Below are 144,179 nucleotides of genomic sequence, written 5' to 3' on the forward strand. Positions count from 1 at the left end.
GAAGGAGAACTGCTCCTAATCCAATATTGCAAGCATCTGTTGCAAGGATAAGTGGAAGTTTAGGATCATAATGTACAAGTACCATATTGTTTGAGATGTTGCTCTTAATATGGTTGAATGCGTCCTCACAGTCACTATTCCAGACCCAAGTTGAGTTCTTGTGCAAAAGTCTATGTAAAGGAAAACAAAGAGATTGCAAATTTGGAATAAATCTTGAATAGTAATTCACAGATCCAAGAAATGATCTAAGCTCAGAAACGTTCTTTGGTGGGGGTTGTTTCTTGATAGCTTCTACACGATCTTCAACAGGCTGAATACCAAGAGCACTAATTTTGTGCCCAAGATAAGTCACACTTAGTTTGAAAAGCTGTAGTTTATCTTCACGCGTGCGTCCTGCTCTTCTCAATATATTTAAAACTGTTTTGAGCCTATCAATGTGTTCTGGTCCACTTCTACCGCCCACACATATGTCGTCAAAATACCACGCACAATCATCGGTACCAACTAATAATTGGTCCATCAGCTTTTGAAAAATCTTAGGTGCAGTCTTAATACCAAAAGGTAATCTATTGAAGGTAAAATATCCTTTATGTGTCGCTACCACTAGATATTTTTTTGATTCTTCGTCCACTGGAATCTGTAGATACGCATCCTTCAAATCAATAACTGAAAAGAATTTTGAACCATTCAACTTAAGTACTGTTTCTTCAAACGTAGGGATGCAGTATTCGTCGTCGATTAAATGAGGGTTGATTGATACCTTGAAATCTGCACATAATCGTACCTCACCAATAGACGTTGGTACAACAACTAAAGGAGAAGCACAAAGGATCGGAGTAGTAGCTGGATCCACAGGTTCTAAGACCCCTGAGGACACTAAACGATCTAGTTCCTTGCTAGTTGCACTGTGTAATGCGAACGGAACAGGTCTCGGTTTGTGTATTGGCAATTGTACATCATTATTTAATTCTAATTTTCTAATTTCTAATTCTTGTGACGTTGTCTCTCTCAAGTGAGGTCCGGGATAGCTCAGTGCTTGCTGGGTATCGGTTCCAGGGGTCGAAACAACGGGAAGCAAAGGAATGGCTCAGATTCGTGGCACAATAATTTTCAAACAGCCTATGTCATCACAGCCACAAAGGAAAGGTTGTGAATAAGGAACTGGTAGGATGTCTGAATTTGTGCTAAACTTCGAACTAACAGGATCTATGATTATGCTAAGATTACTCTAGCAGGAGCGGGTTAAGTGCTAAGATTTCTCTAGCAGGAACGGGTCGTGTGCTAAGATTGCTCTAGCAGGAACGGGTCGTGTGCTAAGATTGCTCTAGCAGGATCGGGTCGTGTGCTAAGATTGCTCTAGCAGGAACGGGTCGTGTGCTAAGATTACTCTAGCAGGAATGGGTCGTGTGCTAAGATTGCTCTAGCAGGATCGGGTCGAGTGCTAAGATTGCTCTAGCAGGATCGGGTCGTGTGCTAAGATTGCTCTAGCAGGATCGGGTCGTGTGCTAAGATTGCTCTAGCAGGAACTGGTCGTGTGCTAAGATTGCTCTAGCACGAACGGGTCGTGTGCTAAGATTACTCTAGCAGGAATGGGTCGTGTGCTAAGATTGCTCTAGCAGGAATGGGTCGTGTGCTAAGATTACTCTAGCAGGAATGGGTCGTGTGCTAAGATTGCTCTAGCAGGAACGGGTCGTGTGCTAAGATTGCTCTAGCAGGATCGGGTCGTGTGCTAAGATTGCTCTAGCAGGAACTGGTCGTGTGCTAAGATTGCTCTAGCAGGAACGGGTCGTGTGCTAAGATTGCTCTAGCAGGAACGGGTCGTGTGCTAAGATTGCTCTAGCAGGATCGGGTCGTGTGCTAAGATTGCTCTAGCAGGAACGGGTCGTGTGCTAAGATTACTCTAGCAGGAATGGGTCGTGTGCTAAGATTGCTCTAGCAGGATCGGGTCGAGTGCTAAGATTACTCTAGCAGGAATGGGTCGTGTGCTAAGATTGCTCTAGCAGGAACGGGTCGTGTGCTAAGATTGCTCTAGCAGGATCGGGTCGTGTGCTAAGATTGCTCTAGCAAGAACTGGTCGTGTGCTAAGATTGCTCTAGCAGGAACGGGTCGTGTGCTAAGATTGCTCTAGCAGGAACGGGTCGTGTGCTAAGATTGCTCTAGCAGGAACGGGTCGTGTGCTAAGATTGCTCTAGCAGGAACGGGTCGTGTGCTAAGATTGCTCTAGCAGGATTGGGTCGTGTGCTAAGATTACTCTAGCAGGAGCGGGTCGTGTGCTAAGATTGCTCTAGCAGGATCGGGTCGAGTGCTTACCTTACAATCGAAGTGTACTGGTCAGCTGCCCGGGAGCGAATGAGAAAGATGTCCCGAGCAGCCCTCCTTTTATGCGAAAACCTGGTCAGCCTGGTGGGGGTAGTCCGCGCATGCGCAGTAGTCCTGAAATGGTTAGTCACGTCTTGGGCTTTTAGGGGTGAGGATCGGACAATCTATTTGCATTGGAAATTGATTTTTGGGAACATTTTGAGGTTATGTTTGGCTGAACAGGTTTGGACAGGAATGGAAACTGCTGAATAGTATCGGTGGTATCAGGGGGCGACGCAGGGCGATAGAAGGTGACGTAGGATTGGAGAAGGAGACGTGTGGGTCGGGGGAGGTCGAGGGATGTAGCGGAAGGAGACGCTGGGTCGGGGAAGGCGACGTGAGGCTGCGGAAGGAGACGTGGCGTGTTGGAAGGAGACGTGTGGTAAGGGGAAGGTCGGAGTATGTAGCGGAAGGAGACGTTGGGTCGGGGAAGGCGACGTGAGGCTGCGGAAGGAGACGTGGCGTGTTGGAAGGAGACGTGGGGTAAGGGGAAGGTCGGAGGATGTAGCGGAAGGAGACGCTGGGTCGGGGAAGGCGACGTGAGGCTGCGGAAGGAGACGTGGCGTGTTGGAAGGAGACGTGTGGTAAGGGGAAGGTCGGAGGATGTAGCGGAAGGAGACGCTGGGTCGGGGAAGGCGACGTGAGGCTGCGGAAGGAGACGTGGCGTGTTGGAAGGAGACGTGTGGTAAGGGGAAGGTCGGAGGATGTAGCGGAAGGAGACGCTGGGTCGGGGAAGGCGACGTGAGGCTGCGGAAGGAGACGTGGCGTGTTGGAAGGAGACGTGGGGTAAGGGGAAGGTCGGAGGATGTAGCGGAAGGAGACGCTGGGTCGGGGAAGGCGACGTGAGGCTGCGGAAGGAGACGTGGCGTGTTGGAAGGAGACGTGTGGTCAGGGGAAGGTCGGAGGATGTAGCGGAAGGAGACGCTGGGTCGGGGAAGGCGACGTGAGGCTGCGGAAGGAGACGTGGCGTGTTGGAAGGAGACGTGTGGTAAGGGGAAGGTCGGAGGATGTAGCGGAAGGAGACGCTGGGTCTGGGAAGGTGACGTGAGGCTGCGGAAGGAGACGTAAGGTTAGGGGAAGGTCGGGTAAGGGTCTGGAAGACGACGGGGAATAGCGGAAGGTGACGTAAGGAAGCGGAAGGCGACAAGGGGACTGAGGGAGTCAAGGGGACTGAGGGACAATTTAATATAACAAAATGGGGAAAACAGACAGGTGTAATTCGGGCACGTTACAGTCCCCCTCTTTCTTCGGGGGAGAAAAAAAAGAAAAGGGAAAAAGAAAAAAAACTGCGGTTTTTTTTCCAACGAACACAAGTTTTACTTTATTTAACAATATAAAAACAACATAAAATATCTTTTCCAACAAAACAAATAATACTGTTTCAAAATTAAACTAAAATCTTCTTTTTGTATTTAATTATGTTCATCATGATTTTTGAGGAGAACCTTCTCTCTTCACTGGCTCTGACGACTTCTCTCCCCCAGAGCCATGTCGGCGTTTCCCGAATGGCAAGGGCAGGTGGTGGTTAACTGTCCCTCTCGTTTGCAATGGAAGCATCGGATTTTACGAGGCTTAGGGCATTCTCGAAACATGTGTCCACTACTGTCACAGTTCCAACACACGAATGCATTTTGTGGTCTATTAATAGCTCCAATTTGGTATTGGTTCGGTGGCCTAACGTAGCTGCGTTCATTGGGAGCAAGCTGGTTATCTTGGTTGACAGGTGTAGCTCTGTTAGTGAAGTTTCTTACTGGGTCTCTTGGAGTCGGACGGATTTCCTTTCGATGAAAAGATGGCAGGTTCTCAGGATTAGACCACTTAGGAGACAATTCTTCAAGATATACACGATCATTCCAATCAACTTTACGTCTTTCTCTGGATTGGTAAGCTGTTTCTGGATTCAGGGCCTGCGCTGGGGATGGCGGTGGGCGATAGGTTGTTTTGTCTCTTAGAACTGCCTCGTATTCTTCTGCTTTTCTCAATAGGTCCGAGAGACCAGCAATTTCGTGTCTTCGAATGTATAGCTTGTAGTTGGGCTTCAGGTTGTTATAGATTCGGTCCAGTCGAGTTGCGTTGTTGAATCCTCCTCTTTGTCGGATTAGCGTAGAGATAGCAACTACAAATTCTCGACAGGTCTCTCGCTCGCCTTGGGTTCTTTCTTGGATTTCCTTGTCCAGGTTGCGGTAGTACCCAAGTGGTAGAAACTGCTGTTCAAAATCCTGGCAAAAATCTTCAAAAGTTCTCCACAAATCCCTATTGTTCCTCCACCATAACAAAGCTTGGCCTTTAAAAATTTCGGGCAATGAGCGTAGAATACGATTGGGGGGAATATCATAGGACTCGATGAGTTCATTCAATCTTTCCAAGAATGACACTGAATCATTTATTCCATCGAACTTTAAATTCCATTTGCGGACTAGATTGCAGATTCCTGGTGTACCTAAATCAACTTCGTTGCTTTGACCCTGTTGACGTAGGTGATAATCGGGTGGAGAATTCCGTTCAGTGGGGACTTCTCTTCGTTGGTACAGGTCATGGTGACGGTCGAGATGTCGGCCTCCTGTAGGTTCGTGGTCTCGAAGTTTTGGTTGGGAGGAAATAATAGATTGGTGACTTTGCCCATAATCTTGCATCGGATGTTTGTCGATTCCCTTCGAGGGAGGAGGGATCAATTCCGTTTTACTCATATCGGCTCTCATGAGTTCAATTAGTTTGTGCCTGAGGGTATTATTACTACCCTGGGGAGATAATCCAACAATCTCTTTCAGGTTGTCTACTAGTATCCTATAGTCATCATCTCTGTTTGAGGATATGCGAGATTGGGATGGAACTTTGGGAATAGTTCCAAGGAGGTTCGTGCTATGGGAAGGCCCTGAAGCGGTTTCTTCGATGTCTTTATAGTTTTCCCAGTCTTCCTCAGGAGTATCAACGGGGTTTCTTAAGTTGTCAACAAGCCTTTTTCTCAGTTCTTTTACGTTTCCGGAGTTGTCTATACCTCTAAGCATGCACTCATCTTGTAGTTGTATTTTGTTAAGTGTGTAGATCCAACCAACACGTTCATCCTGATGTGGTGCCTTCTGCTGGAAGGTCGTGGTGCTAGATGACATGATGGGTAGATTAAGAAGTGCCGAAGTGGTTGTGGTGGTTGTAGTAGTAGTCGTAACTGTCGTAACATGTGGTGCAGGCAATGGCGGAAAATCCTTTTGAGGCAGAAATTCACCTGTGGTCGCTTGGTTTTCTTCGATCATCTTCGTTCGATGTTACGAGGAAGTCGATGCTGATGCTGTATCAGTCCCTGTTCGGGCGCCAAAATTTGTGACGTTCTCTCTCTCAAGTGAGGTCCGGGATAGCTCAGTGCTTGCTGGGTATCGGTTCCAGGGGTCGAAACAACGGGAAGCAAAGGAATGGCTCAGATTCGTGGCACAATAATTTTCAAACAGCCTATGTCATCACAGCCACAAAGGAAAGGTTGTGAATAAGGAACTGGTAGGATGTCTGAATTTGTGCTAAACTTCGAACTAACAGGATCTATGATTATGCTAAGATTACTCTAGCAGGAGCGGGTTAAGTGCTAAGATTACTCTAGCAGGAATGGGTCGTGTGCTAAGATTGCTCTAGCAGGATCGGGTCGAGTGCTAAGATTGCTCTAGCAGGATCGGGTCGTGTGCTAAGATTGCTCTAGCAGGATCGGGTCGTGTGCTAAGATTGCTCTAGCAGGAACTGGTCGTGTGCTAAGATTGCTCTAGCACGAACGGGTCGTGTGCTAAGATTACTCTAGCAGGAATGGGTCGTGTGCTAAGATTGCTCTAGCAGGAATGGGTCGTGTGCTAAGATTACTCTAGCAGGAATAGGTCGTGTGCTAAGATTGCTCTAGCAGGAACGGGTCGTGTGCTAAGATTACTCTAGCAGGAATGGGTCGTGTGCTAAGATTGCTCTAGCAGGATCGGGTCGAGTGCTAAGATTGCTCTAGCAGGATCGGGTCGTGTGCTAAGATTGCTCTAGCAGGATCGGGTCGTGTGCTAAGATTGCTCTAGCAGGAACTGGTCGTGTGCTAAGATTGCTCTAGCACGAACGGGTCGTGTGCTAAGATTACTCTAGCAGGAATGGGTCGTGTGCTAAGATTGCTCTAGCAGGAATGGGTCGTGTGCTAAGATTACTCTAGCAGGAATGGGTCGTGTGCTAAGATTGCTCTAGCAGGAACGGGTCGTGTGCTAAGATTGCTCTAGCAGGATCGGGTCGTGTGCTAAGATTGCTCTAGCAGGAACTGGTCGTGTGCTAAGATTGCTCTAGCAGGAACGGGTCGTGTGCTAAGATTGCTCTAGCAGGAACGGGTCGTGTGCTAAGATTGCTCTAGCAGGATCGGGTCGTGTGCTAAGATTGCTCTAGCAGGAACGGGTCGTGTGCTAAGATTACTCTAGCAGGAATGGGTCGTGTGCTAAGATTGCTCTAGCAGGATCGGGTCGAGTGCTAAGATTACTCTAGCAGGAATGGGTCGTGTGCTAAGATTGCTCTAGCAGGAACGGGTCGTGTGCTAAGATTGCTCTAGCAGGATCGGGTCGTGTGCTAAGATTGCTCTAGCAGGAACTGGTCGTGTGCTAAGATTGCTCTAGCAGGAACGGGTCGTGTGCTAAGATTGCTCTAGCAGGAACGGGTCGTGTGCTAAGATTGCTCTAGCAGGAACGGGTCGTGTGCTAAGATTGCTCTAGCAGGAACGGGTCGTGTGCTAAGATTGCTCTAGCAGGATTGGGTCGTGTGCTAAGATTACTCTAGCAGGAGCGGGTCGTGTGCTAAGATTGCTCTAGCAGGATCGGGTCGAGTGCTTACCTTACAATCGAAGTGTACTGGTCAGCTGCCCGGGAGCGAATGAGAAAGATGTCCCGAGCAGCCCTCCTTTTATGCGAAAACCTGGTCAGCCTGGTGGGGGTAGTCCGCGCATGCGCAGTAGTCCTGAAATGGTTAGTCACGTCTTGGGCTTTTAGGGGTGAGGATCGGACAATCTATTTGCATTGGAAATTGATTTTTGGGAACATTTTGAGGTTATGTTTGGCTGAACAGGTTTGGACAGGAATGGAAACTGCTGAATAGTATCGGTGGTATCAGGGGGCGACGCAGGGCGATAGAAGGTGACGTAGGATTGGAGAAGGAGACGTGTGGGTCGGGGGAGGTCGAGGGATGTAGCGGAAGGAGACGCTGGGTCGGGGAAGGCGACGTGAGGCTGCGGAAGGAGACGTGGCGTGTTGGAAGGAGACGTGTGGTAAGGGGAAGGTCGGAGTATGTAGCGGAAGGAGACGTTGGGTCGGGGAAGGCGACGTGAGGCTGCGGAAGGAGACGTGGCGTGTTGGAAGGAGACGTGGGGTAAGGGGAAGGTCGGAGGATGTAGCGGAAGGAGACGCTGGGTCGGGGAAGGCGACGTGAGGCTGCGGAAGGAGACGTGGCGTGTTGGAAGGAGACGTGTGGTAAGGGGAAGGTCGGAGGATGTAGCGGAAGGAGACGCTGGGTCGGGGAAGGCGACGTGAGGCTGCGGAAGGAGACGTGGCGTGTTGGAAGGAGACGTGGGGTAAGGGGAAGGTCGGAGGATGTAGCGGAAGGAGACGCTGGGTCGGGGAAGGCGACGTGAGGCTGCGGAAGGAGACGTGGCGTGTTGGAAGGAGACGTGTGGTCAGGGGAAGGTCGGAGGATGTAGCGGAAGGAGACGCTGGGTCGGGGAAGGCGACGTGAGGCTGCGGAAGGAGACGTGGCGTGTTGGAAGGAGACGTGTGGTAAGGGGAAGGTCGGAGGATGTAGCGGAAGGAGACGCTGGGTCTGGGAAGGTGACGTGAGGCTGCGGAAGGAGACGTAAGGTTAGGGGAAGGTCGGGTGAGGGTCTGGAAGACGACGGGGAATAGCGGAAGGTGACGTAAGGAAGCGGAAGGCGACAAGGGGACTGAGGGAGTCAAGGGGACTGAGGGACAATTTAATATAACAAAATGGGGAAAACAGACAGGTGTAATTCGGGCACGTTACAAAGAACAGTATTTCAGCATACATAACATTGACTGAATTTCCTGATTTGAGTGTTGGGTTTCCTTTATATTGCTTTCACAAACTATATAAACGATACCAAGCCATTGCTCGGTTCACCGTTCCGGTACTGAGCTACACAATAGACAATAGCTTTGTTTTTGGATAAGATCAAGTAATTTTAGCTATGGCCACCATTCATAAGAATTGCTACAAACAAGAACGCCTGGGTCCATTTAGAACCAGCCTGGAGAAAAACTCTAGACTTTAATAAATAGGCCTACTGAAAGAAAAAAAAAAAATAAAAATACATTACCACTACAATGTAATTCTGTAATGACGTTTAACGTGTAAATTTTATTATGATTTATGATTCAAGGTTACAAGCCCAGTATATAAAATGCGAACTCAATAATTTTATTTGCAGAAGCTCACAAAATGGTATTTATTCGAATAAAAGAAACAAATGGCGGACTACGAAAATAGATATTTCATAACATGTAATAGATCCAAATTAAATGTGCATTTTTATCTGTTTGCATACCAAAAAGCTACTATTTAAATAAGAAACCCACATATAACACATACTCCCTTATATTAGTACACTAGCAGAGTACCCGTCCTTCGTACGGGGTCGGTATATAAGTGTAAAATGTTTATTAATTGCAGTCATACTCTAGTTTTGTGTTTGCAATGGGGGACGACACAGTTTGATAAAATTTGGTTCTTGAAGTTTACGGTATGCTATAGTATAACACATTTACCATAGCCATAATGCTCTACTACTGCACCTAAACAATATAAAACAAATTATCAAACCTTTGCACAATATCACAAATGATTCATTAAATGGTCATATAGGCCTAAAAATAACTGTAAACAATCCTACTTTGATAGTTCTCATTGCGTATCACAGCTTTTGTTGCTGCTTAGTTCAATTAGCTATTGTCAAAAATTCAAACAAAAAATGGCCTAATCGTGTTGTACCCTGTTGGTAAACCTTATAACGTTTGAATGCTATTCCATATCATAGTACCATTAGAACCAACTTGTTTAGTTGAAACAGCTGACTAAATTCTTTAATTCCTTTTAAATGTGAATACTCATAAGGTTAACATAGGGATCCATAGAGCCACTGGGGCGGAGCCCGGAAGGATTTTTGAGATAAGAATAGGCTTATATTTTAATCGGGAATGTGAGCTATCATTATGCCAAATTTCAGCCCAATCCGTCCAGTAGTTAAAGCGTGATTGAACTTCAAACAAACACACAAACTTTCACATTTATAATATCAGTATGATTTCTCATCCTTATGGATCAGCTGAAGACAGTTTTATTGTTAGTTCTGTCCTGTGCACTGTCTTTAGAGGTCGTGTTTTGTTTACAATTGTTTCTTGTTTTCAGTCATTAAAAACTTCGTTTAACTAAATAAAACGTTCTAATCACAACCATGGTCCACCATGAATCACAACTAATAACACGTCCCCTAGTTATATAACCAAACAGTAAAGAACAAATCATGAAGTTAACTATCAAATAATAGAAACACAATTTTGTCGACACTAGCGATCAGTGTCACCGGACATGAACTAGACACGAAAAACGAGCTTCAAAGTTTACAATGGGATGTAGGTTTAAAGTTTACTTGTTTTGGTTAGTCTATGGTAAGACTATAATGCATTTTCCACCCTAATAATCATAAGAATAATGTTAAACATACTTCCAAATATATTTATTTTATCCACTACGTTGTTCTCACTCCTAATTAATCGTAGGATACGACATTATGGTACCGATACGATATAGGTACTAGGTACTACACTTTCGGCAACACTGGCCAAAAATATTCGTGCTTGGCTCCCATTGGACGGCCCGCGAGGCTTCTGATTGGGAGTTAGCGAGTTCCGCCGAGGGACCGAGTTAGCGACTTCCGTACGAGGACGGAATTCGCTAACCCGGCTCTAGAGCGGGTTCCGGAGTTAGCCAATTTCGAAACCGAACAAGTTAGCGAGTTGAACTCGCTGAGTTCCTCTCATCGACCAAATTTGAAGATAGGGCGTTTAACATGGGGTTAGCGAGTTCCAGAGTTAGCCAATTCATCGGACCCATGCTGACGCTGACCGCGCTGACACCGACACAGCGATAGTGGGCACTGGGCAGATTTTCACATTGCTGTTAGCAGGTTAACGTCATCGTAAATTCAATTGATTCGGAAAGTCAATTTTGTTTTGCAACATAGTCACTTCGATATTTTAATTTTCTATCGATATTTGATCGTTATCACCGGTTATGAATCTGATAGCATAGATGAAAACATAGTTCCTAAGGGACTATGTTTTATCTATGCTGATAGTCACAGTGGAACAACCTTAATCTTCAATACCGCCCATTTGAAAATCTAATAATGTATTATCGTAATGAGGAGCTAATGACCGACCACAGTTAAAGTTGGCCATGGCTTGAGACTATAAAAAATACAATATTGGACTTAATTTTACTGATTTTTCGTTCAACAATGTAGGCCTATTCAAAATTAATAACAAAAAGACTTAATAATAAGACTTAGGGACTAGGACTAGGGAGAGATAGCCTAATTTATTTGAAATATGTAGGCGAACTGATGAACGAAAAAATAGCTTGTTGAAAGATTTAACCTATTATCTTGAAATTAAATCGTTAATATGTTACTAAAACATTTAATATGTTAAACATACATGTTTAATCTATGGTTTTATCTATAGTTGAGTCTTCTGCACTAATGGCAGAACGGCATCTAAAAAATCTCCCGTGTGCCGCTGTCAGGGCCCTGCAAAATTTAATTTATTCAGTTCAGTTCAGAAACGGACACATAAGGGTCTGACTTAGGGGAGGTACGAATGAGGCATTAGTTCAAAATTCCTCCGTGAACAGCGCTGTAGTAGAGAGTGCATTGGCAATTAAGGTTTAGGCCTACTAATCGCAAAAATAGTTCTGTTCATAAAATTAAATTATAAATGCCTCAAATTCAATTTTATTATTTTTTAATTATAAAATTAAACTATCATAACCTAACCGAACTAACCAAACTTGCTGATAATGAAATAATATAACAAAAGTTTAGTACAGTAATAGAAAAAATAATTCTGTTTATTAAATAAAACTAGAAATTGCTCAAATAAAATTTTATAATGACTTAATAATAAAATTAAACTGTCATAACCGAACCAAACCAACCAAACTTGCTGATAATAAAAAAAATCTTTGGACAAAAAGTAAATGTCACCAGCGGGATTTGAACCCGGGCCTTCAGCGTACAGGCCCGGCACGATAACCATTAGACCACTGAGGCCGACGTCTATGCTATACATCGTTTTGTTACGATAATGGCGTTCCCTCAGCTAATAAGAAGCCCACTAGCTGTCATCGTAGCCTCTTCTATACCTCCCCTGAGTAAATACCGACACATAATACGGGATTTACTCAAGGGAGGTACAGAAGAGGATTCGATGACGTCAGCTGTCAGAAAAAAAGCTGTTGACGTAATCGATTGAGCGATCTGTTGAAGGTGGAATATCGTACTCGTACTAAGTTTATCACTATCGTATCGTTTCGACTTTCGTTATTGTATGGCTGTCGGCTGCCGTTTGTTTATGTTTATGTGCTTTCCTCATCACTCTCCTCCTTCACTTCAACTAAGTTACTAAGTTTAAGTTTACTATTTATTTATAGGCCTACATACAGTTTAAAGTTAAAAGGTAAGTAATTATTCCTAATTAACTTTTGAGGTATTAATAATTAGGCTTAAGTTATGGCTATTTTTAATTTGTATTATGGACCACATGATAGTCCAAACCCAGAAAAACCTAATCTTAACCTGATTTGCTTAGTTAATATAGGCATAGGCTAGTCATTGATTTGTGTTTGTAAAAGTCAGGCCCAGAGTAGGATGACCAGGTTGTTTCAGAATAAAAACAGGACATTCAAACAAATCTCGGCCTCCCCCGTAACTTACAACACACACCTGAGTGTCTAATTAAATTACACAGAGGGTCTCTTATTTGCTAATTTTGTTGAGGTAGAAATCAAGTACGTTTAGGCCCTTTTATCAACCTGTTTTTAAGCTTTTAGACCAGTAAACTTACCTAATCTTATTTTCCATTAAAACTTATTTACACATCACATGATTGTCATAGTTGTTTTAAAAATACATTAATGGCATGCAGCTAGGGGCTAGGCAAGGTAAATACTTTTGTGAATCACCACAGGCCAACTGAGAATAAAATAATCCAACAAAATTTTTAAGGGTTTTAGATCTTAGGGTACAGTTTCTTAACTGGGCTATGCTAATATCGATTGAAACTATCAATTCGATTAGCAAACTTTCATGCGATTTTTTCACCATCAGCAAGTTTGGTTGGTTAGGTTAGGTTATGATAGTTTAATTTTATAATAGATATATTTTTAAAAATTTAAAATATATTTAAAAAATATATATATTTAAAAAATATTGATTAAGTTATTAATTAATATTTCCAATTCGATAGTTTCAATTGATATAAGCATAGCCCAGTTAAGAAACTGTACCCAGATCTTATTACAAGATTTATTACGGGTACAGTTTCTTAACTGGGCTATGCTAATATCGATTGAAACTATCGAATTGGAAATATTGGTTAATAATCGATATTTTAAAATTTATCTTTTATAATGTAAAATTAAACTATCATAACCTAACCTAACCAACCAAACTTGCTGACGGTGAAAAAATCGCATGAAGGTTTACTAATCGAATCGATAGTTTCAATCGATATCAGCATAGCCCAGTTAAGAAACTGTACCGTACCCTTTATTACTAATAAAACATAGGTGGTAATAGCCTACCGGTATGTGAAACTAAGTTATTGATTTTAAGTATCATGAGCATCTTAAATTTAATTTTGTTATCGTTAATTTGTATGCTGGGAATAAAGTTAGGCCTACAGTTAACTTATAAATTACAGAAATTCATAATAAACTAAAAAAATGTTTTCTGTTTTGCTCTAAGAATTACTTGCTCACTTGCTTAAGAACATTAGGTTAAGTTATCCTTTTCGCAGAGGATACGCAACTGGGACCGTGGACGTGGATTATGCGTCCGGCAGTTATGCCTACAGTCATAACCTAACCTAACCAACCAAACTTGCTGATAATGAACAAATCAAATGAAGGTTAAATTCTGTTCATAAAATAAAAATAAATGCCAAAAATTCTAACCAAAGATGTACAGTTAAGAAGAAATGGGATTCTAAGCAAAATCTTTGAAAAAAAGTTAGTAACTTCTAGGGCCTATCACCGATGTGATTCGATCTAGATACCTCATGTACATCAGCCATGTACTTTATCTACACACCACGAACACCAATGGCTAAATATCGTATCGTTGTGGAAATGGTGTTCCGGTCCCCCACAACCCGGTGACGTCAATGCCGGGTGCCTAAGTAATCCACATTCGGTAACCAGACGCGTATCCTCTAATCTGCGTTTTTTTTTTTTTTTTTATAAAGCAATAGGCCTTATTTACTTATAAAAGTAGCCAAACAAATTGAAAAAAAACCAAAGTGAACTTAACCAATTTCAAATAATAATAGGCCTAAGTTAATACTATCTATAACCCTCTAAGATTTAGCCAATACATAGTGTAGGCTAATTGAGTTAAAACTTTGATATTCAAATTCATCGCCTCATATTACTATTGGTGTTTACAAACAAGTCAATCTATTGATTACCGGTACCTAAGTTATTTCACCTTCAATTAGTTACGGTAATCATATAGCAATAATGGTACATTCATTGAGTAGACCTAGGCCTATTTAATGTAAAACAAAAGTAAGAATGTAATGCATAATACGCTATGGTTGACGCGCCGAGACCCTGAGTCCTTATCTAACCCAACCCAACCACAATGCAATAATATCATTGTTTTAAATTATTCAAAAGTGTTATTATCATTAGTCGTAGAATCAAATCCAATCGACAAATTATAAATATGAACGACTAAGATTGATTAGTAAGAACAAAGTAGGCCTAACTTACTTATAGACTAAATTTTGTGTAGGCTACTTCAATGTGTATCGGCAATCAAACTGTCGATGTGTTCACATTTTGTGTTTTTCATACTAACCGATTAAACTGTCAGCACATGCAGGAGCCCGACACATTTACATTCCAAGATAATGTGTGTTTTTAATAACTTAGCTGATTTGTTGTCACGTCAATTTATTACACGTTCTTATTAGAATATTTTGAAATAATGCCTTAGGCCTATGCAAATATTTAAAAAAAATGAATAATGTTAAACTCTACTCTTTGACAAGCAGTCCTGATCATTCAAGACCCCAGCATGATTAATATTGACTACAATCATACCGATAATTAAGTTAATCTATTATATTTGTTTCAGGGCAAAAAGTGCTGCTGTCGCAACCATCAATGATTAGGATTGGAGTGGACGAAGAAACATTTATTTCCATTTTATTTGATTTTAAAAGTTTTTGTAATTTCTTTACATAGTTTGGTTTTAACTTGCATAGAATATAATAAATAGTTTTGTCTAAACTTTGAGTTTTTATCCACCAAAAATTGAAAAATAGATTTATTTTTTAATGTAAAATTTATAGTTGAAATAGATAACTGAACCAGACACTTTGTGTGTCACCAAAGATTGCGGCTTTTCACTGTTTTAGTCAAATAATCGTAATGTCCAATTGTACATAAATCGAATTACAGTTTTATATCAAATTGATCATCAATTGGACTAAATATACACATCAATGGTTATACACATTAAATAGTCTCAATTTGTACAAACATGAATGTGCATATGATGTTCACTAGATGTCCAATTGAATCTTAATTTAACCTAAATTGAATAACAATTTGATGTAAAATTGATCATCAATTGATCGAGATACGCACATCATATGTATATCGATGTTTGTGACGTTTGTACAATAATTGAATGTTAAATAGTCGTAATTTGTACAAACATGAATGTGCATACGATGTTCAGTTGAACATTCTTGAACATCAATTTAATGTTCAATTGATGTACATGTGTTATATGGGTAGGTACATATTAAAGTGATGCAAACAAATGTTATGTAAACGGTTAAGGCCATTTACCAAATAAAAATATAGACATATGGAATATCAAAATGAAGCTTAGAGTGTGTAGATTTTCTGAAAAGTTTTGATATGGACAAACTCCCTAAGAGGTCTGCCCCACAGACTGATTTCCAAAGGGCTACGCCTTGCATGTTTTGGAAGTTAACGTTATTTGAGTAATTTAGTGAACAACAGCTGGCCAATGCAATTTACAATATAGTTTGTTGGTTTATGTTCTTAAAAGAGGTGCGGTGAATAAACAGTGAAGCTATCTCTAGCCGTTTGACACAAGTGAGTGGTTAAAGGTGTTCGAAACACGATGAATATGAGATTAACAAACCATGTAGGTATGTCGTTCGTTCCAAGAGGTTGTAACCGATTTTTAACAGGTCGCCATTTCATTGACAAGTATTTAAGTAAAGTATTAAAGACGTGAAAGAGAGCGGCGAGTTCAGGTACAACCCTACCCACCTTAGGACGTAAGGTTTGAAGGCTCCAATGCTTTTTTACCATCCTTTCAGATGACAATTTCTCGAACTTGGGCCCTTTAAATGAAATATAAAGTCAAAGTTGATTAAATTAATTTAATGGTGGCTTCTGTACACCCGTGAATTTGCGGGTAGAACCTCTTATATTGTTAATAGCAGTTTTCTTAGACTTAATAATATATTTTATCTAACAAAGTAATGTACCGGTAATGTCAAATCTGACGTGAGAAGCGAAGAGAGGATGATATGTTGTGTAAGTGCTGTATCTTTTCCTGCAAATTCGTTGATCCTTTTTATTCCAAAAACTACAGTTTGAAACTATTTTATGCCCAATTTATTTTTAAAGTTAAGGTAAGTTTTTGGATCTATTGTGACTCATACAAATTAGTTGGGGTCTATTATTGTTTTCAATTTAGGATTGTTGTTATCTTGCACTAGGCCTATATCATTATTCTGGTGGAAAGGTTGGTGAGATTTACATCCCTGGGTAAATCTTGACACCATCTTTGACCAAATGAAATTATTTGTACAGGAATATTATAGTAGCCTCGATTAGGTACGTTAGGTGTAGCCTACCTATACATTATTCAAAATTCTTTATTGGGAGGATACAACTTAATAAAAAAAGCAAGACTTGTCCGCTTTAAATTATCAATAGTGCTGATTTATTAATGGCATTCTTAAAAATTAACTCCAAGACAGAAACTGGCCTAAGTTAATATAAATTGGCTTTGGAACCAATGAAAATGAGTGCCTTTGAACCAGTCTTTAAAAGCTAAACGAAAAAGGGACCTAAATAAACCATTTTTTGCCAAGTTATAACCAATCATTTCAAGCTAAAGATTTCTATTTCAACCGGTATATTTAACATAATTGATAAATGATTGATCTTATTTCATGGAAGCCCCTGAGTCTAAGTTTGGCAATGTTTTTGTAAATAGAGTATAAGCATGGTACTGTATAAGTTAATACCTTGGATAAAGAACACTCAAACTGATTAATTTTTATTTATGTTAATACAGTATGAGTATGTTACCATAGTACGTACGACTACGATGGGCAAATATCGATTGTAGTAGGATCTATCGATTATATCGATAGTTGGCGACTGACGACTCGAGTACTCGACCGAATCAACGATGACGTCATGGCCTGCTGTGCTCTCTAATACAGCGCTGTTCACGGAGGAAATTTGAACTAAATTTGCCTCATTTGTACCTCCCTTCAGTCAGACCCACATAATACATAGGCCTACCATAACATAACATAACCCCAAAACATTGAGTGTGTTCGTTCAAGTTTAGGGAGAAGGGACAGAGTTGGAGTTGGAGTTTGGCTTCGGCTCGGCGTTGAGTATACAAGTTTTACTCTCAAGAGTTGTGAAAAAGTTAGAAGTGTAAAATTACTTCAACACTATGTCTCTTACGTGTGCTAGTAAGTCCTTATTATTAAGAACAATATTTAATTCCTTATTTAAACCTTACTTAAAGATCTTTCCTTGAATTTTATACCGGCATTGAGATTTAAGTTAGAGAAGCCCTTCATTGGACCAAGCTAAGGCCTATTTCATAGCTTAGTTACCTTAGTTATTTTCAAATTTTGTTCTTTGTTTAGGATGAAAATTAGTAGCCTACGTTACTGAATAAAGGAACTAGGAATCTAGTATATCTTTGGGAAGTTTTGTTATTTTAATAGCCTAGCCTTACTTAGGTAGGCATAACACTTAAACGGGCAAAGTGGCAAATGAACATAGATTACGATGAATCTCCCTTTGTTATTTGTAAAGAAATTGTTAATCCGAATCACAAATTATTTGATGATAATTTAGATAGTAGTAACTCGTTTTGTAAGTTTAGAGTCTTACACCAAAATATCAGGAGCTATAATAAAAACATAGATGACCTACTATTAACTCTTCAGGGTATAAAAATCAAATTTCATTGTATTATTCTGACTGAAGCTTGGTTAAATGATGATAGTAATTTGTTGGCTATTGATGGCTATAACATATTTAGAAGCTACAACAACTTGGATCAGAACGATGGAATAGTAATATACATAGATAAGTTAACTCATTATCAACTTCCTGTAACCAGCTATTTATTGGCGGTGTCGCTACGAGTCTTTCCTTGACTTTTACGTGGGCAGGCGTGAATTGTAACTTAACTGCCATTTATCGCAGCCCTGCTTCGTCTTTGCAAATTTTTATTGATAGCTTACATGATTATATAACAAATTCAACAAATTGTTCTAGCATGAAAATAATTGCAGGTGACATCAACTGTGACATTTTGAGCCCTCAATTAAATTCTTTGGAAGACCGTTACTTAGACATACTGAGTGACCTAGGATTCATCCAGTGTATAGACAAAGTAACACTTAAAGGCCAATAAGTAACACGTGTATAGATCATTACTTTGTCAAACTTCCGCTCAACTTTACAGCCAACTCATCCATCCTACAGACCTCAGTCACAGACCACTACAGTATTTGTCTCGAAATTAAAAGTAGCCTACTGCCAAAACCAATCCGAGAGTAAACAATCACTCTCTAAAAACAATCAACTGGGAGCATGTTAAGCAAGATCTCCTCGTTCAAAACTGGGATCTAATCTATACATCAATAGATGTCCATTCCGCCGCAAAAATCTTTAATGATATACTTATTTCCACTGTTAAACGTAATTCATCTACCGTTACCACTACCGCTTAAACGTTCAAGATAAAACCGTGGATAACTAGGCCTAACGGTCTCTTAAAATCAATACGTCATCGGGACAAAATAAGTAGACTAACCAATAAACACCCCTTTAATACTAGACTGCGTGCACGCTATGTTAGATACAGAAACATATTAAAATCCACACCTAAAAAGGCAAAATACGATTTTTACAAAAATAAGATCAATGACGCTCAAGGAGATCCAAAGAAATTTTGGAATATAGTGAACGAAGTAGCGGGTCGCACAGATCCCAAATGCAAATTTCCAGTCGGTGCATTTGGAGCACACAGCGACACTGTCCCCTCCATCTGTGATAAATTTAACAAATACTTTGCTTCCGTCGGATCCCAGCTAGCCGGGGCTTTGCAGCCTGTTGGTCCTGTCGAAATAGAGGATGCTGATTTTGCTGTGAACTCCCAGTTCTCACTGGAACCAATTACCCATCAAGATTTACTAGGCGTGGTTACCAAAATCAGAGGAAACTCGGCACCTGGGTATGATGGCATTTCCTCTAAACCCTCTAAACTGATAAAGCATAATCTAGACGTATTACACCAACCCTTATTTCACATTGTAAATTTAAGTATATCAACTAATACTTTTCCAAATCCTTATAAAATTGCCAAAGTAATCCCGATCTATAAATCAGGCCCAAAGAATGTGATAGCAAATTTCAGACCTATTTCTTAACTTGGTATCCAAGATAATTGAAAAATGTGTCAAGCAACAGTTGTATAGATATCTCGAGGAAAATAATATCATTAACAACGTACAGTTTGGGTTCAGAGCTAACGCAAGCACTACCCGTGCCTTATTTAATATCTCAAAACATATTTATGAAAAAATTGATGATAAAAAACGTGTGCTTGTAACCTTTTTAGACTTGGCCAAAGCATTCGATTCTATTGATAGGCATAAATTAATCACAAAACTGCAGTTGATAGGCGTTGACAACCCATCACTTGACTGGTTCCGCAGCTATTTGACTGGCCGATCACAGTTGGTTACTATTAATGGCGAAAATAGTGATATCACTAACATTGACTATGGTGTCGTCCAAGGAAGTAACCTAGGTCCTCTTCTCTTTTTAATATATATCAATAACATTACTAAATTAAGAGTCGATGGTAAATTGTTTCTTTTTGCTGATGACACAGCGGTAGTGTCCTCGGGTAATACGTGGGACGATGTTTACCATCAAGCTGCATCTGACTTACTTAAAATAAAAAATTGGCTGGATCATAACACATTGACATTAAATGTATCAAAAACCAAGTGCATGCCAGTTTTCTTATCTCGAACCCGTGATCCTAGCCTTAGAAAACTCTATCTTCATTCATGTGGTGATCTGTGGTCTAATACCTGCGGATGTGACACAGTCGATCGTGTGGACCAATACAAGTACCTTGGGGTGATCATTGATCAAAGGATGACATGGTCTCCTCATATTATCTATGTAAAGCAAAGATTGAGGAAACTGGTCTACGCCTTTTATCAACTAAGCCGTGTGTTAACGATTGACCACTGCAGATACGTTTACTATGCATACGTGCAGTCTGTGCTGCTGTATGGCATACTGGCGTGGGGTGGTGTATCAGCTGCCACATTGGCTCCTCTTCACGTAACCCAGAAAACCTTAATCAAAATTATTCTTAAGGCCCCCCATACACGTAACGATCGGCCGGGCGGCGAGGGCCGGAAGGCCAAACTGAACAGTTGGCCTGTGAAAGGAGGGTCCCCATACACGCAACGATACGCCTGCCGGCCGGACTGAAATTTCTCCGCCTAGTGGCAAGTGTGCAGTCAGTTTTCGTACGGCAAAAACGTTTTTGTTAACTTGCTATAAGCTGGATCTTTTAAGTTCCTGTTGTGGTATGCCTTTGTTTTGACCCTCCGCTGACATTCATGCTTTCTGTATTCTTCTATAAAGGCTAGCACATGCTGATTAGTCCACGTAGCCATATTAGTACAAAGACTGAACAGAAAATAAAGTTAGGTTATGTCAATGACCGTGCCTGACACCTTAAAAATGAACGTAAATAAAAAAATAATGCTACTACTGTACTGTCGGCCTTCCGGCGACCCCATACACGTAACGATCGGCCGGCCGGCGTGGACTGTTCAGGCCGGGCCGGCCGGCCGATCGTTACGTGTATGGTGGGAAAGACCGAAACATTACTCAACGAATTTACTTTTTTCTGAATTCCCAGTTTTCAATATTAGACAATTGTTTATCAAAACACTATTACTTTTCATTAAGAACAACAAGGAAATTATTTTTTCTAACTTACAACACAGTTATCACACTAGACTCAGGCATAACTTTGGATACCGCACTCCACAACTAGCATATAGTTAGTTGAAAAATAACGTGTTTTACATAGCTCACATCCTTTATCGCAACTTGCCGCCCAACATAACTGATGCTGAATCAGGCAGTGTCGCTGTGTATAAAAGCAAGGTCTGTGAGTGGCTGATGACTGTGGGACGAGAGGCTGCAGAGGCTTTAATTCGCTCGCCTTACATTTAAATTAATCTCTGACATCAAACACCGCCATAATAGCTATCAAAATACATTTGTCTTCATAGATTAATATTTTTATTGTTGCTTAAGGCTGTTTATTGTTAACTAATTCTATTATACAACATATTTATATAGCATATATATATTTATTAAGAGCTCCTGATACGTATTTAAGTATAGATGTACACATTATTTATAAACAGTGTGCACATGTTTTTGACCAATGGACAATAATTAAAACATATTTCCTGCTGGTAAGAGCTCTTCTGCAACCTCAGGGTTTAGGGTTAGTGCTTGGAACTCTCTTTAATTTCCAATGTCCTTGCTAATCTTTTAATTTGAAACTTTTTTTTATGATAATAAAGTTAGCCTTTGATTTTTTTTTTTTAATTTTATATCAAATTTGGATAAGATTGTTCTAAAACAAAAGTCTTTACTTGAATCAAGATTTTAGGCTATATAAATTTTAACAGCTATGAGGCTACTCGATCCACCTCAGAAGTAGGCTAATGTTCTCAAATTGTCCAACACCTAAATAGGATAGTCTGTAGCCTAATAATAAGATGGAGATTACCAAGTTTCTTCCAAGTTTCCACATTTCTTCTCGTTTAAACTATTTGAAATAATTAGACTATTTTGGTTTAGCTTTTCACTTTTTACTAGAAAATATTATAATATAAAAATCATACAAACTAGTTTTTAAACTCTCACCCAGGCTAGTTCATGGTAGAAGAAGGAAGAAGTCCAGTTGTTACTTAACACATGTTTTTCAGCAACAATGTATTCAGGTCTTCTAGATCTTGAAGTTTACTGTTCACTTTTAGTCACTCAGGCCAATTAATATTGTATGAAATTTCATTTGTGTAGAATACTTTTTGAGATTTTTTTTAATTATCTATATATTTAATTTATTTTAGCTTGTGTTTGAAATAGATTGTAAACATAGTATATTTTAAATAGGCTTTTAGGCTTAAAAATTGACTGGTAATAGGCTATTTATATATTATTTAATTATACAAAATTTTATGAACTGTTGCAATATCCCCGCAGAAACTGAATATTACATGTAATATGAGGTTTCGATACACAGTGAAATAAATTTTGGTTTGAAATGTGAACATTTAATAAAAGAAGACTTAACTATTAATGAAGAACGATGGGTGGAACATGGTTATTGAAATACAAATACTTAATCAACACAATTATTGAATCATGAACAATATAACAACAAAATTATAACAATTAATAACATTAAAGATAGGAGAAGGAAGTACCTACTATTGTTTATGTATTGGGGACAATGGGGTAATATGACTTTCTCATCACTATCATATGAGTTTATTGTTCCTTAACATCTTTTCTCACTTCACACTTTTCTTAATTAAGTTATTATTTCATTACACTGCAGAGCGTCTATTTTATGTTTTTAATTTACATATTTCTTCTGGTATTTAATTCACTTTGTGGAGTGTCTATTTTATTTACATTTAACTATTTACATGGGTTTAAGGTCTCTCTACACACACTTTTCATTTAATTTTCTTCAATTTAAAATTTTCTTTAAATATACTATTATTCTTCATACATATACTTTTGATTATTAAACTTGTATCTTCGGCTGAGGAGGAATATATATTTTTTTCGTGCTGAAATGTGGTATGGCCCAAATGTCTTCTTATCATCTAGAGTGCTTACATTATAAGTTGAATGCCCTAAAATTGTACTGATCTTGAATGCACCTTCGTAGACTTCCTGTATTTTTACTCATATTTAAGTTAGGATTGTTATTAATATAATTAATATAATGTAGATTGTTGTTTGTTTTCATATCATTATTAATACTATCATAATTATCTTCATAACATTTATCATCATTATTTTCGTTCTCAATGCTTCGCCTTGAGCTTTGCTCGGATACAAAATTGCAATTTATACCTTCAACAGATACCTCTCCGAACTTCAAAGTAATATTATTATTATTAATCTTCAATTTCATAACTTTTTCTTTAAAATTCATCTCAAACTGCCATATATTTAATACATCATTCCCAATTATTAAATTCCTAACTAAGTTTGGTATGAGTAAAACTTGTAGTTGAGTTTCTTCATTTTCTATCATTACAGGTAACATTATGATTTTAGTTATGCGCTTAGATCGATCTCCCGTAGCGGTTTTAATATGTGTATTTGTAATTGGCAATTCTTCAAAATGACCTATGTGGTGTTTATTTTCTAGGAACCGTTTTTCCGATAGGCTATACATGTTACATTAGAGCCGGTGTCAATTAGGGCATTTATCTTAGATTTATTAATTTTAACACTAATTTCTGGAAAATCAATTTGTTTAATCTCGTGGGAATCATTAATTGATTCATCTTCTTCACTTAATAAAAATTCTCTGTCACAACAGATAACATCAGTTTCATAACAATTATTTAATTCATTATATACATTTGGCCTTATTTTTCCGAAGGGATTTTCTTGCACTCTCAGGGTGTCTACTACATTCCCGATAAAAAATTCATGGACAATTCCCGTACATTTAAGGACACTTTGTCGCACCGATTACCAAATATATTTTCCTGATTTGTCAAACTGTATTAATATTGTTCTTCACTGTAGTTGTACCAGAGAGAAAAGTAAGTAATAGTAGACAGGAGTTAAATTTTAAAATAGAAATTTATTGAAATGAGCAAACATTTACTTTGGGTAAAGCTTTAGTGTAAAAGAGAAACCCAATCATCGTCTACCGCAATAGCGACAAAATCCTGAATATCTCGATCGGTCATGGAAACATTATCGTATTATATCCGATCTATGTGGATTAGTTAGGCATGATTCACCCTAGCACAACGTTAAGTTCTCGACTACTTTTGAAACAAATCTTTAATACATATATTGTACCTCAGTTCTCAATACAAAATCGGTATGGTAAGCGGCTACCAGTAAACACAGAGAAAGATTATTGTCTTTTCATTTGCAAAGTTATTGGGATCAATTACATTTTCTTAGTATATTCTACAGCTCTTTCAAAGAATAAAAATACCCAGGCCTAGACCTAATTATTTAGGGGGGGCTATATCAACTGAGGAACTAACAATGAGGTTATAATAGCAGCAAAGTCACCATCATCATTCTACTTCATAAGATTTAGATTGCTTAAAGCATATAACACAATAAATAAATATGGGAAACATAATAGTTAATGTAATAAATAGCCCAGAAATATAATGGAAAACGTCTTTATACTGAACAAATTATTAATACATCTTTATTAACAATTACACCAAAACCAAAACATTACATACCAAAGGTAAACAAGACAATTAATATTTGATCAGGTGATGATGTAAAGACAAGATGAGAAATATTACTTCTCTAACACCACCCCTTAATGTTTATCAACTTGATCCAGTCCAATTAATTGCACTAACTCTTGATGTCGTGGGCCAGGAACACCTTTTGTCAAAATATCTGCTGGCATTTCTGCTGTTGGCTTATACTTCAGAATAATGTCCCCTTGTTCGACAGCTTCTCTTATGAAATGATTTTGTATGTCAATATGCTTTGTTCTGCGATTCAACATGTGGTTTACTGATAGTTTTTGGGCGGATTGGTTATCATTGTAAATTACAATCGCATCCTTCTTCCCTAAGAGTTCTTTCAACAGACTTCGTAGAAATTTAGCTTCTTTTGCTCCATCACTAAGTGCCATATACTCGGCTTCTGTACTTGACAATGCCACTGTGCGTTGTTTCCTGCTCTCCCAGCTTATAGGTCCATTTGCTAACTTGAAAATATATCCCGTATAAGAACGCCTGTCTTCTTTGTCGTTAGCCCAGTCCGCATCAACGTATGCTTCCATTTCAAGATTCCCTGATTTTTTGTACACAATACCTCTCTCAATAGTTCCTTTTAGGTATCTCAAGATACGCTTTGCTGCCTTCCAGTGCACACTCCCGTAACAGCTATTAAACTGGCTAAGATAACTAACTGCATGTGCAATATCTGGTCTACAGTTGACAGCTAGATACATCAAACTTCCTATAAGTTCTCGATAAGGATATGATTCACTTCCCGATTTATCCTTTTCTAGGTATAATCCAGCCTCTATTGGAGTATTCACAGGTTTGCAATCAGTCATCTTAAACTTTTCCAATATATTTTGAATGTAAACTGACTGATCTAGGCACAAAAAGTCATTTCCTCTCTTCATCCTCATTCCTAGGATATTTTGAGCTGGTCCTAGATCTTTCATTTTAAAAGTACTCATTAGTTGCTCAATAATTTGAAGTTTTTCATCTTTGTTATTGTAAAATAAATACAAATCATCAACATACAGTGCAATTATTGTCATACTATTGTCACTTCTTCTTTGATAGACACAAGGTTCAGAATTCAATCTTTTGAATTTTAAAGATGTAAGTACTTGATTTATTTTCTCATACCAAGTTCTTGATGACTGTTTAAGACCATAGATAGACCGTTTAATAAACATACTTTGTATTCTTTGCCTGGTACAACAAAGTTTTCAGGTTGTTGCATATACACAGTTTCCTTTAGATGTCCGTTCAAAAAAGCAGTTGAAAAATCTAAATGATGAATATCTAGATCCATTTCTGTTGCTAGAGCCATCAACGTTCTGAGAGTGCAGTTTCTCACAACAGGAGAAAAAGTCTCTTTGTAGTCAACACCATACTTTTGTGTAAACCCTTTTGCTACTAGCCGAGCCTTGTAGTTTGTTATGTCTCCATTACTGTCTCTCTTGATCTTAAAGATCCATTTACTCTTGACAGGTTTTGTTCTTTTGGGTAAGTCTACCAAACTCCAAGCATCATTTTCTTTGAACGAAAGATATTCTTCTTTCATTGCTTTTCCCCAGAGATCTTTATCTTTCCCATTTAATGCTTCAAATACACTGGTTGGTGTATGATCATGAACCACATTATATACTTCAAATGGTCCCATGTCCTTTGGTTTCCGTGTTCTTTGTGGATATCTTCTCACCTCTGGGATTGCTTCAGGATCATTTGTTGTGTACATCTCTTCTTCAAGACTTGATTCTCGCTTTTCTTCTTCAAGGCTTGATTCTCTGTTTTCTGTGTCAGGTTCTGATATTGTGTCATCTGTTATACACATGTCCTCTTCTAGATTTGATACATTCTCAGCTATGTCATCATTAACATCATTCTCAGTTATGGCTCTACTCTCTGAATCATCATTTGATAGATCTAAAATCTTGTATGATTTGTTATCTCTCACTTCTCCCTTCAACTGGTTTTTCCTCTAAGAACACAACATTTCTGGATATGATTATCTTAGAGGGATATCTTGGATCAACAAGTCTGTAGGCTTTAGAGTTTTGGCAATAACCAACAAAAATCAACTCACGACTTTTGGGATCGAGCTTCTTTCTTTGTCCACTTGGTACGTGAGCAAAAGCTTTGCAACCAAAAACTCGCAAATGCCTAAGATCAACCTTCTTGTTGGTCCACACCTCTTCCGGTGTTCTCCCAAAAACAGCTTTAGTAGGAGACCGATTCTTCAAATAAATTACAGTATTAGCTGCTTCAGCCCAATACTTTTTGTCCAAGCCAGAATCATGCAGCAGAGAACGAGTCTTCTAAAAAATTGTACGATTTGCCCTCTCAGCAACGCCATTTTGAGATGGTGAGTATGGAGCAGTTGTTTGATGTTGTACTCCAGAAGCTTTAAGAAAATCTTCTAGCTCTTTGTTCACAAATTCACCTCCATTATCAGTACGGAGTTTCTTCAATCTTTTCCCAGTCTCATTTTCTACAAGCAATTTCCATTCTTTAATTTTGGAAACAACTTCATTCTTTTGCTTCAAAAAGTAGCCGAATGTCTTTCTTTAAAAATCATCAGTGAGAGTTAGTAAATATTGAGCTCCTCCATGCGAAGTAACATTCACTGGACCGCATAAGTCGGAATGTACTAATCCTAAAATTTCTACAGCACGAGTTCCCTTCTTCTTTTTAGAATAAGGAGTTGTAGTTTGCTTACCTTGTATGCAAGAAATACAGGGTGAACCTTGACTAGAATATGACATACCAGTTGACATTTTGTCCTTCTTCCGACTTAAATGAGCAAGACGACGGTGCCATAGATCTTCTGTGTCTTTACTATTTCCTGCAAAGTTGCTTGACATTTGGTTATCAGGATCAATGTCCAACTTGTAAAGACCATCCACATTTGTGGCATGAGCTACAGGTTGACCCGATACATTACAGTCCTCCTGTTTGTATACATCACACCCGTCTTCAGAAAAAACCATTGTTAGACCTTTATTTACCATTTGACTAACAGAAAGCAAATTTAAACTTAAATTAGGTACATGGACAACATCAGTAACTTTCCTCTCAACAGACTCTATCATGACTGTTGCTTCTCCTTGACCTTCACATTTCAGCTTTTCATTGTTCGCCACAATGACATCCATACCAGGTTTGTTATACTTTTGGTATTTTTGAAGTAAATCTCTCTGGCCTGTCATGTGATTCGTACAAGCTGAATCAAGATACCAGCAATCAGCACTAGTTTTGGTTGCTAATGCCGATAGAACACACCAGTCACTGCTTTCATTACTGTTATTTGATATCTGATTAGCACGTTTGTTCGGATTAGTACCCTTCCCGATTTTAGAAGAATTTTTAAAACAATCTGATGCTTTATGACCATGTTTGTGGCATCGATAACATATCACGTCAGAACGTTTAGTGTTCTGTTTTGTAGCTAATGCATTTCTATTTGAATTGTTATGACCAGGACTGACAGATTTTAAATCTTCTTGAAGTAATTTAGACTTGACTAGTTCAACTGTTAATTTGGTTCCTGAATTTTCCAATGCCATAACCATAGGTTCATAATGACTAGGCAAGCCATTCAGCATGACTACAGCAAGAAATTCATCCTCAACCAAAAATGTGCGGTGTAATTATACTAAAAAGAGGAAAAAGTCGAGGTTTTGGTATAAAGAGTATAATTTATGAGAGAAATAATGTGTACGTGTTGATATGAGAGGTGATTCGCGACGAATGAATGCAACAATGAAAATTGACATATGGTAATGTGATGGGAATTACAGACGGACTGTTAAAAACAAAGACATATAAAATTAATACAAAAAACAAAGGCAACTTAGCGTGCTGGGCCCATAACCTAATAGTTAATGTAATAAATAGCCCAGAAATATAATGGAAAACGTTTTTATACTGAACAAATTATTAATACATCTTTATTAACAATTACACCAAAACCAAAACATTACATACCAAAGGTAAACAAGACAATTAATATTTGATCAGGTGATGATGTAAAGACAAGATGAGAAATATTACTTCTCTAACAAAACAAAAACATTGAAACCTGAACAGCCAACAATATAAGACAAAGATACAGAAAATGCAATGCGTTACAATTAATGCAAACAACAATGCTTGTGGTTTTGTCAATTGAAAGTAATATCCATAAACAATGTTTTAACTTACAAAATAATACTGTAGATTAGTTACAAGTTTAGTATGAAACCATAAACAGTTTTATGACAGTAGGCAATGGCCAGCGGCAAATTGAATGTTCAAGAAGATAAAAGTACAAGTAAGAAGTGAAATTTAACAGCCATTACAATAAAACTATTATTTCCATGATTAAATAGGTTTGGGATCTCATAATAATTACCCAAGTAATAAATAATGGAAGTTGTAAAGGAATAAAAGTGATAAAACTTTTATGACCTAAGCTACTTTCACAATGGTTCTTGGAAGTACTTGACTTTACACTTGATTGTGGTGATAAAATGTTAATGGGTTTGAGCTTCTAATAGTTTTTTATTGCACAATTATCCTAGTAATAAATTTATGAAAATTTCAACTAAACAAACATCTGATAAACCTTATATGTGTTCCTAACCAACTACCCTAGTGGAAGAGATCAATATATATCAATACAAAAATTGTATATTGATACGTATTGATACGTATGTGTATTTGGGCCAATACACATCAATACATATCAATACAAGTAAATAGGATCCGAGTCATTAGCTTATTTGAAAATTATTTGTAGCTTGTTAAAAAACCATTTTTGATTTGTTTCAAAACATTAAATAATATCAACTATGCACTAAAAATAAAATAAAAATTAAAAAGTAAAAAAATTCTTGGCAAAAAGTAAAGTGGGTTCCCGAGAATTGAACCAGAGACTCCAGCATGGAAGCCGGTTGTCTTAGCCATTACACCACGATCGCTTCTTGTCTGAAGAAGTAATGATAGCCATTTTGAATGCGAGAAGCTGTGTTAGGCCTCATAATTTAACTTAAAAACGATTTTCAATGGCATTTGTGTCATTTCAAGCATGTACCAATATGCTTTAACATGTTTCAAAACTGTTTTATTACCAGTTCAAACTGTTTTCTTGCTACTTGGGTGATATGAATAGTGTCAATACAATTTATTTTTATTGATTTCTAGAAATAAGGAATTCAATAATGAATTTGTGAGGCATTTTTATCCCTAATGATAACCCAATAAGCAAAAAAATTGTTTAAAGTTGTCGAAAGCTGTATTACAATAATTGTTGTATAACAATTTTAAAACATTTTGATTTAAACTTCATATTACAACAATTTTGATATAAGATTGAAACAATTTTAAAATTGTTTAACAATAAGATTTTTGGAGTTGAAAAAAATAAGTTTCAATACGAGCTGTAACTGTTTTACAACAATTTTAAAATTGTTTTACAACCACTTTTTTGAAGTTTAAGAAAATCAGTTTTAATACAAGTTGTAAACTGTTTTACAACAATTTTAATGTTTAGCAATCAGTTTTTGGCAGTTTAAAAAATAATCTTTAATACAAGTTGTAACTGTTTTACAACAATTTTAATGTTTAGCAATCAGTTTTTGACAGTTTAAAAAATAAGTTTTAATACAAGTTGTAACTGTTTTAGAACAATTTTAAAATTATATATTTTAAAATTACCTATATTGAGTTTTAGGTACCTCAGCTAACGCCTATGACCTAGAACTAGAGTTTTTCCTTTTTCCAAAAAATAACATTTTTATTACTGTTTATTTCACAAAGTTTACATTGGTATTTTGTATAATCCAATGTTCATATGTGATACTTTTTAGAGATATTTTGCATTTTTTTTTAATCCGTATTGATGTCTATTGATTTATATTTACATCTAACATATTTAAAAAATATTCTCTATTGATATCAATGAACGATTTGTTTGCTCTAATGATCTATATTGATATATTTTATGTTTATAGATGTCTAGTGATATGTATTGACTAAGTTTTCAGTGATGTCTATTTGTTTGTATTTACTTGTAATGATATCCATGAACATCTATTGATATCACTAAGCATCTAGTGATATCAATAGATTTTTTCTATTGATTTCTATTGATGTCTTCCACTAGGGTAGCGATAGTTAAATTATTGCCCATTAAAAATTTAAGGACATAGTCTGGCATTTAAGGACAATTCCGTACATTTCATGGCCAGTAAAAAATTAAGCACAATTCCCGGTTTTCCCGGTTGGTAGACACCCTGACTGAAGAGACAATTGAGGGAATATTATTTTGAGGGGAAGTGGTGTGTAGGCCATTTTTGCTCTCAGTGCTCTTTAGTTTAAATCCGACTTGTGTGGTTGGTCGGTCTTATCGATTATGGTGGTACAGACCTGTCGTTGTTCTGGGGTCATATAATTGGGTTCAGTTCGGTTTCCGTTCCTAGTGGGATAATTATTTGAATTTTGTGGAAATCTGCCTTGTGGGTAAGGGAACCAGTTTTGTTGGTTTGGCCAGTGGTTGTATTGTTGGTTGTGGTTATATGGTCGATTTTTTGTTGATACTTCATGTCATATCTTGGTTGGTATGCATTTTGGTTGATGTTATTAGTGCGGTCAGGATATCTGTTTTGTGGTTGTGTGTTATAGTTGGGCCTTGGTTCATTTCGGTTTGTCGCTGGTGTATTGTGTGATGGGGAATGGTTTTGTTTATTAAGGCGATTTCCGTCTTTTATATCTTCACGCTGGAGGATCGATTCAAATGCAAATATTGTGTTGGAATTCTGTACTATGCGGGCATCTTGTATTAGTTCACTGAAGTGATCGCTTAACAATGTAATAATTTCTTCATCAGCCCACATAAAGGTGGGGACATTGATTTCAACGTTATGACTCTCTCTATAAAGTATTCAGAGCGGGTCAGTTTTCCTCCAGGACGGTACCTCTCATTTTCCAATCTATGTCGAATTCCACGCTGTACTGATTGGCTCCAAAATTTCATGAGAAACATGCTCTCAAACTCATCCCATGTATTAATATTACTTTTGATAAGATAAAACCATCGTGAAGCGCTCCCTTCTAAACTCATCTCTATCGTATCAATTAAGAATTCTTTAGGGTCGGTTGTGGGACTCTGGCGAACCAAATTGCGACAGTAATATTTTTGTAGTTTGTTTAAGAACTCTTTGGGGTTGTGTGCTCGTCCAGTGAATTTAGGTACAATTGAGTCAACATTAGTTCCGCTACCGCAAGATACATAAATGTTAGGGGTGAATGTACTCTGTTTAACAGTGGCTTCGTGTTGTAGAGATTCAATCTTGTTATGATGTTCACTTAGTGTTGTTTTCATATTTTCTATTAATTCAATGTTTTGTTCAACTCTTCCTTGATTTGCTTTAATCTGTGGTTCTAGTTGTTCTTGAATCCGTTGAGTATTTTCAATTACTGTGTGTCTGAGTTGTTTATGTTGTGTTTCATATGTTTCCTGAATTTGACTTTGAATATTATTTAAATTAGTATTCATAGTCTGGCTCATCTCTTCCCTAATAATTTTATTTTGGGTATGGACTATGTCATTTACTTCAGTTTTATGGGCATGTAGATCTGCTTTCAGGTCCATTTTTAGATTATAGGAGCTTTCGGCAATTTGGGTAGCTAATTTAGATTCAATTGATTTCATTTCCTCTGATTGTTTTTGTTGATTTTCCTGCACATAGTTTAATTCCAATTGTAGTTTATTTTGTGATTCAACGATAGATTCAATTTTAGTATCGAGGATTTTATAGTGGGTCTTTATTTCATCTTTAATGCTGGTCTCCAACGATATCATTTTATTATCCAAAGATTGGAATAGCGTTTGAATTTGGGCCATAAAGTCCGGTAGTTGAGTGACGGTGTTTGTTGTAGTGTGATGAGAAGTTCGCTGTGATTGATCGTCATGAAACTGTGTTGTGATTGGCTGTTGTGTTTCTGTTGCCGTCGTAAGGAATGTAGGCCTATCAGCTGTCATATTCATTCCTATGATTTCTTGTTCATCGTTCACCGGGACGTTGATTTGGTCAGTAAAATTTGTTTGCTTTGCGGCTAGGGCTACAATTTCTGATGACTCGGAACTGTGGAATGATCGCTCGTCGAAGGATTTGTTTTCTGCTTCTGAGTGTGTTTGTTGTGATAATGTTTCAGGGCTTTTCGCTGTTAGTGTGCATGATTCATCTTCACTAATATCGCTGGTGTTTGTGTGAATTTCAATGTTGTTGTCGTCTTGATTATTATCGTCACTATCCCCGCTATTTTCGACTAGTTTCCTAGAGGGTTTAGGGTTTGGGCGTAAATTGTATTGACTCGTCATCTTGGATATCTTTAACTAACAGGTGACTGATAGGCTAATTATGAAAGGGGAAACAGGTGGGGAATCTTAACTTAGATACCTTTATACAACACTCTTATAGGCTATTCTTAGTTAAACCTAAAAATCGCTATTTCAAACACATAAGCTAGGCCTACTTGTTTTATTAGCAAGGTTTGGTCAATAAGAGAGCCCCACTCGTTGCGGCGCCAATTGCAACCTCAGGGTTTAGGGTTAGTGCTTGGAACTCTCTTAAATTTCCAATGTCCTTGCTAATCTTTTAATTTGAAACTTTTTTTTATGATAATAAAGTTAGCCTTTGATTTTTTTTAAAATCTTATATCGAATTTGGATAAGATTGTTCTAAAACAAAAGTCTTTACTTGAATCAAGATTTTAGGCTATATAAACTTTAACAGCTATGAGGCTACTCGATCCACCTCAGAAGTAGGCTAATGTTCTCAAATTGTCCAACACCTAAATAGGATAGTCTATAATAATAAGATGGAGATTACCAAGTTTCTTCCAAGTTTCCACATTTCTTCTCGTTTAAACTATTTGAAATAATTAGACTATTTTGGTTTAGCTTTTCACTTTTTACTAGAAAATATTATAATATAAAAATCATACAAACTAGTTTTTAAACTCTCACCCAGGCTAGTTCATGGTAGAAGAAGGATGTAATCCAGTTGTTACCTAACACATGTTTTTCAGCAACAATGTATTCAGGTCTTCTAGATCTTGAAGTTCACTGTTCACTTTTAGTCACTCAGGCCAATTAATATTGTATGAAATTTCATTTGTGTAGAATACTTTTTGAGATATATTTTTTTTTAAATTATCTATATAGGCCTATTTAATTTATTTTAGCTTGTGTTTGAAATAGATTGTAAACATAGTATATTTTAAATAGGCTTTTAGGCTTAATTGACTGGTAATAGGCTATTTATATATTATTTAATTATACAAAATTTTATGAACTGTTGCACTTCCCTCGAGCACGGACTTGCAGTCCATTCGGGGGAATACTATTCTTACCCTAATAATGTATTCAGGGCCGAACTTACCTAGGGGCGGACGGGGCGAGCGCCCGGGGCCCCCGGGCCTAGGGGGGCCCCTTGCACAGTAGTTTTTATTAATATCTTCGAAAATTAATGAGACACTTACCGAATGATCTTCTTTTTTAACAGCTTTATTGTCGTTATCCTATATTTAAGGTTATTGTTAGATGAACTTTAAGGTATTACTAGGACCAAAATTCTTGAATCTAAGGGACTTTTTCTCAGGGTTGCACTGGGCCCCGCGCTTAGACCTAGTTTACACGAGCATAGCTGCTAGGCTGTGACGGACCAGTTTGAGTTTCAATGAAGCCGTTCACACAAACCTACGGCCGCGGTGATCAAGTTTTGCCCCCTTCGCTTGGGGCAAAAAATACAATAAATAATATGAAAACTCTTGTCCTAACGTAGAACGTAACTTGTACAATTGTGTTGGGGTTAAATGGAGATTCAATTGAGATCTAATACTTTTGAAAAATAAAAACATTGTTTGAAAAATATGTTTTATTAGATGTTATTCTTTTACCTCTAAGTATATGCCATTCACGATTTTAAGGGGAGAAGTATTATATTACCCATTCAATTAAAAGGTTTTATAAAATAGTAATTAAGTTATACGTCGAAATTCGGATCTTCAATTTAGTCGATAGAGTCAAAATCATACAGCGCCAGTAGGATAAAAAAACTATATAGACATTTTATGACAACTAGGGTCGTCTGATGTTAACAAAAATTACATTATTTGGGAGCGGGCGAGCGTTGTCAACTAAAATCGTAAAAAAGCGCTCAACAAGCAGCTGCAACAATAAATGATAATGAGCTGATAAGGGATCCTGTCTAGTCTTGTATGTCTCACGCACGCGCATACACATACATACAATGCCTTATCGCCAATCCAAAACAATTTAAATCACTCCCAGTGTGTTTTTGGTTGACATTATCGTACTTTTGTGTGGTATTTTATTATTAATTCTGCAAACACTACAAAGAACAAATTAATGTTGTATTGAATGTTATGTTTGTGTTGTATTAATTTATATTGAATACATTTAAACATCTTTCAGTTTACTCATATAAATGGTTAGCTTGTGATTGGTTATTAGACTTGTATTGTAACATTTTACTCGTCAAGAAAAAACTCAAACTCGTTAAAGTTCTTAATGGTACTTTTCATGCTAGGACTTTTAACATATTATACAAACGAGAATTCCATGCCAAAACCACTATGAAAATAAAAATAAGTCATAGTTTATGATTTTATAGTTTTAGTGCAGCCAAGAAATGTAGGAAAAGCAGGAGGTTTTAATTGCCATGCCAACGTGACCAACGTATCAGAGTAGGAAGTGACATTTATTTATAGGGAAAATAACTATGTTCTAGACTTTATAATGATTAATCTATAAAAAGTAAACTTTAAAATTGTTTTGACTTGTATCTTATAAACTTAGTACAGTAAAAGGTTTGTTAGTAAAATTATAGTAAGTTATAAAATATATTAAAGCTTTAAAAGTTTATGCATTATCTCTGACTTACATCACGTGTTTAAATATAACTTATTCCATTAATTAATGTTAGTTATTTTTCATTTGAGTTTTCATTCAAGCACTAAATAGAATGTGTATTACAGTAAATAAATTAAATTAAACCTTTTACAAGTACGTGTTATTTTATTTTTATTTTATCTATAGTTTTCATTATTTGTTGCAAAGGATATTACATTTTAATGTATTGCAAAAAATGTGTAAGGTACCTGCTAGGTATATTAAAATTGTATAAATACAATTACAACAAGAACAAATCATAAAATAACACTGTACATTGTAGCTATTTTCAGACTTAAAATATTACATACAATTAGTTTATGCAAAATACAGCATTCTGACAGGTTTACATATTAATTCACCTTGAAATTAGCTATTTAAAATTAGTGTGCATGTAAATGCGTTACATTGTGTACCGTATATGTTCTCGTATAATCATACTGGGGGCCCCATCGGCAAATTCGCCCGGGGCCTCTGAAGTCCTAAGTCCGGCCCTGAATGTATTTCTGTATTTAAAAAGCTGAATAAAGTGATTTTTGATTTTTATATAACAAATATTCTTTGGAGTCTTATCTCCTACTATCTTTGTTATCTTAATCATTCAGAAAAATTGTATGTACTTACGTAGACTATTATACCAATCACACTGATAAATCTACTTCCAAATAAAATGTTTATTACCTATTTTGAATAGCAAAATCTTCCTAACCTAACCTAACTACCCGTAGGTTAGGTTAGGTTATAATTATTAGGTGTGGTCCTAGCTAGTGATGGGAGAATCAAATACAGTGAATTCGTAAGTAAGCATCCTCTGTAGGCTATTCAAATATTTTTACGAATACTTGTATTTGAACTTCTTTGAATATAAGTTAACCTTCCATCGGGCGCATCACGGAAGTTACCTCCGGGTCACTACTTTTTTCGTTACAAAAACCATAGGCTAGTATGTGTTTGTCAGGGCTGTGGCCTCATTTACCTCACGAACCTCTTTTGCAGAATCAATTTTGTATACTCTTCCCCTTTCCCCGTTGTCAGTCTACCTTGGGGAGTGATTTGCGTCACTACTGGAAGTAGCTTCCGTGAGCGCCCTGTGATGCAACGGTTTCCCGGAGCCTAGTTCCGTGTGCGCCCTTGTGTTTGACCTTATGTAACGTTTGACCTAATTTTTTTTTTGATAATACCATAGGTGTTTTTATGTCATACACTGATGCAATTTTTGTCTAAGAGCTTTGACTGAATGAGTTATCCTTGTACAAAATTATTATTTTTATTAGACCATGTACCGGTACGTGTTTTTATGTCATATAATATTGAAATTTGTTTTCTAATATACAATAGTACTGTATAAGTAGGTACAAAAAGTAAATCTTTTTTATCCACAACACTTACGTATATTTATTTGTTTTTATAAAATTTTCTATTTTATATTCGACTTAAGTAATGTGTAATAACTCATAAAAAATGTTTTTCTTACAGTTTGATTGCTATTAAAATGTTTTTTACTCATCATTGCGGTAGTTTTTGTACTCCCGGAGGTAACTTGCCCTGAGCGCCCTTTGGTGTATGAAAATCAATGCGCCTGACAGAAGGTTAATAAGGAGGTAGAATCAGTGTGTGATTATTTTTTTCATAATGCAATCGGTTCTTTTAGCCACTGCTATTCCGTTTTACAGTAGGCCTAACTAGCTGTTAACCGACGGGCTTCACCCCGTTTGACTTCCATAAGTATGTACTTATTAATAAAACTATTGATAACTTAGGGTAAGTTAAGTTGAAATAAACAAAACAGAATACAGTTAATACAAGCAATCACACCTGATTTTAAGTAATAAATTGAAGGAATAACAAACAAATAAGTACAGCTGAGGTATTTTTAACATTAGCTACATGGAAAGTTCCCTTTAGAAAGGAATTACGACCTTAAAGGGATATTGATGAAATAATGGATAGTTTTGCGCAAGGTTTCTCCTCATGACCAACATTTTAAGTAGGCTAGTATATGGTTTATTGGGGTGTGATTTGAAGCTTTCTCAAAAGTTCACGGGTACCGGTACCTACTTTGGGAATTAGGCCTATGAGCGGCGGGTGATTTTGCAGACACGCTGCATCTGCGTGAAAAAACACTGCGTGTGGCATACCTCATTACATTTAATGCTGCTCATATTTCACGATTTTTTCACGCTGCGTTCTTGTGTGAAAAAACGCCCGTGTGGCCGTAGCCTTAGTCCTTTGAAGGTAGGTTAGATTAGGTAAGTTTAAGTTTAGGTTATAATGAATCGAGTTGTTAGTTTATGTCGCCTGGAGACTGTTGTAGAAAATTAAAATCCAGAAAAAAACTTCAAATTATGTTACTAACTTACGTATTTAAAAAATGCAAGCATTTTTTAAATCACAGAGGATACGTGTCCGGTAACCGGCTTGGTAACCGGACCTTGGCTGATATGCAAAAGGTCCCTGTTTCAAATCCCATCGGTAACTTTAACTTTTTGTCAAAGATTATGCTTTGAATGCCATTTCTTCTTAACTGTACATCTTTTGTTAGCATTTTTGGCATTTATAATTTTATTTTATGAACAGAATTTAACCTTCATTCGATGTTTTCATTATCAGCAAGTTTGGTTGGTTAGGTTAGGATATGACAGTCCCCTAACTGCCGGACGCCTAATCCATGTCTGGTAACCGTGGGACGTGTACATCCTCTGCGTTTTGAAATAGTAATTTAAATTGTTTTTCTCAGGATTTTAATTTTACAATAACAGTCTGCAGGCGACATAAATAACAACTCTATTCATTACATTGGAACCTTGATAAGAATACCCTTGATAACAAGTCACCCTTGATAACAAGTGTAATTTTCAAATCCCCTTAAATTTGTTTACCCCTCGATTTTAACAAACCTCGATAAGAAGTCAACCTTGATAACAAGTCTTATTTTACAATCTCCATGAGAGTCTTGTTATCAAGGTTCTACTGTATAACGTAAACTTTACCTTCCTAATTTAATCTAACTTCAAAACACTAATGCAGTCACAAATTCACATAGAGCACAACCTTCCACCCTGGCATGTCTAAATAAGAACTACATGTAATTAGTCCACCAGTCCATCTATATCTCTATAGCCTAATGTGACAAAATTCCTTTTATAGAAAACATTATTGACTACAGAATCACTTGAAATGTTTCTATAGTCAATGATGCTGTTTAATCAACGATGTTATTCATCTCATCAACCATGTTACTCTCTTCATTTAACCTAAACTTGTTACGGCATAACTTAGCAGACTAGCACTACTGTTAGCACAGTATGAGTATGAGTGTTCTTGTTTTGTGTTCTAGTTGTAGTGATGTAAAGTGAGTGAGGTCACTAGGCCTATTGCCAGAGTGAGTTAATACAGTTCAAAAGTTGTTACTTCCAGTTGCTTGCTGTGTGGTTGAAAACAATCAGCTGTAGGCTTAGTTAACCGGTAACCCACAGTTGATTCCACTTGTAAATGTCATCTCTCCTACCGTACCTTGTTTATTGTAGTATTGTATATTTTTACGGCGATATCTTGAGAAATATTCATCAGCGGTGAAAAATAATGGTATAACTTATTTGGATTCAGGAGGTAAAAAACTATAAAGGCCTACTATCGTTTCCGCCCATGTACTCCTATATGTTAGTGAAAATTATATTTATTTGATGACCTCTGATGAGTGAAAAAATGTTCTTGAAGACCTGGTGATGAAGCCAATAGTGCTTTGAAACGCGTAGTCGACAGACAACCTTTGGATTACTCTGGCAGATCCATGTAACATTATACCTTTTTATAATCTAACAACAGTAATCCTGGGACAAGAAACAACATGAAATATATTATACAGTCCAACCTCGGTATAACGAATCTGAAGGGACTAAACTGAATATTTGTTATATGAAGGATTTCATTAAAACGAGGTTAGGTTTGCAGGAATTTCGCTAAGTCGAGGTTCAGATCCAGTGTTGGTCAATATAGGTCGGGATTTGACCTCATTAAAACACAATAAAGTAGCATAGGCTACAATACTTTACAGTACAGTGTTAAAATTGTAAAGTAGAACCACAATTATCTGGGGTAATAAAGGGGAGGATCTTAAATATTGTGCAATAATGACATTTCTAGTCATTGACCTTAGTATAGGTTACAAACTGTAAGTTTAAAATCACAGCTTAATCTAACCCTCCTAAAACCTAGCCAAACGTTGTATTGTATAGTCATAAACCACGTAAAGAACAAAACAAAACCGTAGAGAGTTTTGTAGGCTACTGCTCGTGATAGGCCGGTAGGCTACTTACAGTAGGCCTACAGTACCTACTGATTTATCACAACAGAGGAATCTCAATACTAATCACCAACTATAGCATTGGTGTTGCTAGTTGAAACAAATCGTATTGAAAACAATAAATTATTAGATAAGTCATTATTAAAGTGTATACTCATAGCCAACTTAAAGATAATAAAAGCACTCATAAAAAAAGGAATGTTAATATAACGATGTTGCTATTCTTTTATTTTATTTTATTTCCATTCCAGTGGCCAAAGACCATTACAAAAATTATTGTTATAATCTTAAATTAATCTTTCTCTTTGATTTTGTTTTTATATTCTTTCTTAGGCTTCTCTTTATCCAACAATTGTACAAGTCACCATAGATAGGCACTTATCGCCCAATCACAGCTTTCTAAACATTACGTCGTTATCAGTCCTCTCCTCAGTGAATGAAATCAAGTCAGTCCTCAGTAGGCCTATGTCATATAACGTGCAGCGCCAGCAGCAGCAGACAAAGATGTGTAAAACGGAGCAGACGAATGTTAGCGCAAGTGATGATGTCACCTTTCCATTTCATTTGATAAAGAAACAGATTTTCCAAAAAACAATAATGGGGTGGCTAAAAACAATAATGGGGTGGGGGGTTTGTTATATAGTATGTATATCAACCACATGCTTAATAATTATTAAATATTCTATGTTGGCAATAAGTAAATATCAATCATATATTATTATTAATCATTAGAGTGTTAAATAAGTTATCAACAACATTAGACATTTTGTATCAAACAATTATGTATTGTAAAATAAATCTTTCCAAATGAAGCAACCTTTTCAATTATAAAGTCTTCTAAATACGCGTGCATAAACAAGGCCACGACATGTTATATCAAGGGAAAGACGTAGACAATTTGTTAAGTAGAGGTTAAATTCGCTATGTTGAGGTTCAGACAATGATAAATTTGTTATATTGAGGTGTCTTATTTTAGCCGAAATCACAACAAATTCGTTAAATCAAGGTCGTTGTTATGGTTTGTTCGTTATGTAGAGGTAAAATATACATTTTGTCTTATGGAGGGTTCTAGGGGATAAAAAAAATTTGTTATATCAAGGAATTCGTTATATTGAGGTTCGTTATATCAAGGTTAGACTGTATAAGTTATGAATTTGAACGGATGGTGTTTTTGTTAGTGTAGGAGAACCGGCAACTGGTCTTATCGAACTTGTAAATTCAGGTGCCATACAAGTGTCGAGGCCAATGGAGAAGACTACCTGGCATTTCAGCCAATTCTCCCTGACAGTACCAGACTGGGTATTTAGACCGGGAGGAAGGGGTGGTGGAATAGAGAGGGGAGAGAGAGTGAGGATGGCGGAGATGGTGTAAGTGAGCTGATGCGAGGGAGAAGAACAAACGATCCGAATTGAATACGCCGTGGGATGTATTGAGAATTAAAAGGACTATGAGTAGACGTAAAGAAGTTGCTAAACAGAATTGCCAAGATAGAATCTATTGTTATCTATTGGTAATAGGGCAGTCAATACTAAAAATAATGTAGCATCCTAATTTTAAGATACTTTACTATAGACTAGCTGTTTGCCCGTTCTACGTACGGGAATCTTGTAGTAAGTTAAAACCTTATATTCAGAACAGGAGTTGGTTTGCATATTTAGTGTGCATTTTTCCAGATATGATGGGAAAACTATAACTGTTTAGGAATACATATAGCCTAAACCTTCTCAAATACAATATCTGACAGTTTCAAAGCCAAAATGAATGCTTCGCAATTAAATGTCACCCGATCGTGTTAGTCCATATTTTATATCTAACGATGAAAGGAATTGCTTTACAGTATAGATCTATGAGGCATAGCCCTAAGGTAGGCCTGTAATAGAAAGTTACTTTTCACACTGGTTAAAAGTAGTTAAAACACTACCTCAACCTCACTACTGCACACTTTATTCGGGTTGAAATTTTTATTAACAATGGTGGTTTTGTCTTTTCCACGAAAAATAAGGACATTAATGCGTTACCAATAGACATACACACACAAATACAGAATTGAGTCCACACAACTTTTTGGAGTCCAGACAGAAAACGCTAAAAATTATACAGTAAGACATCAATTAAATTTAATAAGCAATAAGGTGCAGTGTTTATAAATAAATAGTGAAAATAGTGATGTGTTTGTATGTAAAAATTATTCTTACCGGTACTGCTACCACCGGTTCTAAGGAAAAGTAGCAGTACCGGTACCAAAAACCAACGTTTACATTTGAGAAAAGAACTGTAGTAGGTACTTACGACAAATTCAAACTGTCCTTCTAATCAAACTGTATTATAGGTGTTAATCAGTTGGCAATTACCATAAATGAATACACACAGGCCACAAAACATGTAACATGTAACGTAAACAACGTAAAGCTTTGAAAACTCACTATGGTTTGCTAAAAAAAACTTTCACTTGATGTGGTGCAGTACCGGTACCAAAGTTATTAATCTCCTTTGGTTTTAATTTTTTTTTTTTTAGTTTTCGATAATCAAAGTTATTTCCTTAATAGCATTATTTGTAAGCAGCTTTTAATGTTAACATATTAATGACAGTTTGAAGAAACCACCTTTATCCAAACAAAGGTTTCTTAAGATTACGTAATCTCTAAACGATAATCGGTACATATATCTAGCAAACATTCGGAGGAAATGTGACAAAAAACGCACAAATCTGGGGTTTTGTACGTTTGTAGTTTTATTTCCTAAGTAGGAAAAGTACCGATATCGTTGTCGAAATGTAAGTAAGTAGAAACCAAAAGTGACACATTGGAAAAGCGAGTTTAGCTACATCTGTTAAGTTAAACCTCTGTTACGGTACGATCACAGCGAAATCAGAAAGATCTTCCAAGATCGCAGCAACATCCACGATCACCCACTGCAGTCTTGATTTTTTACTTTGCACTTTACACAACTGTCCTTTGAAGCGCCGTCAATGAGTGGAAACCTTTGCAAGCTACGGTATTGGTGATGATGATTAAAAAAAATGTAAGTTTCCTTGCACTAATACAACACTGATTCACGGTATTTTCCCTGGTTATCAAAACTCAAGAACAATCGTTGCACTTGCGATTAATTAAACCGGTTAAGTAAGGCACAACATTTTTAATCTCACTTGGTTTGGATGTGCTGACAAAACTTGATCGGAAATGGTTGCGGTATTTGTAAACAACTTTTAATGTAAACATATCGGTGACAGCTAGAAGTGAGAACTAATCCAAACAGCTGATCGTTATTTCATAAAATGTAATGTAATAGTAAACATTGGGAGAAAATTTTACAAAAATCTAACAAAATTGGGTTTTTGGTGGTTCGTTATTTTGTTTTCGAAGAAGCGAGGCCATGTTTTTATAGCCAAAGACACTCTCACCAATCCAGTTAATACAGAAATATGATTAAAACCTTGATAGGTACTCTAGTTTTCTAGGAGTAGGCCGCGTAAAATGACATTTTGGCGTTACAGACGGAGTCACAGAATGGACAGACAAACAGACATACAGACAGAAATTGAGATAAGACTCGTTTCGGCTTTCTTAGGCTATGAAACGTAAAAATAACCAAAAACCGCATGATTCTAAGCAATGTACAGACAAAACTGTAATTTTATTTATATAGATAGTGAACCTGGTATATAAATATTTATTTTCTGGTGAATTTTATTAATTAGTACAATTTACAATAATCACAGCTATGTTATTGGTTTTTATAGTGAAAAAAATAACCATGCACTTAAGGACTGAAAAGTATAAATTCTAGGTAAATAAACTAGGTTTTAGTTTTGACTATTATCCAATAGTCATTGGTTTCAGTTAAAAAAACTGAAACTGTTTGGTAATTTCCTGAGCTTCCACATATGCTCCAGTTTAAGATGGAAATAATTTGCTAATTTTTTAATCGTCTTAATGCTATTACTCTAATGATTCAAAGAATTAGCTGCACAGTTGTTTAACTAAGGATCTCAACAATAAGTATGCTATTCTTGTAAGGTCCTTATCCGATCCGTTGCCCTCTCAGTAACGGAAGCGTTTCCTCTCCAAATCCATCATCACTCACCTCCCCCTTGGCACCAATGTATCTTACCTCTCATACCCATGGACCAGGTATTTTTGTGGAAAGAGGTATTCTGGGGGGGGGGGGGGGATCCTAGTTGGTGTGCAAAATGAAGCCTAGTAAATTGTAAAAGGGTTCAGCTTAGGGTTAGGGTCGCTGGTTCTCTGTTTCCGTGTTTTTGGTCTCTCGGGACTAAAAACCTGAAAGTAAATCGATCCCGGGTACAGTTCTTACCTTGAGATCTACGGTACCTAATAGCTTATTCCCTTATTTGGGAAATTTGCTGAAAACAAACAAATATATGGGACATTTGCTAATAATTACAGTAGAACTCCGATTATCCGAATCAATAGGGACCAGACCCCATTCGGATAATCAAAAATTTGGATAATCGGAGTTTTACCGGAATTCCGGAAATTTTAAAGAAAAATCCTCATTTTTGGTACTAAGTGAACTTTAAATTAATAATAATTGAAATAAGAACATTTTTACAGTTTACAATGCTCATAGTACAAGTGCTCTATACATGTTATTAAGTCAATAGTGTTCCATCGAAATCCAAAATTACACATTGGCTAAATGTGTTTAATAACAATTCTTTGATATTTTGCAAAACTTATTACTGTAGCTTTACGTTATTAAAATTGTTGAAGCAAGCGATTCGGATATTTGGAGATTCAGTTAATTGGAGTTTGGATAATTGGAGTTCTACTGTAATTCAATTCTGGAACGGTTGACATTTTAAATCACTGGTTAAGAGGTATAAGTTAACTAAAAAAAATAAAAGTTTGTTTTAATTTAATTTCACAGTTTTTATGTTAGGCCTACTGTTGGAGTCTCTTAAGTCTTAGTCCCTAACATCTATGGACTTAAACTCTCACTCTTGGAAAATTAGTTAAGTGAGATAGGCTTATATCATCCCAAATAAACACAAATGAAGTTCCTGAGCATCCAGTTGTGTCTCCTGCCTCAGGCGCTATTTTTGTTAAACAGTAGTGTAAGCTAAACTAATATACATCGGCGTTTATATTTTACAGTCTCAAATGGAGTTCCTGAGCATCCAGCAGTGTATTCTGCAGCTGGTGCTATTTTTGTTGAACAGTAGTGTAAGCTAAACTAATATACATCGGCGTTTATATTTTACAGTTTCAAATGAAGTTCCTGAGCATCCAGTTGTGTCTCCTGCCTCAGGCGCTATTTTTGAGAAACGCTTGATTGAAAAATACATAATCGAAAATGGAGTGGATCCAATTTCTGGAAAGGAGCTTTCTATTGACCAGCTCATTGAAATCCGGAGTAAGTTGAATTCCTACAATATTTAATAGCCTACCTATAAGTTAGAGTCCTCCTTCAAACTAACTTATAACTCTTCTTTTACGTAATTTTAATTTTGGTATTTTTAGTTAAAAAGTGTGATTGTGGTTCTAGAAGCCAGTGTCCTATCCCCAATGACCTTATTGTCAAGGTTTGTTCCCTTTAGTGCATTCTCTAAACTATTATTTAAAATGCCCAGTCAGTAGATACATAGTTAAATATATATGTATCTATTATTTACATAGTTACATAAGAGCATCATAACTTAACATGAAAATAAATCAACATAAAAATACTAGGCAAATGTGAAACATTTATGGTAACTGATCAGTTAAGGAAACAGACGACTCTAATCTGTAGTTTGAGTTCAGACTATTGTGATATGTCGCTCTTCGTATGAAGAAAGAAAAACATCCTTGTACAGCCTGATGATGGCTCCACTTAGGAGCCGAAACTAGTTGTGTTTGCAACAAGATTGGATTGCCTAATAGCAGGTATTTGCACTTTTTTAATGTCAGTTGGTGAGTTAGTCACTCAGTTTGTAGTACGCCTGAGTACGATTCCATTGCAGGGATACATGGGTTCAAGTCTGGTGCTCTTGTATTGTACTGGCTTACCCTTATTATTATTATTATTATTTCTTTGTCATGAGAGCCGAAGCCCCCTGACTACATACCCGGTACCTATCGTGAGACATACCCGGGCCCCATGATGTAGGCCGAAGCTTACGCATCAACCTTTAGCACATCATGGGCGGATGACTTAAGGTCATCAGGCTCGCCGGCTGCCGAAGCAGACCCTTCGGAAAGAGGGTTGCCCCTCAATCCTAACCAGGGATTCCGGCTGCTTGTTTAAGCGTCACTCCACCTGGGTTCCGCCAGGTACAAAGCCCTAGAGGACCATAATGGAGCGCCCCGACGCATTTAGTGCAAGCAACACTCGGGACCTATCTAATCCCTGACAGGCAGAACCCGCCATCATAGCCAGAAGGAAGGGGACCGTCAGCGGAACCCCAACCTCCCATTTACACCACTACCCGATCGAGGCCTTACCCAGTTGCTGGGAAACCAGAGATAACCAGAGCGATAGATCCCCAGATACCCCTGGCGGGCTCGGACCCAGCACCCGATCTACTTCGTTTGCCCGTCAGACCCAACATCACTACCAGGCCATCAGGGTTTCCCAAAAGGAGGCAGGTATAGAAGTGGGACCCACCCGGATGAACCTATCCACCAGAGGTGGCGACACCCTTGACTCAATTGAGGTTCCGGGAAGAACCCCCCACACTCAAGATAACCATACCGTCCGTGCTCAGAGACAGAGATTGGTTTGCATAAGTGCCTACAAACCGTTACCCTCACACTGCGGAAAGTTACGTTTCCCTTGAGTGTCCCCGTGAGCTACGGGTACTTGCCCGTTTTCACCTCCAGGAAAGGCTACTTACTGAATGCTGGCCGCACACAACAAGCAGGCCGAAACCCAAAGAACCACAGACACAGGTAGGTTAGAGAATATGATGCACTTCCATCTCTCCTAGAGCTAAACACCCCTCCATCCTGGATGAAGGAATGTCACTGGGACCCAATGCCCAGTCGTCCATGTCTGTGGCCTACTTGAAAATGCCGATACCAACACCGAGCAGTTACCTCCCCTTTGGGGGCTTACCCTTAGCACTATTTTATATGTTCTTCGCACAATACAGTATATATTTTTTGTGTTTCAGCAACACCGGTGGTGAAACCTAAACCTCCGTCAGCCACCTCCATCCCTGCGATCCTCAAGACACTGCAAGACGAGTGGGACGCCGTGATGCTGCACAGCTTCACACAACGGCAGCAGCTACAGACAGCTAGACAAGAGCTGAGTCACGCGTTGTATCAGCATGATGCAGCGTGTCGAGTCATCGGACGTCTCACCAAGGAAGTGACTGCCGCACGTGAGGCTCTGGCCACGCTCAAACCTCAAGCCGGCATTGCTCAGCCCACCACAGGAGTACCTCAGCCGGTCAGTATTTGGCCCATACACTTGTTACGGCATTGCAACTTACAGAATGGAACATTTGCATGTTTTGTGGAAAGCCAAAGAGGAATATGGTAAATAATACCTTATAGCAAATTTCCCTACAGGGAAGAAGCTATTACCATAGGGGGCACAAAAAACCTAAACCCAGGACTGATTTACTTTTTTATTTTATGTCCCCAGAAGGCAAAAACACTACTGTATTTGTTCAAATTTATATATATGTATATATAGGCCTGTATATTTTTTCTTCAGGATTCTTTGAGAACAAAATGAATGAAACATGAACACATTCACATTCATGCCGAATTTCATAAAAATTGGACCAAAATTCCTCAAGTTATTAAGTGCTAACGGACACACAGGGTGACATACAGGGTGACCATTATGTCTTAGGACAACTTTATAACTTTTAAACGACAAACGATATCACAACCACATTTGGTATACCGTTACGGGAAATTGTAAGTTATTTTTCTGTGTACATGGTGGTCGGATATCACCTTTGGGGGACGGCCCGTCGGGGGTCAGAAGAAAATCTTTAATGACAGCCTATGTTGAGTTGTACATCATTTTAAAGGTCTACTTCAACTGAAAACAATGCCGCAAACCGGACTTCAAAAGGTTGATCCAGTCGGAAGAAATCAGTATCAGCACAAAAAACCTAAACCCAGGACTGATTTACTTTTTTATTTTATGTCCCCAGAAGGCAAAAACACTACTGTATTTGTTCAAATTTATATATATGTATAGATAGGCCTGTATATTTTTTCTTCAGGATTCTTTGAGAACAAAATGAATGAAACATGAACACATTCACATTCATGCCGAATTTCATAAAAATTGGACCAAAATTCCTCAAGTTATTAAGTGCTAACGGACACACAGGGTGACATACAGGGTGACCATTACGTCTTAGGACGACTTTATAACTTTTAAACGACAAACGATATCACAACCACATTTGGTATACTGTTACGGGAAATTGTTAGTTATTTTTCTGTGTACATGGTGGTCGGATATCACCTTTGGGGGACGGCCCGTCGGGGGTCAGAAGAAAATCTTTAATGACAGCCTATGTTAAGTTGTACATCATTTTAAAGGTCTACTTCAACTGAAAACAATGCCGCAAACCGGACTTCAAAAGGTTGATCCAGTCGGAAGAAATCATGTTTCAAAGTTTAAAAATGAAATATACCATTATTACGTAAGAAATGATCTTACTCTTTCCTTTCAGCCGTCTGACAATGTGCGAAGTGTAATCAGGAAAACCTGCTGTATTAAGAAGTACAATGAAAAGTGAAAGCAGTGCCTCTAGGACAGGGTTTCCCATCCACTGAACTTCCCCCTTAATGGCTTTTATCCGTCTAACAGTTCACTTATCAGTACCACTCAAGCTACAGTAGTTTTTGCAGCCATATCCTGTTACTTATAAGATTATAAGTTGTAAAAGATGCTGCTTAGTGAGTGTGAAAGAATTACACTCTTAATGATGCGCGGCTGGGGTGATAATGCAAGACCGTTTGCAGAAGTCACACAATTATTCAATGCTACTTTTCCTGATAGAGCTCCTATTTCGAAATCCACAGCACAGTACATAGTTGCTCGCTTTGTAGACACTGGTACTGTTAAGGATCGTGCCAGATCTGGACGACCAAGTTCTGTGACAGACGAAGACGGCTCATTAGACATTCTTCAGTCTTTCGTTGAAAATCCAAAACAATCAGTTAGATCAGCAGCACAATCTCATGGAATAGGTTGTGAATCAGTTTGCAAAGTATTAAAGAAGTCTGGTTTCAAGGCATACCGGGTTACCCTGTTGCAGGTACTAACCGAAGATGATTTTGATCGCCGGATGGAATTCAGTGAAATTATGATAAATAGAATTGACCAAAGACAAATACTTTTGGACGATATTGTATTCTCAGATGAGTCGATTTTTATGTTGAATGGCCATGTTAACAGGCATAACTGCCGGTATTGGGATAATGTTAACCCACACTGGATGAGTGAGTGTCACACACAACACCCTCAAAAAGTAAACGTATGGGCAGGTATCGTACGTAATTCAATTATAGGACCATTTTTCATCGATGGAAATTTAAATGCCAACAAGTATCAGGATATGCTCCAAAATGAGATTGTTCCTGCTTTACAAGCTACTCTGGGCGCTGACTTCCAATCATGTTTTTTCCAACAAGACGGAGCACCGCCACACTATGGGGTTCAGGTAAGGCAATACTTAGATGCAGTATTCCCACACTGGTGGATTATAAGACGAGGTGCAATTGAGTGGCCGGCTCGTTCCCCTGACCTAACTCCACTTGACTACTTCTTATGGGGCTATATCAAGAACAAAGTGAATCGAACTCAGCCTACAGATCTGAACGAACTGAGACATAGGATATCACATGAAGCTCAAGCTATTCCACGAGAATACATACAAAATGCAATAGCCGCCTTTTATAACCGGTTAGCATATTGCCAGACGACCGATGGTGGACATTTTGAACACCTACTTTAAAAGACTTTCTGTATGTATTACCCTTAACTTCTATTAGCTACAGTAATAATGGTATTAAACATTTTTTAAACTTTTAAACGCGATTTCTTCCGACTGGATCAACCTTTTGAAGTCCGGTTTGCGGCATTGTTTTCAGTTGAAGTAGACCTTTAAAATGATGTACAACTCAACATAGGCTGTCATTAAAGATTTTCTTCTGACCCCCGACGGGCCGTCCCCAAAGGTGATATCCGACCACCATGTACACAGAAAAATAGCTTACAATTTCCAGTAACGGTATACCAAATGTGGTTGTGATATCATTTGTCGTTTAAAAGTTATAAAGTCGTCCTAAGACGTAATGGTCACCCTGTATATTTATTTATTTATGAATTTGGGCAGATTGTGTTTTTGGCCTCTAGGGACATCAAAATAAAAAAGTGAGTGTGTCCCAGGTCCAGGTCTTACCATGAGACCTACGATAACACCTTTTTCTCTAAAATGGGAAATTTAGTCAAATGCATCTTTCTTAATTCTATAGGTACTCATCCTTCACTCATATTCGGTTTTAAATAAGACCTTAAGTCTTAATCAGTAGTTACGTCATGAACAGGTGTTTACATTTTGAACTTTTCAGGCGATTGCTGTGGAAGCTGCTGGTGTTGCTGCTCAGCCTACAGAACAGGCTGGCATGACACCTGAGGTCATCCAGAAGCTGCAAGATAAAGCTACAGTCCTCACCCAGGAACGGAAGAAGAGAGGTCGGACTGTGCCTGAGGACTTGGTCACACAGGAGACTGTCCGCAACTTTCACACTCTTGCCTCCCATCCGGTAACTCACTGGCTGCTGTGCTTGTTGTAATTCTGTTTTGAATTCCACATTAATGTCCTTAAATACTGGCGTTAGCCTAATTGAGGTTTTAAAAATGTCTATTCCTTAAGTGTTCACTTTCTAAATAAAATTAGAAATTTCCTTAAACCAAAGTTACATTAGGCCCACTAACACCTGTTGTTAAAGTAGTGATGAGGTAGAAAGTTTTAAATTTTAACTTTCTCGATTCTACTTAGAACTTAGATATAAAAATGACCCCGCCGCTGCAAACCTTCCGACTTAACGAATTTTCATTTGTCTGAATTGATTTTCAATTAAATCTATTTAAATAACATTAGGTTTAACGAGTACCTAGGTTTGCTGCTACAGGGAAACTAATAAAGTGTGTTTTTTAGTAAGATATTAATAGCTTAGTGTAGACCATTGACTTTATATCTCTACACTAGACATCTTATAGAAACGGCCCAGCCATAGTGAGCGGATCTGAGCCAGAATCGGTGGTTCAAGTAGTTGGTCTGACCCTCCGAAAGACAGCGCAGCACTCGGTCTTAGTTCGCTTCTTCTCTACAAGATAGCGTTCTCTACGGCTCTCACTTCCCTCCCGTGACGTCAGCCGCTGCCACTGCCACTGCGCCCGTCCGCCGCCCGCCGGCGCCGTACACTGCATGGACATTCATTCATATCTCGTTCTTCACACCACACTTGGCACTTGCACTACCCATTAGCATAGATAAAACATACTCCCTTGTGTTGCTTAGTCTATGCCACTACAGTAGTTACTAGATCCGACTCCGATGCGAGTACTGAATGCAGCTGTGTGGCCACAACACGTCGTCGGAACAGAGGCGATATGTGATAAACTTTCCGTTGTTGGCATGCTTATTAATGCATTTTCCAGGAAAACATAGTCACTATATGAGTAGGGCCTACTTTATATTAAAGTTGTATTACTAGGTCTTAAGAAAAACATATATTTAGTTGTTGAGACAAGAATAAATATGAACATGAATAGCCTAAATTAATCGCCGAACGCATTGCCGTTCTTGAATAAATTCAATTCAAATGTACATGTATTCAGCTTAAATTGGGTTTTTTTTATAATTTCTATGAAATTATTAATACATATATATATTTGAATTTAGGTTAACGTAATAGGGCTGCTGATAATATATTAAATTACGGTAGTAAAAGTACAACAGAGAACCCTAAAAATTATATTTCTAGTAGATATATATATTCCAGTTAGTTATATAGATATATATAGTACAGGGTCTTTTTAAAAGAATGCCGGGATTTTAAATGATAATTGCTTGGGTAATATTGTATTAGAGGTGGCTATGGTAATATTCAAGGCAACTAAACGTTTTATACGTAATATTGAAACTAAAATAACTTGTTTCCCCTGTAGCAAGGGAGGAAATTTTTACCTTGACATGCGCAAAACAGGTGCGCAGTGGTAGGCCAATATTGTGACCCATACGCCAGTCGCTAGTATGACGTTTACGGCACAGCAGAAGATACAAATTGTAATCTGAGGTTCGCATGGTTTATATTCATTGCTAAATTAAACTAAATTAAATCTACTTGATGATAAAAAAAAATCGAAGCTGGTTTAATGGTTTAATCTTTTAAAAAACACCCTGCATCTATATATTTAATACACAGTTGTACAGTAGAGTCCCGCAAACTCGGCGTAATGTGGACTGGAAGGATGCCGAGTTTGTGAAATGCCGGGTTATCAGAAACAAGGGTTTAAAATAAGAAAAATACAATTTTTTAAGCTTTTTAACCGCCTTTTTTATTTATATTTATAATACAAGTCAGTATTTAAGTCATCAGATATAGTACAACAATTCCTTGGTATGAGTTGCGAATGATTTGCTTGAGCTGGCTTGAGTCCATTTTTAACACGGACTCAAAAAATCACTAATTTTCTAAGCCAGGTGATGGCCGAGTTATCCAGACTGCCGGGTTATCGAGAGCCGAGTTTGCGGGACTCTACTGTAACACTGTTTTCTCAGTAATTACTGGACCGATCTACAAGATTTATGTCTCAAATTAAAGGGGATAGTGTGTAGATTTGCCGAACTTCCTTAGAATTTACGTTTTTTCTAAGGGCTACGACCTACAGCTCTTTAAAGGTCGAGTCAATAAATTCTTATTGAAGAATATATTACACAGTTTATAAATTATTCGTCAGCTGTTTAATGTTTGTCAGACATTTGTTATTATTTTTATAACCTCACTTTCAGTATGCAGTTATTAAGCTTGGAGTTTCTGTTTATAAACACACGATTTTGATCAAGGAAAGTGTATTCGTTAACTTATTTTTGAAATGTTTTAGTTTTCCTGCAAAGTGATCTGAAGGAAAGTGGTAATTGAGTTTAAGTTTGAGTATGGGATGTGAAATAATACCCATAGTAGGGAACGGAAACTTATTGTTTTGATCAATATAATTTATTCTCTACGGCCACCAGAATAATCATGGGGAAATCCGCTTGCAAGTTGTACATATAATTGCTAATGAGTGGGAAACATACAAACATTTTATAGTAGGTGACGAATCTTACTCAAGATCAGTGTTAGACGTTCAGTGGTACCAAACTTTACCTTTTCGAGATGGCGAGTACGCTGGGATACGTGGAACTACAATATATCAGTGATTTTTTTTCAAGTACACAGGGAAGCTGCTTGAGAAACTGTAACTTACCATTCGGTTCTGGCGAAGAAGTATGTGACTTGATGTTTAATGGCAATGTTGACTCGGGTCATTATAGCTTTATAAAACTTTATCATTAACCCCAGGATGTGAAAAGTACAAAAATAAAAAGAAAAGGTAATCAATAACCGGGTGTAAAGAGACATACAGAACGAAAAAAACATGTAGAGAACCATCGAACTAAAAAGGTAAAGAGCAGTGATGGTGTTAAATGTGCTCTGAATGTCCCTTCTAAAAATACCAATTTTTTTGAATTGGGGTCGTTAGATTGGATTTGTCAGTACTGCAAATCTATGAATTTTGAGTCAGAACAGACTAACTGGGACACAAAAATATTTTTTCCTTATGTTGTCACAAGGAGAAGGTAAAATGTGAACTCCTTATCAACATTTTGAGTTTATGGAAAATCTTATCATCAGCGACTATAAAAAAAGTATTAAGGGTCAAAAGAGACAAAAATCTATTTGAGTAAAACAAATCTGCATTTGAAATGGCCAGTTCTAAGTCTCACTTGAATCAAAATCTTTCTGGTAGTGGTAGTCTACATAGTTTTTAAATCCACGACTCCTTTTCCATCAAATTGGACCGTTAATACCCTCTAACATTGAACAAAGTATGCCCAACTTTATATATACGACGTAAACACAGCTTTTACTCACAGTATGGGTCAAAGATTCGTGAAATGCGACCAACTGCTGATGCGTGATCACAGAGCAAAGAGGTGCGTGATTTACATGTAGGCTAAGTGACCATCTTCATTCCATACAACAAATGTAATGAAAAAAAACCCACGAATATAGGAATATACTTGAGCAAATTATCTAAATAGCATAAATAGCTGCTTATTAGGTTATCAGCATTGCCCAGTTCGTATAATATTTATTTTTCAAATGAAACTTGAATTACTGTAATATAAAATATTCATTTGGTTAAAGTAATATATCGGTTTGATTAACATAAAATAGTTTATACAGGCAAACCATCAGTTCTATTTCATGTAAAAAATTAAACAACCCCGAAATAAAATACAAAGATAAACAGTATTTGTTAATTATTATTTCTTTTATTGCTGACAATATTCCCGTGGCGGAGCACGGGCGGTTAACTAGTATTAATTTAATGTACAGTAATAATATCATGCATCATATAGGCCTACTCATACTAATGATAATAATAATTAAGAACTTAAGAACTATATTTAATGTTATATCATTGACTAATGGGTTGTATTAATAGTCAAAGGTTATATACCTATTACGAAATATTATTCATACCTTAATTTTCCCATTTTTGGTGAAGAAGATTCAAAATAAGACAGCTCAAAAGGTTTGTTAAGCTTGATTTATTATTACTCTTGATATCTTGTATTAATACTTTTTTTAATACGATCGGGTAAAATTTGTTTAAACTCCTATTTTTATGTAACAGAATACTGAAATGCAATCTAAATGAAAAAAGTGAACAATTAGTCACTTATAATTATGATGTTCTTTGTATCCGAAATATATTGTATTAGGCCTAGTATTTTTAATTGTTTAAAGGGATTGCTTCAAAAACCGAACTGTTATGAAACCAAACAAATTATGAATGTGAAAGCATGTTCTTACATATTTTTACATCTACATCAAACGTTTACGTCTTGCTTTCATTACAGAAGACTCTTCTATCAACTGTTCAAATGCAAAGTCTTCACAATTAAGGATCTCGGGTTCAATATTAAGAATAGCTAGGGAATTTAACTTGTTTTCCTTTAGGGTAGAACGCAGATAAGACTTGATCCTCTTTAATGAAGAAAATGATCTTTCTGCAGAACAGTTGATAACTGCAGTAGACAAATACATCCTAAGAGCTATATCCACATTAGGAAATGTATCCTCCAATGTTTCTTCTCTGAGAAACTTGCTCATTGAGAGAGGTGTGCATGTGACGTTATTGCACTTTATAAATTTAGAAAAATGCACACACTCACTCCCAAATGTTGACTCAAGGTCGGTATCGTAAATGTCTTGGAGTTTTGTTGCTTTTTCTAAAATTACTGATGGTTGTGTATCTGAAAGTGATGTGAGTCATCTTCACCGATCGATAATCACCTGGCGCCCGCCGCAACGCACGCCGCCCGTCACGTTACCCGCTGCCTGCCGCGGCCAGGGCGCCAGCCGTTGAGGGGCGCCCCTCAACGGCTGGCGCCCCTAGGCACGTGCCTAGTGTGCCTATGGTAAATCCGCCACTGCCCAACTTGAAAAATAGTCTCAAGGCCAAGAGTTTTGACATGCGCATGCGCCGTAGAGGTTAAGGTTCTTCGCCCCCGCCAAAACTGTTTCGCGCGTTATCCTATTGCGATTCCTGTTCTCAAAATTAAATTTAAATAAATATATAATTTTGCCAAAATATTATAAGATACAACATTTTGAAACGACAAAATATATTTGGCTTGATAAAAGGTTTAATGTTAGCGAACATGTTTCAACATTCAATAAATATACAAACATCCCTGTGTGTTCTTTATGGCCATCAAGTGTTGTCCTTGAAGGCAGTTTTTAATTACTGTTCCAGTATTATTTTTACTATTCGTATTTTACGAACTGTGTGCTAATAGCGGGTTTCGATTGTTATAAACTAGAAACACTGAAAGAGTCACTACTGAACCATTATCAAAAGATAGAGCCAATAGAAAAAAATCAGATTTTGATTTATCTGGTTGAGACTCAGCAGAACTCACCATTACAAATTGTATATACTTGTATGATCTTACATTATTTAAATAGTTTTTAGAAATTGTGTTTGTTTCTTTTACATTGGATGTAGCCATACATCTCACACATAAGCTCATACATAGCTTATACATAAAGAGAAAACAGACTTACAACTGTGTATTAAATATATAGGTAGTTGATAAGATTTTCCAAGAGCTCAGAATGTTGATAAAGAGCTAATTTAACCTTCCCTTGGGACAACATGAGGACAATGTATTTGTGCCCCTGTTATCTGTCTCGAAATTCATAGATTTGCAGTAGGCCTATTGACAAAGGACAAATCCAATTAAACGATCACAGTTCAAAAGTCAGTGTTTTTGTAGGTACTCCCAGAGCACATTTAACACCATCACTGTCCTTTACTTTTTTTAACTCGATGGTTCTGTTATAAAAGTAATAACAAATATCTCACATCTGACAAATGGTTTATAATTACAGTAGACCCCCTCTTAACCGACCCTAATGGGACCGGACCTAGGTCGGATAACTCAAAAGGTCGGATAAAACGGGCAATCCCTAAAATCATAACATAATGAAGTGCTATTCATTTGGAATTATATAATCATTATTTTGAAGTCATACTTGCATTATTTATAAAATAAACTACTCTTATCTCCTTTTTCATATTGATAGAAAAGTCACAAATAAACACAAAGCACAGTTAAGTCAAATAGGCCTACTTTCAGTGGAATATATTATTATAATACTAGGCAAGAGTCAATAAAATTCCTATTTTAATAACTTTAATACTGTAATGTATTAATTGATGCTTTCCAAATACATCGTAATACAGTACAGAACCTTTTGTCGACATTAAAGATACAAGCGACCATTTTGTTACAAAACAGTACGTTTATTTATAGCCTCTCACTGGAGGCTCCAGGCACAAAAACTATCTTGACCTTGGAGTTGTTAACCCCCTTTCCCTGCCTTCCTTACAAGTTGCGTTGTTTGTTTACTCCGGCGATAAGATAATCAGTTCTCAAAATCGTAACGCACTTTATGATGTTATAAACTTGCCGCACAGATAACAAATCAGATCAGATGGGCTCGAGCTACGAACGATGATGACAAACTGACAATAGGCTATGCTATATTTTTTGTGCTCAACACAAAATAGCTTATTGTTAGTCATATCCTGTGGAGATAAGCGTATGGTTCAGTTCTCATCGCCCAGCGTGGGAGCGGAAATGCCGAGATTCCTGGAAAGTGGCGGTTAAACCGAGCTGCTCTCAAATCAAGGTCGGTTAGTTAAAACAAACTGTATTATTTTACGATCGAAGGCGGATAATCCGATTATCGGTTAATACGAGGTCGGTTAAGAGGGGGTCTACTGTATAACTAATTTCATATTCTTCAATAAGAATTGTAATGACTCGCCCTTTGAAGACTAACGAATATACTGCACTAAGGAAATTCGGCAAATCTGCGCATTATTCCCTTTAATTTGACATATAAATCTTGCATATCGGTCCAGTAGTCACTGAGAAAACAGACTTACAACTGTGTATTAAATATGTAGATGTCCTATAAAGGTTTTTGCCATTTTAAAAGTACACACTAATTTCAGTATTTATTCTATTTATACAGTTACCAAGCTTATATTTGTAAATCAATTTGATTTTATCATTATTCTATTTACATCAAAACGGTTCTTCCTTAGCTTTTATAATAATGTATATAAACTACTTGGGAATTACATAGTGTAAAACTATAACCAATTAATTGTATTCTTAAAGAGGTAAGTTAGCATGTACAGTATGCGATCGAGCGACCACAATGCTTGGGCTCGGAGACACCGGCGGCGTGTTGCAAAGATAAGCACAGCGCATTCGCCGGGCCGTCTGTGGCTGGCAGTACGGAGAGAGGAGAGGAGAGGCAGTGGTTGTGGGGGAAGGGTTGTGGGGGGAGGTATATGCACGGGCACGTCGGTTACGTCATGCCACTGCGCGCGCAGCACTGGAGGTGGAGCCGGATCGAGTTTCAAGCCACGGCCGCTAGGAGCGACACTGCATGGAGGGTTTACTCTACTAGTTCGGCTGAAATCGTTGGCGACGGATTTTAGTACACGATAAGATGTCTAGTGTAGAGATATAAAGTCAATGGTGTAGACCCTCTCTAATCCGGCACTGCACCATTCCGGCACTTTAGTAATCCGGCGTCTTTTGACAGGCGAGGTTTTCCGCGATCGCGGCAAAATTCTGATTATCTCTCTCGGCCGTGTAGACATTATCACCCACTCCCGCGGTCACGGAAACGTCATCATCGTCTTTTGGGATAGCGACAAAATCATGAACATCTCCCGTGGCCATTTAGACGTCATAAACTACTCTTGCGGTCACGGAAACGTTATTGTCATCTTGCGTGATCGTGGCAAAATCATGAACATCTTCCGCGGTCATCGCGGCAAAAATTTTATCATCTCCCGCGGCCGTGTAATCATCCTGATTCACTCCCGCAGTCACGGAAACATCATCGTCGTCTTGTGCGATCGCGGCAAAGTCATGAACATCTCCCGCGGTCACGGTAACGTCATCGTCGTCATGCGCGATCGTGGCAAAATTATTAACATCTCCTGCGGACGTTTAAACGTTATCAATGACTCCTACGATTACGGAAACATCATCGTCGTCATGCCCTATTGCGGCAATAGCGGTTTCCGATTGTACGATCTTCGGAGATGTGTTTTAAGTGCATTTTAAGTGTTTTTATTGATAACATTCCAGTAATCCGGCATTTTCACTAATCCGGTAGTATCACGGTCCTATATCTGCCAGATTACTGAGAGTCTACTGTATAAAATAAATAAATTTGCCAAGTTTGATTAAAATATATACACAAGTGAGCAAACATTTTAAAATATTCTCCATCGTATATATTAAAACGTGAGTGGGGTTTTTTTTACTACACAATTCTGAACCAATCACTTGAAAGATTTTCATGATTTTTGTGTTGAAAGAAAGATAATTTTGAGAACTACGGAATGTTTAAGCAATAATTTCAATTTAAGGTTCCAGTTTTTTAGAAATTAAGTTTTAATTTTTAAAAAGTCTAGCAGCCGACAAGCCGACGCTAACACTCTAAACTAGCTTTTGGTATTATATAATTTGCCTAACATAACAGCTGTAAACACTTTGGTATGAAAAGACATATGTAGGGTTGAATTATTTAGGCCTATGTGTAATGCTATTATCATTTATACATTAAAATTCTTCGGTAAGAGGATGACAAATTGATTAAATATTCATAGTAAAATATTAGATGTTCAAATTATTTTTAAAGCAATTATTTTTAAGCTCCATAATTTAAAATAATCGGTTTGTTTTAGTGCAATATAATTTGTTTTAACTAACAGCTGGTTAAATATATTATAAATAATCTATAGAACTAAGAGGTTATTTTGTTTTATTATATTTAACTACCTCAATGAGGTTCATTAGGTTTTTTCTTTCAAAATTAGTTGGGTTTTAAAATCCAAATCACTTCTAGTCGCAAACTGATAAAAATCCATCTGGATTAAAAACGAAATGGAAATAGACAAATTATTTATTTATCTGACAATTTTGTTGTAAACGTCAAAAAACAACATGTCTCTTGCTAGAAAGTGCTGAATGAGTAGAATGAAATGTATTCATTATGTTTTTTCTGTACTAGCCTAACTTATTATCTTGCGCTGTTACAAGGGTCTTCATAGTGCTAGTATTCCTGGTATTCTCTCCCTTGACATTCATGGGGCGGACACGAGCAAAATTTTGACTGGAGGAAATGATCGGAATGCCACAGTCTTCAACAAGGACACAGAGCAAGTTGTAGCTATTCTGAAGGGTCATACGAAGAAAGTCACCAGAGTGGTGTACCACCCAGAAGAGGTCAGTTGATATGAATAATGAAAATAATTAATAATTTGGCAAAAAATGAGACAAACTTTTTAAAATATATCGTTTGGAAAACTTTAAACTGATTAAAATAAAAAATAATTATTTAAATCTTAGATTGAGATTTGTGTGAATCCTGCTACAGCTCTCCTTACCAAGGTTGAATGGATCAAAACAAAACTGCTTATGTTAATTTATTTCAAACTAGCTTGTACCCGCGGCTTCGCCTGCGATTGTATATGCCTAACCATAAATATCGTACAGCATAAGAAATAATGAGAGTATTGCCATAGATAAAACATACTCCCTTAGTAGATTTCTCAATCTTATGGAACAGCTGAAGACAATTTTATTGTTAGTTCTGTACGGTTTATGTAGAGGTTGTGTTTTGTTTACGATTTGTTTCCCGTTATTACAGTAATTTAAAACATCATTTAACCAAATAATACGATCTAATCATAAACAATATAACTTGTCCCTTAGTTATATAACCAAACAGTAAAGCACAAATCAAGAAATTAACCCTAAAATAACAGAAACAAAATTTTGTCGACACTAGCGCCCATTGTCACTGTACATGAACTAGACACGAAAAACGTGCTTCAAAATTAAGAATGGGATGAGAAGTCTTTTGTGTTGGTTAGTCTATGGTATTACAATCTAAACCAAAACAGGTGACACAACTGGATGCTTGAAGGTTTCCTAAATTTTGTTTCCTTGAACTTTTTCTTTTTATTCAGGTCTGTGTCTTTACTTCTACGGTTTTGCAAATAATTACTAGTGGTGGATTCGCCAACGACCACAAAAATAAGATATTATCATCTATTAATTAATACAAAACAACATGTTTAATCTCCAAATTAAAATTCATAGAACATAAAATCTTGAAACTGGAAATGCCGTGACAAATTTTTCTCCAAGGTTAAGTTCTTTCATAGCTGTATCGGCTCTTCTAATACATGTAGGGATTTTCCACCAGAATAGTACATTCCAGCAGGCTCATCTTTTCATTTTAAAGTTCTGCAGTTTATATGCCCATTAAATATTTTGAATAATTTGTGTTGTCTAAAGTATAATGTTGCATTCTATTCTAGTGCACCATTTTAAAACACACATCAAGTAGGCCTACCTACTGTATTTCTGTTGAATGCATGTCACCAATTATTAAATTTAAAACATAAACATAAATGTAAACAATCCTAATTTGATAATTCTCATTGTGTATCACAGCTTTTTGATGAAACTGTTTAAATTAGCTGTTGTCATTTAAATGCCAAAAAATTAATATTGCTGCACCCTGTTGGTAAACTTTAAAACTTTTTATTGCTATTTATAGAATTAACTTGTTAAGTTGAAACAACTGACAAAAGTCTTTAATTCCTTTTAAATATGAATACTAATAAGGTTAACATGGGAAACTACAGAGCCACTGGGGCAGAGCCTGAAAGGATTGTTGAGATAATAATAGTCCTATATGTAAATCGGGAATGTGAGCTATCATCATCCCAAATTTCAGATTAATCCGATTATCAGATTAATGTGTGATTGAACTTCAAACAAACAAACATACAAACTTTCACATTTATAATTTACTAGCAGAGTACCTGTCCTTCGTAAAGGGTTGGCGTATAGGTATAAAATGCTTATTGCAGTTATACTCGTGCTTTGCGTTTGCAATAATAATATATAATTTAATATCATAGAACTAACCTGTGTAGTTGAAACAGGTGACAAAATTATTTTATTCCTTTTAAATATGAATACCGTACTCATAAGGTTAACATGGGAAACTCCAGAGCCACTGGGGGGAGCCCGAAAGGTTTTCGAGATAAGAATGGGACTATATGTTAATTGGGAATGTGAGCTATCATCACACCAAATTCCAGGTCAATCCGACCAGTATTTTTCGTGTTTACTTGTCACAAACATCAATCCATCTAAACTTTCTCACTTATAATATTAGTAGGAAGTAGGATTTCAAATTTCAAATTAACTTTTTTTGGACATTTTGTTGTAGTTTTTAAATTTACATTTTGATTTTGTAATATTTTATGCACAGTAGAAATATTCTTAAACAAAAAATGGGAAAGATGTAGTTTTTGGTAGCCAACATTTTGGTTGAACATGAAGGCCCTTTATTCAGCATTATATAATGCAACTAAAGAACATGTTAATTAGGGATGGACGGGATTGAATTTTTGGTTCGGGACGGGACGGGACGGGATATTTATTTCCTTCCCGATTTTCGGGACGGGACGGGACGGGATTTTTTTCTATGCATAAAAAGAAAGTCTTAAGTATTGCAGTTACCAAAAAAGACATACGAAATCTATTTTTACCGTTTGTGGCACTGATCTATAAAAACCAAAAAATGGGTAACAATTTACAGGTACCTATAGAAACTTGTGACTCGTGGTCGAAATGACTCGCGGTCACGGGGTGATTGTCGGTATGACTCGTGGTCACGGTATGATCGTCGGTATGACTCACGGTCACGGCGCGATCGTCGGTATGACTCCGCGGTCACGGCGTGATTATCGGAATAACTCCGTGGTCACGGCGTGATCGTCGGTATGACTCCGCGGTCATGGCGCGATCGTCGGTATGACTCGTTGTCACGGCGCGATCAATGGTAGGACTCCGCGGTCACGGTGCGATCGTTGGTATGACTCGCGGTCACGGCGCGATCGTCAGCATGACTCCGCGGTCATGGCGCGATCGTCGGTATGACTCGTTGTCACGGCGCGATCGTCGGTAGGACTCCGCGGTCACGGCCGATCGTTGGTATGACTCGCGGTCACGGCGTGATCGTCGGTATAACTCGCGATCACGGCACGATCGTCAGCATGACTCCGCGGTCACGGCGTGATCGTCGGTATGACTCGTTGTCACGGCGCGATCGTCGGTAGGACTCCGCGGTCACGGCGCGATCGTTGGTATGACTCGCGGTCACGGCGTGATCGTTGGTATGACTCGCGATCACGGCGCAATCGTCGAAATGACTTCGTCTCCTGCGTTCGCGGACCTATCGCTCGCAATAGCGGCGTCATCGGCACTCGCGAAGCGGCAAAATCGCCGACGATCGGACCAAATCCCGTCCCGAAAAATTCCCGAATAAAATGTAATCCCGTCCCGATAATCGGGAATATTTTTTTCCCGAAAAATTCCCGAAATTTCGGGACCCGTCCATCCCTAATGTTAATGTTATATTACACTTTTATTATATTTGGAGGTTGTCTGTATATTAAGGATGGAGGTTTTTGGAGAAGATTCTGGTTAGGCTCGATGATTCTAAAATTTTGAAGCCTGATTTTAAAAGTTGGTTCAGAGATTAGACCAGGGTGGTAGGTGGTTATTAAATTTAGGTGTTGGTCTTGGTTGTTGATATTCTTCTCCCTTCTGGGGTTTTGTTGGATTGTGCTGCTTGTATTTGGGATTTGACAAGGTTTCTAGGGTAGCCTCGGTTTTAAAACACTTTCTGGAGCTGATTATTGTATGTTTTCTTTTTTTCTTGGTTGTAATTTAGGCGAGTCCACCTACAGATTAAGGGGGCATGGAGACTAGAATAGCACCATTTTATGCAAACTTGTATATGGGAAAATATGAAGAAAATTGTCTAAAACAACACAAAAAAGTACCCCTCTGTTGGTTCAGATACATAGATGAAATTTTTATAATTTGGACACATGGTAAAGATGATCAGCTAACATTACTTGAAAGCCTAAATTAATTTGGACCTTTAAGTTCACGTGGGATTTTTCAAACACATCAGTTAACTACTGAACCTAACAATTAACGTCTCCAACAACCAACTTAGCACTTCCATCTATATAAAACCAACCAACCATCATCAATATTTACATTTCTCAAGCTGCCTCCCTAATAACCCAAAGCGATTCATCCCCTACAGGCTGGCCTTAAGAAGGACTCGCCTGATTTCTGACCAAGAAAATAAAAATAAAAAACATACAATAACCAGCTCCAGAAAGCGTTTAAAACCAAGACTACCCTAGAAACCTTGTAAAATCCCAAATACAAGCAGCACAATCCAACAAAACCCCAGAAAAGAGAAGAACATCAACAATCAAGACCAACACCTAAATTTAATAACCACCTACCACCCTGGTCTAATCTCTGAACCATCTTTTAAAATCAGTCTTCAAAATTCTAGAATCATCGAGCCTAACCAGAATCTTCTTCAAAAACCTCCATCCCTAGTATAAAGACAACCTCCAAATCTTAAACTTACTTGTTCATCCCAATCTACCATAACACTTTTATTCTAATCTGAACTAACTTAAAGCTTAATACAGGACCTCACACCTAAAAGCTGAAGTAGGAAGGGAAAAATAAAATTATTGAGTTTTTTAAGATTTGAGTTTTTCAAGGTGTCATACCAAAAATGAAGATAATGAGGTGTTCGATTCTGTCAATGTTTTTACGTAGAGCTCAAGCTATTTGTAACCGTAGAAGCAAGATAAAATAATTTATTGGCAATACACAGTAGGACTACAGAAATTTGTTAATATGCAGCAATGGTAATTTATAATAAACGTAAATCTAACTTGTTGTACCTATATACACTTAGTTAACAACAAAAATGCAATAAATTAACAAAAGATCATTTACTGGTTGGTTTGAAATATTGTATGAAATACTAAACAACAATAATTTTATATTTATGTACAGTACTGTATATATTACTTATATAGCGATGGTGTAATTTAGTTTAAATGTCCCTAATTTTCTTACTTGCGTCTGTCAACGTCCATGACTCGATGTTTTTACATGATAAACAATTGTTGTTGGATTTAAAAAGCAATAGAATTCTAATCCTACCTATTTGGGATTTGATAACCAAGCAGAGTTAAGACAGAGTCCATTCTTCCATTCTGCCTGACAGGGACGGCCCTTGAGGGAACCATCCCTCCATTTGCCCCTAAGAGAGGAAAGAAACCATACAAACTTCCCTCAGAATGGCCGGCCTGATAGTCAGCCCTCCTGAATGTGAAATGGCATGATGCTAGCTCACTCGGTCAGATTAATATTATTACAAAAAAATGTAATATTACGTACAAAATATGTTTTCTAGGAGTGATAATATCTTGTCATACTTTATTTAATACATTAGCTGTCAGATGTTTTAAATCAAAGGGTAGGGGGGTAGTGTGTTTGTAGTTTACATTGTGTGGCAGTAAACAATTTTGGTATTAACCTTTTCTCAGGCCATTTTGGTTAATCAGTATTATGATTAAAAGTGTTTCGTTTAATGAAATACTGTAGTTATTAAATATTTAATTTCTATATATTTGTTAAGTTTGACACAATTTGTTGACAGGACATAGTAATAACCGCATCACCTGATACAACCATCAGAGTATGGAATGTTCCCAACAATCAACCACTGCAGATGATCCGAGCACATGATGCCCCAGTGACGGGACTATCTCTCCATCCCACAGGAGACTACGTCCTGTCCACCTCTAGTGACCAGCATTGGGCTTTCAGTGACATCCATACAGGCAGAGTACTCACTAAGGTATATTAACCACTAAACCCACAATATAGTAGACTCCCTCTTATCCGGACACCTTTTGACTGGTCATCGGTTTAACCGGACTACACTCGGCTGAAATTACATCTCTTTAACCGGACAAATTTTATCAATACATTGGTTTAACCGGACTAGATCGGCAGGAAGTGGGCAGTACTGAAACAACTGTTCTCGTGGGAAAGATTTGAGACCACGTGTCTAAATACAATGCTCTCCTAAATTTAAGTCGAATATCACAGTAAACAGTCCGTTTTAACGAGTTTTTGGGGACGTCGGTTTAACCGGACTGGCCTCGGTCCTGAGGAGTCCGTATAAGAGGGAGTCTACTGGTTAAGTTGACTTAAGACCAGGAGTATTAAGGATTTTTTACTGAATAGGTTTACAGCAGCCAAACCCTACTGACAAAAATAGAGGAAATTGCACAAATAAACATAATATACACATAGCATTTTTTTTAGCTTTTAGCTCTTTTTCCAGGGTGTTCTGGTTGTGGAAGGAGAAAGAAGAATGTGCTGTCTACTCTATGGTTTTAGGGTCACTATCACTAAGTCACAACTGAATTATACTACACAATTGAGCCTAGATATGCAACAGGGATCCAACCCACTGCACAGTCAAACTGAGAAAAACTAGATTAACTTTTAACTTTACTACTTTGTTATTAATTCCTGTCTAATAATAATGTTTTAAGTTTGTTTTGGTGTTATAGAAGTGGCTCTATACTGTTTATCTATGGTAGTTTAAAATTATCATGCGGTCTCAGTTATTTAACATATCCAAGTTTCATAAGTAAACAGAATCAGGGAACCGCTCTTGCTTTTTTCGAAACAAAATAGTTGTAGACTGAAAACATGCTAGCGCTGTTACCATAGCGAGCATCCACTGAGCTATAAACTAAACAACTGGGGGTTAGCACTGCCACGGCCACTCTGCTAGAAAATTGAGATGGTGTAAAATGTTGTTATGTTAGTACCAACTAGAAGAATCAACTAGCCCATTGGCTCTTGGCTTTATTACAATTCCCTAGTTCCAATGTACTGTTCCCTAGTACATATGGCGGACAACGCCTCTCATTCCCTCATTCTGTAGTTCTAGTTCAGCCTTCAGTGCGAGGAACTATTGCCGGTATCTACTTAACATGACCGCAGTAAGTTTGTCTGCTTTGTGTAGCAATGGCGGATATAAATGTACTGCAGGCGCGGACAAACGACACGATGATTTACGTGATGACATAATACGATTCCCAATTGACACTCAACCGTGGATTGATGTTTAGTATTTAATATGTTATTTAAAATTTTATTAACAGAGTATACTATTGATCAATTATACAAAACCTTACAATTATACAAAATAACTAATCTATATAAATAAAATTACCGTTTTGTCTGTACATTGCGTAGAATCATGCAGATTTTGGTTATTTTTACGTTTCATTGCCTAAGAAAGCCTAAACTAGTCTTATCTCAATTTCTGTCATTCTGTCTATAACGCCAAAATTTCAATTTACGCCCTTCTCCAAAAAAACTAGAGTACCGATCAAGATTCAAATCATTCTTTTGTATTCACTGGATTGGTGAGAGTGTCTTTGGCTATAAAATATAGCCTTGCTACTTTGGAAATAAAATAACGAACCATCAAAAACCCAATTTTGTGCGATTTTTATTAAGTTTTCTCCCAATGTTTACAACATACGTCATTTATGAAATAACGAACAGCTGTTTGGATTAAGATTCTCACTTGAGTCACTTCTAGCTGTCACGGATATGTTTACATTGAATGTTTCCTAAATACTGCAATATTTTGTAACGGGTCAAATGTGTAGGGGGTAAAATAACGGCTAAACCACGAACATTAAACAGCTAAACATAAGCTGTTGAGTAAGCCTAGTCGCGACACTAAACTGACATCGTACCTAACCTCAAATTCCAAGACCGCAGACGACGTTGGTGTCAGTTTGGTTGTTTGGCTGTTCGACTGCGTCTGAGGGCGGGCTACGGGAGAGAAGATGAGCAGCGGGGTCACCTTTTGAGCGAGGCAGCTTTAAAGCATGTTAAAGCTGCCATGCGCCTGCCTTCGCTGCCAGTTTTTTTCTGTTTATGTAACTCGTTGACCAATCAGCGAGTGTTTTAACCTTCGTCTCGAATTGGGAGGGAGGTGAACTGAGAAGAGAAGAGAATTGTCATTCGTAATCCCGGCTTTTCGTAAGTTTGTTTCGCTTTTGGTTTCGCTTTTGGTTCGTTCTCGAAAATTCGTGCAAGTTAAAGTTCGTATCGCAAGCTCTGAAAGCTTAAGTTCGTGTGTATTGTTTTGTAGTGAATATTTTGATATAATTTCGTCATCGGGTAAGTTTTGTAACTAACTTACAGATTATTGTATATTACTTGACCAGTTTTCGTGTACGAAACTTGGTTGAACTTGAAGGCTAGGCCTGATTCGCAGACCTAGTCATACGCCTTAACCAACAATTTGAGTAAAGAACTGCAGTTGGTGAAATATATTTTCAATTACGTTTCATAATCCATCTTGGGACTTTCTTTTTTAATTTTAAAACCCTTTGTAAAGTTCCCAAACGTCCCAAAGTTTGTCCCAGCAGACAGGTTTCTACTGGACAATTTCTGTCGAAGTTGGTTTAAGTTGAACACGTGAGGAAGTTAAAGTTTTAGTTTTTCGTTATCAGCTCCAGGAGCAGTTTTATTTTTAGTTTCAGTTTTCTCTCGTTTCGTGTCTCACTTGTGCAATTTAAGCCAACTTGTTTTCTTGTTTTAGCAAATTTGGACTCTGTGGGAGTTAGGCTAGGTTAGGCCTATCTTGTACTAACCTTGTTTGTTACAGGTTGACGATTTAACTCCGTAGGTAAGCGGAGTGACTATTTAGCTTACTTGTTGATTCGTTGAGTTAGCTATTAGTGTGTCCTTTAGATATTTGCCCACAGAGTCAAGTCAAAATTATTTATTTTCCCACAAGCCCTAGGCTAGAGTGGTGATTTCGAGTAGGGTGTTTAGTAACCCGCAACGTTCGTCTCGAGCTCTGACAACCAGGGCTATCAAATTTAGGCTATCCGAATCACTATCGACTCCTGGGAAACTCCCCGCGACCAGACTAGGGCGAATCCTGGGATCTTCGTTTTATTACCGGTGGCGTAATTTCCCACTTGTCGTCCGCCAGGAAAATTACGTTACAATTTCCAATCACATTTTGTAACAAATCGAAAACCGTTCATTAAAACAAGTGAGATACCTCAAGTGACCTTTTGACTTAGGCCCGGTTCACACGAGCGACATACCTAGCTGACTAGGCTTGGACTAGGTAAGCACGACTGGGTAGCGGTCCACAGGATCACACCGGTTCACACGAACGACATGTCCACGGACTAGGTGAAAATATCGATATCAAAACCACTCGGATCCATCACTGGTGAACAATGAGAACAAAGGGAAGAATGCGAGCTGCAGCTCGACTACCCGATCGCTCGTGTGAACGCTCCCATAAGGCTACATGTACTGCTACGCAGTTCGACTGGGCGACTGGGTAGTTGCCACGACGGACTGGGAAGCGGGGCCCGACTAGGTTTTGGGACACCAAGCTCGAACACGACTAGCTAGTCGGGGTCCTAGGCTCGTGTGAACGGCTCCATTTGATCCTGTGGTCCGCTACCCAGTCGTGCTTACCTAGTGCTTACCTAGTTCAAGCCTAGTCTGCTAGGTTTGTCGTTCGTGTGAACCGGGCCTTATACAGTGTTGGGAAGTAGCGCGCTACAAGTAGCCACGCTACAGTAGCGCGCTACTCTTTTTGTAGCGTTAGCTGTAGCTACGCTACTTTTAAGATTTTGTAGCTTTAGCTGTAGTTAGCTACATTTTTAAAGTAGTTGTAGCGGAATTTCAGCTACTTTTCTCGCTACATTAACACTTGTTTGAGATAGTGATTTTTATAATAACCTCAACCTTACGTGAAACAACCTCTTTCAAACTGAGATTAAAAAAAAAATAGGCCTACTTTCTTGGCTTCAAACATCTGGTTGCAGCCGTTTCATTCCCTATTACAACGTTGTGTGGACATAGAGGCCATTAAATGAGTGTTATCCACATTTTTGGCTCTCATTTCCTTAATTTACTACTCTATGATTACTGTCAGATAAAATAAAATCGCTAGATGCAGACGACGTTTAAACGGTACCGGTGACAAGAGAAGCTATTGAATTGAATGCTTGCAAGTGATTGACAGGACAGGACAGGGGAATTAGTAATCAATTTAGTTTCTTTATTATATCGATAATGCTTCAACTTGGGGTTTAATGGAAACCAACACACCTTGAAATAATGAGAAAGCTGGTCTATCAACCTTTGCTTCAGCTGTTGATTGTGGTTTATCATCACAAGCCCTTCCTTGGTTAGATTACGAAGATTTTTCAAAGGTTTACTAAATTAGCAAAGAGGAAATTACCTGATGAGATTTAAGATATGCCTAGACTACATGATAATTGTAATGAAAAAATCACCATATAACATGAAACTTACATTGAAAAAATAGCATAGTTTGCTCCTGCTAACAGCTCTTGTATAGGACTGAGGCTATGGTTTAAGACGAATACCAAGTTCAATTATTATGAATATATCTGTTTGGTCCTTGCAAGAACAAGCCTACTATAGCCAACTTGTTACATAGCCAAGTAGGCCTACATGTTATTTTTACTTTACAAATTTCATCATGCTTAAATTAAAAGCCGATTTCAGGATAAGTTGCTGAATACTGTTTTCTCTACCAACTAGGTTGAAGCACAATTTGCCCTATGCATAATGACAATAAAGGACGATTTCTTGACATTGAAAAGTGTTATTCGTAGAATAAGTAATTTATCACTTTAAAAGTTATAGCAATGTTGTTTTTAACATTAAAAGTAAAGAAAGGCAATAAACTCCAATTTCAGTAGGCTAGGCTCTGTAACACAAAAAGTATTTTTAAATAACCTTTTTGCAGTTTTATTGGTCTTAATTGTTGATATAAAACATCTATAAATGAATCTATATTAAATTAATAAAATTAGCTTTTAAAATATAGTTTGGTTGTATGTACTTTGAACTTAGTGAAAATTACATTTTAAGATGCTTAAAAATAATGCAATATTTAAAAATAATTACTAAATATGATGGGACACCCAACTATTTGGGTCTGTTGTTGTAATGTTAGGTTTATAATGCCAACAAATTAAATACAATCTAGGAATAATTTGTTTTCCAAGTAATGTTAGATACAATACTGACATTTTTTTAAAATGTTTGTTCAATAAAAATGTAGTTGCAATTAATTTTACATTTACCTAATGTGCGTGGAATAAAAATTAACGTCTTTGGAAAAGTAGCTAAAATTGTAGCTGTACCTACATTTCATTGTAGTTGTAGTTGTAGCTAGCTACTTTTTCGGAACTGTAGCTGTAGCTGTAGCTAAGCTACTTTTTTGGAAATGTAGCAGTAGTTGTAGCTAGCTACATTTTAAAAGTAGCTTCCCCAACACTGGCCTTACATAACGAATTCGGATTTAAGTGATCCCTAGTACAATAATGTGTAACTGTAAATTAAAAAATCATCATTCAGGTCAGGAACCTGGAGATTCTATGTCTATCAAATTATACTTGAGTTTTGTTTTGATAACCGGGAAAAATACCACAAATCAGTGTTGTATAAGAGTGGGAAACTTACATTTTTAAATCATCGTCACCAATAGCCTACAATCGAGGATTCCACTCATAACAGCGTTTGGTATCAAGTAAATAATTACAACTGCAGTGGGTGATCGCGGGTGTTGCTGTGATCGGGGGTGTTGCTGCGATCCCGGAAGACCTTTACGATTTGGTTGTGATCTGATCGTTGTGGTGTTTTTCTGTGAAACTCGCTTTTCCAATATGTCACTTACGGTTTTCACTCACCGCTATTGCGCTGTTATCATTAGACCATACCGCCAAAACAGGCCTATGGGGCATCTCCTATTGGTGCGTAGGCCTACCCAATTACACATAAGCGCATTTCGACCACAATTTTTGGTAACGGTACTTTTCCCAAGAACCAGTGTGAGCGAGAGTCACTTTTACAACACAACACACATTACTTTAATTCTTATTTATCGTTGGTGTTGCATCTTTCTTACAGAAGTTTTAAATTTAACTGTTTTCCTTTTAGGTAGGATATGTTTTGATTTCATTGGTGTAGCTAAAATACAGGGTGTTTTTAGCGAATTTCCCTATAGGGAAGTAGCTATTACCGTAGGTGGCACGGTAAGACCTAGACCCGGGACCAATTTACTTTTTCATTTTGATGTCCCCAGAGGCCAAAAATACCATTCGTTCAAATTTTTATATATGTATATATATAGAGATTTATATATATATATATATATATACTAGCTGTGTACCCGTTCTACGCACGGGGATCTTATAATATTCAGTTGAAACCTTCTTATATAAAGAACAGCAGTTGGTTTGCATATTTTAAGATATGCTGGCCAAACTATTATACATAGCTTCATTTTATGTTGTTTTTTGTTGTTCCGGATCGGTATGACAATCAATAAAAGGTTAAATTACCTCTGTGTCTGCCGGTCGATCCTATAACGGTAGGCTTACTTTTATTTTTACTATCTGATCTCGTTTGCATGGCTCAATCACGTCCTGGTTGAAGTTCGTTCGCTACGCTCACTCACCTGTATGTTGGAGCTCGTTCGCTGCGCTCACTTTCCTTCAGGTTAGCTCGTTCGCTACGCTCACTTGCCTTCAGGTTAGCTCGTTCGCTACGCTCACTCGCCTCCAGGTTGCAAATTAGCTGTTGTCATAAATGTAAAAGAAATAATAGTGCTAGTGCTGCACCCTGTTGGTAATCCTTGTAACTTTAATGCTATTGAACATCACAGAACAGAACCAACTTGTTTAATTGAAACAGCTGTTAAGATTCAATAATTTCATTTCTCATAAGGTTAACATGGGCTTCCAGAAATTCCACGTCAAAAATCGACAAAAACTTGATTTTCAAGGGTTTACTGTTAAATATCTAACTGTCTCATATTCGATGAAATACGTCTAAAACCATCTCATATATGTATAGTATTTGGAAAATAAGTTTCAGGCGGGACAGTGCTATAGTTATTGAGGAGTAGTTGTAATAAAGTGCGTATTTTAGCGTTACCAAGAGAATGACAGATAGACAGACAGACAGACAGACAGACAGACAGACAGAAATTGAGATAAGGTTTGATTCGGTTTCTCTGACCTATGAAATGTAAAAATAACCAAAAAGTTCATTATTCTAAGCAACATACAGACAAAACTCTAATTTTATTTATATAGATATACGTCCGTGAACGCGATAACTTGAGTAATTTTTGTCCAATTTTGATGAAATTTGGTTTAAAGGTGTAAAGCGGGATAAACTTGAATGAGTTCGCGAACCAGCATGATCGGACCATGGGAACGGGGTTTTACGGGGGTTTTATGGGGTAAAATTGGTTTTACTCACTTTTGACCCTCAAAAAACAAAATTTCCCAATTTCTCTTTAGCCCTTTTTAAAGAGCTTAAAAAAACAAATAATTTAGTGTGTAAAAGTATTTTTGTTCGGTTATAGGTAACAGAGAAAATTTAAGAAATTGTAAATTTAAAATTCCCATGTTATTCTTATGGAGAATATTGTCAAATGTTGTATTTTGTTTGTTTATGGATATATTTTGATAAAACTTGGCAAAGTTATTTATTTTATACTAAGCTATCAACATTTTACTAAAAAACACACTTCATTAGTTTCCTTGTAGCAGCAAACCTAGGTACCGTACTCATTAAACCTAATGTTTTTAAATACATTTAATTGAAAATCAATTCAGACAAATGGAAATTCGCTTAGTCGGCAGGTTTGCTGCGGCGGGGGTATTTAAAAGAATGGCAGGATTTTAAATGATTATTGCTTGGGTACTATTCAAGGTCTTCAAGTCTTCAGTTGAACAAACCTTAATTGGTCACTTTATGATGTTATTGTTCTATTTCTTATTTCAATAAAAATTAAAAGATCAAAAGAAACTAAACTGTTTTAATGAAGACACTAATACAAGACAATATTATTAAAGAAAAGTAAATAAAATCATATGGTTAAATATTAATTCAATAACCATAGAGGTTAAACATCTTTCCCTTTGAGTTTCTTTTCAGAGTTTAGTCAGGAAAACGTTTCGTAGGTCTTATAATTCTGCCTCTTGATGATTGTTTTATTGCAGCTTCTTGATTGGGAGTAGTTGATCGTGAAAAAGGTTTACTTTTATCTTGAGTTATTCTAGATGGTGTAGTAGTTGTTCTTTCAGCAGTATTTGATAGGGAAGAGTTGTTTTGAGTAACAGTAGTAAATGGCAGAGGATCTGACGTTGTATCTTTGATGGATAAAGGAATAGGATTGTTCGGTTTGGTTGTATTACCTTTGTAAGGCAAAAGGTGGTGTCGATTCCTTCTCAACGTAGTGTTTCCTGTCTTAACCCAGTATGACCTTGGCTCTTGTCCTAAGCTGATAATAATACCCTCTCTTTTTAGGTCTTGGATCCATACTTTTTTACCTACAGGCAGCGATGGAAGTTCTTTTGTAGCGTAGCGCCTATCGTAGTTTCTCTTGTAAGATGCTTTGTAAGTATCTTCTTTTTCCTTTAGTTGAGAGAGATCGGGTTTGATTTCAAGTTTTTTAGGTAAAACAGGCAGGTTATCTCGCAGTGATCTGTTGTATATTAGCTGAGCAGGACTGTATCCACTTGTGGATAGAGGTGTATTGCGGTAGGTTAGGAGGGCTAAATATGGGTCGTCTTTGTTTTTCTTTAGTACACTCTTCGCTATTTTGACTGCAGCTTCAGCTGCACCGTTACTTTGGTGGTAGCTTGGACTGCTCGTCACAAGTTTAAAGTTATAGCTTTGAGCAAACTTTTTGAATTCAGAGTTTTCAAGACCAGTGTATCTGGTAGCAAACTGTGTACCACAATCAGATCGTAGCTCAATTGGTATACCGTGACGGCAGAATACAGATTTGCATTTTTCGATTATTTCAGCAGTTGACAGGTTCTTTAATGTAGCTATTTCAAAATAACGTGAAAAACAGTCAGTGATTACTACGAACCATGTTCCTTCAAGTTTAAAGAGATCAATCGCTGCCTTTTCCCAAGGACGAGATGGAAGCTCACTGGGCAAAAGGGGTTCATGATGTTGTGTTCTATGTTCAGTACATTTGGGACAATCATTAACAAATTTCTCAATGTCAAGTGACATTCCTGGCCACCACATACTATTGTTGGCTCTAAGTCGACATTTCGTTATGCCTAGATGGCCTGTATGTATTCTTGTCAACATTTCTTGTCTAAGAGTTGTCGGGATTATGAGACGTTCTCCTCTAAGCAATAGTCCGTCACAAAAAGAGATTTCATCCCGAACTGTGAAGTATGGCTTAAGATTATTGGGAATCTTAGTTTTATCAGGCCATTCAGTTGAGCAGTAAGATTTAATTACCCTGAGTTCTGAGCTAGCCCGCTGTGCCGATGCAATTCTATCAAGAACCATGTCAGTTACATAGGCAATGTTTCTTGTTACTGTGTGGATGGCCAGTTCAACTTCCTCATCTAAATCATAACTCTCATTAGCTGCTACAGGACTTCTTGAGAGACAATCAGCAGTGGCTAAATGTTTGCCAGGAGTGTATGTCACATTGTAGGAATATCTCATCAGACGAAGTCTTAGTCTTTGAAGACGGGGAGTCATATCATTGATCTCTTTAATAGTCAAAATACTTACCAAAGGTTTGTGATCTGTTTCTAGCGTGATGTGCTTGCCCACAATGTAGTCTTTAAACTTGTCACAGCTCCATGTTAATGATAGAGCTTCTCGTTCAATGTTAGAGTAGTTTCGTTCGGTTTCGCTCAGAGTGCGTGAAATATAAGAAATAGGCTTCCAATTCCCATCTGATTGTTGTTGTAAAAGTACTCCACCCAGGCCTTGTGTAGAAGAGTCAGCAGAAATCATGGTCGGTTTATTTTTATCATAGAATGCAAGTTGAGGTGGAGAAGCCAATAATTCTTTCAATTCATCGAATGCTTTTTGTTGTTCACAACCCCAACACCATTCGTTTTTTCTACTTAGTAGGTCGGTAATGGGTTTTAGTAACCGGCTTTTGTTAGGTATGTATTTGCCAATGAAGTTCACCATACCAAGTAACCTTTGAACTCCTAAAATATCTGTTGGAGGAGCCATTTTTCGTATAGCTTCGACTTTGGTCTCATCGACTTTGATTCCTGATTCAGATAAATGGTGACCTAAGTAGGTTAGCGAGGTTTGAGAGAACAAGCATTTGTCTTTGTTTAGGGTGAAGCCAGCACCTTCAAGTTTGGTAAGTACTTCTTCTAAGAAATAGTCATGTTCTTGTTGAGTTTTCCCCCAAACAATTATGTCGTCCATATGCGCAAGTGCATTCATTTGACCTTTAAGGGTTCGATTCACGCATTCTTGGAACACTTCTGGTGCAGATGTTATTCCAAAGGGTAGTTTCAGAAATTTAAAACGTCCAAACGGTGTCAGGAACGTTGTCAAATCTTGGGATTCTTCGTCCAATGTGATCTGCCAGAATCCGTTATTAGCATCCAATTTAGAATAGCATTTTGCTTCTGAGATTTGGGCAAGTGTTATGTCGATGGGTTGAATAGGATAGTATCTTCGTTTGACGCATCTGTTTAATTTAGTAAGATCTACACAAATGCGAACTTTGTTAGAGTCCTTCTTTGGCACAACAACCATTGGAGAGCACCAGTCTGTGGCATGGTGTACCTCAGCGATCACCCCCATTGACACCATTCTTTCAAGCTCTTCTTTAGTAGATTCCCAAAGAGGAAGAGGAATCCGACGAGGCGTGTTGATTGCAAATGGATTGGCGTTATTTTTCAGTTCTACTTTGTATTTGACATCAATGGAACCTAAGCCTTCAAACAGTTTGGGGTGTCTGTCATACCAGTCATTACTGGATGGCTGTATTTCGTTGATTCGAGCAAGTAACTGCAAACTTGTTATTGCAGGTTTACCTAGAAGTGGCTGGGAAGTGCCCTTAGAAACATATATAGTCTCATAACATGTTTTGTGATTATGTGATAATTTTACAGTAGCAGTTCCTAAAATTGACAGAGCTTGACCATTTGCGCCACTAAATGTTTTGGATGTGGGAGTGAGCCTGATTTTCTTATTCAGTTTAATGTCGGAAGGCAAAATCGTTACGTCTGCTCCTGTATCAATTTTGAAAGGAACATCATCACTGTCATTCATATTTAACACTACAGACCATGGATCATCACGCAAGTTTTTTCCTACAATGCCAATGAATGTTTGAGGGTCTATGTACTGAGAGCAAACATTTTCAATGGGTGTTTCAAGGTCAGTATCATCATATTCAATTTGACTGACTTTGTTTGATTTGCAAACATTTGGAAAATGACCAACTTTTTTACAAAACCCACATTTGTATTGTTTAGCTGGACAGTTTAATCTTTTGTGTAAAACTGTCGAACCACACCAAAAACATCTCTTTTCGACATGGGACAGGCTTTTATTGTCATTAATCCGCTTAAAATTTTGATCATTGTTTGATTTATTGGGAATAATGTTTGTCTTAATTAAATGTTGAGTATTTTTATTTATTAATGCTATGTCAGTCAAGTTAAGAGTTTGTTTCTGTCTTGATAGTTCTTCAGATCTACGGATAGTGTTTATAGCTGTGTTTAGTTTTAATTCGGGTTCAAGTTGAAGACGATCACTTAGTGTTTCGTCCCGCATACCAATAATCAAAACCATCAGAATCATCTCCTCTTCAATTTGACCCCAATCACAGTTTTTTGCATGATTGTGAAGGTCTGTGATAAAGTTCTCAATCGGCATGGAACCTTGTGTAAGTTTTAGAAACCTAGCCCGTTCAAAAATTAAGTTCTTTTTAGGAAGGAAATGATCGTCAAACTTCTGTATAACAGCTTTGAAATTAGATTTGTCATTGTCATTTAAACTGAATGAATTAAGTATGTCCTACCGACTGCGCCATGTTCTATTTCTTATTTCAATAAAAATTAAAAGATCAAAAGAAACTAAACTGTTTTAATGAAGACACTAATACAAGACAATATTATTAAAGAAAAGTAAATAAAATCATATGGTTAAATATTAATTCAATAACCATAGAGGTTAAACAGTTATATGTAAAGGATAGAGTCTTTATGCCTAAAAAGATTCAGTTAAGACATCAGCAAGAAAACAAGACAAGAGCATAAAGAGTTAATTAAATTGTCATTACAATAACAAGATTAATATAAATTTGTGTCATTAAATACACAAGATGAAGTTAAATTGTCAACTGGAATAAAGTGTGCAATTGTGAGGTAGTATTTTAACTTCTTTATCCAGTGTGTGAAGTAGCTTTCAATTTTACTTTAGGGCCATGCATCACAGATCTATATAAAGCTTTTTTTTAGTTTAATAATTTAAAATATAAGTTCGGGTGACATTTAATCGCTAAGCATTTATTTTGGTTTGAAATGGTCAGATATTGTATTTGCGTTATATAAAGGTTTATGTGTATTTATATCATAGTTTTGCCTGCATATCTGAAAAAATGCACACTAAATATGCAAACCAGCTGCTGTTCTGAGAAGTCTTCAACTGATGTAACTGATTAGTCTGGTTTAAAGATAGGGCATTTGACAGGAATTATTGAGGAAATTGACAGGAAAGCAGGCTTACCTTAAATAAGTCCATAGAGACACATTATATATACAGCACAAAAGTAGAAATGTTCACCGGAGAAATGGAAATGGCAAACTACAACTGCCATTGCCGCTTCTCCAGTGTTTCCAAAAGTGGTCAGTGACTGTGAAAACTTAAACTTTTGTGTTTTATATTTTATGTGTCTATATGGACTTAATTAAAGGTAAGCCTGCTTTCCTGTCAATTTCCTTAATAGTAACTGATTAGTCGTCGGTTATTTTTGCCGTGAGTCAAAGAGTTAAATGCTTCCGATTCCATTCTTGCTTTTTTAGTCACTATATAAGTTGGATTTTCCCTTAACTTTATTTAAATAACATTAGGTTTAACAAGTACCTAGGTTTACTGTTACAGGAAGGGTAATAGGGGGTTTTTTAGTAAAATGTTATTATCTTAGTATAAAATAAATACATTTGCCTGGTTGTACTGAACAATAAACATCTTTTTATTTAATTATGTGATTTTTACTCCCTAGTGTAAAAGAATCAGCAACAAAATGTAAACCTACTCTTCAAAACCAGTAACTTACCCATGTTTTACTAGACAGTGGACTGAAGTAGATTACAATGTTTGCAGGTTGCTGATGAAGGTTCCACGGGAGGAAATGCTCTGACGACAGCTCAGTTTCACCCTGACGGTCTCATCTTTGGCACTGGCACGTCTGACTCTCAGGTCAAGATTTGGGATCTTAAAGAACAATCCAATGTGGCTAATTTCCCAGGTAAGAGCTTTGTTAACTACTGTACACCATGATATAATTTTTAGCGTTACATATATATATATAGGGGTGTGCAAAACAGCAAACAATTTTCGATTCGAAGCAACGATTCAATTCAAAAGATTTTCTATTCAAATCAAAGCAAAACAGCATTTCATACCTGTCAATGGAGTGAAATAACAATAATAATTCAAATTTACCACTTTTTTGTGTAATGAACATTTTTGTTGATGCGATATTATGCCTATTCATACATATCACATATGACATATACATTATGACTTTTAGGTGAAAAAATATTAATTTTCAATAATATATTAGAAGAACTTGTATTGCTGGGAATGTCAGTGAACTGCTTGCCTATTCCATAATTTTTACTTGCAGAATCATTTACCTATTTTATATTATTGATTTTACCAATAAAGATATGTTTTGGTGCAAACTAATAAAAAGTAAGATTTATACTGAAACATTCAATTGGTTTACATTGATAAAATAAGAGGATAGAATCAGACATACAGACTTCAAGGTATATAGGCCTATACATAACTTGTATGGCGAAGCAATGTCTCAGTGATTTAACTTATATAATTAATGGTAATAAATACTATAAACTAGTGGAACCCCGTCGAAATCGACGGTTAATCTTGAGGTTTTATGTAAATTCAGCTAACTGCGTTGGATAGAGTGAAGTCATTAAAATCTTAGTTATATGAAGGGAGGATAAGCAATAATAAGTATGACGATTGTGTTCCCTAAAAAACGTGATTGATGAATTCGTTTAACACAATATTTCCTAGATTCCTTTTTATCGGCTTTAGGTTGCCCAAAAGGTTTTTTAGGAGTCTTATAATTGTTTGTTCATGAGTTTGTTTCATACCAAAGCCACTTTCACTATATGGGAGAATGAGTTCATATAATTAGTCTATCATGTTACGGAAAGAGTCAATATTTATTACTAACCACTAATTCCATCTGCTTTACGAAAATCATTCAGATTGTATCCGGATTTATAAGTAAATCTTCATCTTTTTTTTTTATAAAAATATCTGATTCTCCAGAAAGCAGTAACATTCTTACTTCGATCTCAGCAATTTTAAATCCTTCTCTTGCCACATCGACCCATGTATTTATTTAATCATCCTGTTCTTACTTGATAATTCATTAACTTATGGGGTAGTTTTGCCTTGGCCATATAGATCACATAAAGCTGTGCATGTATTTCGTGGATTGGAATGAACCATAATTGTAGGAAATTTTATCACAAATCTTGAACATTTGCGGAACCAAATCCATAACCTAGTCCAGCATTGGTAACAAATTATGCAAATGCGATGAGATGTGATGACACTGTTGTGTTTCCGAATGTTTTGTTTGTAGTGAGGTTTTATATGCGTTGTTCAACCTAGCTACATGTGTACATCAAAGTAAAAACTGTGTACACATTTTTTTTTAAATACCTGAATTTACATTAGTTCACCTACTTTACCAAAACCATAGACTCCGTAGTTAGTCTATTCCAAAACTTGAACACAGCTCTCATCCTCAACGTACTCATCTATGACACAATTTTCAACCCGATTATCAAAAACTGTTATACCAATAAATGAATCTCAGGTGTTCTTTCTTGAATTTAAAAATAAATGGTGATTGAAAGTAGAAAAAAAGGCAAGTGCCAACCTTACAATATGTATAAGCTAACCCGATAAGGAATAGTTATATGTTCCTTTGAAATTGATAAGTCACACTTATTTCATAATTTAAAATTTTCTAAGAGCAATAAAGCATAGATTTTTGAACAAAACATTTCAAATGTATCATAAATTCATCATTTTGTTGAAACTATAAAAAAACTTGCCATGCAGTGGAGAATCCATTTAAAATCATAAATAATAATGTAAACATTTAATTTTGACAGTTTCAGTAGACCTTTGAATACAATTTTAATATTAACAGCTGGTTCATTAAAAGTAGTGTAAAATTAAAATTATCCATATGGTCGAAATGTAAACAAAATTGCAGAGTGAACTTTAAAGGCCTCTGGGGCAGAGCCCCAAGGAAATTTACATCGTTTCTCTTTTGAGGGCTCACCTACAGACCAATACAGACACCCCTACCAAGTTTCTACGCCCAGCCGTTCTCTCAAATTAGCTGTGACAAAAACCTCGTTTTCCTCCATAAGAATAACATGGGATGGGAATTTAAAGGCCACTGGGGCAGAGCCCCGAGGGAATTCTCCATGTTTCTCTTTTGATGGCTCATCTACAGACCAGGACCTTTCTTTAGACACCTCTACCAAGTTTCTACACCCAGCCGTTCTCTCAAAATAGCTGTCACAAAGAAAAACAGTTTCAAATTAATATATAGATACTGACAGTCAATGTCAATAACTTATATGGATACAGAGTCAATGTAACAGTATCAATGTTACAGTCAATATGGATTCAACAATGTATATGGATGCTGATTCAATAACGTATGGTAGGGATGGACAAGATTGGATTTTTTTTAGGCAAGAATATTTAAAATGTTTTCTAAAAAACATCAATAAAAACATCAGTATAAAAAACAAATATTAATTAGGCCTAAATTATTGAATATAACTCTTACACATTGGAAACATGGTGATATCAGTTAGTAGGTATACAGGGTAGTTCACATAAGGTGTCTCATATTGAATTCAGACAAACCGTTGGTCCTACAATCTATATAAATAAAATTACAGTTTTGTCTGTACATTGCTTAGAATCATGCAGTTTTTCGTTATTTTTACGTTTCATAGCCTAAGAAAGCCGAAACGAGTCTTATCTCAATTTCTGTCTGTATGTCTGTTTGTTTGTCTGTTTGTCCATTCTGTGGTTGCGTCTGTAACGCCAAAATGTCATTTTACGCGGCCTACTCCTAGAAAACTACAGTACCGATCAAGATTTTAATCATTTGTCTGTATTTACTGGATTGGTGAGAGTGTCTTTGGCTATAAAAACATGGCCTCGCTTCCTTGAAAGCAAAATAACGAACCATCAAAAACCCAATTTTGTTCGATTTTTGTAAAATTTTCTCCTAATGTTTGCTATTACATTTGGTGAAATAACGATCAGCTGTTTGGATTAGTTCTCACTTCTAGCTGTCACTGATATGTTTACAGTAAAAGTTGTTTACAAATACCGCAACCATTTCCGATCAAGTTTTGTTAGCACATCCAAACCAAGTGAGATTAAAAACGTTGTGCCTTACCTAACCGGTTTAATTAATCGCAAGTAGCTTACAAAAAAGGTTTCCACTCATTGACGGCGCTTCAAGGACATTTGTGTAAAGTGCAAAGTAAAAAATCACAACTGCAGTGGGTGACTGGGTGATCGTGGATGTTGCTGCGATCTTGGAAGATCTTTCTGATTTTGCTGTGATCGTAACAGAGGTTTTACTTACAGATGTAGCTAAACTCGCTTTTCCAATGTGTCACTTTTGGTTTTTACTACTTACATTTCGACAACGATATTGGTACTTTTCCTACTTAGGAAGTAAAACTACAAGTTTTTTGTCACATTTCCTCCGAATGTTTGCTAGATACTATGTACCAATTATCGTTTTGAGATTACGCATTCTTTTACATAAGAAACCTTTGTTTGGATAAAGGTGGTTTCTTCAAACTGTCATTAATATGTTAACATTGAAAGTTGCTTACAAATAATGCTATTAATGGGAAATAACTTTGATTTTCGAAAACTTAAAAGACATTTAAAACCAAGGGAGATTAATAACTTCGGTACTGCACCACATCAAGTGAAAGTTTTTTTTTTAGCGAACCATAGTGAGTTTTAAAGCTTTACGTTGTTAACGTTACATGTTACATGTTTAGTGGCCTGTGTATTTATTTATTTATATATTTGCCAACGGATTAACACCTATAAAACAGTTTGATTAGAAGGACAGTTTGAATTGGTTGTAAGTACTATGGTTCTTTTCTTAAATGTAAACGTTGGTTTATGGTACTGCTACTTTTCCTTAGAACCGGTGGTAGCAGTAAGAATCATTTTTACTTACAAACACATCACTATTTACAACTATAGTTATCGTTAGTGCTGCACCTTATTTCTTATTAAATTTAATTGATGTCCTACTGTATAATTTTTGCGTTTTCTGTCTGGACTTCAAAATGTTAGTTTATGCTATGTAATGATAAAACATTATTGAAAGATTTTTTAGCAAACCATCATGAATGTTTAAAGCTTGGCGTTGTTAACGTATACATTTTTTGTGGACTGTGTATTTATTTACTTATTTATATATTTGCCAACGGATTTACACAAATTTTACAGTTTGATTAGGCCTAAAAACAATTATCATAACAAAATAATTATTTGAAAGTTTTGATAGTGTCATCTATCAAAACTTTCAAATAATTATTTTGTTTGTAATTTGCTTTGGTTAAAGTGTAGCAAATCCCCTAATTCAATTCTGTATTTGTGTGTATTTACAATACAATACAATACAATATTCTTTATTGTTAATTCGTCAAGAATTACAATAGTGTCAATACAATAGTGAATTGTACATGTTAATTTTCATAAAATTCCTTTATTGAGTAGAAGGGTCTTGCGATTAGCCACTTCTTCAGCTCCTGGTGTAGCTTGTTGCCAGTCAGGTCTCTCAGGTAGTCAGGTAGATGGTTCCTCAGCTTGCAGCCGGTGTAGGAAGGTTTTTTCTCCCAAAGAGTTGTTCGGTGAACTGGTAGTGCAAATTTGGAGCCATGACGGGTGTTGTAGTGGTGCAGGTCTTGGTTTCTTGGGGGGTTTATTTCATTCACATACTTAATGGTTTCAAGTATGTAGAGAGACACCACTGTGAGGATTCCTAGGTTTACGAATGCTAGTCTGCAAGTCTGTGGTGGTACAAGGTTGGCGAGGGCTCTTATGGCTTTCTTTTGAAGGACAAGAATTCGATTCATATTTTTTGTTGAAGTTCCTCCCCACACTGTCAAGCCATATCTAAGATGCGACTCTACCAGTGCGAAGTAAGCTGTTTTGGCCACAGAGAGTCCGCCTATGTAGTTTATCCTTCTGACGACATATATTCCAGTACTGATTTTTTTGCTTAGGTGGTAGATGTGCTCTTTCCATGTCAGTTTGTTATCAAGGATAACACCGAGAAATTTTGTGTAGTTTTCTATTGTTACATCCTCTAATTGAGGGACTATGTCTTTTTTCTTACTGAAATTCAGAGTTGTAGTTTTTGTGGGATTTATTGCTAAGTCATTGTTCTTTGAGTAGAGGATAGCTTTATTTAAGATCGATTTTGAATTAAGGTAAAGGCTTTGGGCTGTGTTGTCCTTGATCAAAATGGTTGTGTCATCTGCATACATGATTGCAACAGCATTTTCACTCTCAATTTGTTTGGGGAAGTCATTAGTCAATAAGATGAATAGAATCGGGCCTAATACAGAGCCTTGTGGAACTCCTCTTGTCAGCTTGCTTTTTGAAGATTTGAAACTTTCTGTGACTTCATTTGATGAGTTTTTCAGTTCCACGACTTGTGAACGTCCCGTTAGGTAGCTTTTGAACCATTCTAGCGCAGAGTTTCTTATACCGAGTCTTTCAAGTTTCTTGCATATCAGGTCGTGGCCCAGGCAGTCAAAAGCCTTACTGTAATCAAGGAAGATGGCGGAAATGTATTGTTCGTTTTCTATCTGGTCTAGGACGTACTCAATTAGTGCTGTTATAGCTGAGGATGTAGATTTATTCTTCCGAAAGCCATGTTGGTTGTCAGTTAAGAGTTTGTTATGATTAAGATGTGCCATTAATCTAGCCAGAGCAATTTTTTCTATGATTTTAGAGAAACTGGAGATGAGAGAAATGGGCCTGTAGTTTTGAGCATTTTCAGTTGGTCCTTTTTTATGTTTGGGGTATATTTTACTGACTTTTATGGCGGATGGGAATTTGCCTTCTTTAAATGATTTATTTATAAGATAAACCAGAGGAGAGATGAGTTCACACATATTTGTATGTGTATGTCTGTTGGTAACGCATTAATGTCCTTATTTCTCAATGTTCTCTTGGAAAAGACAAGAGCACCTTTGTTAATGAAAATTTCAACCCGAATAAAGTGTGCAGTAGTGAGGTTGAGTCAGTATTTTTAACTACTTTTATTTAACCAGTGTGAAAAGTAACTTTCAATTACAGGCCTACCTTAGGGCTATGCCTCATAGATCTATAAAGCAATTCCTTTTATCATTAGATATAAAATATGGACTAACACGATCGGGTGACATTTAATTGCGAAGCATTCGTTTTGGCTTTGAGACTGTCAGATATTGTATTTGCAAAGGCTTATTGTATTCCTATACAGTAATAGTTTTGCCAGCATATCTGGAAAAATGCACACTAAATATGCAAACCAACTAATGTTCTGAATATAAGGTTTCAACTTACCACAAGATTCCCGTACGTAGAACGGGCAAACCAGCTAGTGATGAAATAAAATTATTTTCCACTAAATCGACCCCAAGGAATAACGTACAGTAGCACCTTGCTAATTCGACCTCGGATGGTCCGACTCCTCGCTTGGCCCGACCAATGCCGCGGCCACAATAGGCTTCCTACCTAACATAACCTCATTGTCCAAGAGAAATACCTAGAAAATTTTATAAATTGTGTTTCTTTAGTCTAATGTGTTGAAATTCGTTGTATATTTTACTATTTCTGCCCATTATTTATATGCAGTAGGCTCCCACATTATTGTTTTTAAAATATCACAGTTCATTTGAGAAAAATAAAATGGAAGCAAAGCAAAGAAATGTCGAACACAGCTTCAAGGTCAAGCTATCCGTTTGCACTGACAATCGTCTGCTCCTTAGGACTGAACAATCTGTCTGCTGTGCGCTTGCTATGTCACAAAATTTTGTGATTGGGTATTTGGTAACCATTACAACTTTAGTAGCCTGTGATTGGGTGATTATTAACCATGGTAACTTGTTGAATGGGTGGAGGAAGAGAAACTCAAGAAAGAATAAAAGAACAAAGATAAAGAATAAGTAGGGGTGTGTAAATAAATCGTGATTTTCAAGCCGAGCCGAGCCAAGCTTTTTCTTCTATTTTTCTTAACTGACACTTTTTTAATTGCAGGTCATTCTGGCCCAATCACTGCCATTTCATTCTCAGAGAATGGTTATTACTTGGCCACAGCCGCAGATGATGCTTGTGTAAAACTCTGGGACTTGCGTAAACTTAAAAACTTCAAAACACTGCAGTTGGATGATGGATACGAGATCAAGGACTTATGCTTTGACCAAAGTGGGACATACTTGGCTGTAGCTGGAACGGATGTCAGGTAAAATATTATAATTGTTGTTACAATAAAGTAAGTCCCACAAGCTGACACATCTGCAATACAGAGTTAAATGACCAACATTGGAGAGTACTCCTATGTGTCCGTCAATGAGATAACTTGAATAAATTTGTCCGATTTTGATGAAATTTGGCTTGAAGATGTAGGGTAGGATGAACTTGAATGAGTTCGCAAACCAGTATTATCAGACCATCGGAACGGGGTTTTATGGGGTACCTAAATATTAAGTTTTCTCATATTTTACCCCAAAACATAAAATGTCCCAATTTTTTCTTTAACCCATTTTAAAGAGCATAAAAATAAATAATTTTGTATATTGAAGGTTATCTGATAAAAAAAATAGGGCATTTGCCGGGAATTGTTTAGGAAATTGAGAGGAAAGCAGGCTTAGCTTAAGTCCATAGAGTGTGTTGTGTATAAATAACACAATAGACATTTTCAGCAAAAAATTGATTTTATTTCTCTAGTGGCTGAAAAAGTGGTCAGTGACCACAAAAATTTCTACTTTTGTGTTGTTTATTATGTGTATCTAAGGACTTATTTAAAGGTAAGCCTGCTTTCCTTTAAATTTCTTCAACAATTAATCAATTGAAGTGTTTTTGTAGGTACGGTTATTGGTTACGTAGAAAAAAAAGTAAATTTAAAGTTCCAATGTTATTCTTACAGAGAATAAGTAAATAGTTGTAGTTTGCTTGTTTGGATATACTTGTTTGGTTGATCAGCTTGGGAAATTTATTTTAATTTCATACTAAGCTATTCATATTTTATTAATAAAAAAACTCCACTTTATTACAGTTCTTGTAGCAGCAAACCTAGGTACTGTACTTGTTAAACCTTATGTTATTTAAATATATTTAATTGAAAATCCAATCAGGCAAAAGGAAATTCACTGAGTCTGCATGTTTGCTGCAGCGAGAGTATATTTTCTTGTCTGATCAAAAACAAACAATTGGCCATGCAATTTAAGGTACGGTATTGTTTTGTCAACCAAGAGACATCACTGTGGATCAAAGGTTGGTAGGGCCTAGGTATCCCGTCTTGGGTGTGTTACTCATCAAGGTGTTCGTATGTCGTGGGTCTTGGCAAAATTCTCAGATGGATGATGATGGATTCTCTGTGAGTTGCATCTCAGGTTAGGCATTTTGCTACTTTTCACTTGTCCTTACTGTGTGTGTGCGTGTCCACAAAAAAAGTTGTTTTTAAAAATTTGGATTTTTGGTGTAAGCTGAGGGATGCTATTATAAAAGTAGGCATATTTAAATCAACAAATAATCAAAAGGCTCACGACATTAATTCAGCTACCACTTCAACTTCAAGCCTCAAGTATCTGCAACTATTAACTATGTGGTCTAAATATGTTCAGACTTGAACTAAATAAATATTAGGGATGGACAGGATTGAGTTTTTATTTCGGGACGGGACAGGACGGGATTTTTATTTCATTTCCAATTTTCGGGATGGGATTTTATCCTGTATATAAAAAGAATTTGTTTTAAAAGTCTTGATTATTGCATTTACCAAAAAAGACAACAAAATCAATTTTTGCCGTTTGTGGCACTGATCTATAACAACCAAAATATAGGTAAAAATTTACAGGTATAGAAACTCGAGACTCGTGGTCATGGTGCAATGGTTAAAATGACTCGGCGGACACGACGCAATCGTCGAAATGACTCGTGGTCACGTCACGATCCTTGAAATGACTCGTGTTCTGGGCGCGATGACCGGTTTTTACGCGGTGACTCGCGTAATGAAGGTCAAAATGACTCACGGTCACGCTGTGATCGTCGTGATGATTCGGGGTCACGGTGCAATTGACGTAATGACTTGTGGTCATGGCGCGATCGTTGAAATGACTTTGCCTCCTTCGTTTGCAGAACTATTGTGAAGATCTCTTGCGATAGTGGTGTAGTCGTCATTCTCGAATGGGCAAAATCGCCGACGATCGGATCAAATCCCGTCCCGAAAATCGGGAATATTTTTTCCTAAAAATTTACAAAAATTTCAGGACCTGTCCATCCCTAATAAATTTACTTACTAAATGTTAATATTTATTTAGTTGAAATATTCGATAGTGAGAACATTAATGGTACAGGTAAATAAAATTGTTTGCAGGGTTTACCTGTGTAAGCAGTGGCAAGAGTTGAAGGTGTTCAATGACCACACAGCCATGGCGACTGGTGTGAGGTTTGGCCGTCATGCTCAGTACATCGCCTCTACGAGCATGGACAGAACACTCAAACTCTACGGAATATAACTCGATACTCTGTCTCTTGAAGGCTAGTCTGTACCTCCCCACAATCTTGAATGTAAGAAAAACTCTATTGTTTTATTTACTTTGCAGGTTTATAACACATACATGAGGGTGTAACAATGTGATTTACTAATTTAATACACAAACCTTTGTACGTTTTCCTTGCACATTGTATTAGTCTTAAAGGTAGATCTTTTAACTTTAATATGACCATCCTGAATATCATAAAATATAATCATATTTCAACAATTAATGTGAAAAAACCTTAATATTTTCTTAGCACAATTTTTACCTACTAATAAATGGTAAAATTATATTTATAACAGAAAGAGGTACAGAGAGTCAGTTTAAAACAGAAGGACATTATATACTTCTACCTTTGTAAATAAACAACTATTTTTAATGTGACCATTTTAGATTTTAGTGTTATAGAGTGTTAAGTTCTCCGATAATGTAAGTGTTCTGATATTTGGACTTAAAATGAAAACATAGTTGATTAACATCAAATTAACGTAACCGTAAAAGATGCTATGGCTTACAATCAGTTGTCCTGTCGGCATATTTGACAGAAATCAGTGATTTAAATCAGCACACTCTAACTTGTAAAGTTTCAATTTAACTATGACAAACTAGTGACTATCTATAGGAATTTCTAGTTCTTTCAATAGTCAAGGGTGTTACCTTATGACACAATGTTGAATACTGCCTAATTTAATTTTCATTCATTGATGCAGCATATGGTTAGTTTAGCTAATGGTAAGTTGTATGTTATGTTTAAAAATCTTTGAATGGTTAAATATACTCTATTGATTTTGCTAAATCATTCAACTAATGGAAAACAAAAATTATAAAAAAACTACTAATTATAGTTTTGGTTGACCAATTTTGCCTTTTTGGTAGTGATATGTTTACTTTTACTAATGGGGAAGTAGCCATTACTGAAGCTCGCACGGTAAGACCTAGACTGTGGAACAGTTTAATTTGTCAATCAATGCGATAACTTGAGTAATTTTTTAATTAATTATGGTACAATTTTGATGAAATTTGGTTTGAAGGTGGAGGACTTTACCACCCTCCCTGTAGCAGCAACCCTAAGTAATTAAAATTCATTTTCATAGCCCCAGGATTGCGTTAATATGACAAATAATGGTTAAACATACCTCGTCAGACAATCTTTAACATGTAGTGTCGAAATTGCTACATATGTTTTGTTGGCTATTTTAGCATCTCTGCCATTGTCAGGCAAACAACCTAAGTACCTAAAAACCTAAGTACTCGTTTAACCTATTGTTATTTAAAAGGGGAACAATTATGACTTGTTTATGGAAATATTTTAGTTAAAGTCCAATCAGACAAATTGAAATTCACTTAGTCTGCAGGCTTGCTGCATCAAGAGTATTTATTTTCTAGCAGTTCAGATTTATATAGCTACATTTTATAGTAATTTGATGTTCCATCTTTTGAGCGGTAAAAAACAAAACCAAATAAAATGTATCGGTTCTATTTGGTTTCTGATTTTAAAAATTACATAGTTAATTGTTTTTTATTATTTTAGTCCATGTGAAACTACAAAATCATTTTGTGTTGAACTACAACGTATAAAAATTTTTTAAATAAATTATTTAATACATGTTTTTGTATAATTTAAAACCTTAACAGCTTCTGTAATAGTAATAATTTACAAAAAAAACTAGAGATTTGTCTTTACCAAAATTTATCGATTCTCAATACTGATACTGATATCTGAGAAACTGATTTTCGATACTGTTGCCAATTTAAAAAATATATGTTAAGTTCTTACCGTCTACGTAATCAGGGGCTATACTTTTCTTCAATACTTTCTTTTAATACTTTCTTATTAAATGGCACCACGGCCTTTTCAGAGATAGATAACTCCATCTTCAGGTGTGTAGTGGTACACTAAACTATTGTCCTAACACGAAAAGTCTACATCTGCGTTACATCATGGGTTAAATAAATATTAAATGTTTTCCTTACTTATTACTTTCCTTACTTATATTATTCCATATTATCCTTGCTTCTTTAAGTTTGTTGTCATTTTCAAACTTTGGAAACATAAAAATCACTAGGTGCTGGATAGGGGTTTGGGATGCAGTGAAAATCTTTCAATTCTATGCAAAGATTCGATTTAAAGAGTTTTCCATTAGAATCGAAGCATTTCAATTCAAAGCAATGGCATTATCCTACTCAGCTTGTCAATGGTGGAGCAAGGCCACACTAAAAAAACAGGCCGTAATGCTCGTCAAGCATGAGGTCATGATAGAAGACGGTAATGATGTATAAATATATTTTCTATTGTTTAGGCGCAGTGGTAGAACATTATGGCTATGGTAAATGTGCTATACTATAGTATACCGTAAATTATAGTAAACCAAATTCTTTTAAAACGTCTCCTCTCCCATTGCAATAAGCATTTTATAGGCCCTACTTATACGCCAACTCCCCGTATGAAGTACGAGTACTCTGCTAGTAAATATATAAAGAAAGATTTTATTGATTGTATGTACAATTTATTTATACATGGTTTAATACATTTTTGTATTATTATATGTATAAAAAAACAGGGTTCGTGTAATGTTTCAACACAGTGAAAAAAACTCTTTGTGTCACCGATCATGTTTTAAAATGAAAGACACCACCAAGGTTAAACAATGTTTGAGGGAACCTGAATTCTAACTGGAGGGTTGGCATGGGTTGAACTACAAACTTTGTGGGATGGGCATCCCTGTGTGGTATTGTTGGTGAACAAGTTAAATGCATCTGACTGGCTAAATATATAAGTTTCTTTCAAGAAATCAAAGAAGAAGCGTGTGGAAAGATGGATGGAGAGTTTTACCGGAAGTCAAGTTTGATGGAGCTTACAAACTTCGCTGATTTGTTTGGTTGACTGGCTAAGCCTGCTTTTATCCTGGATAACTTGACATAAGGTTTTCTAATTTATTTTATCGAATAATGTTATATTTGATCTTATGATATTCAGTAAGCTATGATTAGCATTAGGGTTAGGGTAGATAAGGGCTTTTTTATTTTTTTAAGGGGTAAAAGGATTAAATTTGTGTTTTCTTTTTAACATCATATATAGAATTGGGTTGGAACCCACTATACTGCATTATGAAGAATGATGTAATTGGTTTGACTAGGCTTTTATAAAAATATTTCTAATTTGTATAGCAAGAATACATTAATCAACCATGTTGTGTTTTAAAAAGATAAAAAATATTACAGCATTGAGACAAATTTATCCAATACCGGTACCTTACTTATACTGAATGTAAACTAGTTTGAAAGTCTATGAGATAAATTAGTTGATTTGAACTAAGAAGAAGAATCAACTCATATGCCATAGGTGTTAAACTATGAGTATTTTCTACCTTACAGTTGCATGTTGTTTGTGTGTAGAACTGTGTAGTATAATTAGCTAAGCCATTTATCTCACAGGCACTTTTGGTGTCAACCTGTTGCACAAACATTAGCTCATGGATAATAAATGTTTACACTTAAAACAATGTAAAAACAAACATCCAAGTTGATATGGAAATTGAAAACAATAAATTTGTAAGTCTTATTGGTTGAATATATTGTTCAACACACAGATTTGTGTAAGGAGATATCATTTTAAAAATCAACTCCATTACTTAAACATTTTAATTTACAGGCATATCTATCTTTGTATAGGTTGGCCGGTTAGAAAACGACCTGCGCGAAATCTTTAGTGCATGTACGGGAGGTAACGGCGAGGGAGGGTATGTTCCCCCTCTCCGCCAATGGACGTTTTCACACTGCACGACACGACACCGGCACGGGTACCGACACGGCGCCACCCCGGTGACGTGGGAGTTAGAATCCTGTGTTACCAAACGGAACTGCTTACACAATGATATAATAACATTTCATTATGCTCAAATATTGATGCAATTTAGGCTATACAATATGCAGGACCTACTTTTCTCCAAGTTATGAAGAACGTAATTGTTTACATTTTGATCAGCTGTATAATTTAATTTGATTAGCTGTGTTCGGAAGGTTGGGGGTGGGGCGGCAGCGGAGTGGGGGAAGAGCCATAGTCTGTCTCACTCCCACAGCTCGGTATCTCTCTCTCTCTCGCACCAATGCTACAAGGAGGACGCTTTCTAACCGGCCGACCTATAGTAAGATTTTTCATCACAACAAATATGTATGTGGACAAATCTACAAAAATCAATAAATTGTTTCAATAAAACTACATGTATAGGTACCATAAACTAATACTTTGGGAGTTCAATTTTCATCAGATGTGAAGAAGTGTCTCATGATTGGAAAATAAAAGATAGGCCGCCTAGCAGTTTTTAGAGAAAGGGTAGTTTTAGAGGAGGGAACCATAATACTGTACCTGTATCTATGTGGAGGAAACCACAACCATCCAGCTGCAATATACTATACCCAACATGGTATGACGGGATTAAAAAGGTTTGTTCTAAATCATTCCTAAATACTCTAGTGAAACTACCACTACTCTAGGTCTAGTGGGATCTAGTGTGGATACATAGAAATGTTATCTTTAGTTGCAATTTTAAAACTGGTTGAACATTTCTTAAATTTGTGTAACAAATTAAAACTTTTGAGTGCTATTTATTCTAGAAATTTGCTCTAATCTAAAGTCATCTAGAATTTAAGCATTTATGGTCGTTACATAAAAGTATAGCACACCATAGGAACAATCACAATGAATTGACAAGGGTCAAGCTAAGCCAGCTAATCAACTCTAGCAACTTTCTGTCCACGTCCAAACTCTTTAACTTCTTAAACTCTTTCTGCTAATCAAGTCAGGTGAAAACTTTATCTTGTTTTGCACTGCTATACCTTGATTTTATGATATTTTGCCGCTCTATTTATCATAATAAAAGATAGATTTTTATTTCCAATCAGATAAATCAGATTGCCCTTGCTTCAAGTTCTTTGATAATTGCTCTTTTTTGCAAACACTCCAAAACTTGAACGGACACTCAATACATGAGACAATATACTGAGTTGAGATAGGTATCGCAGCAACACTCTTGCATATTTTGCGTTCTAGTGATACCATGATATCATATCCCGTGACCTGGAAACACTCGGGACTATCATATACTGTGGCCCCTGTGTTGTGATAATCAGTTGATAATATAAATATAAACCAAAATAAATATAATACTAGCTGTTAAGCCTTATTACCTGTGTAAAGGCTTATACAGATGTTTCATCTCAATATTCATATTCATATTCATATTCAAACATCTTTATTCGTAAATCATGTACATTGGTGGTACAGTGAATAGTGTCAGAATACTTAAAATAAAAATACTATTTCTATTTATGGGAGGTGGAAAATTCATCAAAAGAATATAATGCTAGATTTATTAAATGCTCCTTTAGAATTTTCTTGAATTTAGATAGGTTCGTTTCTTTTTTTATGAATTCAGGGACAAATTTTAGAAAATCATTACCAGCATATGAGGGTTTTTTTTTCAAAAAATTTTAATTTGTGAGGCTGGACAAACTCCCTTCTCCTCCTAAAATTATAAGAATGCACTGAATTTATTACTTGCTCAGATTCATTTTTTTTTGCGATAAGAATTGTTTCATAAATATATTGCCCATAAACTGTAAAAATTTGTAATTTCTTAAAATGTTCTTTTGCCGAATCATCTCGTTTAAGCTTAAGCATAATTCTGATAGCTTCTTTTTGTCGCTTCAGAATACTATCCATATTTAATATTTTTGTTGACCCATATAATGAATGCTAAAGCGAATGAAATATGGGAGTGAATGTGTGCAAAATATATACTTTTTAGGGTTTTCAAATTACAATAAAAGGACATTTTTGATAATGCGAACATTCCAGAGTTAGTTTTGGTTAAAACTTTCTGTGTGTGCTTATCCCAATTCAAATTTTCATCTATTGTTAATCCCAGAAAATTGATTTGATGTTCCTTTTGAATATTATTTGAGTTGTAAGTTATTGTTGGATCTTTTGTAATTCTGTTCTGTGCTGTTCTGAAATTTATAAATTTAGTTTTTTGTGAATTTAATAATAAGTTATGATTGTAGAAATAGTTCCCAATATTCTCTAATTCTACATATGTAAGAATTTCAGCTTCTTCTGGAGAGTTAGATGATACAATCAAATTAGAATCATCAGCGTAAAGACATAATTTAGAATTTTGCTTGTAGGTTAAAGTATCTTCCATGCCCTTGAGGTAACACAAAAATAGCAAAGGCCCCAAAATTGAACCTTGTGGCACCCCAAATTTAATTGGTTGATAAGTTGATGATGATTTGATAATTCTATTATGATTTGTCAAATGGGTAATTTCCACGAATTGAGATCTATTTGTCAAATAGGAAGAAAACCAATTAAGAGCTCTTTTTGATATTCCAATTATTTTAAGTTTTTCTAGTAATTTACTATGTTTTACACTATCAAACGCTTTAGAAAGGTCCATAAATATGCCAATTGTATAATGTCCTTTGTCTACTGATTCAATGACTGATTCGATAAAAGAAACAGCTGCGCTTACAACTGATCTTCCATTCCGAAATCCATGCTGATTATCATCCAAAATATTAAATTTTTCCAAGAACTCGGATAATTGTAAGTATACGGCTTTTTCATACACTTTAGAAATTGAAGGAAGAACAGACACTGGGCGATAATTGGATATAATTTCAGGGTCATTTTTTTTGTGTAAAGGAATTATTTTTGCCTGCTTTAATATGTTAGGAAAAATGCCTGAAACAAACGAAGAATTGATCAGATGACAAACAATTTTGCTGATGTAGGTTTTTGCAGCCTTTATTATTGTTACAGGAATTTCGTCATGTCCACTGGAGTGTTTATTTTTTAAAGATTGAATTATTTTTTCCACCTCCCTTTCAGTGATCGGTTTCAGTTCAAATTTTGGCTTTACAAACAAGTCATCAATAAAATCAGCTTTCACATCAGCCGTCACATTCTGATTGTTACAATTTAAATTTAAATCTAAATCTGTAACCATGTTGCTAAAATAACCATTAAACATATTTGCAATTTTACCAGGGTCTAAAATTGTTTCTGAATTTTGTTTTAAAATTATATTTTCTAATGGTTTCTTGTCATTTTCCCCAACTTCAGAGTTGATTATATTCCAGACGGTTTTCTGAATGTTTTGGGAATTTCCAATTTTTTGTTGGAAATATCTGTGTTTAGCCTTATTTAGTTCTCTTTTATAAGTAGCCTTTTCCTGATGTAAAAAATCTTTTAGACTATTACTTTTATTACTACAATATTCCTTAGTCAGTTGAATAATATGCTGTTGTTTCATCTTTAATTCTTTAGTTATCCATGTACGTTTTTTATTTCTCTTTGTAACCAATATTTTTGGAAAAGCCTGATCAAAATAGTAAGAAAAAATTTTAAAAAAGACATCATACTTTGTTTCTACTCTGGAATTATATACATCGAGCCAAGATTCATTGGAAAGTAATTGTGTAAAAAGATTAGTGTTTTCAGGTGAAAATTTACGCAACTCTTTTTTAATCGGCAAATTTACGGTTTTCATAGAATGTTGGCATTTTACTTTTAATAGCTGTCCATCATGGTCAGATAAGAAAGTAACCAGACCTTCTACCTTTAAGTCAGATAATTTAATATTTTTTATCAAAAAGTTGTCTATTGCTGTCTCCGAATTATCTGTGACTCTTGTTGGGAAATTAACAAGGTACCTCATATTTTTGCTTTCTAACATCTGTTGTAATAATCTATGTCTGCTGTCCAATACTAAAACATCAATATTCAGGTCACCTGCTACAATAATTTTATCATATTTTTTATTAAAATAATCAATTAAAATATCTAACCTGTCCAGAAAAATATTTACATCTGATCTAGGTGACCTGTAAATACCAATAATGAGATATTTTTGCTTATTAATACTGAATTTACAGGCACAAAATTCAAATTGCAACTCTTCAAGTAGAACATTACAAATTGCATCCGGCACCGAGACCCTCCTCAGCTCAAAACTCTTCTCTGCCAAAATAATAACCCCTCCTTTAGACTTTACTTTTCTAGAAAAACTGGATTTTACTGAATAAGAATTTAAATTAACCCTTTTTATTTCCTCTTCTTTCGTGTCGTGTTCTGATAAAACAACTATATGGGGATTTACTTCGTCTAAAATTGCCTGTAGTGAATTTAATCTAGAAGGGAGGTGTTGAATGTTCTGGTGAAAAATTTTGATAAAATTATGTTGCGATTTTATTTGATTGGTGTGGTGGTTTGTAGAATTGAGTTTAAAGCTGAGAAAGATGACTTCGCCGCCCCACAGTTATGCATAACTGTATCCAACCCAGCACTGACCCCACTTCCATCACCATTACTCTGCTTTAACACTTCACTGTATGATAGGTCGCCAGGTGCCACAATAACTTGCTCTGTTTGAGTTGATGTCTGCTCCGTGAGTTGATCAGCTGCTCTTGTCTCCGTCGTGGACACTGGAGTAGTTGCAGCCTCATTAGGTGTTACATTGGCAGTGATGTCTCCAGCTTTAGCTGTGTCCAGTTGAGGTGGTGAAAGGTGTCCCTGTTTTTTGTTGATAAAGTCTTTCAGTTGACAGACAAAGTCTTTGTAGGATAAGCCATTCTTTAAAGTCTGACCAGGATTGTGACCGTATGAGACTATTGTGACTTTAGCCTTAGTAATTTGTTGGAACTTAAAGATGTTGTTTATAAAGTGATTTAAATCTATCTTGTCCCGAACACAACCAATTGGGGAGCAGATGAGGTGTTCTAGCTTCTTCCTCCTAAAACTGTCGGTTAGGTCTTTAAAGGCAGTATCATAATCACTTTTGTAAGGTTTTTCAAAATATCTTGCTTTTGTTATTAGACTATACACGGCTGCTCCATTATGGTGATTTTGTATAGCCAAGTGACTGGTTAAGCGCTGTGATGGTTTAGGCTTTCCGAAATAAGACCTGAACACTACCGCTACCCCAGCAGTCATGTGGTCTGGATCAGAGAAATCGGCAGAGATGCTGTGTGCAAAACCAATTTTCTTGTTTTTTTTATGTTGTTGAAAAATATTACCGATGTGAGTTTCAACTAACTTTATAGGCATGGCATCATTATAAGGCTCTGTCATTTTAGCTACCTTCTTCTTAGCTCCTGATTTACTTAAGTTTACATCAGCTGAGTATATCCGCAACAACATATCTCTTATCGCAAACGCTAATTTTTTCTTGCCTCTTATGTTGAAATGGAGTCCTTGCCGTCCAAAATGAAACCGTTGAAATTTATTGCTGTCTAGGTCAACAAGATGAACATTTTGCATTCGCTCAGTTAGCTCTCCAATATAAGCATTAAGGAGATTTATTTTATTTTGAACTGGATCCATGGTATCAGCATCGAACCTCTGAGGAACTGTAGTCAAAATCACAGTTTTTTTGCTACTAATCTCGATAAGCTTTTTCTCCAGGTCTCTGTAAACTGACTCAAAGTTACCACAGAAAGAGTCATTGGTACCACCCATGAGGATAATAATGTCATCCAACGAACCCTGTGCTGCTTCTACAACACTTAGTAATGGTGCATTGGGGAGAACGGTTCCACTCGCTTCAATTTCACCCTGCCCAGCATTTTCAATAAATTGCTGAACACCCCTTCCTTGACTGTCCGAGTAAACCGAAAGCTTAATTTTCTTATTAAATATCTCTCCCACTTTTTTCTTAATATTTTCAGTCTTGTTTTTAAGATATGGCTTCCTAATGACAAATGAAGGTTGTTGTGTTGTAAGTGTTGCTTCTTGATCAGTCAAAACATTAAATCGATTTGAAGTGACAAATGGATTTTCTTGAGTATTTTTGATTGTATGTTGAAGTGAAGGCTTTTCATTTTTCTTTGACTGTTTTATCTCCCATAATGATCCAGGAAGTATGACATCAGGTTTGGACTGCACTCTTTCACTTTTTTCTTCTTTTGTAACTGTTTTTTTCACCATCATCTTAAAAATATTATTTTAATCCACCTTAAGCATAGGATTACTAGGTGGCGTTCGCAGAGGCATCCACAAAATTGAGCGGAGTCATTAAGGGTTCATATTATATTGTGTTTGTTATACTGCAGTAAAAACAGTCGTTTTTAATGCATGCGTTACGGGTCTAAAGTAGCATTTGTATTCTTTAGGTAGTACAAATCGTTTTTGGACTCTATAGTGTAAACATCGATATAGCCTCTATGGAATAAAAATTAGCTGTTGTCAACTCAGTTGTAAATTTCTATTGTAAACGGTAGCATGTATCGATTCGTGCTCCGTAATCATTTTAACCTACAGTCTACAGTCTCTTCCCATAGTATTTTAGCATTGCAGATACATTAATCCATTCCCACACTCAACACTGCTCACCTTTACTACTTCCTTCACCACCCCCTACGTCGTGGACCTGTTTCCCTCTCTTACCATAGCATATTAGGATTGCAGATACATTAATGTAATTGCCAAAGACAGTTCACACACTCTGCACTGCAAGCCTTACTACTTCCTTAACTATTTCCTACGTCGTGCCTGTTTCCTTCCCTTCTCATAGCATTTTAGGATTGAAGATACATTATTATAACTGCTACAGACGGTCCTCACACTTTGCTCATACTTAACTGCTTCCTACTTAAGCCACTACCTACATCGTGGACCTGTTTACATCACTTTCCATAGCATTTTAGTATTTTAGATACGTTAATATAATTGCCACAAACATTGCCCACACACCGCACTGCTAGCCTTTACTACTTCTTTCACCATTTTCTATGTCGTAGGCATGCTTCCATCCCTTCTCATAGCATTTCAGCATTGCAGATACATTAATCTAACTGCTACAAACGGTTTCCACTTCCCACAATCCACACTGCTCACCTTACTACTTCCTTCACCTCTTCTTACGTCGCGGACCTGATTCCCTCTCTTCCTATAGAATTTTAAGATTGTAGATACCCTAATCTAATTGTCATTAACAGTTCCCACACTCCGGACAGCTCGCCTTGACTACTTCCTTCACCACTTCCTACGTCACGGACCTGTTTCCCTCCCTTTCCATAGCATTTTTAGATTGCAGATATCTTAATCTAATCGTCATAAACAGATCTCACACTCCGAACCACTCGCCTTTGCTACTTCCTTCACCACTTCCTACGTCACGGACCTGTTTCCCTCCCTTTCCATAGCATGTTAGGATTGCAGAAACCTTAATCTAATCGTCATAAACATTTCCCACACTCCGGACATCTCGCCTTTACTACTTCCTTCACCACTTCCAACGTCGCGGACCCGTTTTCCTCCCTTCCCATATCATTTTAGGAATGAGGATACCTAAATCTAATCGTCATAAACAGTTTCCACACTCCGGACAGCTCGCCCGCCTTGACTCCTTCCTTCACCACTTCCTACGTCGCGGACCAGTTTTCCTCACTTCCCATATCATTTTAGGAATGTGGATACCTAAATCCAATCGTCATAAACAGTTTCCACTTTCCGGACAGCTCGCCTTGACTACTTCCTTCACCACTTCCTACGTCGCGGACCCGTTTTCTTCCCTCCCCATATCATTTAAGGAATACAAATACCTGAATCTAATTGTCATAAACAGTTTACACACTCCGGACAGCTCGCCTTGACTACTTCCTTCACCACTTCCTACGTCGCGGACCCGTTTTCCTCACTTCCCATATCATTTTAGGAAAGTGGATACCTAAATCCAATGGTCATAAACAGTTTCTACACTCCGGATAGCTCGCCTTCACTACTTCCTTCACCCCTTCCTACGTCACGGACCCGTTTTCCTCCCTTCCCATATCATTTTAGGAATGCAGATACCTTAATCTAATTGTCATAAACAGTTTCCACACTCCGGACAGCTTGCCTTGACTACTTCCTTTACCACTTCCTGTGTCGCGGACCCGTTTTCCTCCCTTCCCATAGAATTTTAGGGATGCAGATACCTTAATATAATCGTCATAAACAGTTCCCACACTACGGACAGCTCGCCTTGACTACTTCCTTCACCGATCCCTACGTCGCGGACCCGTTTTCCTCCCTTCCCATAGAATTTTAGGAATGCATATACCTTAATCTAATCGTCATAAACAGTTCCATAACTACGGACAGCTCGCCTTGATTCCTTCCTTCACCACTTCCTACGTCGTGGACCCGTTTTCCTCACTTCCCACATCATTTTAGGAATGCAGATACCTTAATCTAATTGTCATAAACAGTTCCATCACTACGGACAGCTCGCCTTGACTCCTTCCTTCACCACTTCCTACGTCGTGGACCCGTTTTCCTCACTTCCCACATCATTTTAGGAATGCAGATACCTTAATCTAATTGTCATAAACAGTTTCCACACTCCGGACAGCTTGCCTTGACTACTTCCTTCACCGATCCCTACGTCGCGGACCCGTTTTCCTCCCTTTCCATAGAATTTTAGGAATGCAGATACCTTAATCTAATCGTCATAAACAGTTCCATCACTACGGATAGCTCGCCTTGACTACTTCCTTTGCCACTTCCTGTGTCGCGGACCCGTTTTCCTCCCTTCCCATAGAATTTTAGGAACGCAGATACCTTAATCTATCGTCATAAACAGTTCCCACACTACGGACAGCTCGCCTTGACTACTTCCTTTACCACTTCCTGTGTCGCGGACCCGTTTTCCTCCCTTCCCATAGAATTTTAGGAATGCTGATACCTAAATCTAATTGTAATAAACAGTTTCCACACTCCGGACAGCTTGCCTTGACTACTTCCTTTACCACTTCCTACGTCACAGACCCGTTTTCCTCACTTCCCATAGAATTTTAGGAATGCTGATACCTAAATCTAATCGTCATAAACAGTTTCCACACTCCAGACTGCTCACCTTTACTACTTTCTTCACCACTTCCTACGTCACGGACCTCAAGCTCGTGTCGTCATTTGATTATATTTATGATCCATACCACCGTTTCTGTTCTAATATCTGTGAATTAATGCTATCAGCTATTTATTTATCTACCGCATTCAAAAGTCAACAGCTGATCATATGTTTTTGTTTATGTGTCAAATGAAATACTGATTCCATAAGGATTACATTGAAACTTTGAGACCCAGTGGGGCGGATTCTTGAGAGACTTTTTTAACGCCATATAGATGTTGGCACTCACCGATATGGTCTTTATCACTATGCAAAATTTGAAAACGATTGATTCAGCCGTCTAGGAGGAGTTTGCGTATTACGAAATGCATAAGAGTCGACGTATAAGAGCTTCGCTCGCTTCGCTCGCTCCGCTCAATAATACATTATAGCTAGTTGAGAACGCTTAAGAATCAGAGTACTTTCCAACAGAGGTGGAAAGAGACTATGGAGTGAATCAAGTAACTCCTGCTGGATAGCCTGAATGAGGATTTCTGTGAAAATCAGCATGTAGATCCCACAATCATAACTGTTGATCTGCTGAGGGACGTTCACTGATTTGATGTTGCAATCAGTATTATTGTGCAAATATGTCTGCAAGCCTGTGCATATTTTTTTTGCATGTTGGTAGTTAGTTTGCCGCAGTGAATCGAAATATAAAAATTCATTACTTTTTGCGATATAGAGCAGGAGACTCCAATGAGAGCCTGAACCTCCAGGCTTTGCTACGGCAGGCGAGTCGTTAACTGGAATAAAAATATGAGTTTTATCTTTTAGGTTTGATCCGTCTAGTAAATGCTCATATTCATTTAGACATTTGATAGCTTGTGAAATGATGGGGTTCATGAGCATAATTTTTGTTTTAATGAGTAAAGTTGTAGCTAATAATTGGTAGTAAAACTGAATTGACTCATCTGTGAGCCAGCTGTTTCCCAGGATCTCTAGAGCTGTCACTGACCTGTCAGGTGGTGTGAACTGTTGTTTATCACATGGGATGGACAAGATTTCGTTGTTTACAGGGAAGACAATTTTATTACTCACAGGAGTGCCTACCTCTGATTGGTCCGGAGTATTTGTCATCTGAGAAAACCCAGATAAATCCTGCACTACTAAACTGTCAGGTGTAGTGGACTGCTGCTGTTCATCATGTAGGGAAGGCACAATGCTGCTGTGTGAAACGCTAGAACAAGCTATTTTGTTGCCAACAGTAACATCCAATTCCTCCGTACATAACGGCTCTGATGTTTGAATCTGTTTGGATACTGGAGTGCTAGTCACATGTGAAAATTTAGATATTACATCTGAAATAATTCTAACTTCTGGCATAACATTGTTCTTATCCTTAAAACTTAGATCAAAACTTTTCTCTGCTTCTTTCATAGCGGCATTGAATTTAGAAGCTCTTGCTTTAGTAAGTCCGTAGCGAGACTTGTTTTCACTATATGTACAAATATCAATCTCCTTGACTACTCCAGTCTCCTTTGTGCCATAAAAAGTAACACTGTATTTCTTTATCTTTTTTGATGAGTCTACACTAGTAATTGTAGCTGGCCAGTAAGGAAATCCTTTTATCTTTGCAAAAACTCTTTCTCCAGGCTTGTATTTAGCTTTTGTTTCACTCATTATTTTATTACAAACATACAAGTGTCAATGACAATTTTTTTCTTTACTACTATTCCAATATGTCCAGAGAGGGAGAGTTTTTACCAGAGAATAATATAATTTAAATAATATAATTTAAATCCGACTTGACTAAATTATATATAGACTGATATGGTGATTAGAGCTAATATGGCAGTAACAATGCTGCTTAATCAGTTTGTTTGTAAACAGAAGGCTGACAGGTGGTTTGACAAGCAGACAATGAGGGTACAAAGTTCACTGATGGAGCTTGAGTTTTCAGCGATGGGTGGGGTAGGTGGTGGGAGCTCTACATGATAATTTGTTGAAACATGAAGTAGTCACATCCAGAGTCAAACCAGTTCTACTGTTTCCTTCCTCTCAGTTATCCAAAAGTTAATATTTATTTCTGTGAGCGTGGTTAGACTTTGTAGAAATATAATAAATTAAAGTGAGACTTAAAGTTTTATATTAGTTTGTTTTTACTATGGTGTACGAAATAGAGTGTTTTAGTTGTAAACTTTCAGCACTAAAACATGTGGTTTCCAGCAATAAAAAACGTGAGTTTTAGTTTTCCACTTTTTATAAATATTTATGAAAATGGGGCCTGTTTTTGTCTTTTAGATATATTCTAATACATGATCAAACCTCTTTTACATAGATTTTAAACACTTTGAAAAGTTTTAAACTGCAAAAAATTAAACTTTATAAACATCACAAATCTTCACTGTAACACAATGTAGCAGACGACATGACGACATTATAAGTCACCAACCATACCATGTTACAAAATGGTAGTACACTATGTTTTATCTATGTTAGTACTATGGTACTATTACTATTGTAAATTTAATGAGGATTCTGAAAATGACAATAAAGTCTAAATAAAAACAATTTTTAGTGCACTTACTGCCATTTTATGTAAGCAAACACAAATATTTTGAAAAAAATATTAATTTGTCTGCTATTCCCTACCTGTGAGGGTATGGAAATCTAAATTAGTGCCATTTCGTCACCAATACTAGTCTAAAACATAAATTTTCTGATTGATAGTTCCGATTGATTGATTATATGGTCTCAATGTGTTAGACCATTGTGTCCCCTGTGTCATGATAATCGATAATCAGTTGGTAATATAAATATAAACCAGTTGACGATAACCATATTGATTTATTATATGGTCTCAATGTGTTAGACCATATACTGTGGCCCCTGTGTCATGATAATCGATAATCAGTTGGTAATATAAATATAAACCAGTTGACGATAACCATATTGATTGATTATATGGTCTCATTGTGTTAGACCATATACTGTGGCCCCTGTGTCATGATAATCGATAATCAGTTGGTAATATAAATATAAACCAGTTGACGATAACCATATTGATTATGGTCTCAATGTGTTAGACCATATGCTGTGGCCCCTGTGTCATGATAATCGATAATCAGTTGGTAATATAAATATAAACCAGTTGACGATGACCATATTGATTATGGTCTCAATGTGTTAGACCATATGCTGTGGCCCCTGTGTCATGATAATCGATAATCAGTTGGTAATATAAATATAAACCAGTTGATGATGACCATATTGATTGATTATATGGTCTCAATGTGTTAGACCATATACTGTGGCCTGTGTCATGATAATCGATTCAGTTGGTAATATAAATATAAACCAGTTGACGATAACCATTTTAGTATGGACTCATTGTGATAGACCAAACTGTGTCTCCTGTGTGAGATACTTAATAGGTTATGTATTACTGTGGCCCCCAACTCTACAGACTCTGTTAGATTCATTGAGTCAGTTGTGTTTCTCTCTGCTACTCTGAGTTATAATATAGACACTCTGAATTGATTATCAGGGTCTCATAAAACCACATTACGTTAATCATCTTACCCCCCCCCCCCAACACAATCTTTAACAGTCAGGTACGGTAATTGAAGTATAATTTATTTTGTAGCGAGAAAGTAATTTACTTTTATGAGGCCCTAAGGAAGGGCTTTTAAGACTTTACTCTCAATAAAATTTATGATGTTACTATTCATGTTGGATGGATTTGATTTTTATCAGTTTGTGTATTAATTTTAGGTCTTATATATTTACTAGCTGTTTGCCCGTTCTACGTACGGGCATTGACTTTATATCTACACAACCACAAGGTAATTATATAACAACGTATTTTCGACAAAACCACCAATGATCACCATACTATCATTATTTATCTACATTTTCCACCTTGTGGTTGTGTAGATATAAAGTCAATGGTACGGGAATCTTGTAGTAAGTTGAAACCTTATATTCAGAACAGGAGTTGGTTTGCATATTTAGTGTGCATTTTTCCAGATATGCTGGCAAAACTAATACTGTATAGGAATACATATAAACCTTCGCAAATACAATATCTGACAGGTTCAAAGCCAAAACGAATGCTTCGTAATTAAATGTCACCCGATAGTGTTAGTCCATATTTTATATCTAACGATGAAAGGAATTGCTTTACAGTATAGATCTATGAGGCATAGCCCTAAGGTAGGCCTGTAATAGAAAGTTACTTTTCACACTGGTTAAAAGTAGTTAAAACACTACCTCAACCTCACTACTGCAAACTTTATTCGGGTTGAAATTTTCATTAACAAAGGTGCTCTTGTCTTTTCCACGAAACACTGAGAAATAAGGACATTAATGCGTTACCAACAGACATACACATACAAATACACACAAATACAGAATTGAATTAGGGGATTTGCTACACTTTAACCAAAGCAAATTACAAACAAAATAATTATTTGAAAGTTTTGATAGTGTCATCAAATCTTATGATAATCGTTTTTAGGCCTAATCAAACTGTAAAATTGGCGTAAATCCGTTGGCAAATGTATAAATAAGTAAATAAATACACAGTCCACAAAACATTTATACGTTAACAACGCCAAGCTTTAAACACTCATGATGGTTTGCTAAAAAAATCGTTCACTAATGTTTTATCATTTTCATAGCATAAACTAACATTTTGGAGTCCAGACAGAAAACGCAAAAATTATACAGCACCTAAGATATCAATTAAATTTAATAAAAAATAAGCTGCAGCACTAACGATAACTATACCTAGTTGTAAATACTGATGTGTTTGTACGTAAAAATGATTCTTACTGCTACTACCGGTTCTAAGAGAAAGTAGCAGTACCTAAACCAACGTTTACATTTAAGAAAAGAACTATAGTACTTACGACCAATTCAAACTGTCCTACTCAAACTGTATTATAGGTGTTAATCCTTTGGCAAATATATAAATAAATAGATACACAGGCCACTAAACATGTAACATGTAACGTTAACAACGGTAAAGCTTTAAAACGCACTATGGGTTGCTCAAAAAAACTTTCACTTGATGTGGTGCAATACCAAAGTTATTAATCTCCCTTGATTTTAATTTTTTTTTTTAGTTTTCGAAAATCAATTAAAGTTATTTCCTATTAATAGCATTATTTGTAAGCAACTTTTAATGTTAACATATTAATGACAGTTTGAAGAAGCCAACTTTATTAATCTGTAAACGATAATCGGTACATATATCTAGCAAACATTCCGAGGAAATGTGACAAAAACGCACAAATCTGGGGTTTTGGACGTTTGTATTTTTACTTCCTAAGTAGGAACAGTACCGATATCGTTGTCGAAATGTAAGTAAGTGGAAACCAAAAGTGACACATTGGAAAAGCGAGTTTAGCTACATCTGTATCTGTAAGTTAACCCTCTGTTACGATCACAGCGATATCAGAAAGATCTTCCAAGATCGCAGCAACATCCACGATCACCCACTGCAATTGTGATTATTTACTTTGCAATTTACACAACTGTCCTTGAAGCGCCGCGCCGTCAAAGAGTGGAAACCTTTTTTTCTAAGCTATTGGTGAGGGGGGCCACCAGTTGACCGACAAGATACTTGGTCGTTTTGCCACTAGACCGTCTTTTTTAATTAAATAGATAAATACTGAAAACCAGTACGTCGACAAGTTATTTCATCGTCAGTCCAGTTGACCGGCCTGTAAAACTAAATTATTATACACGAGAAACCAACTTGTCGTCAATCGACCCGGCCGACATACCACTTGCTCGTCTTTTAGGTGGGGATGTGTTGAGCAGCAGTGCCAGCGGCGCGCGCAGCTGTGGAGGGAGCTGTAGGCGTACCAACTTCTGTATCTTGTAGCGGCGGTTTTTATTCCGACGATTTCCAGCTATCACAATGCAGCGGACTAGTGAGGTTTTTTATTACGTGTAATTGTTTGTTTCTCAATCGATATTTGTTTATATACAGTACAGTGAATATAAATATGCCTATATTAATTTACTTCAATTAAATACACGTTTTTTAGCTACTACATTTAAATTATTGAAGAATTACATGAAATCTAGAAAACTAGAGTACCGTTCAAATCATTTTCTGTATTTACTGGATTAGTGAGAGTGTCTTTGGCTATAAAAACATGGCTTCGCTTCTTTGAAAACAAAATAACGAACTATCAAGAACACAATTTTGTTCGATTTTTGTCAAATTTTCTTTCAATGTTTACTATTACATTTTATGAAATAACGATCAGCTGTTTGGATTAGTTCCCACTTCTAGCTGTCACTGATATGTTTACATTAAATACTGTTTACAAATACAGTACCGCAACCATTTCCGATCAAGTTTTGTAAGCACATCCAAACTAAGTGAGATTAAAAACGTTGTGCCTTACTTAATCGGTTTAATTAATCGCAAGTGCAACGATTGTACTTGAGTTTTGATAACCAAGGAAAAGACCGTGAATCAGTGTTGTATAGTCCTGGGAAACTTATATTTTTTTTTTTTAAATCGTCACCAATAGCTTACAAAAAGGTTTCCACTCATTGACTGCGTTTCAAGGACAGTTGTGTAAAATGCAAAGTATAAAAACACAACTGCAAGGGTGATCGTGGATGTTGCTGTGATCTTTCTGATTTCGCTGTGATCGTAACAGAGGTTTAACTTACAGATGTAGTTAAACTTGCTTTTCCAATGTGTCACTTTTAAATTCTTCTTACCTCTTTGTGCTGCAATCGCTGGACCATACCGCAAATCTTGGCCCATAGCCCATCTCTTGGGCAGGCCCTACGTAGGCCGAATTATTCACAACCAAATTTCGACAACGATATCGGTACTTTTAGAATACATAGCCTTCCTACTTAGGAAGTAAAACTACAAACGTACAAAACCCCAGATTTGTGCGTTTTTTGTCACATCTCCTCCGAATGTTTCCTTGATATACCGATCTACGTTAGGTTTAAAGATTACGTAATGTTTTAAATAAGAAACCTTTGGTTGGATAAAGGTGGTTTCTTCAAACTGTCATTAATATGTTAACATTAAAAGTTGCTTACAAATAATGCTATTAATGGGAAATAACTTAGATTTTCGAAAACTTAAAAAAAAACAAGGGAGATTAATAACTTCGGTACTGATACCACATCAAGTGAAAGATTTTTTGAGCAAACCATCATGAAATTTAAAGCTTTAAGTTGTTAACGTATCAATGTTTTGTCCCCTGTGTATTTATTTATTATTTGCCAACGGATTAACACCAATAATACAGCTTGATTAGAAGGGCAGTTTGAATTGGTCGTAAGTACTATAGTTCTTTTCTTAAATGTAAACGTTGGTTTTAGGTACTGCTACTTTCCCTTAGAACCTGTGGTAGCAGTAAGAATCATTTTTACGTACAAACACTTCCCTATTTACAACTTTGTTATCTTTAGTGCTGCACCTTATTGCTTTTTAAGTTTAATTGATGTCTTACTGTATATTTTTTGGGATTTCTGTCTGGACTCAAAAATGTTAGTTCAGCTATGAAAGTAATAACACATTAGTGAAAGATTTTTTCAGCAAACCATCATGAATTTTTAAAGCTTTACGTTGTTAACGTATCAATGTTTTGTGGACTGTGTATTTATTTACTTATTTATATATTTGCCAACGGATTTACAAAAATTTTACAGTTTGATTAGGCCTAAATACGATTATCATAAAATTTGATGACACTATCAAAACTTTCAAATAATTATTTTGTTTGTAATTTGCTTTGGCTAAAGCGTAGCAAATCACCTAATTCAATTCTGCATTTGTGTGTGTATGTCTGTTGGTAACACATTAATGTCCTTATTTTTATGTGTTTCGTGGAAAAGACAAGAGTGCCTTTGTTAATGAAAATTTCACCCCGAATAAAGTGTACAGAGTGAGGTTGAGGTAGTATTTTAACTACTTTTAACCAGTGTGAAAGGTAACTTCCAATTACAGGCCTACCTTAGGGCTATGCCTCATAGATCTATAAGCAATTATTTTTATCATTAGATATAAAATAAGGACTAACACGATGGGGTGACTTTTTTTTGCGAAGCATTCATTTTGGCTTGAAACTGTCAGATATTGTATTTGCGAAGGTTTATATGTATTCCTATACAAAAATAGTTTTTCCAGCATATCTGGAAAAATGCACTCTAAATATGCAAACAAACTCCTGTTCTGAATATAAGAAGGTTTCAACTTACTACAAGATTCCTGTACGTAGAACGGTACTCTGCTAGTATAAAATAAAATCGCTGTTTGTATAAATAAATGACGTATACAACTGTAATAGATCGTTAATCAGAAATGTGTAAACCAGTTTAGAAGTATATTAAATAAATAGCAGAGCATATATACAATTCTAATAAATCACTTATCATTCATTAATTACAAACCAAAACATACTATAGATTAAAGCAAATTAATTTGTCTCTATAATAATTAAATAGATATCCTTATACATAATACGTGAAGGCGATTTATACGAAACACTACTCCCCCGTTAATAATCGCCGGAGTTTTACAAATGATGTGTCAAAATTAAGTATTTTTTATGTAGACGCCCCCTTTCACCAATTCCAGCAATAAAAGTCCTCGGGCTTTGCCCCACAGACCATCTAAATCCCAATGTATTTCTTATGAAGCAAGAATTTTGTTTACTTAAACATATTAATAACTAGCAGAGCACCCGTCCTTCGTACGGGGTTGGTATATAAGTATAAAATGCTTATTGCAGCTATACTTAAGCTTTGAGTTTGCAATGGGGGGAGGACACAGTTTGATAAAATTTACGGTATGATATAACACATCTACCATTGCCATAATGTTCTACCACTGCACCTAAATAATAGAAAAGATAAATTATCAAACATTCGCACAATATCTCAAATTATTCATTAAATACAAAAATCAAACCTAACTGTAAACAATCCTATTTTGACTTGACAGTTCTCATTGTGTATCACATCTTTTTGTTGCTGCTTAGTTCAAATTAGCTGTTGTCATATATGCAAAAACGAAATAATAATAGTGCTGCACCCAGTTGGGAAACCTTATAACTTTTTAATGCTCTTGCATATTAGAGAACCAACTTGTAAAGTTGAAACAGCTGACTAAATTCTTTAATTCCCTTTAAATATGAATACTCATAAGGTTAACATGGGGAACTACAGAGCCACTGGGGTGGAGCCCGAAATGATTTTTGAGATAAGAATATGCCTTAATGTTAATAGGAAATGTTAGCTATCATCATGCCAAATTTCAGACCAATCCGTCTAGTAGTTTATGCGTGATTGAGCAACACACAAACATACACACAAACTTTCAAATTTATAATATTAGTAAGATTTGTATAAATTGCATACTAACACAGCTGTTCAAAGTAAACACATGATACACATAAGAGCGTTCGTTTTCAGAGTGAGTTCGTTTTGAGTTTCGATAACCGGAGTGGAGTGATTGATTACATTATCTTTGAGCTGACTCTTTTAAGTCATCGGGAAGTATGGATGTTATTAGTTTTGAAATATCGCCTGTAATACTTTACAATAATTGCTCTAATTCGAGCAACAGGTGCATTAGTATATAGTCATAGCAGTAAAAATTTTACTAAAAGCGTTATTAAGAGCCATAATTGTTAAAGAAAAATGAAAAAAAATCTAATTTTAAAATTCCCATGTTATTCTTATGGAGAATAAGTAAACTGATGTAATTTCTTGTAAAAGGAAAATATTTTTGATAATATTTGGAAATGCATTTATTTTACACCTAACTACGGAGGGGCATTTCACAAAAACACTTTTTACCCTGCCTCTTGCAGCAAACCTATGTGTACTCGTTAAACTAATGCTATTTAAATAGGGAATAAATGTGATATTTTTATAGAGATATTTTATTTATTTTATCTTATTATTATTTAATTTATAATTTTATTTTATTTATAGAGATGGTTGTATTTATTTGGTTTGAATGGAAATATTTGCATTGTTTTGTTGGTTGAAAATCCGTGTTTTACAGCATAACACTTTTTTAAATCGTTAAATGAATTTACAAATCAACATTTGTGCACTATTTGTTGTGGTTCTTAATATCAGCGTTTACACACAACTAAATAAAAGTAGGCCTATATTTTTCAATGTGTCCAGAATACGTGAAAGGTACGATTATTTTCACTAGAGTTTATCTAGTATTTTTAGGGAAGGTCATCTGCCTTCTTCACTTATGATGTTAATCACCTTATGATTATTTTATAATGCTTGCTCAAGAGAGAAGATCATATGTAAGTTCGATCATCCCTAAATCCTTACATAAAGGCCAAAAAGTCACAATCATGCAATTGCAGATGAGTTTGTTGCTTTATGTTTTTGGATTATATGTCAAGTATCAGCGGTTGTAGCGAATTACAAATTGCTTTTAGTGAATTTCCCATACAAGGAATAAGTTATTTATGCTTTTTCGTAGTGAAATGTGACAAATAACATATGTTTAGTATTCATTTGTTTATGTTGTTTTTGTAAATATTTACTTTTGGTTTTATAAAGATAGTTAATACCAAACTATGACTTTTAATTTATAATCATGGCGCAGTCGTAAAGTTTAAATAGAAGAAGAGAAAGTAAAGTTTAAATATTATGGAGTTCAACAAACCAGATCCACTAAACCTATCGGAGGGAAACATTTTAGACAAATTTAAACAGTTTAAGGAAGAAATCGACATTTACTTTATTGCAACAAAAACAACGAAAGAAAGTAAGGAAATTCAATTAGCCAGACTGAAAAATCTACTGGGGACAGATGGTTTGAAATTGTACAACTCAATAAAAGATGAGTCTGTGGTTGAAACTGTTGAAAACGTGATAAAGACATTGGAAAAACACTGTGTACCAAAACAAAATATGACCATGAGCATTCGTCTTTTATTTTCAAGGAAACAACTACCTCATGAAAATTTTGACTCGTTTTACGCAGACCTCAGAAATCTAATAAGATGTTGCAAGTTTGAAGAACAGGAAGAAAAAATATTGAGAGCACTTATAATTCTAGGAGTGAATAATAAAAAGTTGCAGGAAAAACTACTAAGAGAAGATACAAGTTTTGATAGAGTAATCAACTTCTGTAAAGCATCTGAACTTGCAGAGAAAAATGTGCGACTTGTCAATAATAAAGGTAAAACAGATCAAAACAATTTTGAAGTTGACACGGTCGTGAATTCTAAATTTACAGATGGACAGGGCATGAGTGCAACACGACGTTTTAATCAGCAGCAGCAGCAGGGGTATAACACGTCACAAGGAGGTTACAACAGACAGGTAGGTAAAACTAATAATTGTTATAGATGTGGTGGTATCCATCATGGAATGTGTCCTGCAATAGGAAGAATCTGTAAAAAATGTGGTAAGCCAAACCACTTTGCTAGTGTTTGCCGAAATAATAATAAATTCCTTGGTTCAAAACAATGTAATAATTTGCAAAATGTTTGTGATAACAGCATGTCAGTTGAAGACAATCATGAATCAGACATTAATAGCCTTTGTGTGGTTGATAGCATAAAGAATAAAAACGCTTGGTATAAGACTCTTCTGGTAGAAGGCAAAGAAATAAAATTCAAACTTGACAGTGGGGCAGATGTCAATGTATTGCCATTTCGCTATTTAAGAAATCTAAACTTGCCTAGTAAATTGAAGCCTTGTAACACCACATTGCAGTCATTTGGGGGGTTTTCCATTAAGCCTTGTGGTATAATCGATGTTCAAATTGAAACCGATCAAAAGATTGATGTAGTTAGTTTTTTAATTGTAAAAAATGAAAACACAGTACCTATTTTAGGACTTGAAACATGTATTAAATTTAACCTACTAAAACGAATTGACAGTGTCAGAAATGAAAATGGTGGTAATACCGACCTAGAGAAAGAGAAGTTAAAAATCTTTGAGGAAAATAAAGATGTTTTTGAAGGATTAGGCTGTTTCCCGGATAAATGTAAAATCAAAATAAAAGAGGGCGCACAACCCACAATTAGTACTGCAAGGAGGCTACCTCTAAAAATTAAAGATAAGTTTAAAGAGACCTTGGACTCTCTTGTGAAAAGAGGCATCATACAACCTGTTGAAGAACCAGTAAATTGGGTAAGTAATGTTGTTGTGGTGGAAAAGCCCAATGGGTCCTTAAGAATTTGCATTGATCCAATAGAGTTAAATAAAAATATTGTGCAAGAGAAGTTCACAATTCCAACTTTGAATGAAATTTCTCCTATGCTAAACAACAAAACTCATTTCTCAATCTTAGATTTAAAGGATGGGTTTTATCATGTACGCTTAGACGAGGAATCAAGTAACCTTTGTTCTTTTGCAACTGTATTTGGAACATATAAATTTCTGAGAGCTCCTTTTGGTCTGTCTTGTATGCCTGAAATGTTTCAAAGGCTTGTAAGTAAATACTTTGGTGATATACCAGGGGTGTCAGTTTATTTCGACGATCTTTGCATAGCAAGCAGATCTAAAGAAGAAAATGATGAAATTCTTGAACAAGTGTTTGAGCGGGCTCGAAAGTACGATATCAAATTTAACTTAAGCAAGTTTCAGTACTGTAAAAGTGAAGTAAAATACTTAGGGGTAAAATTTTCAAAAGAAGGGATGTCACCTGATCCTGACAAAATAGATTCAATCAAAAAATTAGTCAATCCAACAAACAAAACTGAACTACAGAGAATGCTCGGAATGATAAATTATTTAAGAAGTTTCATTCCAAATGTGTCTGAATTAACTGCTCCATTAAGAGAACTTCTAAAAAAGAATGTAGTTTGGAATTGGTCTCAGAGTCATTCAAAAGTACTTGAAGATTTAAAAACAATTATCTGTAGTTCTCAGGTTCTCGCACCTTTTGATCCAGATATACCTGTGGAAATCCAATGTGATGCATCAAAGGATGCTATTGGCTTTTGTATGCTTCAGAATGGTAAGCCTGTACATTTTGGGTCCAGATCAATGAACAATACTGAGCAAGACTATGCACAGATAGAGAAAGAACAACTGGCAATTTGTTTTGCTGTAAAAAAAACTGCACACTTATGGTCTTCAGGATGTAGTAGTTTTTACAGATCACTTACCACTTGTGTCAATAGCAGTAAAACCACTTGGGAAAATTGTTAATAACAGACTAAAGAGATTGAAACTAAAACTAATTGATTACCAGCTGAAAGTAAAATACTTACCAGGAAGATATATGTACATTGCCGACTTCATGTCAAGATGTGGAATAAAAACTAACGAACCCAAAGATGTTCTAATGGATGATTTCGTTCACACTGTGGAAGTTCACGAAATAACTGAAGACGAACCTAGACTAAAACTTTTTCAATCCAAAACTAAGTCAGATAATATTTTGACCTCGGTAAGTGAGTATCTACATAACTGTTGGCCGGATCCAAAAGTACTTGAGGGTGAGATAAAAAATTTTTTTAATATCAGACAAGATCTGCAGGTTAATGATGATTTAATTTATTATGGTGAAAGATTAGTTGTACCCAAAAGTTTGCGAAAGTTTGTATTAGATACTCTACATGAAACTCATTTAGGATCCTCTAAAATCAACAAAAAAATGAAACAATTGTTTTACTGGCCAGGTATGGCTTCTGATGTAATAAATGTAGTGTCAACATGTAAAATTTGTCAAAAATTTGGGAAATCAAAAACCAGAAGTCCAATGATGAATCATGATATTCCAAACATTCCATTCAGCAAAATTGCAGTTGATATTGCAGAATTTCAACGAAGTTATTATCTAGTAATTGTGGACTATTACTCTCGGTGGATTGAGGCTCTGAAGATAAGTTCAAAAAGTAGTTCAGTTATTATTTCTAAGCTTAAAGAAGTATTTTCTAGATTTGGGATACCTAGAACACTGATTGCTGATAATATGCCTTTCAACAGTATCGAGTTTAAGCAGTTTTCTCAGGAATGGAATGTAACAATCATAACAACAAGTCCATACTATCCCCAATCAAATGGATTAGTGGAAAAATCTGTCGGAATAGTGAAAGAAATGTTAAAAAAATTTATGATATAACCCAGTTACAAGAACAGTTTTAATCAATTAATTACCTTTTTGGTTTTTCTTGCCTTGAAGTTCTTGTTGGTTTTTGATACCTGATGCGCATTTCGCCACAGGTTGTGGCATCTTGGCCCGACCAATAGAAAAAGACAGAGGAGTATACAAAATAACCTGCAATCCACCATGTAACAAACAATATATTGGCTACACGAATAGATCATTTTCCCAACGCTTCAAAGAACACAACACTAGTCACTACAAAAATCCAACCTCAATAGTAGCAAAACACCTCAAACAAAACCATACTCATTCAATAACATTCCCCGATTCCCTTACTATCCTGAACAGAACCCAGTCAAAAACCACAGCCAAAATACAGGAAAGCTACCAAATCTATAAACAAGTTACCGAATCTGGACCTGACAGCCTACTTAACATAAAAGAGGACTTCAATAACTCCATCATTTTTAAGACCATGTACGAAATAGAAACCAACCGATTTGGCAACCCCGCAGAAACTAGACAACGTCGCAGATACAACAATTCTGAGAATTCCACACCCCAACCCGTCCATCCACCAGGCACTCTTTCTGTCAGTCTAACAACGATCCCGGCACACGTAAACACCCCGCGCTCGCAACACACGCCCGCCGCGCCGCGAGTGTAAATGCTACCATGTGAACCGGTACAGTGACTCTTGTGTATATAAACTGTGTATATATTAGAATGTAAGTGTAGGATAGTGAACTCTGAAGATGCCACAACCTGTGGCGAAATGCGCATCAGGTATCAAAAACCAACAAGAACTTCAAGGCAAGAAAAACCAAAAAGGTAATTAATTGGTTAAAAAAATGTCAAGAAACAAAACAAGATCTGCAGTTATACTTATTAAACTACAGAAACAGCCCAATATCTAACCTTGAAGTTTCTCCAGCTCAGCTTCTTAACAGCAGACACTTAAGAAGTAAAATTCCAATGAGAGAAGAACTATTAAAACCCAAACTTGTTGAGGACAGCATCTATGAAAAAATGATAGAAACTCAGAAAGCACAAAAGTCACATTATGATAGAAAGTCTTTAAACCGTGAAGATAGCTTTACTGAAGGGCAGGAAGTATGGGTTCAAGATGTATTCAATAAAACATGGGATGAAGGAGTAATAGAGAAGAAACTTCAACAACCCAGATCTTATTTAGTTTCTATTAAAGACAAGGGTATAAGGAGAAGAAATAATAGATTTATAAAAAAAAGATTAGGACTCCAAGCTCAAGGGGAAGATGACAAATAACATATGTTTAGTATTCATTTGTTTATGTTGTTTTTGTAAATATTTACTTTTGGTTTTATAAAGATAGTTAATACCAAACTATGACTTTTAATTTATAATCAAAATGTATGCATAATATCGAGGATTAATCATTCTTTTTTACTCGGTATTTCAAAAAAGCCACTTTTATTTATGTGTGTAAATTCCGCTTGGTGAAAATATTGTAGACAATGTTGACCCACCTGTTTAGGGCCAAAAAGAGAACCAAAAATCAAACATTTTGCTACACCCATTTGACAATAATTGTGATATTTTGAACGGGATAACCTCTGGGTTTGGTACATTCTGTATAAAAAACATTTAAAATATTTTGAAGTTATAGTTGAGTTTGTTTAGTGGGAAAATTTGTATTTCATGACTGTGGAACAAACGGTTTGTCTGAAATCAATAGTGGGTACCTGACGTGATTCACCCTGTGTAGTAGGCCTACTTCATCCATATTCCTTGTTCATACATATCCCATATCCATGTTCCTTCTAGGAACATCGGAGCAGTTCGCGCTTTCTCACCGAGACTACTTTCACTTCCTACCCCATTCGGAACCATCGACTGATTGGCACCCCTAATGTGCCGGGGAGGGCCATAAATCAGGGAATTAGCTTTAACAATGCCCCGGTGATATTATAACAAAACTTCTGTCTACCTTCGACTGGTACGTTCTGAGTTGCATATTCACGTTAGAGGCTTTTCTTGCCACCATTGAAATTTTAGTTATATCGATCTGCAGGGTGAAGTTATTAATTTAATCCAAGATGGCTACTTTTTTAATTGCATCAATGTTTTTTAAAACACCAAAGAGCGGGTTTTCTGAATAAACCTAGATAATACAAAAAATGCTATTGTTGTATGGCAATAGGCCCTTTTGTTGTATTGCCCTTTTAAAACATTTTTAGTCTGATTAAACCAAAATACAAATTTTAACTTAATTGCGACGCTGCACTATAGCCAGTTTTTTGAAATTGACATGTTTACTTTAGGCAACTCACCTTTCAAGGTGTAGGATTATTGGTTTTCTTATTTGACTTTTGCAAATATTCCATAATGTGTTTTGTTGTAAATTTATTTTTCCGAAATACAATTTTTATGTAATGAAACATTAACACATTCAATACATTTCAAGAAAAAAATACATGATATAGTCGTCTAAAAACATTTAAATAAATACACAAACACAACGCACGCAAAACATTTAACATTTAAAGTAGGCCAACTATTAATCAGTCACGGCACGGAGGCAGACTCACTCATTAGTGGAAGTTTGCAGATAAAGCGAAGTCTAAAGCACAAAATATAGCGAAACAATTTCAGCAGCATCCGTGAACATCCATGAAGATCACGATGACATCGTAAAATCTCCCGTGACCTTAGCTACATTTGTGAAACCCTCCACAATCATTATTTTTACTTGACGCGAAGACGTTAAAAAGAGAGCCGAAAGAAACACCGTTATGAGTGGACGCATGATTGTAGGTTATTACAGCTGATTGTTCAAAATGTACAACTTTTTCAGTTATATTATTTAAACGAACGAATATTTATTTATTTAACCTTTAATCTTCATTTTTACATACCTACCAACTATTCTATATATATTTAACAAACCCATCTTCAAATAATATCACCTCTTATCTCTTCTTTACAAAAGGTTTCAATGAATGGTTATGTTGGGTTGATTTCGTTACCGACAGGAAACGGCATTTATCAGTTTTGATTCGGTTATTTACCAAGGGACGTAGAACGCTCTGTTGTATGCATTCGAGTTTTTAAGCCCCTTAGGTTAGTTACATCATTACACGCTAAAAAGAACTCTATTATCATGTTGATGAGAAACCTAAGCACTATATAAGATTGGTTGTAGCTCACTTACACTATCAAAGCGAAGTTGACCAACTTCGGTCAAATTCTCATACTACGCAATAGTCCGTATTATGAGAGTATGTCCAAACATATCAGGTATGCTGAGTTTAGTTTTCCTGCTATAACCTGTTAAAAAGTTAATAAGGGATATTTCAAAATGACTGCCATTTTGATTAGGGATGCGATATTGACCTCTAGTTTGCTCTATTTAATTTGTTTTGAGAAACCCTTTGAAATGAGGGGTCACATGATAGGGTTTTACATTTGAAAATTTGGTGCTGCCCCCAAAATACCCCATTTTGTGGGCGGGTACAAGTTCTAACTTGAATGAAAAATCCCATTTTTATGTTTTAAACATGTGCCGAGTTTGATTTTCCCACTACCACGCGTTATAAAGTTAAGGGGGTGTCCAGGCTTTATCTTGGGCTGCCATTTTGATTACGGGTGCGATATTGACCTCTGGTTTGCGCCATTCGATTTGTCTTAATAAACCCTTTAAAATTAGGGTTCACATGATAGGTGTTTACTTTTGAAAATTCGGGGCTGCATTTTAAAAACTGGGGCAAAGTTGTAACTTAGATGAAAAAGTGCCATTTCTTATGTTGTAAATATATGCCGAGTTTGGTTTTTCTACTGCAACGCGTTAAACGATTAACTGGGGGGTTCCAGACTTTTGCCTAATCCTGTATTCGGCTATAGTTCTGTACGGTACTGCAGAGGCCGTGTTTTGTTTACAATTGGTTTCTTGTTATTTCAGTTATTTAAAACATCATTTAACCAAATAATACGATCTAATCATAAACAATAACTCGTCTCCTATTTATATAACTAAACAGGAATGCACAAATCAAGATTTAATAGAAACACAATTTTGTTGACACTAGCGCCCAGTGTCACCGTACATGAACTAGACACGAAAACGAGCTTCAAGATTTACAGTGGGGTAAGAAGTCTACTTGTTTTACTCCTAATGAAGAAATTTGGAAAGTATCAAATTCACTCAACCGGGGAGCGACCTAACATAACATAGCATATAACGTATATAACACAATGTGTACCCTATATAGATTCTTTATCAGCACATATGTTTAATACCCCCGCCACAGCAAACCTGCACACTAAGCGAATTTCAACTTATCTGATTACATTTTTACTAAAATATTTCTATAAATAAGACATATTATTCCAAATTTAAATATCATTAGATTTAACGAGTGCTGCTATGGGGAAGGTAAAAAGTGTGTTTGGACCATATATGTCAATAGTATAGGATGAAATAATTAATTTGCCAAATTTTATCAATATATACCCATAGACAAGTAAACTACAACAGTTTTCATTTTCTCCATAAGAATAACATGAGAATTTTAAATTATACTATTTTTAAATTTTCTCCGTAACCGTTAGGCATACAACAGCGCTTCAATATACTAAATTATTAATTTTTTAAGCTCTTCAAAACGGTTTAAAAAGAAATTGCTAATTTTTTGTTTTTAGGGTCAAAAAATGGAAAACCCCATTTTTACCCCTATAAAGCCCCCCATAAACCCCCGTTCCCATGGTCAGATTATGCTGGATCGTGAACTCGTACGAATAAACGTAGGTTTACATGATTGTACAAAATTTCATCAAAATCGGATCATTTTTGCTCGAGTTATCGCGCTAACGGTCACACACATATATATACATATGCATTTGAACGCATGGTGTTTTTGGCCTCCAGGGACCTCAAAACAAAAAATTAAATCTGTCCCGGGTCTAGGTCTTACCATGAGTACTACGGTAATAGCATATTCCCTATATGGTAAATTCACTAAAAACAAACTAACTTCGTTATAGTTTTAGCTGTTCTGACAAATACAGATCGTAGAAGTAGAACACACTTGCATGACATGTCCCACGTATATACTCAATTCATTATAAAAATATAAACTAAACAGCACCATTGCAAAAAAACACCAGTTCAAACCACACACCCGTGCTGACGACGTACAGATATACGTCGGCAACCCCAGTGGTTGACCGGACTATGGTGTCTGGGCGTCCGCGTTTTGGCTCACGTAGCGCGATCCATTGTGTTACATATCGATGGGAGCGACATGCTGTCACTTTAGCAGCCTCTCACACACTGCCGTAGCGGCCGACACGACGTTGACTTACTACGGAAAGAAACTATTTCAGCGCTCCAAGCGCCCGGTGTCTGGAACTATCCGAGGCAAGATACACCAACGAGGAAAGAGAGAGGCTAAGATACAACAATGAGGAAAGAGGAGGTAAACTGAGGCAAGATACACCATCGAGGAAAGAGAGAGGCATCTGAGGCAAGATCCACCAATGGATCTTGGTGGATATCCACCAATGTGATATCCACATATCGCATTGGATATCTACATATCACACATATCAGTGACAGCTAGAAAAAAATAATCCATCCAAACAGATGTTCGTTATTTCATAGATGTCGTATTCTCCAAACAGATGATTAGTATTTGATAAAGACGTATACCACATACGTGCACTGTTGTTTGATGAGCAAGTGGTTTCTTGTAATTAGTTCTCCCCATGTCTACCACAGACATGGGGAGAAAACTTGACAAAAATACACAAAATTGGGTTTTGAACGTCATCAGTCAGGTTATTTCAAAAGTAGCGATGCATGTTTTAATGGCATACACTCTTGCCAATTCAGTGAACACAAAAAAACTATTTAAATCCCTATCGTATTTCGTATTCGTATTTCAGGAGAAGAACTCTTGTTCATTTTTACATGCAAAGACTACGTAAAATGCCTTCTGGGCCATGACAAACAGACAGACAGAAAGTGAGATAACACATTAAAAGCTTTTTAAAGTATAAACTCAAACATAACCGAAAAATACATAATCCTGAACAATGCACAGAGAAAATTCTAATTTTATTTATAGATATTTTATATACACTTTCACTTCTATAAAAGATTTTCTTTATCATGACGCTTGATGAACGGCTTATACACGTAATAATAACTTTCTTAAATAGACAATCCTAACGAACTACTGTTGCAGTAAACTTGCGAATATTTCTTACTTTACTCTTACACATGTTTGAAATTTACATCTTGCATAATACACTACTTTGTGCCTGTTGGCTACTATGAATCGTTCAGATTAATTTAAGATATTAAACTTTTTTTATATACACGAGGTAAATTGACCTCCATGATACCCATAATTATACACAGGTACCATATTACCACACTACAAATTTGATTCAACAATATACGGTACGTAGTTTTATCCAACCAAACGATCAAAAACCCCGAATGAAATTGTTATTTGACTCAATAGTCAATGCATATAAGCGAGTCTTATCCTTCGATGCAGATTACATAATACAAAGGCAGAGGAATGCGCGAGACCAAGGACAAGGTCACGGCACGACGAAACTATCTATTAGAATTGCGCGCCAACGTCAACTAAACGCCAGACTGTACAATAAACACGCCGCGTGTGTAGTGTTCGACGGAGCTATAGTACTTTCAGTTGGCAATACTGGCTTCTAGCCTCGAGCGAGGTGGTTCAACCATGAGAAGCGCCTCAAACTCCTGGGTAATCCCCGGTTAGCTCCTCCCACTCTGCCCCCTATCCCCACCTAAAAGACGAGCAAGTGGTAAGTCGGTCGGGTCGATTCACGACAATTTGGTTTCTCGTATATAATAATTTAGTTTTACAGGCCGGTCAACTGGAATGACGATGAAATAACTTGTCGACGTACTGGTTTTCAGTATTTATCTATTTAATTAAAAAAGACGGTCTAATGGCCAGACGACCAAGTATCTTGTCGGTCTACTGGTAGGCTCCCATTGGTGACGATGATTAAAAAAATGTAAGTTTCCTTGCACTAATACAACACTGATTAACAATATTTTCCCCTGTTATCAAAAATCAAGAACAATCGTTGCACTTGCGATTAATTAAACCGGTTGAGTAAGGCACAACGTTTTTAATCTCACTTGGTTTGGATGAGCTGACAAAACTTGATCGGAAATGGTTGCGGTATTTGTAAACAACTTTTAACGTAAACATAAACATAAACTGTAAACGTAAACGTGACAGCTAGAAGTGAGAACTAATCCAATCAGCTGATCGTTATTACATAAAATGTAATAGTAAACACAAGAAAATTTGACAAAAGATTGAACAAAATTGGGTTTTTGATGGTTCGTTATTTTGTTTTCAAAGAAGCGAAGCCATGTTTTTATAGCCAAAGACACTCTCACCAATCCAGTAAACACACAAAAATGATAAGAACCTTGATTGGTACTCTAGTTTTCGAGGAGTAGGCCGCGTAAAATGACATTTTGGCGTTACAGACGGAATCTCAGAATGGACAAACAGACAAACAGACAGACAGACAGAAATTGAGATAAGACTCGTTTCGGCTTTCTTAGGCTATGAAACGTAAAAAATAACCAAAAACTGCATGATTCTGAGCAATGTTCAGACAAAACTGTAATTTTAGCGAATTTCCCATATAGGGAATAAGCTATTACCGTAGTACTCATGGTAAGACCTGGACCCGGGACCGATTTTTATTCGTTTTGAGGTCCCTAGAGGCCAAAAATAGCATCCGTTCAAATTCATATATATATATATATATATATATATATATATATATATATATATATATATGTGGGAACGGGGGGTTTATGGGGGCTTTTATGGGGTAAAAATGGGTTTTTCCCATTTTGACCCAAAAAACTTAAATTTTTGCAATTTCTTTCCAAACTATTTTGTAGAGCTTAAAAAAAAAAATAATTTAGTATATTGAAGCGTTATAATCCGCCTAATGGTTACGGAGAAAATTAAAAAAAATTGTAAATTTAAAATTCCCATGTTATTCTTAAGGAGGATAAGTAAACTGTTGTAGTTTGCTTATTTATTACCATATTTTGCCCAAATTTGTAAAATGTTTTTTATCTCTTACTAACTATTAACATTTTACATAAAAAAACACTTTAATCCTCCCTGATGCAGCAAACCTAAGTATGGGTTAAACTGATTCGATTTAAATAGGGAATAAATGTGATATTTTTAAGGAGACATTTTAGTGTAAATCCAATCAGGCAAATGGAAATTCGCTTAGTCTGCAGGTTTGCTGCGGCGGGGCATATTATTTATATAGATTTATAATTAAGTGCTTAGTATAGTAATCTTTTTCAAATATAAATATACTTTTAAATAGTATTATTCAGTACCGGTACTAAAAAAGTAAATTATGGTTAAACATACATGGTTTAGAGAGTTAAAAGTTGTGAACAGAAAACAACTAAACTTTAGTCCGTTCAAAAAATTTAGGGGGTTAAAGGGAAGCTTACTTGGAATAACCCACAACTTTTTTTAGCCTAATCTATATTTTAGCTGTCAGCTATTGTTTCAAAGTTAGGGCGAGGTGGAGGGGATGGAATCGCTTCTCCTCAAACCACCTAAACATTGTGATCGGAGTATAGTCTATGAATATGTTGTAAAATCAATCAAAATTTAACCATTATTTGCCCGATTCCTTAACAAAAACTCAAAAAATAAACTTGGTTTAACTACTATTCAATCTCATTATAAAAGGTGTTGAATGAAACACCAGTCCACACTCCCAACAACATAGAATTAGCTCCTACAAAGCAGCAAACTTTCTAAGCTCAGCACACACAGAATAAACTTTCAGCAACTTGAGGTTGTATTTGAATCCCAATTTTTCTCAAGTCTTTCTAGTTCATGTTTTAGCTTTCATCCAGTTGATAAAAAATAAACAGTTTAAATTTGAAGTAAATAAACAATTTGATAGCGTAATAATAATATAAATTTAAATAAAAATACCCCGCCGCAGCAAACCGTAATATTTGTTACGACTTTGCTCTTGTGTGTACCTCACAACGCTGATACCTATTTGTCCCGCATTTGCTCTTGTGTACCTCACAAACCGTGATATTTGTCACCTGTCACGGCTTTGCTCTTGTGTACCTCACAAAGCTAATATTTGTCATGACTTTGCCCCTTTGTACCTCACAAACGGTGATATTTGTCACGGCTTTGCTCTTGTGTACCTCGCAACACTGATATTTACGACTTTGCTCCTGTGTTCCTCACATCACTGATATTTACGACATTGCTCTCGTGTACCTCACAACGCTGATATTTGTCACTACTTTGATCTTGTGTTTACCTCTCAAAGCTGTCATGACTTTGCACCTTTGTACCTCACAAACCGTGATATTTGTCACCTGTCACGGCTTTGCTCTTGTGTACCTCACAACGCTGATATTTGTCATGACTTTGCACCTTTGTACCTCACAAACCGTGATATTTGTCACCTGTCACGGCTATGCTCTTGTGTACCTCACAACGCTGATATTTGTCATGACTTTGCCCCTTTGTACCTCACAAACCGTGATATTTGTCACCTGTCACGGCTTTGCTCTTGTGTACCTCACAACGCTGATATTTGTCATGACTTTGCACCTTTGTACCTCACAAACCGTGATATTTGTCACCTGTCACGGCTTTGCTCTTGTGTACCTCACAACGCTGATATTTGTCATGACTTTGCCCCTTTGTACCTCACAAACCGTGATATTTGTCACCTGTCACGGCTATGCTCTTGTGTACCTCACAACGCTGATATTTGTCATGACTTTGCCCCTTTGTACTTCACAAACCGTGATATTTGTCACCTGTCACGGCTTTGCTCTTGTGTACCTCACAACGCTGATATTTGTCATGACTTTGCACCTTTGTACCTCACAAACCGTGATATTTGTCACCTGTCACGGCTTTGCTCTTGTGTACCTCACAACGCTGATATTTGTCATGACTTTGCCCCTTTGTACCTCACAAACGGTGATATTTGTCACCTGTCACGGCTTTGCTCTTGTGTACCTCACAACGCTGATATTTGTCATGACTTTGCCCCTTTGTACCTCACAAACGGTGATATTTGTCACGGCTTTGCTCTTGTGTACCTCACAACGCTGATATTTGTCATGACTTTGCACCTTTGTACCTCACAAACCGTGATATTTGTCACCTGTCACGGCTTTGCTCTTGTGTACCTCACAACGCTTATATTTGTCATGACTTTGCACCTTTGTACCTCACAAACCGTGATATTTGTCACCTGTCACGGCTTCTCTCTTGTGTACCTCACAACGCTGATATTTGTCATGACTTTGCCCCTTTGTACCTCACAAACGGTGATATTTGTCACGGCTTTGCTCTTGTGTACCTCACAACACTGTTATTTACGACTTTGCTCCTGTGTTCCTCACATCACTGATATTTACGACTTTGCTCTCGTTTACCTCACATCGCTGATATTTACGACTTTGCTCTTGTGTACCTCACAACACTCATATTTACGACTCCGCTCTTGTGTACCTCACATCGCTGATGTTTACGACTTTGCTCTTGTGTACCTCACATCGCTGATATTTACGACTTTGCTCTTGTGTACCTCACAAGGTTGATATTTATTTATGACTTTGCTTTTGTGTACCTCACATCCACATCACCACATTCGCTAATATTCGTCATGACATCATACTATCTCAATTTACTCGAATGCTCATTAAACAACTTCTCAGCAATAAAGTATGCTCATCATACAAAGTAATCTTTTGTTGATCAATACAAATAGTAATTTTTCTTAAAACACATTCTTATGTTTTGTTGGCCTACATTTCCATATCATATAAATAAAGATAGGTTTATTTATCTAAGCTATAATACGAGTAAAGTTTGCGCACAGTACAGTTATTTCAAAACGGCTCCTACGATTTCCTCTAAATTGTTAAGAATATCTTAGTTTCAAACTAAAAACTATAAGTAGTGGAGAACTACCGGTTTAACAGCACTTGGGGCGTTTTTTCCCATAAGAATAACATGGGGATCATTTTTTGGCCACCAAAACCAAAAATCCTGATCTTTGCCTAAATATCCCTAAATAATTGTTTAACCTTATTTCTTAATTATTCCCAATAAATATATTTGATATTAAGCTAAAAAAGCTATTTCTTACATTTATTGACCCTTACAAGTGTAAATGTAGAGTAGTGGCGAACCCAGAAAGAGCCATCACTTTAGGCACGTTTTCCCCATAAGAATAACATGGTGAGCTTTTTTTGACCATTTTTTTAAAAATCCAGCTCTCGACCAATACAAGCCTATATAAATGATCAATACCATTGTATAACTTCATTACTATTTCAAATCCACATGCATTCACATGTATATTCTCAAAATCATCAACTTGACAGTGCGAGGTTTGTACGCGAACTCGTGCGCGCTCCCGGCTCATGGCGCGCTCCCTTGGACATCCTTAGTGGAAATCCATGAGTTCTGGCTACTTGGGAACCCAAGCCATTTGACATATAATAAATCACCTTTTCTCCTAATAACCTTTTCTATCAAATACATGTCTTTATATTTGGTCTTTAACAATTCCTCTGTATAGAAGCCTCCCCTGATTATATTACCATTTTCATCTTTCAAGATATAAGTCACAGGCTTGGTATTCTTTACTTCTGCTATTGTAAATAGCTCCCCTGTCCAATTCGGGGTATATCCTTTACTAAAAACATGTTTATACTTGGAAATTCTCACACTATCACCTACCTTATATCTTGGCTTTTTAACTTGCACTACTTTAGAAGTCCTTTCATGCAACCTCTCATGCACATATTTACTGTTCTTAATATTCACTTGGTTAGGCTTCATTCCTATAGATATATGCACCTTATTATTATATTTTCGAATTAACTTTGGAAGTAAATCCAACCATTTATAACTCCCCTGAGCACTAAATTCCCTATATAACCAATTCTTTAAAGTTCTCTGAAACCTCTCTACAATTGCAGCCTTAGTTGTAGAAAATGTGTGATAGTGATTAATATTTAATTGTTTCATTAGTTTGCTAAAATATTGATTAAAAAATTCTTTTCCATTGTCAGATTGAATGTTTTTAACCCCCTTTGGTAGAATGGTTTTAATGGCTTCTGTAACCACCAAACCCGTCTTATTCTTTAGCGGAGCAGCATAAGCTTTTTTAGAAAATGTATCTATTAAAGTTAAAATATATTTATTGCCAGAATTCTCTCTAGCATAGTTTTGCATATCAATTAAATCTATTTGTACAGTTTCGTTTATACCTAATACTTTAAAAGACCTTCTAATGAAATTCTTTCTTGCAGGCTTATGAAGTTCGTATGCAATTTCATTCATTTTTTATAACATCATCCTTTCCTGTAACTCTAAATACATCACCATTAGCCCCAATCAATAGATTATCTTCCATTCTTTTAAATACATAGTTTTCTGGTATATATGGTCTATTATCTATATACTTAAATCCACTCAAAGATGTGGGGTCAGCAACTAATAAATCAGGATTATATTCCATCAAATTAAAATTTTTTTCTCCATATACAAATTTTGATCCATCGTAATGCATAGATTGTGACATTAGACAAATATCATCCAAATGTTCCCCCTCTGGTAGATTTCTTATAAATTGTTTTTTGGCATCCCAACATTTATCTTTTTTATCAAAAGTTATAGTCTGTTCTTTTATAACACAGTCAGTTTCATCAATGGCAGGTTTAACACGTACTAACCTTTTATTATAAAAACTCCAATAGCCTGCTTCCATTTTTGGAACTTGTGAAACATTCACAGCATCCTTACTATCTGTACCTTCTATCAAATTGCTAAGTTTCTGTTTCTTAGCATTCCAAACACCATTCTCTGATTCTAAAAATTCATAATTATTATCGTCTTGTACAAATTTACCATCTTCTTTTCGTATTAAAGTCTGTTGTAAAGTGGGCACATCATTTAAACTTTCACCCTTTTCTACATTAGTAATTTTCCGTTTCTTAGCATTCCAAACACCATTCTCTGATTCTAAAAATTCATAATTTTTATTGTCTTGTACAAATTTACCACCATCTGTTCGTATTAAAGTCTGTTGTAAAGTGGGCACATCATCTAAACTTTCACCCTTTTCCACATTAGTAATTTTCTGTTTTTTAGCATTCCAATTTTTATTCTTAGATTCTAAAAACTCATATTTAGTTTTACCTTGTAAAAATATATCACCTTTTCTAGTTAATGTCTGACCCAAAGTTGATACATCATCTACAAACTCCCCATCTTTAACATTACCAATTTTACGGTTTAAACAATTCCAACTATCGTCTTGTAAATTTAAAGTAGGTTCATTACTAGCCCTGGGTTCTGTAGGCTTATTATATGGATTATATAAACGATAAAATTTATCTATAAACATATTTTTATTTAATAAATAATTCCACTTTCTCTTAATTCCTCAATAATGGAATCTATTTCATTATCCACTCCTGAGTTACCGGCTTGGCGACTTAGCCAAAGAAGTCTTAACCTATCTACAAGCTCATTAGGATCATCCCAATAAATATAGTCTAATTTATTACCAGTCACTTGTCTCAAACCTTCACCAACAGATTTAAAAAGAGGTTTAATTATATTAAGATATTTAGTATGTCTATTACTTGAAATTGGTGCACCATCTTTGTAACTCTTTAAATGTCCATTTGTGGCTTCCAAAATCTCTTTATAATTTTGCAAATCAACCTGAGTATAATCCTCAGGTTCTTTTAAAGTTAACAACTGCCACAAGCCTTTTGTCCCCTTGTAGGTTTTATTTGCAACTGTGACATCATCATTGGCAATATCAACTTCCTTATTTCCAATAAAAAATTTATTTGCTTCTCGTCTAATACCATATGTAGTGTCTGTCATACTACTTTTACTGAGGTAATTTCCTAAATAGTCTGATGCTAAAAGACCAAAATCTAATTTCTGTGGAGTGGATTGCTGTAATGGTTGTAATGGTTGTAATCTTGGTATCATTGATATTCTAGATGGAGTCATTGGGAGTATCTCCATTTGAGGCCTCTCTGTTTTGCCAATAGCTGTGATTTTTTTTAATTCTTGTAATGGCTCTATTAAAGGTTGGAATGTTTGGAACCTCTCTTCAGCCTCTAGAAACTTGCCACGTTTTAAAGCTCTATATTTCTCTCGTATTTGATTTGCAGAGTCAACCAATTCTTGTTGAATGTTTTTCATCTTTTATTTACATTTTATTTATCTCATTTGACAAAGGATTGTACTCAAACACTTTATCATGTATTATCAAACAATATGCAGATGTATTTGCTGGCACATTGTCTGCAGTTTCAATCTCTAATTTAATATCAACAATTCCTTCCTTCACTGTTTCATTCTGTCTAGAACAGTCTATTATAATTAGTGGATATTTCTTCATAAACTCAGCCCTACTAATCATAGGATCTGGGATAGTATTATAGTAAGTCTCTCTAAACCTCATAAACATCTCATAAGCTTTAGAGACATCTCCATTTTCAAAGTCAAGATTTAAATCACTATAAGGATAATATTCAGAGTTTAGAAATACTTTGAGATTTTTTAATTTACAGTGATCAAATTCGTCAGTTCTTTTTCCTGCACTATTATCCCTAGCTGTTTGGAAACCAAATATAATATACCTAGGCTTCTCCAAACTTGAAGATGTCTTTACTGACCATGTATGTCTTGTGGTATTGGGATATGATGGAAGTTCATGCAGCTCTAAACTTCTAAATGCAATTTGCAAATTTTTATTTTGCAATAACATCTTTTGTAATTGTAACTTCTCCCCATCTGATGGTATCACATGTGGCATGACCCATTGAATAGAGTTAAGTGTAATTTTGGGAATTGTATCAGCAGTGCCACTGGCTGGAGCACTAGTGGTTGTTAATATACAATTCAAATCATTTTTGGATCTTTTCAACACCAATTCTTGTTTGACATTTACTAAAACCTTATTAAAATCCTCGAATACACCCATTAACAACTCTAATGGCAAACAAGTACTGAACTTGCCACCTTTATGGAACTCTTTTAAATTCGTGTCAGAATCAAATGCTACATTTGACAATTTAGTAGTTTTATTGTAAGAGCTCAATATTTTCATAAGACTAGAAATTCCTGGGTTTCTTACAATGTCTATTTCTTTACCTGCAACTTCGTATCTAATTTCATCAAATAAGAACGCAAATGCATTATTTATAAAATGACCTTTATCATGATTTTCAATTTCTCCCTTAATATACAGATAACTCCTACATGGGAGAGTTAGCAAATCTTGATTATTAATACATATTCGAATTTCATCAGAATTATTTATTGCCAAAGTGTTGTGGGTAACATAGGAGTGATTTGTAATTTTAACCACACTATCGTCGAATTGGGATTTCCCTGTAACGTCTAGAAAATCTTCCATTTTTATTAATAGAAAATTTTAACTTTAGTCCTATTGACTTTAGGAACCTAGCATTTTGTACACTTATAGATAAATTCTTATAAATTCTCATATCTTTTTTATATGACAAGTAATTGTAGTTTCTTCTCCGTTAAAGTCAATTGCCTTGTCGTGTTGATCGGCAAATGTAATACTGACAACATCTAAACTTCTCTTATTTACAGGAAAATATATAATATTTCTTGGAACTTCCATAATTTTGTAGCCAGGAGGAGCTTCTGGATAAAAGCTATGTATGGTGTGTGATTTGTTGCCATTTAAATAGGACCCGTTTGCAATATTACATTTTACTCTAATCACATTTACATTATTAATGTTTATTTTATTTGTAGATTCAAACTGAACACCAGGAGTAGAAACACCTTTAAATCCCAATAAGACAGACCCTAAACATGGTTTTGTAAAATCAAACACATGGCTAGAAAGTAATGTCGCTTTCATAGTTTTATTATTAGCTGTAAGGAAAAAGTCTGGGATTTGCTTTTGAATTTCCTTTGCAAGCTCAACCACCTCATATGTTCCTTCAGAAATTTCTATTGTAACTGGAGCATTGTGATCATAATAGAAAACATCATCACCTTCTCCAATGGTTAATTTGTTGCCTTTAAGTTGATTTAATTTTGGAATAAGCCCTTTGAATAAAAGTTTGGATTTAGTATTAATTAATGCGTCTCCATTTTTATCTATTATAACTTTAAGTTTACCATCTAATAACTGGTTTAAATCATCAACTGAGATATCTCCTTTTGGTAATGTTTTTTTCTCTACTTTATAATATGTTAAAGTATTTAGAGGTTTTTTAACATTAAATATAGAATTATAACTTTGAAAATCTACTAATCCAATTACATAATCATCATTTAATTCTATGGGAGGAAAGAACACTGACTTAAGCTCTGGCTCTGTACCCGAAAATGTTATAGTAAATGAATCCATTTTTATAAACAAAAATTTTTTATGAATGATAAACATAAAATTCCACAAATAGAACTATTTAAATCTTGTATTTGATCGGTTGTATAGAAGATTTTATATCCCTCAAAATATTTAATTACTTCTTTTGGAGGTTGGATTCCAAATGGGTCAAAATAAATTACAATATCTTTATTTTTACGATATGCTGTCCAATGTGTGCCAGATGAGCTATCCAAATTAACTATTCCGCACTCTTTTACTCTTGGTTTTAGATTTTTTAGCTCGTTTTTTAGGTATACCCCCCGGAAGTGAGGCACGTCTTTTGCGGCCTCTAACAGCTGGTAGTTGTCCATCTTTTTTATTAAATTTTAATCCCATTCCCATTTTTGCTTTTGCCTTCATCAAATTTGTCACGGCATAAGCAGCTGCTCTTTCAGCAAGATTTGCGTCCTTGGCCGTTACTCTAGTCCAAGCTAAGTCTGCTAATCTCATGTCTGCTTTGTTCCGAGCAGCGGTATCAGGATTATTCATGTAGAATATGTCATGCTCTTTACAATAAGAGTCTAGTTTATTTTTTGGAGGTACATTTTTAGCTAAATTCTCACGTACATTCGTCCCAGGTCCACAGTACTGATAAGATGGTATGTGAAGTGGAAATGGAAGGTTATTTATAAGAGTATTCAATAACCCTCGACCCCTGTAAGGTTTTAAGAATAAACCTTTCCCCTTTTTACATGTTTTCTTATTAACATTTTTTACCATTTTTATTATATAAAAAATGTCTTTTATTCAACAAAAACATAAATTTAAAATAGTACATACTAAGGAAAATATACCAAAGAAGTTGGGTCTATTTCCTACCAATATTAGATGTGTTATTTGTGGTCCAAGTGGAAGTGGGAAGACGGTTGTAATTTATAATTTAATTGTAAGAAAGGAAGGATTAAAATTTACAAACTTATATTTAATATCTAAATCTTTAGAACAAGAAAAATATAAAAAAATAATTGAAATATTTAGTTTGTGTGACGAAGTGAAATTACACACGTTTACTGACTGTGAAATCACACCAAATGATGTAAAATCACAGTCAGTTGTTGTATTTGATGACATAAATAGTCCAAATATTACACAATTTTTCTCAATGGGTCGACATAAAAATATTAACTGTTTTTACTTGTGTCAATCTTACAGCAAATCACACAAACATTTACGTGATAATGTAAATTTCCTAATATTATTCAAACAAGATGATTTAAATTTAAAACATGTATATCACAATCATGTTGGTAATGATTTTTCATTTGACCAATTTAAAAATCTCTGTCATCAATGTTGGGATAAAACTAAATATGGCTTTTTCGTAATAGACAAAGAAAGGTCAAAGAATAATGGTAAATATAGATTTATGTTTGACCAATTCTATCAAGAGGATGGTAAGGGTAAATAAATAAAAGACTGTAGTTTTTTTAACATTTGTATTTATTATATATCTACACATACAATTCATGTTTGATCAATTTTATAGTGACCAAGTGCGAGCGTATTGATACCATCTTCCAGAATAAACCTCTTGTCATTGTCAAAGGATAGTACTTTCTTTTTCATGGTCAAGGTTTGAAGATGATGATTTGTAGATTTAATTCTTGTCACATTCTCATAGTAATCTTGCCCAGTTGCAAGGCAGTTCAAATAATGTTGATGTCTGAGGAGATGTTTAACAGTGGCACCATCAGCTCCTTTAGCTTTCTTCACCTCTAAAGCTTGCTTGTCTTCTTCATATAACCATTTTAGAGGAATATAAGAATATAACTTTGGTCTTAAACCACAATATTCATACATAATATGACCACCTAATTCGTCTTTAAACTTGCCTGTGACTTTTTTATTTTTATTAGAGTATAAGAAATGGTCTTTACTATATCCAGAGGTATCAAAATAGTGCAAGTCACATTCTATTTCCTTGTAAAAGTCCTCTGTAACTATAGCATACATTAATGAATCTGTATCTGTCATTAGAAATCTTTTATTCTTAAATTTTGACATATAATTATAGTGGAAATCATACATTATTACTTTACTAATATCTAAAATTGTCATTCCTAAATATATTGGTTTATTAAACTTTACAACTAATTTATTTAAATGTATAGCATGTAAATTGTTATCGAACTTTTTGCTACAGTCAAACCTTGGATTAGTGACATATTTTGTTAATAGTGACTCATCCTTGAGATATATGTCACGGAACTTTCGTTGATTCATAATTGTTCGACCAAAGAGACTATTATTTAACAATTTGTAAAAGTCTTTTTCGAAATCATTATAAGCACTTTTTCGTTTTTCAATATTAAAATTAATATAGGGTGCAAGCCATTTTGATTGTCTAAATTTTAAAATTCTATGGTATTTTGTAACAACCAACCCCAATTCCTCATATTTTTGTAATGCTTTATAATGTAAAATATATTTAGTTTTGTCATTTAAATTTGGTATTAATTTCCCATTCATTTTCTCTGGTGCCAATGGATAGTCATTATGTAAATCATGTAAGCTTTTATCATATTTTAAATCAACTTCTAAAATGTAACCAAACTCATAATTTTGATTGTATTTGTAGTCTATCTCATTAGTCCAACGGAATTCATCCACAGGCAGTGGCTCGCACATTGCTGTAGAGTATAGCGAGTTACAATCTAAATATATTAAATACACACTCTCTTGATTGGGATCATAGTGTTCACCCATATATCTATTATTGGCTTTAGCATAACGTGTAGAAATCATACTGACTCCTCCTCTGATTGCACTTTCTATGAACAAATGCGTGTCAATATCTTGAAATAATTGTAATTTTATACCAGTCATTCTAAGACAGGCCTCCCATGTTAATCCAGGAAGTGAATACATATGTACGGGGTCAAGTTTATAATCCTTTAAACACAGGTCTCTAAAAGTCTCAAAGACATCAGCCAGTAGCAATACATCTGTTTTAAGATATAAATCATGATATTCTTGTAAATTATTTATATTAAAATGGGTCCAGACATTTTTAGCATGTTCATATTCAATGGGAGAGATATGTTCTTTAGTTAGAGTACTGTAAAATGCTTCAATTGGGGGTAGAGACTCTGCAAACTTATCTGGTCCCGTCATATATTCATAGGGAAATACGCCTTTACGCTGTAGTAGAGGATTGTCTATGAATCTAAATGTATTTAAATTGGAAGCCAATTTATATAATGGAAGTGACAGAAAGTTATAGGAATCTAAAAATATTAAATCATCAACAGAGAATGAAATGTACTTTTCCATATCTTTGGCTATGCAATTTAATTTACGATCATATTTTCCCAAGTGTTGCATTATTAAATGTCCATCGTAATTTTTCAAGTTATGGAAGAATACTGGGATTTTCTTTGTTACTTTATAGTTTAAATTACAATCATTGTGGGCAGCTCCACGGTATCGGCCAGATGAATGACAATGATCTCGCACCCTATCAAAATATAGGGGTTTTTCACAAATATGACAATGCGTTGAGTTTTGGAAAGATGCCTCTTGTTCAGGAGTCATTACAAGAGGAATATATATCGACATTTGACGTTTAATGAAGTCATAAGTCTCAAACAACCTTTTGAAAAACACATCCATAACATTTTCACCACTATATAACTCTTCAGAAATAATCTTAGAATCTCTCACTACAACGAATGCAAATCCAGATGGAGTATGGTTGTTAGAGTTTATAAAGCACTCAAAATCAGCATAAATCACAAATGGGGCTTTAAGTTGATATTTAAAATTTTTAAATTGTAATGTATCTTGTTTAGACATTTCCACTCGTTGGGCATCAAAGTTTTGACAATACATTATGTGACGTTCTAATTTATCATTAGTGTAAAAATGTTGTAAACACAACTTGCAAAAATGCTTCTTATTGTTATCTTTTGTAGACCGCAGCATTAATCTATTAAAATCACGAATTAAACAGTAATGTGATTTACGACCTTCTTGTAATAATAATAGATCTATATGAGTATTACTATTCAGTTTGGTTGTTCTTAATGGATGTATACATTTCTGGTCTTCAACTCCAAATACATTAACACTTATATTATTCTGTGTTTCAAAGTTTTCTATATCAGATATTTTTACGGGATATTTTATATTTGTCATATTTAACTGCCCTATGTAGGGTGCATAGCTAGAGACCCTTTCAGCATTTTCATTGATACAATTCCTTGGATGTAAAGCTGCTAAAATTGACCAAAGGAAGCATTTATTATCAGCATTTTTAATATTTAAAACTGCATGTTTTGATTGAATACTTTTTGGTGTAGGGATATATGACTTTGGAGTTAGGGGCTTGTACTTGTAAATATGCAACTGCCAATACTTAGTGTGGTCATAAATCCATCCACTGCCTTGGGCTTGATATTTGTGTATAGAAGCATCAATCTTTAAAAGTGAATTTTCAATTTGAGGCTTTAAATCTCTCTTCTCAATAGTTAAGGTAGTAAGGCTTCTAAAATCCGCAATACATTCTTTCTCATTAACTAATTTTCCATTTTGATCCATTGAATATTTCATAAATTTAATTCTCCTAACTAAAGTCCATTTTATTGGCAGAGGACAAGACTTCAGAGTACTTTCAAGGTCAGCTCTAATCGATTCACCAACAAATTTTATCATTGTGTATGGACATTTCATGCAAGAATTGGCGTGTCTTTTAAAATGTCCAACAACATTTCTTTTCCAAAAATTACAATTCTTGTGTCTTTGTAATACATGCGACTTTAGAGCCACATTATTATCACAGATTAAATTGCAAACCTTGCACAGTTTCACCTTCATTTGATGAATTACCTTGTAGTGGCGAAACAGGTTACTTTTGGTGGAGAGCGACACGGAGCAGTGTTGACAGGTGGGCCTCATGGTCCAGAATGAAATATCACCCGAATGTCACTTCTATTTATAGACTTTTCAAAATTTCAAAATTTTTTAACCAGAAATTGTGAAATTTTCAAAATTTTCAGCTAGAAATTAAAAAAAATTTAAACAATTTAACTAGAAATTACTTCAACAGGAGGTCACCCACCCAAGGCTTAATCAAGAGCTACCACTAGAGACGAGAAAACCGACCATGAGTCGGGAGCGAGAAGCCTAACCATAGGTCGGGAGCATGACCGGGAGCACGCCGTGAGCCGGGAGCGCGCACGAGTTCGCGTACAAACCTCGATCGATTTTGAGAATATACATGTGAATGCATGTGGATTTGAAATAGTAATGGAGTTGTACAATGGTATTGAACATTTATATAGGCTTGTATTGGTCGAGAGCTGGATTTTTAAAAAAGTGGTCAAAAAAAGCTCACCATGTTATTCTTATGGGGAAAACGTGCCTAAAGTGATGGCTCTTTCTGGGTTCGCCACTACTCTACATTTACACTTGTAAGGGTCAATAAATATAAGAAATAGCTTTTTTAGCTTAATATTGAATATATTTATGGGGAATAAGTAAGAAATAAGGTTTAACAATTATATAGGGATATTTAGGCAAAGATCAGGATTTTTGGATTTGGTGGCCAAAAAATGATCCCATGTTATTTCTTATGGGAAAACGTGCCCCAAGTGCCTTTAAACCGGTAGTTCGCCACTACTACTATAGCCATGCTAGCCATGGTTCTGGAAAAATTAGTTTTTTGCTAAAAACTTAAAATGAAATTTTAATTTTCTTACATCTATATTATAATATGAGTAACGTTTGCGCTCAATGATTTCAATAACGGCTCCTATGATTTCCTCCAAATTGTTAGAAATATCTTAGTTTTAGGCTAAAAATAATATCCATGCTAGGCTCTGTTCTGGAAAAATTAGTTTTTCGTCAAAAACTTAAAATGAAATTTTAATATGTTTAATATTAGTCTTATGGACTGTCAAGTAGCTATGGCAGTTGAACTACAATGTAAACAAATGAATTGTATTGTACTTGTTACTTGTGGGTGTTCGCCTCCACTGTCCTTAAGAAAGGGGGCTCGTCCGGGTTTGTTCTTCATCTTTAGGCATTAATAGCTTCAAAGAATTCTTTTATCTTGTAGTAGGGTCTTGTTGAGAAGAAGTCTTTAAGTTTATTTTTAAAGCAGTTTGTATTTTGAATATCTTTTAATTGATCTGGGAGGTGGTTGAAAAATTTTAATCCTATGTAGTTTGGATGGTTTTGAGATTTTTTAGTCTATTGTATGGTAAGTCAAATTGTTGTTTTCTTCTTGTGTTGTGGTCATGTATGTCTTCTCTTCTATTGCTGTTTGATGTTAGGAAATGGATGATGGTTTCGTAGATATAGATGGATATTACTGTTAAAATTTTATTGTTGATAAATCATGGTTTGCAGTGTTCTTCATCCTGCAGATCATTAATTGCTCTTATAGACTTCTTCTGGACAGTTAGTATTTGGTCTAGGTAGATTTGTGGTGCCGCTCCCCAGGCTATAATACCAAATCTTATGTGGGAAGAAATTAGAGCGTGGTAAACCACAAGTGCGGTATTTTTCCCAGATATTCTTTTTATTCTCTTATAAAAAGCTGAGGATAATTTATTTGTTAAATTTTCTACATGGGTTTTCCAGCTGAGGTTTTCATCTATTATTAGTCCTAGGAATTTGGTTTCTGATACTATTTCAATATTGGTGTTAGGCTTTTGATTTGTTGTGTTTCTTGATGTAAAGTTTACTATTGCGCTTTTTGTCTGGTTTATAGTGAGATTGAGTTTTTTGAAGTTGTCGCTTGCAGAAATTGTTGTTGCTTTAATTCGGTTTTCCAGTTCTTCTATATTTGATGCTGGAACAAAGAGGGCTGTGTCATCGGCAAACATTATACATTTTGTGAATTCGGGGAGGTTTTGTGGTAGGCTATTGACGTATATTAGGAAGAGTAATGGTCCTAAAACAGAGCCTTGTGGTACGCCATTTTCCATCTTCCAACAGGTTGATTTTATTTTTTGTTTGGTGTTATTAACATAGTGGGTTACTTCGACTATTTGCTGTCTATTGGAGATATAACTTTTTAGCCACGCTTTAGCACTTTTTGTAATCCCTATTGATTCTAGTTTGTCAAGCAATATTAACCAGTCCAGGCAGTCAAATGCTTTCCGGAGGTCCAAAAATATTGCTGAAACGTTATGACGTTTTTCCCAGTTCTCGGTTATGGATTGGAGAAGATCGGATATGGCTGTGTTGATAGACCTGTTATTTCGGAATCCATGTTGATGGATATGTAATTTATTGTTGGAGTTTAAAAATTTCATTATTTGTATGTGGATTACTTTTTCTAGAAATTTAGATAAGGTTGGAAGTATGGCTATTGGTCTATAATTTTCTATATTGGTTTTTTCAGATTTTTTGTATTTTGGGTATACTAATGATATTTTCATTTTGTCTGGTACGGTAGATTCGGCTATGGAGGAATTTATGATGTGTAGTAGGGGTTGAGCTATTTCATCTTGGCAGTGATGTATAAGTTTCCCAGACAGGTCATCTATTCCTGCTGTATTATTATGTTTTATGGGTTTGAATATTTTTTTTAGATCTTGTTCTGAGACCGGTTCAAGTTGCTCCAGCTTTGGTTGTAGGTTGTTCTGAAAGTTGTTGGTTGGGGTGTTTAGGAGTGTTGTAGGTCCGGTTGTTTTCCCTATGTTGATAAAAAAATCATTGAAAAAGTCGGCAATGTCTTTTGGGTCGGTTATAGTTATGTCGTTTAGTTTTAGGCTTATGTTCTTGAGATCTGAGGTCTTATTTTTGTTTCTTTCTTCGTTAATAATTTTCCAGGATTCTTTGGATTGATTTGATGCGTTAGATATCCTGTGAGTAACATACTCCTTTTTTGCTTGGATGACTTTTTGATCATAGGCCTTTTTTTGTCTAATATACTCATTTTTGTGGTTGTTTTGGTTCGTAGTGAGGTATCTGTTTTTTGCTTCTATGGTGTCTTTTCTATGTTGTTGTATGGGTTCGGTCATGGCGTATGCTTGCTTTTTTTGGATGATATTATTTTTGTTTTGTAGGGGCATGCCACATCCAAGTAGTATGTCAGAATGCCTATAAAGTTGTTAAATTTTCCGTTTACCGTTCTTTCCTCAAAAACTGAAGACCAGTTTTCTTTTTTTAGCAGGGTTTTGATGGGTTGCATGTTTGCCTCGGAAAAGTTCCTCAGATTTATTTTTTCTTTGTTTCCCTCATTTATAAGTGTATTCAATGTACAGAGAACCGCTTCATGATCAGAGATTGTGTTATTTATTACCTCAGTAAGTGGTTTGAGGTGATTGGTTATACAGCAGTCTATGCTTGTTTTTGATGTCGGAGTTATTCGGGTTGGCGGTAATTTTTGCATTAAGAGGTTGTGTTGTTTAAGAAGGGTTTCCAGCTTTGTTAGATTATTTGAAGGGGAGAGTGTGTCAATATTTATATCGCCGAGGATTGCTATCTGGTTGTTTTTGATTGATATTTGATTAAGGAACGTATCAAATATTTGAAGAAATGTATCAATGTCGGCTGATGGTGGTCTATATACGCAGACTATTACCGTTGCCTTTGATGTTGTTTTAATTTTAATGGCTGATATTTCACATTCCATTTCCCTGGATAGGTTCTCAGTGTCAATAATTTGGAAGTCTATTTTTGATGATATTTGTGTGTATATTGCGGTTCCGCCCCAGAGATGATTGGTTCTTGAAAATTTTCTGGGATGTTAGTAGTTTCAATCTGTTCTTTAGTTAGCCCATGTTCGGTGATAAGTAAAACTTGTGGTTTTATAGTGTCTATTTCCATTTCAATTAGATCAATTTTTGTTTGTAGGCCACGGTTTATATTAAGGTGGTAAATTTTCAGGTCCTTTTTATGCTGTTTAAGCCTTCTTTCACACTAGCGCGGTGCGGCACCGTCCCGCAAGGCCCTTTCACACTAGCTGCCCGGATCCGGGCGTTTCCAGGCTGAAACTTTGTGATTTTTGGATGCATTTCATTCAAATAAATAAAAGTAAGGTGGTTATGCTACTTGTTGTATCCGAAAATAAAATACAGTGCCCCCTTGCTAAATAACCTAATTGGATTGATGCCGTGTGTGTAAAAATGTCAATTCCTTGTGTTTTTAAAAGTTATGGTGACAGCTGTGGGATGAATCTCGCACTTCAAACATGATCTCAAATATGTAATGACTCACTTTCTACTCTTGTTATGAAATATACTATAACATCTGGGACCATTTTTTTTATTTCAGTGCACTATAGGAAATAAAGTAATTCTGTAGTTGATATATGGTTGATACATGGTTGATATTTTTATGCACATATTTGTAGGTGGTTTTAGCTTAAACAACAATTCATTTCCTTCCATATATTTAGAAGAACATGTAAGTGGTCGTTAAGCTAAATGTTTTTATATTAAATAAATCAGACATGAGTAGTGGTGAACTAGCGGTTTTACCCCACTTTAGGCGTTTTTCCCCATAAGAATAACATGGGGATCATTTTTTGGCCACCAATTCCAAAAATAATAAAGTTGTACAATGGTATTTAACATTTATATAGGACTAGCTGTAACCCGCGGGCTTTGCCCCGTTTCACTTCTTAATTTTCAAGATGATCTCGTTCGCATGGCTCAATCATGTCCTGGTTGAAGTTCGTTCGCTACGCTCACTCACCTTTAGGTTGGAGCTCGTTCGCTACGCTCACTCATCTTTAGGTTGGAGCTCGTTCGCTGCGCTCACTTGCCTTCAGGTTAGCTCGTTCGCTACGCTCACTCGCCTTGAGGTTGAAGTTCGTTCGCTACGCTCACTCACCTTTTGGTTACAAATTAGCTGTTGTCATAAATGTAAAAGAAATAATGGTGCTGCACCCTGTTGGTAATCCTTGTAACTTTAATGCTATTGAACATCATAGAACAGAACCAACTTGTTTAATTGAAACAGCTGTTAAGATTCGTTAAGATTCATTAATTCCATTTAAATATAAGTACTCATAAGATTAACATGGGAAATTCCAGAGCCACTGGGGCAAAGCCCGAGAGTCCGATCAGAATAAAAACCACTTAGTTTTCCTATTTAATGCCTAAAGAATCAGTGTACCAAATTTCAGCCTCCTAGGTAAATGGGAAGTGGGAGAATTAGTGATGAGTGAGTGAGTGAGTGAGTGAGTGAGTCAGTCAGTGAGGGCTTTGCCTTTTATATTATTTATATAGGATTATAGGCCGTGGGCAGGATTTTTAGGATTGGTGGCCAAAAAACGCCCACCATGTTATTCTTATGGGGAAAACGTGCCTAAAGTGCCGTCATACCCTTATATTGCCACTACTCTACATTTACACTACTTGTAAGGGTCAATAAATGTAAGAAATAGCTTTTTTAGCTTAATATTGAATTTATTTATGGGGAATAAGTAAGAAATAAGGTTTGACAAGTATATAGGGATATTTAGGCAAAGATTAGGATTTTTGGTTTTGGTGGCCAAAAAATGATCCCCATGTTATTCTTATGGGAAAAACGCCCCAAGTGAGGTAAAACCGGTAGTTCGCCACTACTGACATGTTTAATAAAATCGTTTGTAAAAATTTAAACATGCAAATGAAAGATGGTTTGCTGCAGTTGGGGTCTCGTCATACACGCTGACCTTCAAACTAAACCAAAATATAAAGCTTGACCAAACTAATAATCTCCATATAAATTTCAACCTCAATACCAAGAACAGCAAACTTGCCTATTAACAAGAGTACAACAAAATCGACCACACTCAACCACTGATATGCATAGACAGCCAAAACTACTGATTTATGTGCGGGCAAAACCAGCCAGTCCCGCGCAAGTGTGAGAGCGTACATAAGAACCCATGATCTAAAAACTATTCTTGCGGATTCGACCCGCATTGGAAGTTTAGGTTCGTGCGGGTGATTTTTCAACCCGGACGGAGGTTTAGGTCTGTCCGGGTCAACCCGCACTGGTGTGAAAGCTCCCATATGATTCAATAGTCTAAACAGCTTCGTCCGGTGCGGGACGGTCCCGCACCGCGCTGGTGTGAAAGAAGGCTAAACTTTGAGTTTTTTGGTTAGGCCTATTTGGTATGTCTAGGTTACTGTTTCTACTCCTGTAGTTTCTGTGTTTTTTTGTTCGCATTTATTTCCGGTTTGGGCTTTTTTGTCCGCAGTCTCTGTTAATTCTGTGCTGTTGGTATGTACATCCACCTCCACAGTATGATTTGCTATTTTATGGCTTGATATAAAATTTAGTAGTAGTCCAGAGCCGTAGCTGTTGAGGTGTAGTCCGTCATTTCCCAGGCATCTTGTTGTAATTTGTTCACTTGGGTCACGATATGTGACTTTAAGTTGTTGACACATAAAAGCAAAAGCTTCGTTAACTTCCTTAATTGTTGTCTGGTGCACATCTTTCCTTGGAAGAATGCCATTTATGATCCATGCTGTATCTTTAATTTTTTTAGTGGCAGCCTCTATCATGTACCACAGGGGTCTCATGACATGGTTTGGGGTTTTGCTCCCGGCAAGTTATTTGTTCCAATTTGAACTGTTACGAGTTTGGGAAGTGTTTCTACTGAGTTTAGGTATCGACTAAGGTCTTGAATTCTGGCACCTGGCGTATATTTTAATTTTGTGCTTTGGTCTGTGACAAGATTTGTAAGTCCCTTTATCGTGGAGTCTCCTATAATTAAGTGTGTAAGCCCATGTTCATTGGAGATTTTGGGGGAGAGTCTTGATTTGTATTTAGGCCTAAGTTGTGATTTATGATTTGTTGGTCAGGACATGTTTGGAGTTTATCAGATTTTTGTTGGCAGTTGTTATTTTGCACACTGTTTCCTGGTCTATTGTATATGGATACGGGTTTTAGGCTAGTGTGGGTGGTATTTAGGCTATTGCTGAATTTAATAGTAGTTTTTGTTTTCTTGATTAGGTCTTGGTTGATTTTTATATTTTCTTCCTTCGTTGAGATGTGCTGTTGGCAAGTATTATTAAGTTCTTCCTTCAGGTCCGAAATAATTGTTTGTAGGTTTAGGTTTTCATTTTTAAGCTATCAATCGTGTTGTAGGCTTCTTCAAGTAGTTTTGCTGTATCGGATAGTTCAGCGTTTTGTAGTGTCTTATCCTTTCTGGAGATGTTTACTTTAC

At 36.2% G+C, this 144,179-nt stretch overlaps 1 protein-coding gene across 1 annotated transcript; it reads left to right on the forward strand.

The window, feature by feature from the left end:
• The first annotated feature begins 17,230 nt into the window (after positions 1 to 17,230).
• Positions 17,231 to 90,531, forward strand: LOC128982865 (pre-mRNA-processing factor 19). Its single transcript, XM_054401912.1, has 9 exons — positions 17,231 to 17,402; positions 45,008 to 45,157; positions 46,899 to 47,179; positions 50,335 to 50,529; positions 59,685 to 59,870; positions 65,215 to 65,415; positions 78,798 to 78,942; positions 86,058 to 86,262; positions 88,396 to 90,531. The coding sequence occupies exons 1-9, from the start codon at positions 17,384 to 17,386 to the stop codon at positions 88,535 to 88,537; spliced, it is 1,524 nt and encodes a 507-aa protein (XP_054257887.1). The 5' UTR covers positions 17,231 to 17,383; the 3' UTR covers positions 88,538 to 90,531.
• The last annotated feature ends 53,648 nt before the right edge of the window (positions 90,532 to 144,179 follow it).

The sequence above is a fragment of the Macrosteles quadrilineatus genome, unplaced genomic scaffold, assembly GCF_028750875.1.
Source record: "Macrosteles quadrilineatus isolate MER2022 unplaced genomic scaffold, UCM_ALF_1.0 Scaffold_1__1_contigs__length_201487025, whole genome shotgun sequence".
NCBI classification, from domain to species: domain Eukaryota; kingdom Metazoa; phylum Arthropoda; class Insecta; order Hemiptera; family Cicadellidae; genus Macrosteles; species Macrosteles quadrilineatus.

What these genes read in the sequence shown, in the direction of transcription:
- LOC128982865 (XM_054401912.1), top strand. An exon ending in CCAGCTCATTGAAATCCGGA is followed by an intron (nt 45,158 to 46,898) that starts GTAAGTTGAATT and finishes TTTGTGTTTCAG; the next exon opens with CAACACCGGTGGTGAAACCT. An exon ending in CAGGCAGAGTACTCACTAAG is followed by an intron (nt 65,416 to 78,797) that starts GTATATTAACCA and finishes CAATGTTTGCAG; the next exon opens with GTTGCTGATGAAGGTTCCAC.